The sequence below is a fragment of the Stegostoma tigrinum genome, chromosome 14 (assembly GCF_030684315.1).
Source record: "Stegostoma tigrinum isolate sSteTig4 chromosome 14, sSteTig4.hap1, whole genome shotgun sequence".
Lineage (NCBI taxonomy): Eukaryota > Metazoa > Chordata > Chondrichthyes > Orectolobiformes > Stegostomatidae > Stegostoma > Stegostoma tigrinum.
Window position 1 is genome coordinate 11,721,889 of NC_081367.1, and position 118,551 is coordinate 11,840,439.

At 44.1% G+C, this 118,551-nt stretch overlaps 2 protein-coding genes across 3 annotated transcripts; both read right to left on the minus strand.

Moving 5' to 3' along the window:
- Positions 1-1,391: 1,391 nt before the first annotated feature.
- LOC125457922 (espin-like protein) lies at positions 1,392-65,049 on the minus strand. Its single transcript, XM_048542719.2, has 10 exons — positions 64,448-65,049; positions 58,169-58,359; positions 43,450-43,636; positions 42,320-42,502; positions 40,601-40,732; positions 19,772-19,930; positions 18,364-18,481; positions 17,051-17,169; positions 12,541-12,741; positions 1,392-6,234 (listed from the first exon to the last, which is right to left on the minus strand). Exons 1-10 carry the CDS (start codon positions 64,739-64,741, stop codon positions 4,501-4,503), a joined length of 3,318 nt encoding a protein of 1,105 aa, XP_048398676.1. The 5' UTR covers positions 64,742-65,049; the 3' UTR covers positions 1,392-4,500.
- Positions 65,050-82,212: 17,163 nt separating this feature from the next.
- LOC125457668 (protein mab-21-like 4) lies at positions 82,213-110,269 on the minus strand. 2 transcript variants are annotated; one of them, XM_059650859.1, is made up of 6 exons: positions 110,198-110,269; positions 105,741-106,126; positions 95,919-96,141; positions 91,483-91,636; positions 89,384-89,749; positions 82,213-84,706 (listed from the first exon to the last, which is right to left on the minus strand). In XM_059650859.1, the coding sequence occupies exons 2-6, from the start codon at positions 106,030-106,032 to the stop codon at positions 84,605-84,607; spliced, it is 1,137 nt and encodes a 378-aa protein (XP_059506842.1). In that variant the 5' UTR covers positions 106,033-106,126; positions 110,198-110,269; the 3' UTR covers positions 82,213-84,604. The 2 variants fall into 2 exon arrangements, with proteins under 2 accessions (XP_059506842.1, XP_048398172.1); XM_048542215.1 differs by lacking the exon at positions 110,198-110,269 and having other exon boundaries at positions 105,741-106,394.
- Positions 110,270-118,551: the final 8,282 nt, after the last annotated feature.

The window sequence follows — 118,551 nt, forward strand, 5'->3', positions numbered from 1 at the left end:
GCTGTGAGACAATTGTTGAGATATTAATGTGATAATCCTTTATACTTTTAGAGATACAGAGCATGATGTCCTGTCCAATATATAAAAGCATTCAAAGCAAATTATACTTCACATTCAATTATATCCAACGATTTAACATCTAAATGGAAGTACATTCAACTATAATTAGTATTTAATCATGTCACCATTTCATCTTTGTAACTGCAGTGGCCCCAGTGTATCTGTTTTAACATTGGAATCTCTGGAATGTTAGGCTCCAGGCATTTGTATGGCAGATATGTAAACTTGAGCTCTAAAGTTTTAATAGTCAACATGTAGAATATCCTAATTTAAAGTTGGGGTTGTTTTCCTGAAAATTGTGATTTTCTATGAAAAAACCTTGTGAAGTTGTAGGATTTCCTGTAAGGAATCAATGTTGGGACCAGACTTAGGTTCTTGTAAAACTAAACAAGGGAAGGTTCAGTGAAAAAAACAGGCTTCTTGCTTGCAGAGAAGTCCTTAAAGAAATTTACAGTACATCATGGGTACAGAAAAAGCTCCTCGACTACTGTAGCTGTATTGTTAAAGTGGTGTAGAGTACTGTACAGCACAGTATCTTTTAAAAAACAAAGACCACAGCAGTTCCTTGACTGATATGGATACAGAAGAGAAACGTTGAAAAATGATTTAAGTGAAGTTTATTTCAGTACATCAGGAGAGATCTGTTGAAAAACAAATGACCTTAGACTGCAGGGTACAGTCAAATAAAGGACTTTGCAGATGATGCAGTGATGCATACGACATGATAATAAATGAAGTGCAATTATGTAAGAGGCACAATACTGCAAGATGTGACCAGGAAGTGAGGGTTAAAGGGGCAATGGTATTTTAAATGAGGTGATAGGCCATTAAAACGTTTTCAAAAAACATTAAAAGTGGAGACTTAAAATGAGGACTCATTGTACTTATTATCTTTTAATGTAGACCTTCGAGTTCCCAGAGATTTGGTGGAAATGAACTAAATTTGGAATGATTTATATCTAATCAATCAAACCATTATGACACAACTTAAGATATCAGTCAAAGGAGTAATGACAACAAGGGGGAAAGCTTTGTCCCTCAGCAAGTTGACAGTGTCTAGAATTCTCTGCCTGAGAGTGCGGCGCAGGCAGGTTCAATGAAGTTCAAGGGGCAACAGAATTATTGTCTGATAGTATAGAATATGCAGGATTACTGGGAGAAGTAGCACAAGGTGTATTGCCCCTTCAGAGAGCTAGCACACTCACAAAAGACTGAATGGCCTTCCTCTGTGCTGTAACCATCCTTTTGTTATATTGACAAAGCATTGGCTTCGTCATGTTCCAGTCACTGAAGTACTTTTGCAGCAACTTTAAGCTTGCATTACTGAGAAATTAATATGGGTTTTAAATTAAATTATTGATTCAAGAAGGCAGCTTAAGATTGATCAGGTTGTGTGTGACTTGGATCAATTTCAGAGTAAACTTGCAAGTCCACAGCCAATCATTGGGTAGAAATGGATTTATTGTGTGATAATCTTCAGGGTCAACACAGGATAAAAACAGCACAGGCAAAAACCTGACTTCAGGTCACAGAATTAAAGAGTACAATGACCATCAAGAACATAAAGATGTCATACCAGAACCCAGAAGACAAAGCTGCCCCACAGTAAAACAGAGAGGAAAAGGCAGCCAGGGTCACACTGATTAACCTGCTCCACATCTAAAGTTAACAGTGGAACTAAATCCTGTCACAGCTGGTAAAACGTGCCTGTTTTGCGAAGCTTTATATTTTTATACTGTATTTAATGTTTCTGAAATAATCACAAATTAATCTGACCCTCTGGCCATATTCTTTGACAAATCCAAGAAACCTTGAAGTTAGATCAAATTCTGACAACATGGAAAATTCTTACCATCAACATCTTGGTCATTGGAAGCACGGCAGTCACATTCGATGGGTAAACGGATCGCAAAAATCAAATTGCACTTTTTGTTAATCTTGATTATCTGATATCTGTTGCGGTCAAAGCCGTTGTTTAAGGGTTCCAACCTCGTGCAGAACTCCACACTGGTAGAGTTTCTGTTTGCCTGATACCAAACAAACTCTCCCTTTCCCTCTCCCTCTCCCTCTCTCTCACTCTCTCTCTTTCAACCAGTGAGTGAGTTTGAGCACTTTTTGGAACAGCCATGGCTTGGTGATGCAATGAAAGCATTTAAAGGGCTGCAGATTGCAATATTGCGAGATTTGTTATACATTTTTTGATGGCTACCAAGTAATTGTCCTAACCAAGGGTCAACTGACCCCAACCACAAAGGATGGAAAAGCTGGTTACATGCTGCACCCAGGCTGAATTTCAAACCACTGTCAGGGCTGATAAATTCTATCCACAAGCAACAACTTTCCACTCAAATCATAAGAATCGTTTTAGAATCATTTACTTCTATTTAATTATTCAACAATCAAAAAGTGACACACAATCACAAGAAGATCAGGGGTTTTGTAAGAACTGACACCATTGCCTCAGCAGAACCTTTGCTGGAACCAACTCAACCTCTTCATAAAGACCCTGAAAGACAATAGTATTTAGAATGCTCATGCTGTTGGATTAAATTATTGAATAAAGTGGATAATATTCCTGAAATTTGCTATGAAACAGGGCACATCTACTTTATTTTGAATCAGTAAGTGGCCTGGACCATTAGGAGTGGTCTGCATTAACATTACTATAACAAACATCTGGTCATTTATTTCATTGCTATGTAGGGATTCCTCTCTTAGGAGAGCTGACATATATAACTCTGTTTCCTATATTGCAATAGTGACTATCCTTCAGGAAGTGCTTCATTGGCTGTTATGTTCTTTAGAATGTTTTTGGGTCATGAGAGGTGCTAGATAAATGAAAGTTCTTTCATATCCTTCCTTCTTCATGAATGTGTCTACGCAAGTTCATATATACAAAGATAATGAACCACATAGACAAACAAATCAACAAGTTACTTTTAATTTCAATCCACTTTCTAGTCAAATCAGTTGAAATTTATTTTGGGTTTTTTTCTCAATTGATACTTTTTCTTTTACTCATGAATTGTAGTATTGATAAATATACCAAGTGGAAGTGAATGACTTTTAAAATGTGAAGGGAGTTTTATATGTTCGAAGCACTTTAGGCATGATTATATTTATATTTTCACACAAATTAGTTTCTTCTGGCACAGAGTTAGTTATTCAACTTCTACCAGTAATGACAGATGGACGGAAGCTCATTTTGCTGATGATTTTTAACCTGCCATTGTTTATAGGAAATAGTATTTGCTCTACTTGGGTGCAGTTAGCATCCTCCTCACCCAAGTTGGAAGGTCATGCTTCAAGCCCTGTTATGGTTACAAGTTTCCAACAACACACCAATCAGAGATACCGGCTGCCAATGAAGAATTTTATCTGCTGTCCTAAACAACATTGGTGTCAAATTATTTGAGGAAACCAAATGGATTAACTAGACATTCATTCCATTTATTTTTACAGTATCTTGCTATGTGCAAATCCTCTGCAACGTTTGCCTAAATAACACTTGCTGCTCTGCAAAAAAAAAATTCTTGGTTATAATACACTTTAAAGTATTCTAATTGATGTTGTAAGATATGGTATAGATGCATGCCTCTTTAGTGTGTCACATTAAGAATTCTTTGCACAGCTGGAATCTGAGATACATGTCTGGTGTTGCGCTTAGTCTATAGCAGTATTACTATAGGCCTTGAACAGTATTAACCCAAAGTGATCTATTAACTCGATACACCGAGGGATCAATACATTTATATTGTATTATGTATATATTAAAGAGTGAAGCTATAACTAACTATGTGATTTCTTGATTTGCATGATTGGATAGATTAACACTGCATTGTAGCACCTTACTGTACCCAACTTGCAGTCAAGAGAGGCAGGTTATATTGCTATCTATGAGCTTGATTGATTTGGTAGTGCTGTATGATAAGATCACTTTATTTAGTGCACTGAATCTGTTGGAATTCTAATATTTGTAAAGAAGAATCATTATGGTAATACACGCTATTCTGTTGGTGTTTAGTTTTACTTGGTCTGTTTTTACAAAAATAAACTGCTCCTGTTGGATGTCTATCCCCAGAAATTGCACAATTATTTTATCTATATACATGGACTGAGTGCAAGTAAGGTTTGAGGTTATTGTAATGGTAACATCATTATGGAGAGGGGAGAATTGGCTTCTGTTCATAATGAAATGTGGGTTACAGGGTTCTGCTGGTTAAGTGGTTTGTTAACATTCAACTATAGTTAATCGGGCACTAGTCAGGACTCAACATAATGCAGTCAGTAAAAGACTATACTAGCACCAAAAAAAAAGTGTTCCCTTTATTCTAGGTCACAAAGGCCCAATTTTACGAAACTTAAATCCATTTGGGCCAGAGAACTAACCCAACTATTCCCCCAACAGCTGTAGAAATTCTAACCAGACCATCAGATGGGCTACTTCTCAAAATCAAAAATTTCAGCTTCCTTGTCCTTCCAGAAAGCAAAGCTTCTGTCGATGTACTTGCAAATCTCATCATTGCTGAAATGTCCCAGGTCAGAGGAGTAGCCTTGCCCTATGGGCATTTCATCCTCTTCAGGTGTGGCACTTTGCACGACAACTTTAGGCACTGTTCTCATAGCTGTCTCAGGCTGGGTGGACGAGCTCATGGCAGCCGCCATGTTTTCAGGGTTGCTGAAGAACCTCTGCTTGATGTCGTCAAACCCATCCTTCCATTCCCTTTTGCCAGCGTCAATCTCCTCGATGACGGTCTTATGGAACGCACGGACCAAGTCCCAGCTGAACGTCCCCAAGTGGTCAAACACCTCAAAGCATAGAAGATGTCTCATCTTCCTTTCATCAGGGGGCAAGTCAAGTTCGAGGATGTGAAAGTATCCCAGCATGAAAAGGTCAAGGGTCAGACTATTGTGATCAACGGGAACACCATTGACACGAGGGAGAAATTGCTCAGGGGAGTAGGTGATCCTCTGCCGGTTCAGTCGCCTGATCTGTCTGGATGGAACATGGGAAATGATATTTCTCCAATTACTAATGAGTTTGGTGATAGTCCTTTGCTGTAGGAACAGATGCCTAAATTTCCCATTTTGTGTGGATTGCTTAGATTGAGGTTCCAGCTGCGTTTCCAACTCTGGTGTTTGACTACTCTCCCCCACTTCAGCCATCTCGCCCCCATCGGGCGCCTCACTCCTGTCTTCAACAATGGCAGCTTTACGCAAGTTTCTGGCTTTCATTCCCAAAGACATGGCGTAAGTTGACTTTTTCCAGTGGCCCAGGAATAACACAACTATTCTTTCTTTTCTCAAACTAGTCGATTCTGTCACAAGTGAATGTGCAGCGCCGTCTTCAGCTGTACCAGCCTGTGAAGCAACTCTTGAGTCACTTCTGTCCTCCATCCTGTCTGACTGCTCAGGATCAGGCAACTGTTCTTTACATGATTCACTCTGCTGAGACCTGTTGATAACCTCGTGCAGGGATCCATCTTCATCATGGAGGGTATCATCATGAGTATTCTCTGTACTTTGAGTCACATCTCCACATTCAGAAGACTTTGAGTAAGACGCCCCATTGCTCTCATCCTCCATCGCCATACCTCTCTGATTTTCTTGAGTGTCAGAGTGTGCCAATGCTTTTTCTTTCATCACACACTGCTTTTCAAAGTTTGCTTTGAGTGTGCGTACGGAGACACCGAACTGCTGGATCTCTTTCTCCACTTTGTCTCTTGAAGACATGTGGTCAGGCTTTGGTGAGAAGACAGCTGCTAATTCCACATTTGGCATTCTAGTGATTTGCTTGCTGTCGTGTTGCTCAGCGCAGTCTTTCTCATTCAGATTTGACAGAAGCAGTGACACAGTCCTCACAATGCCAGATATCCTGCTGCACCATACAGGCAAAGGCAAGTGCTTATCCATGCCTGAATCCTGACACAAAGGCTGAATGCTGACTGTTAGATTGACTATGGGAGCAGGGAGAATGGTTCGTAGCTGTACTGCCAACTGATTCAGCTCCCCCTCATACCCCTGACACTTCTGCATGACTTGGACTGTCGCGATCTGCTTCTCCAGGTAGATAAGGTCTTCCTCTGTCAGAAGCTCTCCAAATGGGCCCAGTATGGCTTTGTGTTCCTGGGAGTATCTCCATATCTCCGTCTGTAGATAACCATTTCCCATGTGCTTGATGGAGTAAAGAAGACTTGAATGGAGCCTCAGACAACATCACCAGCCATGATTAAGGATAAGATAATCTTCCAAACCAAATGTGACTGAATACACTTAAATAGGGTGAGAGTTTACAGAAGAAGTCACTTGATATCCCGCATTAAGCTTGGGCATTTCAATTTTAATATGGATTGTTTTTAAACATTTAAAGGTCATGTGTCATATTTCTCAATTTCCAGCTTCAGATTGTGACTTTCCACTGTTTATTCTTATCATACCCAAGAAAATATTTGTTCACTTCGCATTTTTGGTTCGTGTTAATTTTTTCTCCCAAAATTGAAAACTCTCAGAGCCCTCAACCCATTCATCACTCCAACATAAGGGGCAAACTAGCCTATCCCTTCCATGTCACTCTGACCAAAAGGCATTCTCATTGATGATTAATTTTCCGATTCACTCTTGCATCTCCTGAGTCACTAACAGTTTGAGTTACACTACTGTCTCAGAGTCACTCAATTCATCCTCAAGGTTACTCTATAACAGCAAGCTATTCTTAGCCAAGATTTATCCTAACCTAAAAGATACCCCATAGTCTCTGACCCAGTCTAACTGCCAGGTCAACCTAATCTGACAGACCAGGACGCAGTTACTGTAACTTACTTTAACTTTTCTATCTAACCCTCGGGTCAATCTAATTCTGTTATTTTGAGAGGTTACATATAGTAAAATTTTCTCTGCAAAAGGTCAAATGGACAGCACTGAAGTGACCTTTTACTCTGATCTGTGCATGCGTAGCTTGCAAGTTTTTGACACTGGAAGTGAAAGCAGGAGTGGAACTATTCTCCTTGCCAGAACTGACATCTCCCCACCCAATATCATCCCTCGAAAGTGCAATGAATATATATTTTGTTATTGAATCATGTGGAATCCAACGTTTTGTTTTGCAAGATTAGCCTTATCCTTAAAAGTGATGCACAAATACCAAGCATGAGTTAAAAAATGCACCACAAAGCAATCCCAATTCACACTGAAATTCCATGTCAGTAAAACACAGAAACACACTCAAGCTGCAGGTCTGCGTAACGCACAACGTAACTGGATGTATTTTTGTGTGTTTTGTATGCATGCAGAAACTGCATATCTGCATGATAGGCAAATATCCACTGAAACGTCAGGTTGGCAAACCATATAAATGCACAATGTAAAGAAATTCAAGCTGAACAGCTGGTATGCAAAATGCATAGAAACACAATGCAACACACCCCAAGACTGCATGTTTGCAACACACAGGAAGACTGCAATTTTGTAATTACATGGTTATATGAGGTGTGCAGGTAGGTAAATGCATAGCAATTCGTAATATAGGCGTACAAAACACACAGAATTGCATATTGATACACTGAAAGTTTACATTACAGACAGTACTACAACACAAACTGAAACAACAGGTATATAGGACACTTTGCCACACATCCCAATCCTGAACAACCCACAGTGATGGACACTGATACTGCATATCAGTGGAAAAAAGGAGCAGAATCAGGCCATTCTTTACCTTGGTCTTGTTCATCTGTTTAAATTTCATCTGACCCACATTTCAATTGCATTTACTCGCCTTTTGCTTCATGTCTCTTGATAACCATACTTAACAATATAACTACCAGTCTCTCAATTATCACAGTATTCACAGATCTGAACGAAGCAAGTTCCAGTTCATTACTTACCTTTCAGGGAAAAGTGTTCCCAATTTCACTTCTAAACGGCCCAGCTCTAACTTCCAGATTATGCCTGTTTGTTCTTTATTCTCTTGTAGAGGAAATTATTTATATAAATACCCTGCTGAATCATGCTGTCATTTAAGGGCCTTGACAAAATTACTCCCAGCCCTTCAAAAGCAAAAGGGAGTACAAAGTAAGTGCAACCTGTCCTCCTACTTTAAATCTTCAAGCCCTGGAATTGCTACATAAGATACCAAGGGTGTTGTGGCACAGTGATAGTGTCCCTATCTCTGAGCCTGAAGCTTTGGAATGAGACCTGTGCCAGGACTTGTCGGCCATGGAAGATTTGATGATGTGCTGGCCAGATAGGTTGCCTTTGAGCCTGTAAGTCCTTCCGTCCTTTGCCCATCAGTGTGGACCAATTCAAGGGAAGTATATGGCTCAACCCTCAGACATGAGCACAGGAAAAAAGATAGGCAGTGGAACTGTAGGCTGCCCAGAAACAGTCTATTCAGCCCAATAAGTCCTTGTTTGAGTTTGTGCTCCACTCAAGTCTCCTGACATCTTTGGGGCTCATCTAAATCTATCTTTGTCACCCCCTACTCTCTTCCCCCTCAAATGCTTGACTTGCTTCCTTTTAATTGAGTCTACACTATTCACGTCAACCACTCCTTGCGGGAATGAGTTCCACATTCTTCCTGCTCTTTGAGGAAAGGACATTCTTACAAATTCCCTATTGATTCCTTGCTGCCTATCTTACATTAACAATCATGAGTTATGATCTTTCCACGAGAATGCAATAACGAGAAGCAGGAGTAAATCATCTGGCCCCTCAAGCGTGCTGATCCATTTGATAAAATCAAAGCGGATCTGAATGTTCTGTAATCTCCATTCCCACAAGAGGAAACATTCTCTTTTTACTCGCTACATCAAAACGTTTCATAATCTTTGAAGCCTCTATTGGGTTTCTTAATTGAGAAGAAAAGAGACCCAGCCTGTGAATGCTTTCCTGATAATGTATAACTACATATTCCTGTTATCATCCCTGTGAATCATTACCAGATCCTCCTGATCTTTTTTATGACAACCAGAACAGCACATGGTACTGTAAATAAACTCTAAACGAGGTTTGAGACAGGTTTAACATAACTTGCCAAGTAATTTCAACAAGCAGCACTGTGCCAGGATGAATAGTTCATTCCTGCGGTGCAATACACAAAACTAAGCAGACACGTTGTGAATTAAATATTGCAAAACCAAATATTGCTTTCTCATTTTTTTATTGTTATTAGGGTAAAATGTTCACTGCATCTGATCCCCTGGGTTTCTCACCCAGCAGACTGTAGCATCTGCTCGTGTTGTTACACATGGATGTCCTCAGCCAGTAGAAATATAACTGTCCAAATAATGAGCTGATAAATCTATAAGAGATCTATTAATTGATCAATCAAATCTTGCAGGTGATAGCAATGCAATCACTGGTCTAACAATGGGTCAACACCAGTAAGTCACAGACAGCCCACAAAATGCATCCAATTCATTGAGTTCTTCTTCTGTTAATGTGTTAATCAATGGATTCCAGTTTCTGGAATACCAGTAGTTGACCTTCTCTTTACTAGGTATCAATGTATAATTCCAGCTGTGAGTACTGAAGAAAGTTTGAACATTCCATCTAATACCTTTGGAATTTTTTAGCGTTTTGGTTTTTTAGTTTCTGCGTTTTAGGCCCTTTAGAGAGTCACAGAGCCATACAGCATTGAAACAGACCCTTCGGTCCAACCAGTCCATGCTGAACATAATCCCAAACTAAACTAGTCCCACCTGCCTGCTCCTGGCCAATATTCCTTGGAACCTTTCCTATTCATGCACTTAACCAAATGTCTTTTAAACATTGTAATTGTACGCACATCCACCACTTCCTCAGGAAGTTCATTCCACACTTTAACGACTCTGTGTAAAAAAACTTTGCCTCATCTTTTTTTTAAATCTTCTCCTCTCACCTTAAAAATGTGCCCGCTAGTCTTGAAATCCTCCATTCTACAGAAAAGACAATTAGCTTTAACTTTTATTTGTGATTTTTAAGTCTCCATGACCTAAAGTGCTGTCACCATCACTAATGGTCCCTCTAAGCTGTGTGAAGCATGCCAACTTGAAATTCTCATACAGGCCATGCCCATGAAAGCTCCTTGAAGCCAGTATGAGAGCAATATCAAGCCCAAAAGTTTAAAGAAACCATGCATTCTCAAATATTGCCGACACGCTAATAAAAAATTATTAGGCATTCATTGGTCATCACTGGCTCTGAAAATTACATGAGTATGTGCAGGAAAATAATCAGAAAATATACATCAAATCTGAGGTTTTGCTTAATTGACACAAGTTATTACAGGCTGCGACTTTCAAGTGAATTTAGTTATCAGTAGCTGGTAAGTTTGAGAATTTCTGTTTTGACCAGTTTCTGTTGTTTTTATGATAATGATTTTCTCTAATACTTCATTTTTTTGTTGTTTGGTGTCTCTCTTTCTTTCGTCCTCAGCATTTTTATGGTCCTACCCTGTCCTTTACCTTTTCCTCTTTCCTTTCAGTGAGGGGTATTCTGGTTGTCAAAGTACAGAATGGAGCTGCTAGGAAGGCAGATGGTATTTGAATGGTAATACCACAGAGCAAGTTATACTGGGTGGGGGCCCACACAAATATACTGGGAGACAGGATCAAATCCCACCAATTCAATTCGATTGACAGCTAGTCTCTATAACATTGGTCAAGAAATTGCCATTGAAAGTTGTAAAACCCTGATGCTGCTTAGGAACAGAAATCTGCCATCATTATATATCGTCTCTGCCTATGTTTGACTCCAAGATGTGGTTTTATCTCTTGAGCTGCCCTTTGAAGCAGTGTGGTAAGCCTCAGAGTCCAAGAGAAGTTGTGGGCAGCATAATGAATGCTGGCCTTGCCAGTGGTGCCCATATCTCAGGAAAGAATAAATATAAAACGAGAATAACAATTGCAGGTAGTATTTTCCAGGGAAACAGTGGTCTTTAGCAGATTCCATCTCATTGTCAACCATTACTTATGTCACCTCACCCATACTTTCAAGCCTTTGTCTTCTCACTCCCCTGCTATCCTACCAACTCGAGGCCCTTACCGTGCCTCTGTTCACTGCATGACTGCCTCCACAAATACTTTCCACTGGGGCTATTTAGTCAACCATTGTATTTTCCATGCTTCCTCTTTCCATTCCCAATCACCTCATCAGGGACCCACCAACTACTCTCTCCTTAATCCCAATCTACTCTTGATATCAAGTCAGCTGTGCTTTATACAGAACCTCTGCCCTAAGATGGCCATTGATCAATGGCACATTGCTGTTTTAGGGGATCAACTGAAAGTCATGAGGGCAGCATCAATTTTCCAGTGTGCTTGTTCGTAGTAGCAATTCCTCCATTCCTTTGGAATGCAGGTGCCCTCCCTTTGATCTCAGGAAAGAGGAAAAGTAAAGGGCAGGGTAGGACTCATAAAGTGCTGGGGAGAAACAGGAAAAGAAAGAGAGAGACAAAAAGAAGGTGAAATATCAAAGAAAATCATCATCATACCAACAACAGAAACTTGCAGGGTAAATGTGAGTAGGCACCTTATGTAATATAGCTATAGTGTGGCACAAGTACTGGCACAGGCATAATACCCTGAACAACACCCACACTGTGATAACAAAATGTGAGGCTGGATGAACACAGCAGGCCAAGCAGCATCTCAGGAGCACAAAAGCTGACGTTTCGGGCCTAGACCCTTCATCACACCCACACTGTACTTGGTTATTCTGCTCATAAAGGTGAGGGTGCAGTGTCTGAGAACTGACCTTAAGTATGGCAATAAATATAATGTAAAATACAAATAGGACAGCAGATGTTCAATATAAAGAAGTGCCCACCAACAAGCCATAGCCATGTACAAAGACCAACTACTCTGAGCCGCTCTTTCAATTCCCTCACCCTTAATCCATCTAACCATTACTAATGGCTATTTACACTGACTGTTTGTTTTTCCTTCCCTTGTAACTTATTCCACTATTTGATCAGCTTTTAGATGATAGGGTTCCTCAGGGAAAATCTTTGTTCTTGTGGTTTGAGCTGTACACCACAGAAAAACAATTTACTTGGATTAGGTTTGCTAATCCAGAGACCAAGATAATGTTCTGGGCACCCGGGTTCCAATCCCGCCACGGCAGATGGTGGAATTGGAATTCAATAAATATCTGGAATTAAGAATCTAATGATGACCGAGAATCCATTGTCAATTGTTAGAAAGAACCATCTGGTTCACTAATGTCCTTTAGGGAAGGAAATCTGCCACCCTCACCTGGTCTGGCCTACATGTGACTCCAGACCTACAGCAATGTGGTTGACTTTTAACTGGTCTCTGGGCAATTAAAGATGGGCAATAAATGCTGCCTAGCCAGCGACTCCCTCATCCTGTGAATGAATAAAGAAGAACAAATTCACTGAGGTTCAGTCTTTTTCACGGGGTTGTTCATTCAGATTGATATGGCAGTCACACATTCACACACACACCCACAGCATGCTCTTCAGTCAAGCCTTCCCCTTACATTTCTCCGTTGCTCTTCTTCATCCTTCAGTCGTGCCTGTAGTTTTCGTACCATCACTTGCCGTTTCCATTCCGGGATGGGACATCCCTTCTCATCATGAGTGGGCACCAGCAAATCAACATCGGTGCTGGCAACCTCATTCACAGGAAGTGATGCTAATCCATTCTCTTTCGGCTTCTCTTCGGATGTTCGGCTTTGGCTCTGTGCAAGAGGAGATTACAATAAAAACACTTTATGAAATTTAGGATCGGGGTGGGGGGGAGTTGGATTGATTCATCCATTCCCCTCACCCTTAACCCTTGATCCCCCTACTGATCAAAAATTTACCTATCTCATCCTAAATATACATAACGTCTTTCTGCGCAACCTCCTCTGAAGCAAGGAGTTCCAAAGGCCGTCAACACTCTGAAAGAAGAAATTCCTTATCTCGGTCTTATACTATAGACCTGGGAGTTTGGTATCAGTAGTGGGTAATTTGTTAGCGGGGATTCTGAGAGATAGCATTTACGTGAATTTGGAGAGGAAAGGAATGATTAGGGATACACAGTATGGCTCTGTGCTTGGAAAATCATGTCTCACAAACATGATACAGTTTTTGGGGATGTAACCAAAAGGATTGACATAGACAGGGTAGCAGATGTTGTCTACATGGACTTTACTAAAGCCTGTGACAAGGTTCCACATGGAAGGCTAATTAGCAAAGTTAAATCACATGGGATTCAGGGTGAGCTTGCCAACTGAATACAAAAATAGCTTGATAGTAGGAGACAGAGAGCGATGTTGGTGGGTTGCTTTTCAGACTGGAGGCCTTTCACCAGTAGCAGTCCGCAGGGATCAGTGTTGCATCCACTTCTGTTTGTCATTTACGGAAACAGTTTGGATGAGAATTTAGGAGGCCTGGCTAGTAAGTTTGTACTGACACTAAAATTGGTAGAACAGTCAACAGCAAGGAAAGTTATCTAAGATTACAAAGGGAACTTGATCAGGGGCCAATGGGCTGATGAGTAGGCAGATGGAATTTAATTTGAATTAATGTGAGATGCTGCGTTTTGTTAAAACAAACAAGGGCACGCCTTTTACAGTTAACAGTTAGAGTCCTGAGTAGTGTTGTTGAACAGGAAGACCTAGGGGTTCAGGTACATAGTTCTTTGCAAGTTGCATCACAGTGAGAAAGGGTGGTTAAGAAGGTGTTTAGCACACTTGTTTTCATTGCTCAGACAACTGAGTGCAGGAGTTGGGACATCATTATTGAGGTTGTATAGAACATTGGTGAGGCCACTTTTGGAGTAGTGTGAACATTTCTGGTCACCCTGCTATAGAAAGGATATTATTAAATTGGAGATGGTTCGGAAAAAAAAAGTCTTGTTGTTGCTGGGACTGGAGGGTTTGAGTAAAAAGGAGAGGCTGGATAGGCTAGGACTTATTTCACTGAAGCTTGGGAGGTTGAGGAGTGATCTTTGATACAGGTTTATACAATCATGAGGGGCATAGATAAAGTGAACAACAAAGGTTTTTTTCCATAGGATAGGGGAGTTCAAAACTAGGGGGCATATTTTTAAAGTGAGAGGAGAAAGATTTAAAAGGACCTGGGGGCAGCGTTTCACACAGAGGGTGGTTTGTGTGTGGAATACTTCATAGAATCCCTACAGTGTGGAAACATGCCCTTTGGCCCAACAAGTCCACACCGACCCTCAGACATCCCAACAAGACCCATCTCCCTATAATCCACCTAATCTACACATCCCTGAACAGTACAGGCAGTTTAGCATGGCCAATCCACCTAGCCTGAACATCTTTGGACTATGGGGGGAAACTGGAACACCCAGAGGAAGGATGTGCAAACTCCACACAGACAGTTGCCTGGGAGTGCAATTGAACCTGGGTTCCTAGCACTATGAGGCTGCAGTGCTAACCACTGAGCAACTGTGCTGCCTGTGAGTAAAATTGCAAAACCATGAGTCAAATTGCAAGATAACAAGGTGTAGAGCTGGATGAACACAGCAGGCCAAGTAGCATCAGAGGAGCAGGAAAGCTGACATTTCGGGTCTAGGCACTTCTTCAGAAATGGGGGAGGGGAAGGGGATTCTGAAATAAATAGGGAGAGAGGGGGAGACGATAGAAGATGGATAGAGGAGAAAATAGATGGAGAGGAGACAGACAGATCAAAGAGGCGGGGATGGAGCCAGAAAAGGTGAGTGTAGGTGGGGAGTTAGGGAGTGGATAGGGTCAGTCCAGGGAAGACAGGCAGGTCAAGGGGGCGGGATGAGGCTAGTGGGTAGGAGATAGGGATGGGCTTGAGGTGGGAGGAGGGGATAGGTGGGAAGAAGGACTGGTTAGGGAGGCGAGGGCTGACTTTCCTGCTCCTCTGATGCTGCTTGGCCTGCTGTGTTCATCCAGCTCTACACCTTGTTATCTCAGATTCTCCAGCATCTGCAGTTCCTACTATCAGTAAAATTGCAAATGATGTTGTGTTCTTTGTGGTTATATGTGAACTCCAGACCACGCTGCAATTACTTTTTTTTGCTGAACATTTGAATACATTGCACAGAAGGAGATAGGTTTTTATTAAACCTTAGGTCCGAGAGAGAAAAAATCAGTAGAGTACTGAGGTACCATTTCAGACCATCTAAGACGCACTTCGTCATACAGCATGGAACAGACCCTTTGGTCCAACTTGTTGATGTTGACCAGACATCCCAATCTAATCCAAGATAATAAAATGTGAGGCTGGATGAACACAGCAGGCCCAGCAGCATCTCAGGAGCACAAAAGCTGGCGTTTCGGGCCTAGGCCCGAAACGTCAGCTTTTGTGCTCCTGAGATGCTGCTGGGCCTGCTGTGTTCATCCAGCCTCACATTTTATTATCTTGGATTCTCCAGCATCTGCAGTTCCCATTATCACCAATCTAATCCAGACCCATTTCCCAACATTTGGCTCATAACTCTCAACCTTTCCTATTCATGTACCCATCCAGATGCCTTTTAAATGCTGTAATTGTACCTGCCTCCACTTCCTCTGGCAACTTGCTCCATCTCTGCACCACGTTCCACATGTAAAAGTTACCATTCGGGTCCTTTTTAAATCTTTTCCCTCTCATCCTAAACCTATACCCTCCAATTTTGGACTCGTCCACCCTAAGAATAGACCTTGGCTCTTTACCCTATCCCTGTCCCTCATGATTTATAAACCTCAATAAGGTCACCCCTCAGGCTCTGATGCGCCAGGGAAAAAATCCCTGGCTATTCCGCGTAATCCCTATAACACACACCTCCAGTCTCAGCAGTATCCTTGTAAATCTTTTCTGCACCCTTTCAAGTTTCACTGCTTCCTTGCTGTCGGAAGGCAACCAGAATTGTAGGCAGTGTTTTAAAAGTGGCCTCACCAACGTCCTGTACACCTACAACATGGTTTCCCAACTCCTATACTCAATGCACTGACCAGTGAAAGCAAGCGTACCAAGCGTCTTCTTCATCAACCTGTCTACCTATGACTGCAGTCATGAATTGCCAGAGGCAGCCGTAGATGCAGGCACAGGTACAACATTTAAAAGACATTGGGAAAGGCACATGAGTAAGAATTCAAGTTAACAAAGTGTGAAGCTGGATGAACACAGCAGGCCAAGAAGCATGTCAGGAGCACAAAAGCTGACGTTTCGGGCCTCGGCCCATTCAGTGAGGTGTATGGCCAAGTGCAGGCAACTGGCACTCATTTAGTTTGAGAAACTTGGTCAGCATGGATGAGTTGGACCAAAGAGTTTGTTTCTATGAAGTATGACTCTATAAATTGGCACCCCTTTATTAAGAGACGATGCCGCCTAATTCTAGACTCTCCCAAGAGGGAAAATATTTAGTTTGGCAAGCTTTTTTAAGAATCCTGTAGGTTTCAACAAGATCACATCTCATTTTTCTAAATTCCAGTGAAAAGAATCCCAACTTGTTTAACATTTGCTCGTAAGACAATCCCTGCATATCCGGGATCATCAAAGTGAACTTTCTCTGAACGCCTCTAATGAAATCATATCTTTCCTTAGGTAAGGGGACCAAAGCAGCTCACAGTGCCTCAGATGTGCTCTCACCAGCTCCTTGTACAGGTGCAGTAAGACTGTCTTCCACTTACACTCCAACCCCTTGAAATAAGCGTCAACATTCCCTTAGCCATCCTGATTCCCTGCTGCGCTTGTGTTTTAGCTTTCTGTGTGTCATACACAAGTATGCCTAATGCCTTTTCTGTTGCAGATTTCTGCAGTTTTCACCAGTTTAAAAAAGGAATTCTCCCTCCATGCTAGGACAAGTGAGATTACTTTAAGAATTTAGGCATGGCATCCAGGTCAACAACTGTGACACATACATTCACATGTCTGTGTGTGTGTGTGTGTGTGTGTGTGTGTGTGTGTGTGTGTGTGTGTGTCTCCGCGTGTGTGTGTGTGTGTGTGTGTGTGTGTGTGTGTCTCCACATGTGTATTGTAATATATCACAATTTGACAAGATGTTGAATTGTTGAAATGACTTACTGTCTGAGCCACATTCCGACCAAACCCTGTTGGTTTTAATGTCTTTCCTAACTTGAGCTCGTCTACGAGGCTTGCACGGATGTTTTCGATGTGATGTCCTGTGTTGATGGGTTTCCCACCTACAGAGAGAGTAAACAGAAAAAGTCTGGAGCCTAAGTAGGAATACAGTCTCAGTCTGGCTGCATATGTGGTCTCCTGTTAGCCTGGCCACAGGTAGTTGCAGCTTAGGCTGGGTTCAGGAGGCCTCACCTTAGCCTGGCTCTGGGAGAGCTGCCATCAGTCTCGCTGTGGACAGCTTTACATTGGTCTGATCACAGAACACCAAAGGGAATCACAGAAGCCATTGAAAGACAGCGTGGACTACCTGCAGCAAAACAAATAATACTGAGTATTTTTTTAAAATTATGTACCAATGCACCAGAACTCTTCTACTTGTTGTTTACTGTCAGAGCAGTTCGCAAGTGGATTTTGCCACAACATGATCCAATGCACAAAATAAAAACAAAGAACTGTGGATGCTGGTAATCTGAAAAGAAAACAGAAATTGCTGAGAAGCTCAGCAACTCTGGCACCATCTGTGAAATGAAAGCAGAGTTAACGTTTTGAGTCCAGTGACCCTTCAGAACTGACATTAGCTTGGACAAGGTAATCTATACGCTGAAGACAGAGGGAGGTGTTTGGTTGAGTTGGGGAAGGTGGGAGAGAAGTGAGCAGACAGGCAGAGATAGGGCCTGGAGAGACAGAACAGCAGCTAGGCGGATAAAGGGATGGTTGATTATATGTCAGGGAGAAAGAAAAGCCGCGAACAGGGATCATAAGTTGGTGAAATTAGGTTGGCTGTGTTGAAAGCAGCTAGTGACATGTCTGCCAAACTGACAATCTCAGAATTAATCCTCATTTAGGTCATAAGGCAGGACAAGTCAAATCTGTTTTACACCTGTAAGAGTATTCAGGATTGGGTCAGGTATGGAAGCTGCAGGCTACCTGAGATCAACAGTGTATTGCATTGCAGCTTAGTGTCAGCTCAGTTGGCTGCACAGCTGACTGTAATGCAGTGATGCCAATAGCATGGGTTCAATTCCCATATCTGGCTGATGTTACATTGTAAGTCATGGATTTTCAAGCTTATCTCTAACCTGAGGTGTGGTGACCCTCAGGTTAAATCACCACCTGTCTCTCGCCCTAATGAGAGAGCAACCCAGTGGTCCTTTGGGCTATGGGGACATTATCTTTCCCTTTACCTTAGCTGAGCAGTGGAAGAATCTGAGTCAGGCAGACAGAGACAAAAGGAGGTGAGCGCTGATTCTACTCACCACTTGGGTTCGGATGGTTCTGCTTTGGTAACTCAGGGGCTGCTGGTTTCAAGGGGGATGGTGAGGGCAGCTTTGGTGGAGATGTTTGAGCAGATGTGGGTTTCACCAGAACTGTATTCTGAAATGAAATTAGATGCAAAATGAGAGAGTTCACTTGCTATGACAGCACAACACCTCGGAGGACAAGGTCTGTAAGAGACAAAACTCTCTGTAAATCTCAGTGTTAACTACTCATCCATTAAGTTCAATCAATAATGGGCATTGCCACTTCAAACAATTTGAAAACAGTAAATTTGCAATGAATACTGACTATATTCTCTCTCTCTCACACACACGTAGATATAAACATATATGTAGAGACACACCCACACATAAACAGATATAGACACACAAGTACAGATATATACACACATACAGACACATGTGTAATAACACACTAACAGATACAGACACAGGCACATAAATAGACATGTACACAGATATAGACACATATATAATGACTCACATAAGGATACAAACTCAAATACAGACACACATACACATATATACAGACACACATACACATATATACTGACACACATACACATATATACTGACACACATGCACATATATACACACATACACATATATACAGACACACATACACATATATACAGACACACATACACATATTTACAGACACACATGCACATATATACAGACACACATACACATATATACAGACACACATACACATATATACAGACACACATTCACATATGTACAGACACACATACACATATATACAGACACACATACACATATATACTGACACACATTCACATATATACAGACACACATGCACATACATACAGACACACATTCACATATATACAGACACACATACACATATATACAGACACACATACACATATATACAGACACACATGCACATATATACAGACACACATTCACATATATACAGACACACATGCACATATATTCAGACACACATTCACGTATATACAGACACACATACACATATATACAGACACACATACACATATATACAGACACACATTCACATATATACTGACACACATGCACATGCATACTGGTTTGCCTGTCCCCATACCCTTACGGTCTTGACCTTAGACCCTCTTAGTCCAGCCTCAGGGAACACTGTAAACTCAAGACAGCTCCTGATTAGAATAGGGCAGTAAATACAAAAATATGAATAAGAAACAAGAGTAGGCCACTCAGCCCTTCAATTCTGCTCCACCATTCAATAAGGTCATGGTTGCTCTGATTCTCCAATTTTAACATCTCTACTTTCCTGCATAGCCCAAACATCAATCACGATGATGCTGATGATGTTGGGTTACAGAGATGACCTTTGGAAGATCCAGCTGGGAGCCCCCTCCCTACCTTGCCATTCTCCATTCCTTTCTGAAGGTCACGTGACTCCCTGCGACCCTCGTGGATGGATCTGTAGTAGTCACCACCGCTTTGCTGCCTCACAATGTTCTTTGTTTTCCGAAGTGATTCGTGTCTCTGAACAGGAGCCGGAGGGTCACCAGGTGCCGGCTGGAATTGAGGGAGAAATCAGAGCTCAACATTAACCTGCACCCAAACCATCAACTAAAACTGTAACAGTAATTAACAGTAACAGTAATCAGCACAGGAGGGTGGCACACACTCAAAATAAACAACCACAACAGCCATTTATAATGTGCCAACAATATAGAAAAAAGTGCTGCGTGGAAGATAAAGATATTGTTCTCTCCTACCCCCTTTTCCCAGAATATGACTCTACCTTCTGCGCAGTTGGTTTGCACGTAAGATTTATATGTCTTTTTCTCTGGCACCCAAAATATTTCTTTAGTTTTTTTTAATAGAATCCCTACAGTGTGGAAACAGGCCCTTTGGCCCAACAAGTCCACACCAACCCACACAGCTTCCCAACCAGTCCCATCACACTATAACCCACCTAATCTACACATCCCAGAACACTCTGGCCGATCAACCTAGCCTGCACATCTTTGGGCTGTAGGAGGAAACCCATGCAGCCAGGGGGAGAATGTGCAAACTCCACACAGTTGCCAAGGGTGGAATTGAACCCGGCTCCCTGGCGCTGTGAGGCAGCAGTGCCAACCACTGAGCCACCGTGCTGCCCTGTGAAGTGGGTATTTCTGAAAAGGCCCATTGCATTTGCCAATCCCTAATTGAATGGTTATAAGCTGCCTTCAAATTGGAGTTCTTAACAACATGGAAAGAGGCCCTTTGGGCCATCATGTCCTTGCGGTTCATTAAACATCCACCATCCAGGTTTCTATGCTAATGTGTTTCATGTGTTCATCTAGTTTTTAAAATGTTTTGACTTTCCCATTTCTACCATCATTCTAGGCATTGCATTCCCTCTGGAAGAGGCTTGCTAGGTTATATCAGAGGGCAGTCAAGAGTCAGCTATATTGCCGTGAGCTTGGAGACAAGGTAAGTACAACAGATTTCCTTACCCAATGGATATTAGGATACACTTGCTATAGTTTCATGGTCATCATTATCTATACAACTGTTACAGACACAATGTATGTAATCTCCTACACCCTTAATCAATATATTTTGATTAGAAAGAGGTATGTCTCTCCCTATCCATGTATTCCAATTAAGTAATTCAGCAACAAGCTTTTGTGAGGTTAAAAACTAAAGGTTATCTGTGCTCACCCATTTACATCAAATCAAAGTACTGTCACACACTCAGTCTCACACACATACACCTACACCGACTAAGACTGGATACAAAAAATGACAGTGCACTTTCAGTCAATTCAACCTCTGATTTACAACTTCCACTCTCCTACATGGCAGCCCAATGGTTTCTTGAATGGACTGGATGCTTTAAGTTCAAGTAAGGATTTGTGAAGCAAATTGTGAGGCTCCTTGAAGTGGAATACCTAAGAGGTTCCTTTCAAGTAAAATTTGAAATAGGAACGGGTTACATACTCTGGCTGCTTGATGCCTTGCAGCTCATTTCAGGGTCTGGTTCTCAGACTGGGTGACAGCTGATGATTCTGATAGAAGTGTTTGGTGCTGTGGAGATAGGCTGCTGTCCCTAAAACAGTTTCAATCGCATGGCTCCTTGGTTAACATGTTTAAGGCCAACACTATCTGTTTTGGAAGTGAGAGACCTTCAAGATGCAATGGGAAGTTGACAGTTTCGTTACATTTTGATCTTCCCCTTTGGCCGGTGTGAGATATGGAAACATGTAGTTTGGAAGCACTACAGTCTTTAAGTGTTGTTCCAACTTTAAATTATGATATCAGTGATAATGGGAACTGCAGATGCTGTTGAATCCAAGATAACAAAGCGTGGAGCTGGATGAACACAGCAGGCCAAGTAGCATCTCAGGAGCACAAACGCTGACGTTTCGGGCCTAGACCCTTCATCAGAGAGGGGGATGGGGAGACGGAACTGGAATAAATAGGAAGAGAGGGGGAGGCGGACTGAAGATGGAGTGAAAAGAAGATAGGTAGAGAGGAGAGTATAGGTGGCGAGGTAGGGAGGGGATAGGTCAGTCCAGAAAAGATGGACAGGTCAAGGAGGCAGGATGAGGTGGTAGGTAGGAAATGGAGGTGCAGCTTGAGGTGAGAGGAAGGGATGGGTGAGAGAAAAACAGGTTAGGGAAGCAGAGACAGGCTGGGCTGGTTTTGAGATGCAGTGGGGGGAGGGGAAAAACTGGACTAGTTTTGGGATGCAGTGGGGGAAGGGGAGATTTAGAAGCTTGTGAAGTCCACATTGATACCATTGGGCTGCAGGGTTCCCAAGCAGAATATGAGTTGCTGTTCTTGCAACCTTCGGGTGGCATCATTGTGGCACTGCAGGAGGCCCATGATGGACATGTCGTCTGAGGAATGGGAGGGGGAGTTAAAATGGTTCGCAACTGGGAGGTGCAGTTGTTTATTGCGAACCGAGCGGAGGTGTTCTGCAAAGCGGTCACCAAGCCTCCGCTTGGTTTCCCCAATGTAGAGGAAGCCACACCAGGTACAATGGATACAATATACCACATTGGCAGATGTGCAGGTGAACATCTGCTTGATATGGAAAATCATCTTGGGGCCTGGGATAGGGGTGAGGGAGGAGGTGTGGGGGCAAGTGTAGCACTTCCTGCGGTTGCAGGGGAAGGTGCCGGATGTGGTGGGGTTGGAGGGGAGTGTGGAGCAGACAAGGGAGTCGCGGAGAGAGTGGTCTCTCCAGAAGGCAGACAAGGGTGGGGATGGAAAAATGGCTTGGGTGGTGGGGTCGGATTGTAGATGGCGGAAGTGGCGGAGGATGATGCGTTGTATCCGGAGGTTGGTGGGGTGGTATGTGAGAACGAGAGGGATCATCTGGGGGCAGTTGTGGTGGGGGTGTGGTGTGAGGGATGTGTTACGGGAAATGCAGGAGACATGGTCAAGGGCGTTCTCGATCCCAGGCCCCAAGATGATTTTCCATATCAAGCAGATGATCACCTGCACATCTGCCAATGTGGTATATTGTATCCATTGTACCCAGTGTGGCTTCCTCTACACTGGGGAAACCAAGTGGAGGCTTGGTGACCGCTTTGCAGACACCTCCGCTCGGTTCGCAATAAACAACTGCACCTCCCAGCCGCAAACCATTTTAACTCCCCCTCCCATTCCTCAGACGACATGTCCATCATGGGCCTCCTGCAGTGCCACAATGATGCAACCCGAAGGTTGCAAGAACAGCAACTCATATTCCGCTTGGGAACCCTGCAGCCCAATGGTATCAATGTGGACTTCACAAGCTTCAAAATCTCCCCTTCCCCCACTGCATCCCAAAACCAGCCCAGTCTGTCCCCGCTTCCCTAACCTGTTCTTCCTCTCACCCATCCCTTCCTCCCACCTCAAGCCGCACCTCCATTTCCTATCTACCACTTCATCCCGCCTCCTTGACCTGTCCGTCTTCCCTGGACTGACCTATCCCCTCCCTACCTCCCCACCTATACTCTCCTCTCTACCTATCTTCTTTTCACTCCATCTTCGGTCCGCCTCCCCCTCTCTCCCTATTTATTCCAGAACCCTCACCCCATCCCCCTCTCTGATGAAGGGTCTCGGCCCGAAACGTCAGCTTTTGTGCTCCTGAGATGCTACTTGGCCTGCTGTGTTCATCCAGCTCCACACTTTGTTACTTTAAATTATGATATACCCAGATTTCACAGATGGCTGGGAGGTACTCTCATTGATGTCTGTTTTCATTTAGGCATTCACCAGAGTACAGACTGTTGTCAGAAATCACATAATTTGTGGCAGCCATCTGAAAAATCTGCTTGTGTCTAATTTTTACAAGTGTTGAATGCAAGTTCATAATAGGACATGCATGTACTAGATATGACACTAGCTTTTTACTGTAGATTTCAATTAAACTTGGGGTGGCTGAGGGAAGGGGGAATGTTACGCCTGTGGTATTAAGCAGGGTGAGTAGAGTGACTAAATTAAGCATGCTGAGAAATCTCAATTTTCAGACTCTAGGTTGAGATGTGGGGTTGAAGACAGAGGTGTGCTTATGGCATCTCAAGCCTCATGCCAGCATGCTATTAATACTCATAGCATCTAAACCTTTTAAAATTACATCTTATCCTTTGTAAGGTAAAGTCCAAATGTTTGTCCATCTCAAGGTATTAACTGGTAGGCTCCTTACAGGGCTTTGAGTTCACCTACAGTATTTCAATTACACCCACTAAACATAACCTCAGACAATGTCCTTTACCGTGGACAGAAGGGAGGGTAGCTGAAGCTACAAGTTTGGCCATGTCTCACAGAGTGGAGTGTACTACGCTGGACACTAGCATGGACATCCAAGAAAATGTGAACAAGAAGTCCAACATTGTTTCTCCCGCAATTAAGAAAATATGACTAGCTCCCCTAAAATCACCAATGTATGTCAACCACGAGGGGCACCAATAAATTTAGCGCCCTGACTGTCCCAACAAATAATGATGACACACCATGAATAAAATGAAAACAATGCATTGTGAAATAATTTGCAAGTGAAATTTAATTTTGAGTAACGCCACTCTCACCTTTGTGCTTTTAAATCTTATATTAATGGCAGCAGCGTTGGGTAGGAAAATTGTGTCTATGAACAGTGCCTCTCTGATCAGGGGTCTCTTTTACAGTCCACCCATAGCTGCTACGTTATCAACAGTCAAAACACTGAAACACTTTCTCCATGTGATCTGGTCTCCCGCGTGCACTACCAATACTTCAGGTCTTATTGTAATTACATTGGAAAGAGGATAAAGCATTTGAATCTTTGATTGTAAGATGAAGGAGCAGAAATAGTCCATTCAGCCCATCAAGTCTGCTCCACCATGCAATGAGAACATGGCTGACCTGATAATCCTCAATACCACTTTCTTGCCTTTTCTTACCTGTGATTCCTTTTCTGATTAAAGATCAGCTCATCTCAGCCTTAACTTTACGTAATGACCGAGCCTCAACAGCTCTTTGTGTTAAGAATTCCATGAATTCACCACCCTCTGAGAGAAGAAGTTCCTTTGGATTTGTCTCGCTCTGAGGATTGTGGATGTTCCATCATGAAGCATAGCAAGGCTGGGATTGAGACCTTCTTTGATGTCTCAGTGAATCCAGGGAGAGGGGAAAGGGCAGAGAAAGGAAGTTCAAGTAGAAGATCAGCAATTGTTGCACAGGATGGCCAAGTAGTTTTGAGCGGCCTGAAGAGAATGGAACTTAAGGTGAAAATTCTCTGATTTTTGGAATCATAATTAAGACAAAGGAAACTCCAATTCAATTTCATTTTATTGTCCATAAGGAAATCAATTTGAGGTATATTGTCTGTTTGTTTAAAAAAATTATGTATAATTTTCATAGAATCCCCAACAAATCCACACCAACTCTTCAAAGAGCATCCCACCCAGACTCACCTCCCTATCCTATCCCTTGTATTTTCCATGGCTAATCCATCTATGGGCAATTTATCATGGTCAAACCACCTAACTTGCAGATCTTTGGACTGCAGGAGGAAACCCACGCAGACACAGGGAGAACGTGCAAACTCCGCACAGCCAGTCACCCCAGGCTAAAATCAAACCCAGATCCCTGGTACTGTGAGGCCTCACTGCTCACTACTGAGCCAGTGTGCCGGTGGCTATGGCTGGGGTTATTGGAAGTGAACATTTTAGACTCAGCGCATCTCTGCATGAGTTCCTCAGGTTGCTTCATGAATGATGTTCCCTCCATCATAAGGGCACAAGTAGGGATGTTTGCTGTAGACTGTACAAAATTCAGCACAATTCACTCATACTGAAACAGTTCATGTCTAAATGCAACAACAGCTGGACAAATTTAGGCTGACAAGTGGCAAATAACATTTGCACCAGGCAAGTGCAGCAATAGCCATTGCAAACCAAAGACAATCTGGACCTTCCCTTCACATTCAGTACTGTTACCATCACTAAATACCCACAATCAACATCTTGGGGGGCTACCATTGACCCTAGACTAAACTGGACTAGCCATGCAAATACTATGGTTATGAGACAGGTTATAAATGAGGGATCCCGTGATGAATAACTCACCTCCGGACTCCCCAAAACTTGGCCAACATCTACAGGGCAGAGGCCAGGAGTGTAACAGAGCAAAATGTTCAAATTGCATGGAGAACAACTCCAATAACACTGAAGAAGCTTAACACGAGGGCAGAGCAGTGTACTTGACTACTACCTTCCCCCCCACCCTGCCCCCCTCAATCCCTCCACATGGTGGCAACAATGTGTGCTATCAAAAAGATGCATTGCAGGAACTCACCAATTCTACTTCAACAATACCTTCCAAATCCACAAGCTTTGTTGTATCGGGTAAATGCAAATCAGGTTTCCATACATTCCTGTCACATACAGTCTGTGGGTGGAGATAAGAAGACCTGCTCTAGCTTTTGGAGGGAACAGATGCACCTGTACCAGCACCCTTAGGTCTCATAATTAGCCCCAGCCAATTGTCGTTACACGCATTGCTACCATGCAGTGAATCTTGTTTTCTAAGAATAATGGTTCTTTTGAAGATACTCTATAAAGGTCAATCCTCAGCCACCAATCACTAGATTGACCTAAGACAAAGCAAAGACAAAGGGGCATTCGTGTTTGAGATCTACCTCAAACAACCCTTAGATTCACATACCTTGATGTATCTGCCGCCTCTACCTGTATCAGATGTAATCAACTAACAAAATACTCCAACCTCAGGTACCAAGAAGGGCAAAAGGCAGCAGATATATCAGAATACCACCACCTGCAAGTTGAAGTCACTCACCACCATAAGTTGGAACTGTGTCTCTACTTCTTCACTGTCACTGGTTCAGAAGGGTAGAAAGCACTTCCTGGCTGTACCTACCCAATGAACTGCAGCGACTTGAGATGACAGCTCGCGACCATCTTTTCAATGACAATATTAGGGATGGTCAATTAATGCTGGCCTAGCCAATGTTGTGGATTTGCCTGTTCAGGGCATTCATGAACCACACAATACTTGACAGCTGGACAGAGCTCACACCCACTCAGCTCTCGTCTGCTAAGCCGATGAATGGGCATGTGATAGATTGTTTCTTGGAACCAGCCATTCACTTGTGTGAATCTCCCACTATGTACCTGTCTCTGACAGTAATTAGGGGGGAGGCTCCCAGGATTTGTACAGACAGGCTGCCCATATTACCTGAGCTGGTACTGATGTATATCCCTGCCACAGAGCTGCCGACAGTCTAACCCAGTTTCTGTTTCAGTACTCACGTTCTTAGACTGTGCACCATTTCAGGCTCTTGCTTCAACAACTGTTGAATTCTCAGATGAAGTCAGTATCGATCGACTCTCTGATAAGAAGTGTTAAACCGGCTGAATAAAGCCTGAATCTTTTTCAAGTGAACAATCTCAGGGCATATTGCTCCGTACGCTACAGCGACTGTTTGCAATCCCACATCCTGTGTGTTTTGGAGCGATCTAAGTTACAAAGACTGTAATGCCAGTTTATGAAGCTGCAATTAGTAGTCACTCAATTATTTAAGGTAGGTTCAAGTGACAAATTAGATCATCAATTGCAAGCCAGTTAGGAGCAATTTATTAAAGCTATTGTGCTACGTTGCCATCTCCCCGCTCTGCATCACTGGTCTCTTCTTCTCTCATGTCACTCTGAGACAATGCAAGGGATTTTAAATAAACTAGATTGCTTCCCACTTAAGTGATGGCCCCTGTTAACCTGTATAATCAAGCTGGCTAACTCCCATCTATGAGACTAAGCAACCAAAAACAACACAGGGGCTCTCATGGCACAGTGGTAGTGCCCCTCCCCCTGGGCCAGGAGGCCTGGGTTCAAGTCCCATCAGCTCCAGATGTGTGTCATAACAGGTTGATCAGAAATATCCATAAAAGCAACATTCTGCTCTTGTGGTGCAGTGGAAGCATCCTTATCCCTGGACCAGGAATCCCAGGTTCAAATCCTACTAGAGGTGCATAATACCACTTCTGAACAGGTTGTTTAGGGGAAAAATTGGTTAAATTTTTTAAAAAATCAACAACAACACCATCTGACTGCTAACCCAAAATGGTGGCTCCACCTGCCACAGCCTTCTCTAGCAATGGTAGTGACATCAAGGCATGGTCAATCAGATCAGAACTGTTCATGTTGGACTTTAAAACTCTCTCACGTTACAGTATCAACAGTCGTGGCCAAGGCTGCTGAGTTCATGGCAAGTAGAATTTAATCGGTAAAAGCAACAAAATTCAATCCAGAAATCCGAGTTCACCTTCCAATCTCTAATACTTCTGCACGTCTCCAATTCTGGTCTCTTGTGTATCCCCCAAATTTAATGGCCCAAACTTCCACCCAACAATACAGAAGAGCTTCCTCAGCATGGAGAGGCACACAAACAGCAGTGGAGAGAATCAGCACATTCCCTTTATTTCGGCTGTAGCTGCTATTTGTTATGCTTAAATGTCCAACGTGAATGTAGATGAATGGGGAGTGGGTCAAATGGGAAGGGTGGATAAAGCTGGTGAGTTAACTGGACTGGGTGAGTGAGAGTAAGGAGCAAAGGTAGGGAGGATGGTGAGTGGGTGTGGTCGAGCCTGGAATGGGGATATATCAGGGCCCAATAGCCAGGGCCTGGTGCTCTAGGCATCCTGAAGTACCTGGGACATTGTAATCTGGGGGCAGAGCGAAGAAGCAATTCTAGGGCCTGTACCTGGGTGAAGTGGTAAGTGGGTAGGTGGATCACAGATTGAATTGGGAAGGTTTGTCAGGTCAGAGACTGATTTAGGTAGAAGAGGGCATAGTGAGTGGTAATGTTGGGGCCATGGTGGAATTCAGCATGGAATAATTGAAGATCTTTACATAAGGTTCTCGGGAGCAGGGGAATTTCCTTTCAGAAGTTTAAATTCCCAGGGGTCAGTGCATCAGGAATTCTGAGAAGTTCCATAGCGCAGTTTGATCCGGTTTTCCAACAATTTGGACATGGGGAGATCTGGATCTCTACACCAAGAGCAGCCACGTATTCTGTTCCCAGTTGGCTGATTCTTCTGGAATTCAATCCTAAAGCCTCCCAACCTTTCTTGTCTCCTTAAAACTAATCTCTTAAACATACCTCTTTAACTAAGTCTTGGTCACTTGTCAGAATCTCTTCCTTTGTCGCTCAGTGTCAAACTGTGATTAAAGTTCTTGCAAAGATTTGTAGCTAAGGTTGTGGGTGAGGTTTTTGGCTTGCTTGCCGAGCTGGCAGGTTACCGTACAGATGTTTTGTCACCATGCTAGGTAACATCATCACTACGGCCTCTGATGAAGCAATGTTGTTCTACTCCGCTTGGAATTTATATGATCCAGCCTGTTAAGTGGGGTTGAGTCATTTCTGGTTCTGTTCTGCACAGGTTTGTTATATGAGGTCTAATTCCACATGTTTGTTGATTGCATCACGGGTTGAAAACCAGGCCTCTGGGAACTCCCGTGTGTGTCTGGGGTTGGCTCGAGCTGGCATGGTCACCTTGTCCCAGTTAAATTGATGGCATTCATTGTCCAATTGCACTGAGATGAGGGAAGTTTGTTGTGTTGTTTTGCTGCTAGCTGGTGTTCATGTATCCTGATGGCTTGTTTCCTTCTGGTTCAGCCAATGTTCATGTTTGTTGCAGATATTGCAAGACATCTTGTAAACTACGTTGGTCCTGTATGTCATAGGTAAGGGATCTTTGGGCCTGGTTTTCAACCCCTAATGCAATCAACAAACATGTGGAATTCAACCCCATATAACAAACCCACGCAGAACAGAACCGGAAATGACACAACCCAACTTAACAGACTGGATCATATGAACACCAAGCAGAGTAACACTTCATTGGATACTGCACTGATGATGTTACCCAGCAAGGTGATGAAACGACTGTATGGTAACCAGTCAGTGTGGTGAGCAAACCTATAACCTTATAAAATTGAGATTGGTAAAACCCTTGTGTGGCATTTTTTGCACTTTATTACATTCAATGCTATATATAAATGCTTATTGTTGTTGTTCAGTCATTCAGAGATGAGTTCCAGTCCTACTGCAGAACCTTGAATGCATAAACCAGGCAGATAGACATGTACAGCTTTCAGGTGGTGTTGCACTTTTGGGTGCGTTGTTAATTTTAGGACCTACCTTCACTCTCAGATTGACACAAAGGGTTCCATTGCACTGTTAACACACTAACAGGAGCGTTCTCTTGCCTTCATTCATATTTACCCTGGATCCAAAGTATCTCTAAACACTCAATGTGGTGAGAAAACCTTTGTTATATGTAAATTGATTCTCATGTTTTCCACATAGCAACTGTGTTTACAGTATTAAAGTAAGTAATTAGGTCTACACTGATTTGAGATCTCCTGAGTTTGCAAAAGAAGTTACATAAATGCAAGCCTTCTGAAGAACAGTTCCATTCATATCTCATCACTGACCTTACTGAAGTACACTGGCAATGTTTCAATTGTAAAATTTTGATCCTTGCTTTCAGATCCCTCCAAGGTTTCACCCGTCCCTTTGTCTGTAACCTCCTCTCCAGACCAACAATGCTCTGAAGATCTCTGCACTCCCCCAATTCAGATCTCTTGCATCATCTAGATATGAAATTTCTCTATTACTGGAGGTCAAGTCTTCAGCTTCCCTAAAACTCTTTGTCTTGCAAACTCTCAATTCAAGATATTTCATGAAACTTCTCTTTGTCCAAGGTTTTGTTTATATGTCTGAATACCTCCTTACATGATTATGTCACATTTGTTCAGAAATTTTCCCGATGGACCTTGTTGGGATGGTCTACTATAATGATGGCAATATAGAAATATACCTTATTGTTGTACCTAGAGACAAATGGGATTGAGCTTTCTGTGGATTATATGGAGGGGTAAGTATTTTCACTCCTGTATACCCTGGCTGGGGTTTTCCACCTCACCACTCATTGGGCAAGATCTGTGGGGACTGACGAGATGTTTTCATGCCTCATATGTCCTCATATGTACATTATCTACACATTATCGCAAGGACCACAGAATAGAATGAAGTCTAGCTCACTAAACTTCACTCAGGGTTCGAATGGGCATCAAATCCAGAACTTTCCAACAGTAGATGTCTCAGTCATGAATGAAAATTTCTGACGCCTTTAATGTTCTTTCATGTGCGCCACTGCTCAGGATAGCATCAGCCTTGCTCCTAGATTCCAAGCGATTTAAACCTGTCTGCATCAATTACTAATCAAGCTCCATTCATGTTCTTTTAGCTGATTTTTCCAAGTGTCACTTGATCGTGCAGAGTCCCATTCACACTCAGCGGGACCCAGTTCACAAACACACTGAGCAATTCATGAAGTAAGTCAATACAGGATCAGGGAAAGCAGGTCAATGATGCTGCAATCGTTGCACATTTGTTAAGTTTGCTGTTAGTCCAGCCTGTCATTCTCCTGAGTCTCCAGTTCACTCGTTCCAAACTGGCATGATGCAAAACCTGCCGTTTCTCCTCCTTTCGAGCAGAAAATGAAACAATGGCAGACAAATGGAAAATCTGATCTTTAATTCCGGTTATTTACAATGAACTAGTCCCAATGCAATGGTTAGAAGGATTCAATCCAACAACTGACTCTGATTGTTTCTGTGATCACTCTGCCTGAGCACTGTAATCCTATAGGTATTCCATGTTTAATAGGGAATGTGATCTGCTTGTTACATCCTGTCTGCTTGTGTAGTTATTCAGTAAATACAGAACTTAAAGGAGCACTGTAATGATGGATATTTACCACGAAAACTGTGGTAGACTCTGTCATTTCCTTCCATGCAGACTATATCCAAACCCACTCGTTCTCCAACAAGAAACAAATTCAGAAAAGCAAATCACCTCTTCAATTGAGTTGAAACAGCAGCCAACTTTGTGCCAGCAAATTGGTCACAGGCAGCTCACTTGCGCTCTGAGTCAAAAGGCCATAAAGGTCCAGTTCTACTCCAGGACAGTAAACAAGGCTGACATTCCAGCACAGTACTGCACTGTTGGAGCTTCCACCTTGTAGATGAGATGCCAACCTCTCAGTCCTTTCAGATGGTTGCAAAAGAGCCACTGACGCTATTTCAAAGAAATGGTGAGTTTATCCCAAATGCCAACATCTGTTCTACAAATAACATTAAAAACAGATGATCTGGTCATTGCACATTGCCCCCTGTAGGATCTTTCTGCCTGCAATTTAATTCCTGTGGTTCCTATATTACAACAGTGACAACATCAAAAGTACCTCATCTATTTGAGGTTGTGAAAGATGCAATAGAAATGCAAGTTCTTTGGAATACTTTGCCAGCATTCAGACTCCAATATTAACTGTGAGCCAGCGAGGTGTAAGTGAGAAGAAGCACAGAAGAAGGAGGGGGGGTAGAGAGGATGCCTGCAGTTATTGGCCCTGCCTCATTGACACAAAGTAATTGCTGCCTTTAACAATAAAGACATAGTCGAGCTGAGTCCAATCTCCTCTTACTGATGTTGATTGAGCGATAAATATTGGGCAGGTTACTGGAGAGAGCACTCATGCTCTTCTCTGAATTATATCACAGGATCTTTATCATCTGCCTGAGAGGTCAGACACTGGTCTTGGCTCAATATCTCATCCATTGAGTGTGGAGGCAGTACCTGCTTCAGATACTAATTAACATCTAAACGTAAACATGTTGCAGCATATGTTACAGCAACAAAGCTGATCTTCTCTTCCCACCAGCCTGAGAGAACTGAGATCCATTGGTAATGTAAGTGTCTGTGATGTATATTTTCTATGATTCGATAGAGAATTGTCTGCACAACACACTGAAGCATGAGACTGTGCAATCAATAAAAAAAAGCATAGCAACTACAATTTAGCTTTAGCTTTCCTTTCAGCTTAGTGTTGGATCTAATGGGACACACGAAACGGAAGGGGATTCATTCAGTCTCGGGCTATACAGTTTTCTATAGCAGTCATAGCAGGTAAACAAAAGATTCACTCCATTTGTTACTCTACAGTTTCCATCTGTCTCAGTATCTGCCTGCATGCCTGCACCCCCTTCCCATTGTGTGAACTAATATCTTTTCTCATTGTCTATAGTCACTAGGACTGTGAGTAAGTGTGCAGCTAACTCTTTGCGTCATGCGTCATTGATATTGAACCAACTGAGCAATTTCACATCACTGATTGCCTCCCTGACAAGAACAATAAAGCAAAGATATATTGAACAGAACTGCCCTAGAGCATGAAAACTGAAGCCTGGTGATCTTATAGCAATTGAAAACACAGATCATGGAACATAGAATGTGGGAAGAGTAAGTGGATAGCAAGCACAATATAATGTTCCTTGAATCACAATGATCAACATTTGTCAACAAAACTTTCATTCATTGCAGTTTCTTTTCTCTGTATCACTCTGAATTTTAAAAACTGATCTTTGATGCCAGGGATTAACATCCCACCATTCCTGGATTAATACAGCATTGCTTCAAGAGATATTGCAAATATCTGTTATCATTGATATGGGTCTGAGTTTCGGTTGGTAAGAATTAATAGACTAGGCTAGGCTGTCGGCACACCTTGCCTTTCATTAAACATTATCTTCTAGCTTATACAGCACAAGGCTGGACACGCGACTTCACATAGAACAATTGCTCAGTAGACTGTTGTAATTGTATCACTGATGATATAGCTTCTCTGTACATATTTAACATTAATCCTTTCCACCTCATCTCCACCCTGAATTCATCTAATACGTTTTCCTACATAATCCAGGCCATCAAAATACGAAGAACTGCTGTGCTTGAAATCTGAAATAAAAAACCAAAGTTGCTGGAGAAACACAGCGGGTCTGGCAGCATCTGAAGAGAGAAAACAGAGTCAATATTTCGGGTCCAGTGGCCTTTCTTCAGAACTGACTAACCACTGTCTCACAAGCCTTAGGCCTCTCAGCAATGATCACAGAAACTTAGAGATTGCAGAATGTCAGTCAGCTAGTTGTCCATGAGCTAGACCTCCCAGTCGCAAACCATTTCCACTCCCCCTCCCATTCTTTAGATGACATGTCCATCATGGGCCTCCTGCAGTGCCACAATGATGCCACCTGAAGGTTGCAGGAACAGCAACTCATATCCCGCCTGGGAACCCTGCAGCATAATGGCATCAATGTGGACTTCACCAGTTTCAAAATCTCCCCTTCCCCAACTGCATCCCTAAACCAGCCCAGTTCGTCCCCTCCCCCCACTGCACCACACAACCAGCCCAGCTCTTCCCCTCCACCCACTGCATCCCAAAACCAGTCCAACCTGTCTCTGCCTCCCTAACCTGTTCTTCCTCTCACCCATCCCTTCCTCCCACCCCAAGCCGCACCCCCATCTACCTACTAACCTTATCCCACCTCCCTGGACTGACCTATCCCCTCCCTACCTCCCCACCTATACTCTCTCCACCTATCTTCTTCACTCTCCATCTTCGGTCCACCTCCCCCTCTCTCCCTATTTATTCCAGTTCCCTCTCCCCATCCCCCTCTCTGATGAAGGGTCTAGGCCCGAAACGTCAGCTTTTGTGCTCCTGAGATGCTGCTTGGCCTGCTGTGTTCATCCAGCCTCACATTTTGTTGTCCATGAGCTAGTGTTCACTTCACATCAGAGCTGCCTCCTCCAATATCAATCCCTTGCCTGCCCCAATGTTATTTAACATTGTTCAATTTTAACACACCGACTCTCCTTAATGTTAGTGCAAGGGTCAGGTCCCAATTTTTTGGGAAGGGATTGACTACAGAAAATCCACATAGATTGGTAACAGATCTTTCAAATGGCTTCTGGCAATCTTTATGAAATCATTGGGATGTATCTCAAAGTGTTCCAAGAGGACGTTGGGAGGGTAAAAGCCGCCATAGCCAACATTTCTGTTGACCAAGAGGCCCATCACAGAACTCTTGCTCCCTATGTGCCAGAGTAGAGGCCGAGTTGGAATATCAAAGTAAACATGGCATTATATGTCCAGTACAATTTGCTGAATGGGCAGCACCAGTAAGTTTCAGTTGTAATACCTGACAACTCAGTCCATCTCTGCAAGGATTATAAGTTGATGGTCAATAGATCTTAGGCCGATACCCTTACAAGAAGACTAGCATGTAAAGCTGGCTGGGGTGGAATATTTTGTAAATTGAATATCAGCCATGCCTATCTCCAAGTGGAGTTTGACGGGGCATACAGGAAATATATGACTATAAGTACAAAGGAGTGTATGAGTATGCTCACTGACCTTTGGGCTTGCGCCATCTTTCAATGGTAATGGAGAACATTCTCCTTGGGACGCCCAGAGTGGAAGTCTGTCTGGATGACACTTTAATCTCAGGGGTCACTGCAAAGGAGCATGTGGAGAGTACAGAGGAGGTCTTATAGTGTTTTTTTCTGAGGCTGGATCTGGCTAAAACATGTCTATTCCAGGTAAATGAGGTAAAGTACCTCAGGTACAGAGTCAACAAGGGCAGGTTACACCCTGTTGAGCAGGAGATGAAGAGCCATAAAAAGGGGGCTCTAAGTCCAAGGAACACAACAGAGTTGAAGTTTTTTCTCAAAAATCACTGGGGGGCAATACGGTGCACGTATGGATCTTTGGTAATGATTCTCCAGGGTAGTTACCTTTAACAAAAAACAGGCCTTGTATCCGATATGGTCAAAACCAGGGAAGAGATTGCACATCAACCACCTCTGGTGGGAACCCTCCACAGAGGCAATGTTTTCAATGGACACATCACCAAGGACAAGTACTCTGCAGTAACTCTTCAATGGTCTTCACAAAAGACATGATCGCATACTTATAACATGCTCCTCATTCAGAGCTAGAAAGCAACAGGAATGGGGCAATGGGATAAATCTCACAGGAGGTCCCACCATAACAGGAGCGAGGGGCAGATCCTTGGACTGGGAGGTGGAGGGGTGTGATCACTCCTACGAGGTCCACGGGGAGTTCATTGAGTATGGGTTCTCTCGGTAACACACAATGGCCTACCTACTTGGATCGCGTCACCAGAGCCCTTTACAAAATGGACCCAAGGATGGGTCTGCAGAACTGTCTGTTCTGGGCTGGGACTAGCCTGGGTAAGCCCTGAGTAGTGGCTCTGTTTTGATGTTCAACAATAAATGATGTTCCTTTCCAGCTGGGCTTCCTAGCTGACATTGTCAAAACCACAGTATCGTACCTTGCACGTAACATCCCAGGAAATGCCATCACTATCCTGGATATGACCACTCCCACTGGCAGTACTGATCACCAGCAGCACAATTACATTCTAAACTCTACTTCCAAATTGTATATGGTGGCATGAGAGATAATGGGAACTGCAGATGCTGGAGAATCCAAGATAACAAAGTGTGAAGCTGGATGAACACAGCAGGCCAAGCAGCATCAGTACCTTTGCTGAATCCCCCATTATCAACATTCTGGGGACTACCACTAACCAAAAATTGAATTAGACTGCTATTTAAATATTATGGTTATGAGCAATTTAGATGCCTAAAACCTCTTATCTCTTCATAGCCTGTCCACCATCTACAAGGCACAAGTCAGGAGTGTGATGGAATACTCCCCACTTGAATGGCTGAGTGCAGCTTCAACAACACCCAAGAAACTTGACACCGTCCAGGGCAAAGCAGCCGCTTGATCAGCGTTACATCCACAAGTATCCACTCCCTCCACCTCTAATAGTCAGCAGCAGCAGTACCATCTATTAGATGCCAGCACTCACACGAAGGGCCAAATGACCACCACGTCTGCTGTACCATTCAGTTATTCTGTGGGAGCTCCGCTGTTGTTCCTTGAGCAGTACCATGGAACAATTTACATTCACCAATTCACAGCCTAATAGGCCAAGACTGGATGCATCTTCCAGGTGGTGTGCCCCCCTCTGTATAGTAGTGGAATGGCAGACTAGCACACACATTTTACAAACGCACAAGGGTGTGGGTATCCCTTCCATGTACCGTAGGAGTCATGAGCCGAAGTAGGCCATTCAGCCCCTTAGGCCTGCCCCACCATTCAATAAGGTTGTGGCTCATCTGACTGTCATCTCAGATCCAATTTCTGCCTTCCACTGATATCCTTTCACCTCTTTATTTTACAAGAATCTATACTCAGCCTTAAAAATACATTATGCCCTGCCTCTGCCTTTTCAGGAAGAGAATTCCATCTATTCACAACCCTCTGTCAGAAAAGAGATAACAATGTAATCTCCGTTTTAAATAGATGAACCCTTAGTTCTGGATTCTCCCATAAGAGGAACCATATTCTCCATATCTACCCCGTTAGGACCCCTCAGGATCTTAAGAGTTTCAACTGAGCCACTTCTTAAATTTCTAAACTCCAATGGATACAAGCTTACCTCAATCACTCTTTCCAAGTTGGCCAACTCACCCTTTCCTGATATTAACCCAGAAAGCCTTCTCTCAAACATTTACATTCCCTCTTAAGTGTGGTACCAATGCTGTGACTGTGTGCCAGATGAGGACTCTCTAATGTCCTGCATAACTGAAGCATAACCTCCTACCTTTGTATTCAGTACTATAGCAGCACTGTACAACAAGAATATAGAGTAACGCAGCAGGCCAGGCTGCATCAGAGGAGCAGGAAAGTTGATATTTCAGGTCAGGACCCTTCTTCAGAAACTGGCAGGGGGAAGGGAGCTCAGAAATAAATAGAGAGAGAAAGAGTGGCACTGGGGAAGGTAGGTGGGATGGTGATAGGTGAGTGCAGGTAGGCAGTAGTGGATATTGGTCAGTGAAGTAGGAGGGATGGATAGGTGGGAGAGAAGATGGACAGGTTTTGTCAGGTCAAGGAGGCGGGGATGAGGGGGAGGGTTGGTCATGGGATGAGGCTGGGGGTGGGAGATTTTAAAACTGGTAAAATCCATGTTTAGGCCATTGGGCTGCAAGCTGCCAAAGTGGAATATGCCATTGTGACACTGGAGGAGGCCCAAGATGGACATGTCACCCAGGGAGTGGGAGGGGTAGTTGAAATGGTTCGCAACTGGAAGGTGCTGTCGTTTGTCATGAACAGGGGAGAGGAGCTCGACAAAGCCGTCTCCGAGCCTCTGCTTGGTCTCACCGACGTAGAAGAGGCCACATCGGGAGCAGCGGATACAGTAGACCAAGTTGATGGATGTGCAGGTGAACCCCTGTCTGAGTGGAAGGTTTGTTTTGTGCCTTGAATGGAGGTGAGGGGGGAGATGTAGGGGCAGATGTAGCACCTCCTGCAGTTGCAAGGAAAGGTGCCAGGGGTGGTAGGGTTATTGGGGAGTGTGCAGCGAACAAGCACATCGTGGACAGAGTGGTCCCTACGAAAGGCAGATGTGGGGGAGGGTGGAGGAAATATCTCTATGGTCATGAGGTCAGATTGTAGGTTCTGGAAGTGGCGGAGAATGATACATTGGATGCGGAGGTTGGTGGGGTGATATAAGAGGACCAGGGGAATTCTGTCTTTGTTTTTGTTGGGATGAGGGAATGTGAGAGCAGGGGGAAATGTAAGAGATGCAGGTGCGAGCATTTTCAACCACCACAGGGGGGACGTTGTGGTCAAGATAAGAAAAGACAAGAAACTTTGTAGGTGACAAATTCTAATCATTACTCCTCGGCTTCTGGTTTTGAACTGGTTGAATTACTGGATCAATACTTTACAGTCTTGGACTAACTAGGCAAAAGAAGCAAATTCAGTCTCCATGAATGAATTTTAAAGGTATTAATAATTTATCAGCTGCAGACTAGGTTGGTATACTTTGCATTAAAGAAGGGTAAGGGGGACCCGAACTGAACTGTTTGCAATTATTCAAGAATTTAATAAAGTAGATGAATAAACTATTTGTTTTGGGAGAAGAGTTCAGGAGTATGGTTTTACTAAGAGGGTATCAGGAAGTTCAACTTTATGCAAAATTAAGCCGAAATTTATAATTCTCTTTTCTAAAAAGCTGTTGATGCTGAAAACCAATCAACAGTGTGTAAAGTCCTCGCTTTTTATTGGGTAAAGATATTGGGGAAGATGGGTCTCCAGGTCAGTAGGTGGAGTTAAGCTATATGATCGAACTCAATGGCAAAACAAGGATCGATGGATTGAATGGCCTCCTCTTCCTAAGCACTCTATAATCATCCGTTGTAAGCCACATCTAATTAGCACACAGTGTAAATTATAACAGAAAATCCTGGAAATGGAGGGCAGGGGTCCGGGAGCCAGTGGAATGGGTTCCCACCTGATGTATTTTCCCATCCCACTGCAGTTAGGAAAGAAACCCCAGAGTAGCATAACCCCAGAGGAAGCCTAGACCTTTTCTTCCTGACTTCAGCAGTGACTATGCAATCCAGCCAACAAATGAAATGGAAGACGATGACAATCTTCCTACTCAACAAATCAACAGGGAACATTTTTACCAAAGATGATACCGATCAAATAACGATGTATATTCAAGACCCTGAACAATGCTGGTTGACCACGACGTTCTTCTGAGCTGTGAATATCATATTATGAACATGAAATGTAGTTGTTCTTCCATGGTTCATCACAGTTAAAATCTCATCCACTTCCTTCCATGATTAATTCATTGGAGAGTGTTTATTACATACTGGTCAACATGCAACAGCACCCCTGTCAGCCTGGGCCAAACTGGACTTCTGCCATGCAAATTTATTCAAAATCAAGTACCCTGGACTGGCCATTCTTGTTTCCAGCCATAAAATACTAACGTAAAATGCTAATTTGTGAAGTGGTAGCCCATCCTCTCATCTAACTTACCAGTAGTGTTTTATTTCAACTTTTTCCTGTCATTTTCGGAAGGTCTTTGACCATCCAAGAACTCTGTGGTCCTCTAATCTTGCTGTCTAGTGCATCTCCCTCTCCTTTTGTCTCATCACTAGTGGCCAGCTTTCAGCTGATTAGATCTGAAGGTTGAGTGTTTCCTGTGTAATCCTAACCATTTCTCCAACTTTTAGGCTTTATGGAGGGACATAACATAAGACAATGTTTTTGACCAATCTCTTGGTCACTCTGTTGTTGTCAGGTGGTACCTTAGTGGACATTTGTGGTGCACCAGTCTATGAAAGAGACATGGAGAAGGTCTGATGACTTTGCAATGGAACTATTTACCTGCTTTATGCTAACCATATGCATTCTAAATGCACATTGTCCACTTTTAGAATCCTGTGTTTGTGTAGCTTATTGTCAAGGTTTTTCTGTTACTGGTCTGGCCCCATGGCTTGTGATGTTGTAAAGGTGCTATATAAATGCACCTTGTGGTTGTAATGCATATGCGACACTTCTCGTGGGTTTTTCAACAAAAATAAGTGTCAGCAGTGCCAGGCACCGCACATGCTCCACCCATACAACTGTGGTACCACGTATCGGCCACAATGTTGACTTTAGATCATCCCATCCTTTCTCAATGATCACCAACTGTATCCTTACAGCACCCTGCAATTCCCTCAAACCCAACAGAGTCACTGGACAGTGATCAGCGACAGAAACCTGGTGGTTTTCTTTCGAGTCCAGCCCTCGGCAGTTTCTGAGCCCTCACCCCAGAAAGTTAAAGTTGTGCCCTTCTGACCTGTGTCATTAGGGTAGGAATTAGCTCCAATAGTTTCAACCCAGAATGGACAGACATAGGCCCTTCAATGTTGAAGGTGACTTTAAATACACAAAATGCAGTTCGGTCAGACATGCCAAGGTTACTTACTGGTTTCTCAACTTGCTTCAAGTAGTCGGCACATTCCACATTCCCATTGTAATCGGCCAGCTCTGCTGCAGTATAGCCGTCATCATCTCGAATCGTGGGATCCACTTGATTCATGATGAGGATCTGGCAACACTGCAATTCAAAAAGAGTGATGCGTGGACAGAGGTAAAGGAGGTAAATAGTGGTAAATGACTCCACCTTATTCTCAGGTTTCTCTTCTGGACTTGGCTGAATAGCTGGTTTGTGATGCAGACTGATGCCAACTGCATGGGTTCAATTCTCACACTGGCTACCACGAAGGTCCCACATTCTCAACCTCACCCCTCACCTGAGGCATAGTGGCTCTCAGGTTAAGCTAGTACCAGTTGTCTCTCACTAATAAGAGAACAAGTCCTACGGCCCTCTGTGTGGCAACTTTACATTTACCTTTGTCTTTTGTTCTTATGACTGAGGAAAGGGCCTCACCGCTTCACTCTCACACCTGTCTCACTGTCTACATTTCCATATGTCCTTCCGTTCCCAACAAAACTGTCTCCCTCCACTGATAAATGAAAGAGAGAAACCTCTTGAAGGTGGCAAGAGCAGTTGCCAACTGAATCTGTTTGGCAAGCCAGCTCCAAGCCTTTAAGGGACATTGTGTGGCGGTCAGTGCAGTTGTAAAACTTGCCTTGACCCTCCTAGCTCTCCCACCATCTGTCAACATTAAGTTATTGTTAAGGTCGCATTGAGGTTCTGTCACTTTACGAATGGGACATCATTGACATCAGTCTAAAGCTGGGAACCACACAACTCTGTTCTGTTTTATCCTGTTCACCATATAAGCTTATGGGAATAGTCAAAAACCTCTGTACTAAAAAATACCCTGAAAGAAACATATCACATTTTCCACAGCTGGCAATGTTTGAATAACAGATCCTGATGCACTCAGAAATTCCTACCAGGGATGGAGTCAGTGACCTTCCCTTTTAGATGTAAAAGTAGATTGCCTAAAATAAAAAGTTATCGGGAACCACAGGATAAAAATTCAGCATTTCAAATCCAAATACTGGGCAAACGACCAACTACTTAGGGTAGAGTTTATACTTTCCTTATCTAAAGAATTAAATATATTGAATCTAATGTCAACAGACAAATGAAAAAAAGGAATTTAAGTAAGATGTGACTCTGAACTATCATTGCTTTTTGTCAACACAGTGTGGAGCTGGAGGAATACAGGCAGCATCAGAGGAGCTGGAAAGTTGACGTTTTGGGTCAGGACCCTTTATCATCCATCCATACACACACACACACACACACACACACACACACAATCTCATCCTGATGAAGGGTTCCAATCCAAAATGTCAACTCTCCTGCTCCTCTGATGCTGCCTGACCTGCTGTACTCCTCCAGCTTCACACTGTATCGACTCTGACTCCAGCTTCTGCAGTCCTTACTATCTCCTATCATTGTTTTCTGATTTTCATCCTATACTTTTGTCAGTATAGTATCTGGATAAAAAATTTTAACTTAAGATGTGTCATATTGAGACTATTTCTCCATGTTAAAGCTTCCTCTAGCTCATTGAGAATAGCTTATGTTCTCAGCTTTTCCAGGAACAATAAAAGCTGCAACTCTGAAAGCATGTTTCACACCAAAGGCATTGCTTCTCACTACTGAGGAGTTTTGCAACCGAGCACTTGATAGTTCTGATTAAAATAACTGTGAATTATTACCCACCTCCAGTTGTCCATTCTCAGCAGCATCATGTAGGGGTGTCCCACCCCAGTGGTCCTTTCGGATCCTTGCCCCCATCCTTATTATTTGGTCCAAGGTCCCAACATGCCCTCCACTGGCAGCAAAGTGCATTGCAGTTGCTCCCTCATTGTCCTGTGCGGACAGGTCAATATCTGTGAAGGATTTCTGCATCAGACGGACAACAAAACAAGGACAGGTCACGCTGGAGAAAGGTGAATTACAATAGAACTCTGAAATTTTTAAAAAATTTCTGCTTTTAAGTAGAACATACCAAAATATCAAAAGCAGCATGACAAGATGACATTTTCCCTGAGCCACCCAAAGTGGTATCCAAAAGGAGATGACATTTTACTAGAGGGAATTGTAGGGACTTTCAGGAAGTTGAGAATGTATGGTGACCTGATTGTTCATTTGGTGTCATTTATTACTCTCATATACTGACCTGATTGTGAGAGGGTGCTGGGTTAATGTCTGTATTTGTACAGTCAATAACAGAGTGGACTGAGGGGTAGGGAAAGCAACACACACACACACACACACACACACACACACACACACACACACACACACACACACACGTGCACACACACACGTGCACACACACACACACACATGCACACACCGCATAAATACACATGCACACGCGCACACACACGTGCATTCACACGCACACGCATACACACACACATACATACACACATGCACACACATGTTTACATACGTGCACACACGCATTCATACACACATGCATACACTTACATGTACATGCATACATACACACACGCAAACATACACACATGTGCACACATACATGCACACATCCACACATATTCTTCCACACATCCATACACACACATATATACACACACACACATATTCACACAAACACACACACATACACATTCTGTCACATATACATGCACACATATACACACATTCTCTCTCACACACACATACATACATGCACACACATTAAAACATCACCCTAGTCCCAGCGAGAGATTTCCCCAGCCTCAGGCAGACGTATCCCTCAGTCCCTGGGAGGGATGCTGTCACAGGGAGCAGTGACAATGAAGTACAAGAATAGACTCATGGGGATGGCATTAACTTACCAACCACACCACCAGGGCACAGTGCCCCATCTGGGCAGCTGCATGGAGAGCTGTCATGCCATCATGAGCTCGTAGATCCAAGTTGGCTTTGCACTCTTTCACCAGGTACTCAGCAATGTGAAGGTGGCCTGCTTGACAGGCCAGGTAGAGAGGGGTGGCACCATTCTGAGTCTGTTTATTCACAGCCCTATGGAGAAACAGCAAAGAAAGACCTCAGTAGAAATCTTACAGCAATCTTTAAGTTACAACCTGGAACTGTGGTAAACTGCTATAATTTGGGCAGTACAGGATAGTTCTCAGGACTGTCAGTGGAATCAAATGCAGAGAGGATGTTTTATAAGCTAACATAGAACAGGGAACTTATTTAAAATTAAAGATTGGAGGAATTTCTACTGGAGGATAACCAGTGTTTGGAATTCTCTAGCTCACACAGCATTGGGGATGGGGACATTGAATATATTCAAGGTAAACTGGACAGATTTCTGATATGCTGAGTGCAGTGTAAACTGTTGTGAGATTGCAGAGGAATTACAGAATTGTGATAGTGCAGATTGAGGCTTTTCAGCCCATCATGTCTGCATAGAGAGGCTAGTCTGTGCTCATAATGACGAATAGGAACCTTTACTCACTATTTATACCATAGATATGAGTAGGTGGGAGAGAGCTTTCCTAGATCATTGTAACTCAATCCTATGTCTCATACAAGCATACATCAGTAATGCCATATCCCAACTTTCCAACGGCAGTTCTGCATCTTCTTCAGGAGGTGTCCCAATGGTTCCATAATGGCTACCAAATGAAGCGGATGTTTCTCTGACTGAATTATCATCCCTAGAGTGTTCTGTAAGTTATTAACTAATTTGGGCTCAGCAGTTATCACTGCTGCCTCAAAGCGCCAGGGACCTGGGTTCAATTCTGCCCTCAAGCAACTGTCTGTGTGGAGTTTGTACATTCTCCACGTGTTTGTGTGGGTTTCCTCCCACAGTCCGAAGATGTGCAGGCCAGGTGGATCGGCCATGCCAAATTGCCCATAGTGTTCGGGGATGGTTTTGACTGGGATGCTCTGAGGGTCAGTGTGAACTTGTTGGATCAAAGGGTCTGTCCCCACACTGTAGGGATTCTATGATTAACAGCCTTTGTTTTCTGTGGGTCTATCATTATTCTATCACCGTCACCATTGTGACCCACAAAGCAAATCAATTCCTCATAGAATTCTCACTGGCTGTGAAGGGTGAGTCCTTAAGCCTATAACCATTTTAAAACTGCACGCAGTCTCCAGTCCTGCTCCTCCATGCCTCACTGTGTGCCAACTTGTCATCCATATGGTATATGGCACCTTGTAGATTCAACAGAATATTGGATACAGACTCCTGGAAATCTCCAGGGCTGAAGTGATTCCATTAGGTGAAGCAAAACCTCTTAAATGTGGTTCAAGATGTGCTGCAGTCTTGATCATTCATCTAATGGCCTCTGCTGGAACCCAGAGTGTGCGTCAGGTTTCCTGAAAGCTCTACTCAGAAGTAATTTGGCTGGTCCTCATCAACAGTAAGCATGTGGTGAATCTCTCACTCCACTGTCTTGTTGAGTTTTTGGGGGATCATTACATTCAGTTGGACCCATTAGGTTTGGGGGCAATATTCAGGTCCAAGCACAATGCAGTTGATTTTATTACCGGGTGGAAATGATGCTTATTCATCAAGCTGTTTCTTAACTTCTTCCGTTCAAGAATCCTGGGTGGATAGAGACATAATGGTTTAGCATCTGTCTTTAGTCTCTGCTGTATTCAGCATTAGCTTCCCTAACCCATGTCTCATCTCTTTGCTCTAGTGAAGATTGTTGAGGGCATATGTTCCTTCAGTAGAGTTAGCAGCTGCTCTCAGACTTTGCTTTACTCAGAATCAGAATGGCTTTCCCTTCTTTAGGCAATAATGAATCTGACAAAGATTCATGAGCAATTCCAACAAACTTCTTTCTGTAATAAATTCTGCTGTTAAATCCCTATGGTTACATATTTCCATTAACCTGCAAATTAAATAATCAAAAGATTGAACTGGATGCTGAAATCTTCTTAAAAATGTTGTTGTTTTAATAATTGTACGTAAAGCAATACCAAAGGCTTTCAGAACATGGGGGATGGGTTTCAGAACATGGGGAGTTGTGATAGTGAGGTCTGTGTTTAGCAAGTCTGTGTTTGTGGGGGCATGATGGTCAGGTCTGCATGTGGGGGTAGGATATGATAGACAAGTCTGTATTTGGGGGGTGGATGTGATAGCCAGGTCTGAGTTTGGAGGTGTGTGTAATAGACAAATCTGTGTTTTGGTGCAGGGGGTGTGATAGCCAGGTCTGCGTTTCAGAGCAGGGGGTGTGATAGCCGGGTCTGTGTTTCAGTGTGAGGGGTGTGATAGCCAGGTCTGTGTTTCAGAGCAGGGGGTGTGATAGCCAGGTCTGTGTTTCGGTGTGAGGGGTGTGATGGCCAGGTCTGCGTTTCAGAGCAGGGGGTGTGATAGCCAGGTCTGTGTTTCAATGTGAGGGGTGTGATAGCCAGGTCTGTGTTTCAGTGTAGGGGGTGTGATAGCCAGGTCTGTGTTTCAGTGTGAGGGGTGTGATAGCCAGGTCTGTGTTTCAGGGCAGGGAGTGTGATGGCCAGGTCTGTGTTTCGGTGTGAGGGGTGTGATGGCCAGGTCTGTGTTTCAGTGTGAGGGGTGTGATGGCCAGGTCTGTGTTTCAGTGTAGAGGGTGTGATGGCCAGGTCTGTGTTTCAGTGTGAGGGGTGTGATGGCCAGGTCTGTGTTTCAGTGTAGGGGGTGTGATGGCCAGGTCTGTGTTTCAGTGTAGGAGGTGTGATGGCCAGGTCTGTGTTTCAGTGTAGGGGGTGTGATAGCCAGGTCTGTGTTTCGGTGTAGGGGGTGTGATGGCCAGGTCTGTGTTTCAGTGTGAGGGGTGTGATAGCCAGGTCTGTGTTTCAGTGTGAGGGGGTGTGATGGCCAGGTCTGTGTTTCAGTGTGAGGGGTGTGATGGCCAGGTCTGTGTTTCAGTGTAGGGGGTGTGATGGCCAGGTCTGTGTTTCAGTGTGAGGGGTGTGATGGCCAGGTCTGTGTTTCAGTGTGAGGGGTGTGATGGCCAGGTCTGTGTTTCAGTGTGAGGGGTGTGATGGCCAGGTCTGTGTTTCAGTGTAGGGGGTGTGATGGCCAGGTCTGTGTTTCAGTGTGAGGGGTGTGATGGCCAGGTCTGTGTTTCAGTGTAGGGGGTGTGATGGCCAGGTCTGTGTTTCAGTGTGAGGGGTGTGATGGCCAGGTCTGTGTTTCAGTGTGAGGGGTGTGATGGCCAGGTCTGTGTTTCAGTGTGAGGGGTGTGATGGCCAGGTCTGTGTTTCAGTGTAGGGGGTGTGATGGCCAGGTCTGTGTTTCAGTGTAGGGGGTGTGATGGCCAGGTCTGTGTTTCAGTGTGAGGGGTGTGATGGCCAGGTCTGTGTTTCAGTGTGAGGGGTGTGATGGCCAGGTCTGTGTTTCAGTGTAGGGGGTGTGATGGCCAGGTCTGTGTTTCGGTGTGAGGGGTGTGATGGCCAGGTCTGTGTTTCGGTGTGAGGGGTGTGATGGCCAGGTCTGTGTTTCAGTGTGAGGGGTGTGATAGCCAGGTCTGTGTTTCGGTGTGAGGGGTGTGATGGCCAGGTCTGTGTTTCAGTGCAAGGGGGTGTGATAGCCAGGTCTGTGTTTCAGTGTGAGGGGTGTGATAGCCAGGTCTGTGTTTCGGTGTGAGGGGTGTGATGGCCAGGTCTGTGTTTCGGTGTGAGGGGTGTGATGGCCAGGTCTGTGTTTCAGTGTGGGGGGTGTGATAGCCAGGTCTGTGTTTCGGTGTGAGGGGTGTGATGGCCAGGTCTGTGTTTCAGTGCAAGGGGGTGTGATAGCCAGGTCTGTGTTTCAGTGTGAGGGGTGTGATGGCCAGGTCTGTGTTTCAGTGTGAGGGGTGTGATAGCCAGGTCTGTGTTTCAGTGTGAGGGGTGTGATAGCCAGGTCTGTGTTTCGGTGTGAGGGGTGTGATGGCCAGGTCTGTGTTTCGGTGTGAGGGGTGTGATGGCCAGGTCTGTGTTTCAGTGTGGGGGGTGTGATAGCCAGGTCTGTGTTTCGGTGTGAGGGGTGTGATGGCCAGGTCTGTGTTTCAGTGCAAGGGGGTGTGATAGCCAGGTCTGTGTTTCAGTGCAAGGGGGTGTGATAGCCAGGTCTGTGTTTCGGTGTGAGGGGTGTGATGGCCAGGTCTGTGTTTCAGTGTGAGGGGTGTGATGGCCAGGTCTGTGTTTCAGTGTGAGGGGTGTGATGGCCAGGTCTGTGTTTCGGTGTGAGGGGTGTGATAGCCAGGTCTGTGTTTGGGAGGGGATGTGTGATAGCCAGGTCTGTGTTTTGGGGGTGGGACATGACAGTCATTGAAGGGGGTGTGACAGTCAGGTCTCTGCTTGGTGGGGCGGCATGACAGTCAGGTCCGTGTTTGGGGATGGAACATGATAGTCAAGTCTGTGTTTGGCAGGGGTGTGTGATAGACAAATCTGTGCTTCAGGGCAGGGGGGTGTGATAGCCAGGTCTGTATTTGGCAGGAGTGTCTGATAGTCAGGTCTATGATAGGAGGGTGTGTGATAGTCAGGTCTGTGTTTTGGGGGTGGGACATGACAGTCAGTGGAGGGGGTGTGACAGTCAGGTCTGTGTTTAGGGATGGAATCTGATAGTCAAGTCTGTGTTTGGGGGGGATGTGTGATAGTCAGGTCTGTGTCTGGGGGGCATGTGATAGCCAGGTCTGTGCTTTGGGGTGTATTATAGTCAGGTCTGTGTTTGCGGGGGATGTGATAGTCAACTCTGTGTTTGGGGCGGGGTGTGATAGTCAGGTCTGTGTTTGGGGATGGTGTGTGATGGTCAGGTCTGTGTTTGGGGATGGGGCGTGATAGTCAGGTCTGTGTTTGAAGAGATTTGTGAAAGTCAGGTCTGGGTTTTGGGGGAGGTGTGATAGTCTAATCTGTGTTGGGGGGAGGTGTGATAGTCAGGTCTGTGTTGGGGATGGTGGTGGCAGTGTGATAGTCAGATCTGTATTTAGGGGATGATAATTGAGAGGGTAATTGAATGGGTTAGGTCCTGGGGGTCAGTTAAGTGAGCTGGCTATCAGTTCAGGCAGTAAACTGTGCAGCATTTGAGATGGGAGTATCCGAATATGTCCTGTTTGTCTATCCCCCGGGTCTCCACTCCAGGCTAACTGTTGTCGTCCTTTGTGGAGGATCCCAGACAGCGGAGAGTCAGCTCACGAAATGCTTAAACTCTAAAGGAAACTTCCAAATGTATTTTGTGTCAGGATTTCCACAAGGTCCAGGCGCTAATTTCCCAATGTATGCCACATTGCTAACAATCCAGGGACAGAAGATTTGAGCCAGTAGATAGCCATATGTAAGGAAATCTTAAACAAGATACAGCTCCGGGAAATGGGAGTGATTGCAAACATGGTTACTGACACTAGGTGGCAGTAACCACCGTGGGCAGTATGTCCGGTGGCAACCAGCAGAAGCGTGACCTAGACTTTGACAGAAAATGCAGAGTGCAAATAAGTACAATCTCTGCAGATGTAGTTTCTGTAGAAGGGTCTAGGCCCGAAACGTCAGTCAGCTTTCCTGCTCCTCTGATGCTGCTTGGCCGGCTGTGTTCTTCCAGCCTTACACCTTGTTATCTCTCATCTCTGCAGATGTTCATGCTCCGAGTCCACCTCCTCCCATTAGTATAATTTGTATTTCTTTACCTTCATGTGTTTCTCTAGTTTCCCCTTAGATACATTTGTTTGTTTGTTCGTTTGTGGGATGTGTGTGTTGCTGGCTGTGTCAGCCCTGTCTCCTAACAGCCCTTGAGAAATGTCAGTGAGCCACTTTCCTCAAACTCTGCAGTCCATATTGTGTAGGGACACCCAACATACTGTTAGAGACAGAGATGCAGGCTTTTTGAACCAACAGCAGTGAAGGAACGGTGATATATTTCCAAGTCAGGATGGTGAGGAACCTGGTGGGAATTTGCAGCTGGGGCTGGCGTTCCCTTGTATCTGCTGCCTTTGTCCTTCTGTTCGGAAGAGTTTATTCACCTCTTGTTATGGTTCTTCAGGAGTCTAGTCCCAGCGTAGATCACTGTCCCAACAATGTAGCCCCTTTTCTCCCCAGTTCCCCATGAATCAAGACCCACTTCTCCGACACACCATGCGTTCAACTCTCTGATTGTAGTCACCCAAAAATAATTACCTCTGGTTTGGCTTTCTAATTTAGTTTCTACATGTTCATACTCACTCACCAAAACCTTTCTGTTATCCTTATCAATGCCATTGGTACTTTAAAAACAGGATGCTTCCCTTCTCTCTTCAAGGTCCTCTCCAGCTCTGAGGAGACGTCTTTCACCCTAGACCCACAACAGGCAACACAGCCCTCAGGACTCACCCTCCCATTTGCAGTTTCTGTCCCCCTCACCATACAGTCCCTGCTACAACAATGTTCCTATTCTCACCCCTCACCACCGCAGACTGAATGGTCCCAAGTACCACAAAGCTGTGGTCAGTTTGTTCATCCTCCATGCAGCTCCTGATTTCATCCATTCAAGCTGCACAAACTTCAGACCTGTTGGACAGCTGAAGGAGCTGAGCGTGCACCCCGTTTTACCTTCTGTATTCCCTCTGTCACACCCTCCTGTCCCTGAACACGGACCAGGATGTGATCATCACGTTCCCCTCCCTGGTGTACCCATGGTGTCCAAATCTCGGCTAGGAAAATGTTGGTTTTTATGCATAAGGTAGAGTGGATGAAGTGGGTAAGGAGTAAACGATAGGTGAGAAAAGAGCCCAAAAATAGAGGAAGAAGTGGACAGATAAAGCAGTGGATAATGATCAGGCTTGGGGATTGGCTGTTAAAGGGATCTACAAGTGCCTGACAATGGGTTGTATGTAATAGCAGACCATGTGATAACAAGGCTTGGTGTGTGGGGGTTGGGTTAAGGACATAGGAGAAGGTGCCTCAAGCCCCAGAATTGTTGAACTCAATATTGAGTCCAGAGAGCTGCAGCGTACCCAAATGGAAAATGAGATACTGTTCTTCCAGCCTGCACTGAGCTTCGCTGGAACACTGCAGCAAGCCAGAGACAGAGATGGTGGCCAGGGAACAGGGTGATATGTTGAAGTGGCAGGCAACTGGAAGCTCAGGGTCATTTTTTTGTGGCAGAACGTAGATATTCTATGAAGCAGTCCCCCAGTCTACGCTTCATTTCCCAAATGTGGAGAAGACCTTCATCATTCACCTTGACTCTGTCAATGGAGGAGGGTCATGGGTTCACATTCAGTGTTGGATATAGTTTCCACAGTCTGAGTGTAACACCTACTCTTTTAGCATAAGATGTTAAGTGTTCCCTCTCTCTCTGACACTGCTGAAGATGGAACATTGTGTATACTGGGTACAAGATGCATCTCCCAAACCTCCAGTCATTATCTCTTCAGAAGGATGAGGGCAGCAGATGCAAGGAAGGCCTGCGATCTCTGAGCCATAAACCATCCAGACTTGGAGATATATTGCCTGCCTTTCACCAGGTTAGAGCCCTGGAGCTCTCTCCCTAACAGTACTGTGGGTGTAAGTACACCACATTGATCCAAAGTGGTTGAAGAAGGTGGCTCACCATCAGCTTGTTGAGGGACATTAGGAGCAGTTAGTGACACCCACACCCATAAACAAATAAAAACACTGCCAAATATACAACAGAGACTGCTGCATGCAATGCAACTGCCCTATTAAACTCTGATGGTTGCATGCAACTCAAGTTACAGTGTGTGGCTCCTGAAAGCACATATAGGTTTACATGAAGAATAGTGTGATCTACAGAGGGCCCCGGGAAGATTGACAACTGACTGGGTGCCAGCACACACAGACCTACCACAGCTGGTTGGAGCTGAGCACTGCTCTTGCGATTTTGTCACAGCATTCAGACCGGAATATCTTGAGTTGCAGAATGGGGTTGGGGAGATTGAGAAGCCTGTTGATGATGATGTACAACTGCAAACAATGTGCCAGATTCAAAACTAAATTGTTTAAGATCACACTGGAAAGAGGAAGGAGTAAAGCTTGAATTCCTGGACCTATTCATTCCCTGAGAAGTTGGAGTGTGGCAGCTAATTAAGAGTTAACTGACTTGATAGTGGTGTCTCATATTCCCTGAGAGCCTTGTTGTACCAGGCCACATGCTGCGCTCCTTAAGTTACTGCAAATGCACTGGGAACTCAACCCGGCAGCGAGTGCGTTGTATCATATTAACTGGGTAGAGAAAGGGCCTGTGTGACCCTGGATTGGGTTTTGCCTGCCCCACCTGTTTAAACTTCACAGCCCGCCTCCCGAAAACCAAGTATTTGCCCAATGTTCCTGATATTGCCCCCTTTGTCCCAGCGTCAGTTTCTGTCTGATCTTGCTTCAACAAAAGTGCATCTGATATTTTACATGAATGGGAACTTTAGCTTCAAACTTTGTGACGGATAGCAGTCCACGGGCGTGCTAGGAATAGCAAGATGTTAATTTTTTTTAAAATCTGGCCTAAAATTGAAACTTATTGCTAAATAGGGAATTGCTACAGATTCCCTGTGTGGGAATCCTGTGCATCATGAGATGCAAACAATCCTCTGGACTGATTCTGTGTAACTCTGGGGAGCAAGGGTGGGGTGTGGGGGTTGGAGAGGAATTTGCCAGAGTATTTTTTTTTCCTCTTATTACCCCCTCGTGATCTCTCTTTTATCACCTCTCTCAAAGAGTTACCAGGCAGTGGAGCAGGTCTGATGGACCATCTGGCCTATGCCTGCCAGTCATTTTCATTTGTTAAAGGTGATATACAAATGTAATGTGCCCTTTAAGTGAATGCAGTCCTCACTATCTTGTCATCCTACAACCCAGTGGCAATTGTCTGCATTTGAAGCTAAGACCCTTATTGTCAGTATGTTTAGAGACGATCAAAAGACTTTCTTAATATAACCAAGAGTTGCACTTCTGGCTAAAGCATTGTTTCGACAATGCCTTAGTGAATTCCTTGCAAGTTTGAAGGTGCTTCTCCTTCTCTCACATCCATATTAGAAGGAGGCCAGTGCCTTCTGGAGACCTTGCTCCATGGTGAGCTGGCTGGTCTGTTGAGTCAGGAAAGACACTGAGAATATGGCATCAACCTCAGGATCCTGGGTCCCAATGACTTTCCAGGGACTCTTGCTGGGAATTTTTTTTCCCCCTGTGGGTATCAGGTGAGGAGGGTTGGAAACAAACTGTGAGACACCTCACAGTCAAACAGTCAGATCATCAAGGTAGAAATAGAGGGAGGATGCAGGAAGCTGACTGTGCTGAGACACAGAAGATGATGGGTCAGTGGAAATCTTCGGAGTCTTAAAGGACCACAGTTGCTCTCTCGTTAGACAGAATCACAACTTTGTGGCTAGTTTAAACCAAGGGTCACCACATCTCAAGTGAGGGGTGATGTTGAGAAAACAGGACCTTTATGGTGATCTCAGTTAGCACAGGAATTGAACTCATGCCATTGGCATCATACTGCCTTGCAAACGAGCCATCCAACCAACTAAGCTAACTGGCCATGAAGGCAGAGTGGTTGGCGAGGAGATCTACTTCCTTCGCTGATATATTACAGTGAGATGATGACTCTATTTGGCGTTTGGAAATTGTCTCATCACAAAACATGCTGCCAATGTGGCTAATTGCTCACATGGGCAACAGTGAACCTCAGCAAGGAGTTGTGTAGCTGTTTGATCAATAGCACGAGGATAAGGCTAACTAGACCAAGATTCTGTTGATTTATGGGGAAGACATGAAGATGGATTTTCTGATTTGTCACCTAGATTCTCAGAAGTACATATGGAAAATGCAAATGACACAGTCTGCCTACACACACACACACACACACACACACACACACACACACACACACACACACACACACACACACACACACACACACACACACACACACTCACACACACACATACACAGTCTGCGTATACACACAGAGTCTGCCCTTGGCTTTTCCTTCCATTCCACAGAGGTCTCTGGGTCTGCAGGCTTAATTTTGCTAACCATTCACCATCATCTCTCTTACATGGCCCTCTTTACACACAGTGTCATTGCCGCTATTCACAGGGCACCCCCACTCCATCATATGGCTTCCTCTAAGTACCTATGGTCTCAGCAGAGTGGCTCCTGATAGTGCTGGGAACAGGGAGGGCACCCCAATATCCAAGAGGGGACTGTGGTTTCAGTGTGTGCCAAACTGACCTCAATGTTTCTATCTACACTGGCCACAGCTATGGGCAAAACATCAAAGAAATCAACCCTTGCAATTATATACACAAGTGTTAAATGTTCAGGATGAAGGACACAGACTGAACACCTGTCGACAATAGGCAGAGTGTTTACAGTTTAGTACAGCTCCCTGTGTTGCGACAGTGACTACATTTCAAAAGAACCTCACTGGCTGTAAAGCATTTTAAGATGTCCTGAAGTCAAGAGAAGCAATGTATAAATGCAGTGATAATGGGAACTGCAGATGCTGAAGAATCCAAGATAACAAAGTGTGAGGCTGGATGGACACAGCAGGCCAAGCAGCATCTCAGGAGCACAAAAGCTGACGTTTTGGGCCTAGACCCTTCATCAGAGAGCAGGATTTGTTTCAAGCAGAGGTCTACCTGTTTCCACGTGTCTTAGGAATGTTGCAGAGAGGTTCTCCTGGAATTATTCCTGAAATGAGGAATTTCAGTGAGCTGGAGACAAGCTGTGACAGTTTTCCTTGAAGCAGAGGGGGCTCAGGATGACTTAGTAGAAGTGTTTGAACAATGTAGGCTTCTCCGAGAAAATAGGGAGGAACTGTTCCAAGTAGCAGGAGAATACACAGGTTTAGGATAATTGGCAGAAGAACCGGCCAGAAGTTGCGATATTGTTTTGCATGGAAAGTCATTGTGATCTGGTACGCAAAGCCTGAAAAGATGGTAGTAATTTCAAAAGGGAATTAAACACGTTCTTGTAAAGGGAACATTTACAGGGATATGGAGAAGGAACAGAGGAGAGGAAATGATTGAAGGCTTAATTCAAATAGCTGGCAGGGCCGTGTTGGCCTTTTGGGCTGTACCATTCTGTGATTCATTCTCATAGATTTATTGCAGAACTTAAGTGAGTAAACCAGTGTTAAAGTCAAAAAGATACCGGAGAAGACCATATGTTGAGAGGCAGTGTGGAAATTGCCACAGTGTTACTTAAAGTCCATGTGAAGCCTGAGCCAGTTGAAGTGGAGCTAGTCTCAAAGTGGACACCATTAAACCAGAAAATCCTTGGACCTACCTCAGGTCAGCACCTTGAGAAGTTTCATCTCATCTAGGTCTGTTGAGGGAACCTCACCTCGGTCCCCACTCGCAATCCATGTAGATGTTTAAATGTCCCAAGTAAGAGGATGGGCACAGAGTTTAACTTTTGGTGTGTGGAAAGAAATACAAAACAAGTGACTGCTTCTTCATGAACAATACACAAGGACCAGGTGAATTTCAGCTACAATACTCCCCCATTACTCATTAGTTTATCTGTATTCCCTGAAGTAGAATTTGGGGTACCTTTCAAATCTGACACACTGGTGGTGGGCTAACCCTGTGCACAATTCACAGGCATGTTCTGACAATTGTGAAATTCATCAGGCACAACATTTTGGCCAACAGAGGCATTTGCACAAACCAGGCATGGGGCTGCAAACTTCTGTTCATTAGTTACATCATTTCTTGGTTAATTAGGGACATAAAGGCGGATGAAGCCTCCACCAACACTACACTGTAGTTAAAACGAGGGCAGAAAGAGCACGTCCTGGGTCTGGCACAATTGGGGCTCACTGGAGAGAAACAAAAAGGCTCAGAAAAGTTAGTGAGAGCCTCAGAGAAACTGTGAGTATCCTCTCAGGCCCACTAAAGCACTCTGTTTAACACCAGAGTGTTTGGACATAGTTCAAAGACAAGCCGTGAAGCATTGGTGGCAGAATAGCAATGTTTCCATGTCTTTGAGTTGAGCTGCTCTGTGTTCTAAAGCAGAAGGAGCTGATGAAATGGATCAGCAAGTGGCTGAAAGGGAAAGGTCTGCATTAGATATGAAGCATTGATTGATCCCTGAACAGGCAGCACCCAAGACTGGGGCATAGAATTTACGAGAGACCACAGCTGTCCCATGCATCACTAGTCAGCTACACAGCTGATGAGTAGCATGTTACAATGACAGGACAAAGACCCGCAGGCACAGGAGTCACTTAGTAGATGTCCTACAGTTATCAGAGATCAGTCTGTCAAACAGAAAGCGCTTCGTATTTCCTTATCAAAGTTCACAAATGGTTCACATTTTCTTCACAGTAACCAACTGAACTGAATTTAACATATAGTAGGAACTGCAGATGCTGGAGGATCTGAGGCAACAAGGTGTAGAGCTGGATGAACACAGCAGGCCGAGCAGCATCAGAGGAGCAGGAGACTAAATTTAAGCCATTTTTACATGCGCTTTTTTCACCCTCCTTACAGTGACAGAATCACAGAGATATACAGCATGGAAGCAGACCCTTCAGTCCAACTTGTCCATGCCAATCAGATATCCTAAACTGATCAAGCCCCTTTTGCCAGCATTTGGCTCATATCCCTTTAAACCCTTTCTATTCATGTACCTATCCAGGTGCCTGTTAAATGCTGTCATTGTACCAGCCTCCAGCACTTCCTCTGGCTGCTCATTCTGTACACGCACCACTCTCTGTATGAAAACGTTGCCCCTCGGGTCCATTTTAAATCTTTCCCCTCTCACCTTAAACTTATGCCCTCTAGCTTTAGACTCCACTACCTTGGGAAAAATACCTTGGCTATTCACTCTATGTTTCTGGAATAATAGGGATTTCTTTGGAACGGATGGGGAAAGGAAAACGTAAGGAGGTGCTAGAAGGATTAGCACACTGCTTACCAGCCTCACAGTGAAACATGTTTATGAGCACTTCTATAATCACCATGTCCTAAAGTAGGACTTGAACACAGAGCTGCTGGCTCAGAAGCAGAGCTGCTACCTTCTGCAGCATGAGCCTTACACTGAGACAGGCTGCAGGGAGGGTGGATTAATCCCACCGTGCTACATTGATGAAGAACAGTGACAGTTCAGAACTTGCAGGTCCCTCCCTGTTCAACACCAAGTGCCTCTTTCTCCCTGCCTGGTGAGCAAGCACCACAAAAAGATCACCACTGACACCCTTGTACTCCCTAAGCCCATGAGTACCCACACAGAGTTACTTTTGAGATCAATATTTTCCAGAGGACAGTGCTGCGGAAGGATCCTGCTGAGCCAGTTACTACCATTCAACCACCCGCTACAGGAAGATCCCGAATACCATTGGTCCCTCACTGCTGGGCGGTTTGGGGTGTCAGGGTATGGGGAGAGAAGATAAACATGGGACACCAGTTGCGATCCACGATGTAGTAGAAAAAAAGTATAATACCTCAACATTCCCAACCCTCTCATCCCCCACACACATCTTAAATGAAGAACTAGCTTGCATTAATGTTGAGCCTACTGTAATATACACACAGTGGCTTCTAGGGCTGAATATTTTGTTCTGGAACTTCAGAGGACGAGCTCTGTCCTCCATTTTTCTTAAATTTCCCATCCTCTGCCGGCTGCATCTTGTTTGTTTCTTGTTGGCTTTGTTGATCCATTTTCTCTTTTTTTTATAGCTAATATTTACACCTAGTTTACATCTCCATCATTCGTTTAGCATCATTATTGTCTTTTGTTCTGGGCATGCTCTATTTGCTTCTCCTTCCCCTCTGTCACTAAATTTTTTTTTAAAAATCCAACTGCTTTCAGCTCAAAAGAAGAGTCATATTAGATTCGAAATATTAACTCTTTCTTTCTTCACAAATATTGCCAAACACGCTGAGTTTCTCTTGCGCTCTCTGCATTTCAGATTACTAACATTCGCATTATTTTGTTTTGATTTGCATATACACACGCCACATCTAGTTCAACTTGCCAAAATATGCAGCAACCATTCTCAGATTAATTTATTAGGACAATGTTTTGACCAATCAGAGTCAACTTGTCTGTTTATACTGTAAACCAAACTCAGTAGTTAACTGTCACTCATCATTAGCTGGTGTAATTTCAATGGCAATAGTTTTTCTAATCAGAATCCAGTTGCCAACCAACACTTGTCTCATGCAGTATCGATATTGCTTTCCTTTTACATTGTTATTTCTTGTGACTTGTCCTGACAAGTGTAATTCGAACATCGTCCACAAAATGTGTCTTTCCTCAGACAAATTTAACTTCATTTCAAGCATAGTTATAGTAACTTAGGAAACACGATAGCTTATCATTATTATGACAATGACCATATAATTTGCAGTTGGCCTGTTTTCTGATTGATTTAATGATTAACTATATTGCCTGGATACCAAATAGAATGTTCCCCTTCTTCTTTGGAACAGTGCCATGAAATGTTCATCTTTTTCACCCTGAGAGGATAAACGGTGCCTCAGGTTAAAAGACAGTTGGCCGACATCAGGAGCAGGAGTCCTGGCACGTGCCACTTCTAAAGGAGGGGTGTAGAATCAACCTGCACTCATTCAACTTTAAACACTGCCAGATGCAAAACCTGAACAAATTAATTTTTGCTTCAGATGCCTCTCTTACCTTGGGGCGTGGGCGATGAGGAGTTTCAAACAAGACAAATCTCCTTTTGCTGCTGCATAGTGTGCTGGCACTGCGCCGGTATCCGTCTCCATCATGGCTTCGCAGCCCTCCTGCAGCAACCACTGGACCGTATCCAATTGGCCAAACCGAGCTGCCAGGTGGAGGGCAGATGCGCCGTAGTCATCACAGGCCTATAGGGGAAATGCTTTGATCAGCATGTTTCACAAAACAGAAAAAAACAAAGCCCACGAGAGTGGCCTGTGTGGACTAATATACTACATCTGCTGATTCTCAAGAGAAATATGTTTGGTTTGAATCCAGCCCTGGGTACACGTTGAACTGCAGCTCAATGTTGCTTCTGAGTCAGCATTAGTTAATTACCATTTTAATAATTTCTCTTAATCTGAACCCTAACATAATCTCAGGATCTTTAGATCAGGCTAATTTTCTGCAATCTCCAATACAAAAGCCATTTATGTGAAGAAACTGAGGAACCAGAACAGAATCAGCACCATTCATGGTTCAAGAGCCACTTGGCAAAGCATTTCAGAGTTGTCCATCTGTTAATGTGCCTAAGGACCCTTGTCTATTTACCAGTTTTCTCTGTTTTCTGTCATAAGTGATAATGTCTACTGCCCCAGTATCTAACCTTCTTTCATTATACATGTTTTTTCCATCAGACAACAGTGATTTCTGTGATAGTAGGAACTGCCGATGCTGAAAAATCCGAGACAACAAGGTATAGAGCTGAGATAATGGGAACTGCAGATGCTGGAGATTCCAAGATAATAAAATGTGAGGCTGGATGAACACAGCAGGCCAAGCAGCATCTCAGGAGCACAAAAGCTGACGTTTCGGGCCTAGACCCTTCATCAGAGAGGGGGATGGGGGGAGGGAACTGGAATAAATAGGGAGAGAGGGGGAGGCGGACCGAAGATGGAGAGTAAAGAAGATAGGTGGAGAGGGTGTAGGTGGGGAGGTAGGGAGGGGATAGGTCAGTCCGGGGAAGACGGACAGGTCAAGGAGGTGGGATGAGGTTAGTAGGTAGCTGGGGGTGCGGCTTGGGGTGGGAGGAAGGGATGGGTGAGAGGAAGAACCGGTTAGGGAGGCAGAGACAGGTTGGACTGGTTTTGGGATGCAGTGGGTGGGGGGGAAGAGCTGGGCTGGTTTAGGGATGCAGTGGGGGAAGGGGAGATTTTGAAACTGGTGAAGTCCACATTGATACCATATGGCTGCAGGGTTCCCAGGCGGAATATGAGTTGCTGTTCCTGCAACCTTCGGGTGGCATCATTGTGGCAGTGCAGGAGGCCCATGATGGACATGTCATCAAGAGAATGGGAGGGGGAGTGGAAATGGTTTGCGACTGGGAGGTGCAGTTGTTTGTTGCGAACTGAGCGGAGGTGTTCTGCAAAGCGGTCCCCAAGCCTCCGCTTGGTTTCCCCAATGTAGAGAAAGCCGCACCGGGTACAGTGGATGCAGTATACCACATTGGCAGATGTGCAGGTGAACCTCTGCTTAATGTGGAATGTCATCTTGGGGCCTGGGATGGGGGTGAGGGAGGAGGTGTGGGGACAAGTGTAGCATTTCCTGCGGTTGCAGGGGAAGGTGCCGGGTGTGGTGGGGTTGGAGGGCAGTGTGGAACGAACAAGGGAGTCACGGAGAGAGTGGTCTCTCCGGAAAGCAGACAGGGGTGGGGATGGAAAAATGTCTTGGGTGGTGGGGTCGGATTGTAAATGGCGGAAGTGTCGGAGGATAATGCGTTGTATCCGGAGGTTGGTAGGGTGGTGTGTGAGAACGAGGGGGATCCTCTTGGGGCGGTTGTGGCGGGGGCGGGGTGTGAGGGATGTGTCGCGGGAAATGCGGGAGACGCGGTCAAGGGCGTTCTCAATCACCGTGGGGGGGAAGTTGCGGTCCTTAAAGAACTTGGACATCTGGGATGTGCGGGAGTGGAATGTCTTATCGTGGGAGCAGATGCGGCGGAGGCGGAGGAATTGGGAATAGGGGATGGAAAAATTCGTTCGTTCCACACTGCCCTCCAACCCCACCACACCCGGCACCTTCCCCTGCAACCGCAGGAAATGCTACACTTGTCCCCACACCTCCTCCCTCACCCCCATCCCAGGCCCCAAGATGACATTCCACATTAAGCAGAGGTTCACCTGCACATCTGCCAATGTGGTATACTGCATCCACTGTACCCGGTGCGGCTTTCTCTACATTGGGGAAACCAAGCGGAGGCTTGGGGACCGCTTTGCAGAACACCTCCGCTCAGTTCGCAACAAACAACTGCACCTCCCAGTCGCAAACCATTTCCACTCCCCCTCCCATTCTCTTGATGACATGTCCATCATGGGCCTCCTGCACTGCCGCAATGATGCCACCCGAAGGTTGCAGGAACAGCAACTCATATTCCGCCTGGGAACCCTGCAGCCATATGGTATCAATGTGGACTTCACCAGTTTCAAAATCTCCCCTTCCCCCACTGCATCCCTAAACCAGCCCAGTTCATCCCCTCCCCCCACTGCACCACACAACCAGCCCAGCTCTTCCCCCCCACCCACTGCATCCCAAAACCAGTCCAACCTGTCTCTGCCTCCCTAACCGGTTCTTCCTCTCACCCATCCCTTCCTCCCACCCCAAGCCGCACCCCCAGCTACCTACTAACCTCATCCCACCTCCTTGACCTGTCCGTCTTCCCCGGACTGACCTATCCCCTCCCTACCTCCCCACCTACACCCTCTCCACCTATCTTCTTTACTCTCCATCTTCGGTCCGCCTCCCCCTCTCTCCCTATTTATTCCAGTTCCCTCCCCCCATCCCCCTCTCTGATGAAGGGTCTAGGCCCGAAACGTCAGCTTTTGTGCTCCTGAGATGCTGCTTGGCCTGCTGTGTTCATCCAGCCTCACATTTTATTATCAAGGTATAGAGCTGGATGTACACAGCAGGCCAACCAGCATCAGAGGAGCAGGAAAGCTGACATTTCGGGTCTAGATGAAGTGTCTAGACCCAAAATGTCAGCTTTCCTGTTTCTCTGGTGCTGCTTGGCCTGCCTGTGTTCAGCCAGCTCTACACCTTGTTGTGTCAGTGATTTCTGTGGGCTAGTTTCTACCTCTGTGTGAAACTGTTTTAATCAAAAAAAATTGAAGTTTCTCAGAATCTACTGCCTTCACCTTCATGACAATTCTGTTCCCTGAACCTTATGCCCAAATAAACTCATTTATCACATATTTAACTAAATTTAAGACTGTGCCCATTTGCTGATTTTGGTTATTTAAATAAAAAAAACACTCTCAGGATGCGGGTGTCACTGGCAAAAGTAGATCAGCATATGAACATTAGAAATAGGAGCAGAAGTACATAATTCAGCCCCTGAACTCTGCCCTACCATTCTATGTGATCATGGCTGATCTGCCTGAGGCCTCATGGCTCTTCCATGCTAGCTCCCCACAGCCCTCAATTCCGCAGTATTCCAAAAATCTGGCTACTGCCTCCATAAATACTTCAGTGATCTAGCCTCCACAACTCTCTGGGGTAGGGAATTTCATTCACTACCCTCTGAGAGAAGAAATTATCTTGTATCTTACTTTTAAATGATTGTCCCCTTTTTTCGTAACTGCATTCCCTAGCTCAAGCATCCCTGACTAGTTATCTTCTTTATTTCTATCCTGTGAAGTCCCCTTGCACATTTCAACCTGGTCACCCCTCATCCTTCTAAACTGTCAAGAAAATAGGCCTAAACTGTTTAACCATTCTTGTAAAGTCAAACCATTCATCCCAGAAATCAACCAAATGATTCTCTTTTGTACAGTGTCCAATGCCAGCATGTCCTTTCTTAAATACTAGGACCAAAACTGTACACACGTGACCTTAACAATAGTTGAACACTCGTAACAAGACAGCCTCATTATTTTTAAACTCCAACCCTCTCGCAATAAAGGTTAAATTTTCACTTGCTTTCTTAATTGCCTGTTGCACCTGCATGCTGACTTTTTGTGTTTAAGGGCTGTCCTCTCATCTGAGTTAAACCACCACCAGTTGTCTCTCGCTCTCTCTCGAATGAAATGGCAGCCCTGTAGCAGCCCTATGGAAAGGCTACAGCGACCATACCCTTTATCCTTACCTATATTCTATGATTCTATGATGTGATATGTCCACTCAGTCTGTAGATTGAAATTACCAATGACTATTCCACTGCTCTTCTTACATGCCTCCACTATTTCCTGATTTATGTTTCTGTCCTGCTTTGAGGCAACACTTCAGAAGCCTATAAACAAACCCACACTGTAACTTCTTTCCCTTGCTATTTCTTATGGGAATTCCAAGACTAGGGGGCATATTTTAAGGTGATAGGAGAAAGATTTTAAAAAGACATGGGGGCAACTTTTTCACACTGACAGCAGTTCGTAAGTTGAATGAATTTCCAGAAGAAGAGGTGGATGAGAGTACAGTTACAACGTTTAAAAGGACATTTGCATTACATGAATAAGAAATGTTTGGAGGGATATGGGCCAAGCACAGGCAGGTGGGACTGGTCTAGTTTGGGATTATGGTTGGCATGGATAGGTTGAACTAAAGGGTCTGTTTCAATGCTGTATGACTCCATGACTCTATAACTGATTCCACACCACAACCTATCGCACCTGTATCCCTTACTGTCCTTTATGAACAAAGCTGCCCCACTGCCTTTTGGCTTATTTTTGTGCCTTTATACCCTAAGTACCCTTTAATATTGCTCAGTTCTGGTCATCCTGCAACCACATCCCTGTACCAGCTACCAATGGTATATATTTTCCATTTGTAGTTGGCAGTGAGCTGCTGTGGTGTAGGGTCACCCATACTGCCATTATGGCCATGGGGAATTTCTGCAAGTCTTTGGGCTGTTGAGTACTTCAGTCGGCACTGAGCGTTTCAGTGTTGTTATTTTCTAATCCAGCTCTTCAGGGATGTTATGATACATGGCTGGAACAGGTGGGATTTGAACTCATTCCTCCTAGCTCAGAGGTAGGGACACAAGCACTGCAGCACAACGGCCACTGAATGAATGTAAAACATTCCCAGCTTCTGCTCCCTTTCTTAAAGATCAGTGCTTAATCCAGGGCTATCCCTTCAGTGGACCCTCTTTCATTACACCAGGAACAGAACTGTACCCAGTCCTCATTCTGAGGCTGAACCACTTATGATTATTTATTTTGGCCTAATCTTGCAGTTGTAGGGATTAATAACCAATGTCTCCAAATTCTTTCCTGTGACCTCTGGAGAGGTCAGTTTACACTAGCTTGATCTTCATGGAAAACAGAACAATTTACGATCGTTCAGCTGAGCTCTCCGAAACCTTTTTATGTTCCTGGTCCATTCCAGGCCCCTCTCAGTTTGATCAAGTGTCTGTAGACTAGTCATTTCTCTGTCTTGAATTTGAGGGTCTTAGGAAGCAGTGGCAGGACCAGTCCTGACTCCTGATGGCCCTATAGATCTACTAATGGTTGTGTAAGGCTAGTTAAACCTCCATCAAGAGCTGCAGAGCATGTTCCCTGCTGTGAAGCCAGGCTTGGCTCTGTCTCTCAGACCCAAATCCTGTCTCTTCACCCAGCCCTTCCGAACACCAGCCAATCTGGCTCGATCATTCACAAGGTCTTTCCTTTGATTTCTGTCACATCATTTTGTGTAAAATCCACAGACCCCGGCCCCTGTTTCTGAACATGTCCTTCCTTGAATGAACTTTTTTTGTTCGTCATTGCTTGAGCATACCTCAATAACATATTAATTTCCCAAGACTGGGAACTTAACATGGTTTTCATCTCCACAAATGTTTTCAGACCTGCTGAGTTTCTCCAACATTCCTGGGTTTATATCCCATTAAAACTTATGTGCAATGCCTGACCCATATCAAATCCCTAAATAGCTGCCTCAGCAGTACTCTACAGTTCCCTTACATAGGGAGCAGCTCCAGTAAATCTAATATCTAAATAAAATTAATAATTCCTATATATCTCCTATACCAGTGATAAACGTTCCCTTATTATAAGATACAGATCCTGAGGGTGTAGTTCCTATATATAACTTACAATTACCGTATATCGCCTATACCAGTGATAAACGATGCCTTATATCGGGTACAGTTCCGGTAGGTCTTGGTCCTGCACAGAGTCCTACAACAAGGTGGTCCATCCCCAGTTTCATGTCTCTGAGCCTCTCTGCCTGTTACCTCCTGACTGTAATTGGTTGGGAGAAGTGAGTAACTAACTGTTGCAGTGTTTACTCGCGGTGCCCGGAGTCACGTACATGGATGTCACAGCCAGCCACCCGGGTCAGCCACTGCAGCGTCTCGATGTTCCCAGTGGCAGCGGCATCGTGGCAGGGAGTCGCTCCGTTTCTCGCTCGCTTGTTCGCCGGCAGCTTCGCCTGGGTGACGAGGAATTTCAGACAGTCCAACCTGCCCGCCCTGGCGGCGTGGTGGACCGGGCTGGCTCCCAGCTGATCCTCGATGCTCTCGTTCAGCTTCCCGCTGGCCTCCAGGCTGCTTAGTGCCTCCAGGTCGCCATCCCTAGCAGCGAGCAGGCAGCGCTGAGAAACCATGGCTGGGGGACAGCGGGAAACTCCTGGCCCCGCTGAGTCAGGGGAGGCTTCTGTCAGGGCACGGGACACTGGCTCTTCCGTGACTGGATCGGGTGCAGTCGAGTTCTCAGGTTAAAGTGCAATGTTCATTCAGCTGGCTGTAAAACTGATGACACGAATATGAGACTAACCCCCGCCCTGTGTGCATAGGCGTCGGAAAGCGTCATGCTCAATTTCTCTATGGGATCCATTTTCTGGGATGCACGCAATGGTCTTCCCTCTGTAATATCACCTTGATGTTCCCTCCTCCCTCTGCTGGCTCCTCTAACAGGCTGCTGACCTGTCACTCTGAGAGCAAAGACGGCAGGTGGAACAAGCTGGAGGATGCTCCAGGCCAGAGCGACCGCGGAGCGTAATACCGAAACTCGGCGACTGTGGTAGAATCTGTGGAGAGAGACAGAAGCCGAGTTAACGCTTCCAGTCTGGGATAGTTTGCTAAGTTTCTTTTATGTTTCAAATGTGCAGCATCCGCAATATTTTGCGCAAGGGGTACCAGACTTTTCTTAAACTGCATCTTTCAAATAAAAATCATTGTAGCTGACAGCCATCTCTGACTGGGCTCGTATTTCTCAGTCACTGTTAATTGCCCTGAAAAGTGTGGTGAACTGCCTTCTTGAACTCTTGCAATCTTGGTGTGGGTACATTTTCACTTCAGGGGAGAAGAGTTCCAGCATATTGACCCAAGTTGTGCTGAACAAACGGCGATACGGGTGTGGGTGCTGAGTGGCTTGGAGAGGGACTTGCAAAAGGTAGTGTTACTGTGTAGCTGCCACTCTTGTACATGGAGTTGGCAGAGATTGTGGGTTTAGAAGGTGCTGCCTCAGGAGCCTTGGTGAGTTGCTGCGGTGCATCTTGTAGATGGTAAGCACTGTCCATTGGTGATGGAGGGAGTCAATGTTCATGGAAGTGGGGAAATCAAACAAGCTACGTTGTCCTGGATGGTTTCAAGCTTCCTGAACATTGTTGCAAATGGACAGTATTCTATTATGCTCCTAATCTGTGCCTTCTGGAGGGTTGCCAAGTTGAAAGGAGCCATGAGGTGAGTTACACACTGTAGAATTCCTAGACGCTGACCTGTCATTGTAGCCACAGCATTTATATGGTTCAGTTTCCAATCAATGGTAACCACCAGGATGTTGATAGTAGGGCATACAATAACGGTAATGTAATTGAATGTCAAAGGCAAATGTTCAGATTGTCTCTTGTTGAACATGGTCACTGTCTGGCATTTGTGTGACATGAATATTACTTACCGGCTATCAGCACCATTCTGAATGTTTTCTGCATCTTTGCTACGTATAGGCACGATCTGAGAAATCACAAGTCTTTTTTTAATTCATGTGTAACATCAAATCCAAGACGATGCTTCCCAATTTGTTATGGTTTGAGAGAGGAAACCCCAGGTGTGGAGGGATGAAATTCTCCCTGTCCATATTCACCCATCTTCTCAGTTTACAAGGCGAATTTAAAAACAGATCCCTTTCCTGTAGATAACTTTCTCTTAAACCCAAATACATACGTGTTTTAAAGGACCCCATTTAACCAGGCTTTCTTGAGCGAACAAAGATTGAGCTTATTAAATACTAAGCCCAAAGTCATGCCACCCATAATCCCAAACTAAACTAATGCTACCTTCCTGCACTTGGACCATTTCCCTCCAAACATTTCATAGTCACCTACTTAGCTAAATATTTTTTAAATACTGTAACTGTACCCACATCCACCACTTCCTCTGGATGTTCATTCCACATGTGAACCGTGCTCTGTGTCTTCTTAAAATCTTTTTCCTCTCACCTTAAAAATATGTTCCCTCGTCTTGAAATCCCCCACCCTAGAGAAAAGACACCAGCCATTCACCTTATCTATACCCCTCATGATTTTATAAATCTCTATAAGGTAGCCCCTTAACCCCATACACTTCAGGGAAAAAAAGCCCCAGCCTATCCAGTCTCTCATCATAACTCAGACCCTCCATTCCCAGCAACATCCTGGTAAATCTCTTTTGAACCCTTTCCAGCGAAATAATATCCTTTCTATCACAGGGAGACTAGAACAGAACACAACTCCAAAGGATAAAAGTTTGAAAAAATACAGATTAGTCTTTGAATCCTTTGCAAAGTATGGATAGTTAAATGGTGCCACTGTTGCAGCGGATATTATAAGTAGCATTGAGATTGGAAGTTGAAGAGTCAGTTTTGTAATCCTTAGTTTTGCAGATTGGTTAAGATTCTGTCATTCTGATTCCTTTGAAACATGATTGAATTCCAACATCCAGGGTAAGAGAGTGTCCTTTATTGTCATGTTTCCTTTTGTTGGTTTTCAGCACCCAGAGTCAGAGAGCGTTTTCTTTTACCTGCAACACAGGGGTGACTAGGGGATGATTCTTTCACTGTGATCTTCACAGCATCCCAGTTCTTGAACCCAGACTGGTATGTACAAGAGTGAGAAAAAGATAATTCTCTGGAGGTTGCATGCTATTGAGCAGGCTTCATCAACCCTTCATTATCTTAATGACATTGGCTGCAACTGGGGAAAACTGTGCATGCAGTTCCAGACCTAGTGTGTTATCAAGCAAAATGCCAGTGACAATGTACACAAAGCAGAAGTTTACCCTCCCATATCAGCCTCCCCTTCCTTCTCCTTCCTGCTGCATCTGGCTTTCCCATGCCTCACCTCACTGAACCTGTTTAAATACACTTGCACAGATGTAAGCAGGACACAGCATCCATGTGCTGGTGTCAGCAAATGCAGCCCTTAAGAGATTATGGTCCAGTCTGTGTTTACTTGCTTCTTTCCCCCTTTTAAGGTTCTATTGTTTAAATTTCTCATCTCATCCATAGGCGTGGCAATGTGTGCATCTGTTTCTCCAGACAGTCACTTATCATACAACTGGAGCTGTATCAGCCCTCACAAGGCCAATTCCCTTGAAAAGATGATGCTGAATTACTACCTTGAACTGCTGCAGTCCAAGTGGTGAAGGCACACACAATCTGTAGTGACCATCCCCACTTCAAATCTTAAGATAGAGGGAAGGGTGTAGATGAAGTAACTGAACTTGGTCAGGTCTCAGATACTACTCCGAGGAACTCCATCAGAGATTTCCTAGGGCTGATGACAGACCACCTTCCCTTGAGCTTGGCATGATTCCAACCAATAGAATTATCCCCATGATTCATGCTGATTTCAAGTTTCTGAGAGCTCCTTGTTGCCTTTCTCACAGTCCAATGGTGCAATGTTGTTGAATGCAGTCACTCTTACTATGTTGAATACCTTCAGGGTAGCACAGTGGCTCAGTGGTTAGTACTGCAGCCTCACAGCACCAGGGACCCAGGCTCAATTTCATCTTTGGGTGACTGTGTGGAGTTTGCACATTCTCCCTGTGTCTGTGTGGGCTTCCTGTGGGTGCTCTGGTTTCCTTCCACAGTCCAAAGATGGACAGGTTTGGTGGATTGGCCATGCTAAGTTGCCTGCAGTGTTCAGGGGTGTGTAAGTTTGGTGGGTTAGACATGGAAAATGATGGGTTTACAGAACAGGGTAGAATAATGGATCTAGGTTGGATGGTCCCTGGAGGGGCAGAGTGGGCTTGTTGGGCTGAATGGCCTGTTTTCACACTGTAGGGAGGGTACACATGTCCACTGATATGGGAGGGTAAACTTCTGCTTTGTGTACATTGTCACTGGCATTTTGCTTGATAACACACTAGGTCTGGAACTGCATGCACAGTTTTTTGTGATTATGCTCTTTTGTCAATATTTCAACCAAGGCTGTTAGATGGTCAGCAGCTTAGTATTCCAGGCAAAACCCAGGCTAAGCATCATTGAGGAACATTGAGGTCTGAATACTACTCTGTAGCACTGTCAGCAACACCTTTCATCACTTTGCAATTCAGAGTAATTGGCTGAAGTGGATTTGTCATCCTTTTCATGCATAGGAATTACCTGGGCAATTTTCCACATTGTCAGGTAGATGCCAGTGTTGTAACTGTGTCAGAAGTTCTTGGCTAGGTGAGTGCAGCTCGTTTTGGAGCACACAGTTTTAGTACTACAGCAAAGATTTATCCAGTCCCATAGCTTTTACTATGTTGAATACCTTCAGGCATTTTTTGATATCACAGGGAGTGAACCGTAATGGCTGAAAGCTGACATCTGTGATGTTAGAGTTCACAGGAGGAGGCTGAGATGGGTTAACTGATGTCGTTGCAATTTCCTCAGTTTTGTCTTTACGCTGATGTTCTAGGCTCATGGATCACTCAGGAGGGAGATGTTTGTGGAGCCGAGGATTTGGTATTATGAAGAAAAACAATGGGCTGTAATTTTCATGTCTGTTCTCATTTTTATGTCATACTTGCAGAAGCAATGTGATGACTGGAGATAGCTAGGAACCCACTGATCTTGGTGAAAGTTTCCATGTAGGACATACGAAAAATATTAACATTTGGTACCAGAGTCCTGGACAAATTCCATCAGCTAACTCCCAGGCCAGGTACAACACTGGCTAGATACAGAGTAATGATCCTCTAAACTGTTTGTTTCACAACTCCATGGTACATCAACATGAGATATTTCCATTTTCCAGATAATTATGTTTGAAATTATTGATGCTGGTTGAGAGACAATTTTTTTTTAATGTCGACTCATGTCCACCAGAAGTCAAACTGACTGCTTGAAGAACTGATTGTCATCCATCAATTTAAACAGGATGTGAATGCTAGTCTGAACATCTGCAAAGAGAGTGTCTGACCCACTGTCCCAGCCAGTCCCAGAGTGTGAAAGGACAGTGTCTGACCCACTGTCCCAGCCAGTCCCAGAGTGCGAAAGGACAGCGTCTGACCCACTGTCCCAGCCAGTCCCAGAGTGTGAAAGGACAGCGTCCGACCCACTGTCCCAGCCAGCCCCAGAGTGTGAAAGGACAGTGTCCGACCCACTGTCCCAGCCAGTCCCAGAGTGTGAAAGGACAGTGTCCGACCCACTGTCCCAGCCAGCCCCAGAGTGTGAAAGGACAGTGTCCGACCCACTGTCCCAGCCAGTCCCAGAGTGTGAAAGGACAGTGTCCGACCCACTGTCCCAGCCAGCCCCAGGGGGTGAAAGGACAGTGTCCGACCCACTGTCCCAGCCAGCCCCAGAGTGTGAAAGGACAGCATCCGACCCACTGTCCCAGCCAGTCCGAGAGTGCGAAAGGACAGTGTCCGACCCACTGTCCCAGCCAGTCCCAGAGTGCGAAAGGACAGTGTCTGACCCACTGTCCCAGCCAGTCCCAGAGTGTGAAAGGACAGTGTCCAACCCACTGTCCCAGCCAGCCCCATAGTGTGAAAGGGCAGTGTCCAACCCACTGTCCCAGCCAGTCCCAGAGTGCGAAAGGACAGTGTCTGACCCACTGTCCCAGCCAGTCCGAGAGTGCGAAAGGACAGTGTCCGACCCACTGTCCCAGCCAGTCCCAGAGTGTGAAAGGATAGCGTCTGACCCACTGTCCCAGTCTGTCCCAGAGTGTGAAAGGACAGTGTCTGACCCACTGTCCCAGCCAGCCCCAGAGTGTGAAAGGACAGTGTCTGACCCATTGATATGGAGCCACTTTGCCTTGTTCAGTTTTTGTCGTGATCAACAAGTAGCTACAGAGAAAGTCAGCAGTGAAATGATTTTTTAATGTATACCAATCAGTTCCTCCGTCACAATAGCATAGAGTGAATGTTTCAGCTGTTCATTGCAGAAAGCAAGAATGATCACATTCCACACGTTAATGATTAAGAGAACATTCCCACATATTTAATCAACTTTTTATTGTTTAATTTCTGCCTATTAACCAACGATAAAGATAAGATTAAATTATGTATATCCACAGCCTGGTCAGAGGTCAAAGTCTGCCAACGAAATTTGCAGCCTCACGATCTCATTTCCCTATCTGCTAACTATGGTGTTTAAGTAATTTGAAATGTTTGTACCGAACAAAACCTGAAAGACTGACATTGTTTTCACATGGACTGCAAATGAAAATGTGAATCCAAAATACAGGGCAATAACACTCCCCGTGTGTTTTCACAAAAATCCAACATGGATGCAACAAACAGTGAAGGATTTAACACAATGAAAGACTTCGGACCATTGCTTCATCCTGCCTATTGGTGCCTGCTGAGTTTTTCCAACAACTTCTGTTTCCGATTTAGGCATTGTCTTGTACATATATCTTTCTCACTTCAGGACACCATCATTCACCTCTGTAGTGACATACAGCTGGTTTTTTTTGGTACAGACATTCCTCCCAGCGACACTTTTCACCTCATTGGTTAATAGGCAGCAATTAAACAATAAAAAGTTGATTAAGCATGTGGGAATGTTCTCTTAACCATTAACGTGGAATGTGATCATTCTTGCTTTCTGCAATGAACAGCTGAAACATTCACTCTATGATATTGTGACGGAGGAACTGGTTGGGATACATTAAAAAATCATTTCACTGCTGACTTTCTCTGTAGTTACTTGATGATCACTACAAAAACTGAACAAGGCAAAGTGGCTCCATGTCAATGGGTCAGACACTGTCCTTTCACACTCTGGGACTGGCTGGGACAGTGGGTCAGACACTGTCCTTTCACACTCTGGGACTGGCTGGGACAGTGGGTTGGACACTGTCCTTTCACACTCTGGGACTGACTGGGACAGTGGGTTGGACACTGTCCTTTCACACTCTGGGACTGGCTGGGACAGTGGGTCAGACACTGTCCTTTCACACTCTGGGACTGGCTGGGACAGTGGGTTGGACACTGTCCTTTCACAGACTGGGGCTGGCTGGGACAGTGGGTTGGACACTGTCCTTTCATACTCTGGGACTGGCTGGAACAGTGGGTCAGACACTGTCCTTTCACACTCTGGGACTGACTGGGACAGTGGGTCGGACGCTGTCCTTTCACACTCTGGGACTGGCTGGGACAGTGGGTCAGACACTGTCCTTTCACACTCTGGGACAGTGGCTTGGACACACTGTCCTTTCACATTCTTGGAGTGGCTGGGACAGTGGGTCAGACACTGTCCTTTCACACTCTGGGGCTGGCTGGGACAGTGGGTCGGACACTGTCCTCTCACACTGTACGTTACATGTGGAGGATAGTAGACAAGGACCTTGACTTAAAAAAAGATATTCATGAAACAGACACAATTGTAAAAGGTGATACCCTGGCATTCTGAGTTGTTAGACACCATCATTCATTAATATTAACATTAGAATGCTACTATCAGGTTGGTGATAAGTTTTATTTTGATTCCAACTTATTTTTACTTGGAATGTGGGTGTCAATGGCAAGACTGACATTTGTTGCACACTGAAACTGACTTTAAACGTAAACCTTGCTCGGCCATTTTTGAGGTCAGTTAAGAGTCAAATTACTGTGCAATTAGAGCCCCATGACAGCCAGGCAAGCTAAAGATGGAAGATTTCCTTTGCTCGAGGACATTAGTAGATTTCGCAGTAAATCATAATCCAGATTTCTTGGTTGATGGCATTTAACTTCCTCCATCTGGAATGGGGTCATTTGAATACACTGTCCCTCGACCATTTGCCTTGGGCGCTGAAACACTGGTCGAGTAACATGCGTGTTCTACTGCCATCTTTCCACTTATAGCTAAGATATTTTAAGCTAAGTGTTAGGTTCACAGTTTGGGAAAACTGAGGGAGCCAACAATGTTTGGGCTCTTTCGTGTCAAGAACACTAACAAAGATTTCACATGTCCCAGGGTGATATCTCCCAGTTTATCCAGATGGGTATCCAGATGGATACCCAAGTTGTCAAGCTTATAAGTGAGAAAGGATAAAAGGAGGCAAAAAATAGGCAATTATGGGCCAGTTAGCTTAACATTTGTCATTGGAAATTGATGCAGTCTGTTATAAAGGATGCAATAGTAAAGCATTTGGGAATATAAGATATTTGATATTAAGCAGAGCCAATATGGTTTCCTGAAAGGGAAATCATGTCTGACACATTCACCAAAAGCCCTTAAATATAGTTTAAAGTGGATGTAATATATTTGGATTTTTAGAAGGTGTTTGATAAAGATGCCATGTATTATGCAACTTAATAAGAGTCCACAGTTTGGAGATAGTATATTAGTGTGAATACAGAATTAGTTAACTAATATATGATAGAGAGTTAGGGTAAGGGAGGCATTTCTACAGTGGCAATCTATTACTGGTGAAGTGCCATAGGGATCAATACTGGTGCCACAATTATTTGCAAAATGCAATAATGACTTAGTTGAGAAAAGTGGATGTATTGTAGAAATGTTTGCAGATGTCACAAAAGTAGATAGGAAAGCAAGTGGTGAGGATGACATGAAGAGTGTGCAAAGGGATATAGACAGGTTAAGCAAATGTGTAAAAACTTGACAGATGGAATACAATGTGGGAAAAGATAAGGTTACACATTTTGGCAGGAAGAATAGAGGAGCTGACTATGTTTTAAATGGAGAAACAGAATAGAGGAATTTGGAAGTCTTTGTGCATAAATTGCAAAAAGCTAGCATTCATGTTCAGTGGATAATAGGGAAGTCAAATGGATTGGTGCCCATTAATTCCAAGGCAATATAGTGTAAAAGTAAGGAGGATTTGCTGAAAATATACAGGACCACAGCTGGAATCTTGTGAAGTATTTCATGCCCTTTATCTAAAGGAAGATAAATTAACATTGGAGGCAGTCCACAGAAGGCTCACAAGGCAGATAGTGGTTATAGAACAACTGTTTTATGTGGAGATGTTGAGTAGATTGGGTATGTACTCATTAGAATTTGGAAGAATGAGAAGTGACCTTAATAGAACATAGAACATAGAACAGTACAGCACAGAACAGGCCCTTCAGCCCACAATGTTGTGCCGACCATTGATCCTCATGTATGCACCCCCAAATTTCTGTGACCATATACATGTCCAGCAGTCTCTTAAATGACCCCAATGACCTTGCTTCCACAACTGCTGCGGGCAACGCATTCCATGCTCTCACAACTCTCTGCGTAAAGAACCTGCCTCTGACATCCCCTCTATACTTTCCACCAACCAGCTTAAAACTATGACCCCTCATGCTAGCCATTTCTGCCCTGGGAAATAGTCTCTGGCTATCAACTCTATCTATGCCTCTCATTATCTTGTATACCTCAATTAGGTCCCCTCTCCTCCTCCTTTTCTCCAATGAAAAGAGACCGAGCTCAGTCAACCTCTCTTCATAAGATAAGCCCTCCAGTCCAGGCAGCATCCTGGTAAACCTCCTCTGAACCCTCTCCAAAGCATCCACATCTTTCCTATAATAGGGCGCCCAGAACTGGACGCAGTATTCCAAGTGCAGTCTAACCAAAGTTTTATAGAGCTGCAACAAGATCTCACGACTCTTAAACTCAATCCCCCTGTTAATGAAAGCCAAAACACCATATGCTTTCTTAACAACCCTGTCCACTTGGGTGGCCATTTTAAGGGATCTATGTATCTGCACACCAAGATCCCTCTGTTCCTCCACGCCGCCAAGAATCCTATCCTTAATCCTGTACTCAGCTTTCAAATTCGACCTTCCAAAATGCATCACCTCGCATTTATCCAGGTTGAACTCCATCTGCCACCTCTCAGCCCATCTCTGCATCCTGTCAATGTCCCGCTGCAGCCTACAACATCCCTCTACACTGTCAACGACACCTCCGACCTTTGTGTCGTCTGCAAACTTGCTGACCCATCCTTCAATCCCCTCATCCAAGTCATTAATAAAAATTACAAACAGTAGAGGCCCAAGGACAGAGCCCTGTGGAACCCCACTCACCACTGACTTCCAGGCAGAATATTTTCCTTCTACTACCACTCGCTGTCTTCTGTTGGCCAGCCAATTCTGTATCCAAGCAGCTAAGTTCCCCTGTATCCCATTCCTCCTGACCTTCTGAATGAGCCTACCATGGGGAACCTTATCAAATGCCTTACTGAAGTCCATATACACCACATCCACAGCTCGACCCTCATCAACTTTTCTAGTCATATCCTCAAAAAACTCGATAAGGTTTGTAAGGCATGACTTACCCCTCACAAAGCCGTGTTGACTGTATTTGATCAAGCCATGCTCTTCCAGATGGTCATAAATCTTATCCCTCAGAATCCTTTCTAACACCTTGCAGACGACAGACGTGAGACTTACTGGTCTATAATTGCCGGGGATTTCCCTATTTCCTTTCTTGAAGAGAGGAATTACATTTGCCTCTCTCCAGTCCTCAGGTACGACTCCAGTGGAGAGCGAGGATGCAAAGATCTTCGCAAGTGGCGAAGCAATTGCATTTCTCGCTTCCCAAAGCAGCCGAGGACAAATCTGGCCCAGGCCTGGCGACTTGTCAATCTTAATGTTTGACAAAATTTTCAGCACATCAGCTTCCTCTATCTCTATCCATTCCAGCATGCACACCTGCTCTTCAAAGGTTTCATTCACTACAAAGTTCGTTTCTTTCGTAAAGACAGAAGCAAAAAACTCATTTAGGGCTTCCCCTACCTCCTCAGACTCCACACACAAGTTCCCTATGCTATCCCTGATTGGCCCTACTCTTTCTTTGACCATGCTCTTATTCCTCACATAAGTGTAAAATGCCTTTGTGTTCTCCCTAATCCGTTCTGCCAAGGCTTTCCCGTGCCCCCTCCTGGCTCTCCTCAGACCATTTTTGAGCTCCTTTCTCGCCTGCATGTAATCCTCTTTTTCTTAGTCAAAGAGCTGGAGAATTGCAAATTGTACATCTGGTCCAAAAAGGATGTAAAGGTAAATCCAGAAAGTATAGGAACAAGGGGTGACAGTGCCAGGATATGGGCTAGGCCATTTTAGACTGAAATGGGAGAAATCCCTTTATTCGGAGGGTGGTGAACCTGTGGAATTCACTCCCACTGAAGGTTATGGAGGAAAATTCACTGAAAGTGTTTAATGAGATACATATAGATACCTAGTAACTAGAAGTGACAATGGTGACAAGAAATCAAACAAACCATTTCATACAGAGAGTGGAAAAGGTTTGGAATGTTCTGCCCAAGTGTGTGTTGGAGGCATTTTCAATTAAGGCATCCAATAGGGAATCCGATAGGAAATCCATTTCTGATGAAGGGTCCAGACCCGAAACGTCAGCCTTCCTGCTCCACACTTGAAAAGATAAATGCAGAAAAGTTGTTTATCCTTGTGGGAGAGTCTAGGACCAGAGTGCATAATCTCAGAATAGGGGCTCAGGCCTTTAAGAAAGAGATGAGGAGGAATTTATTTCCTCGAGTGTAAGGAAGTTGTGGGATTCTATATCGCAGAGAGCTGTTGAGGCTGGATCATTAAATATATTCAAGAGTGAGATATCCAGATTTTTAACAAGTAAGGCAACCATAGGTTGTAGGGAAAAGGCAGGAAATTGGAGTCAATCATGATCTTCTTCAATAGTGAAGCTGACTCAGTGGGCTGAATGGCCTATATCTGCTTCTGTGTTTTATGGCCTTAATCGGTTCTCCTTCTTTATTCAGCTGCCTCCGACGTGGGCCACAAAAAGTTTGATTAAAAAGGATCTCTTCCCTTATGATTACATTTCTCCAAGACAAATGAATTTATGTTTCCAATAAGTGCCAATTTAAAAAAGGCTTTCTTGAATTAACAGAAGAAAGATAATAGTTACTAAATATGAAGAGAAATAATTGTGCAACACACAAACACTGAAATTCGAAATGAGAAGAGAATCCGAAAAGGGATAAAAGCTAAAAAGTGCCCGGATCAGTCTCTGGATTGTTTGTGTAAAGTAGATAGTGGAAATGAAATGTCAGTGGAACAACAATGAACCAGCTCAGCAAACCAACCAACCACAACATCCACAACCCAAACAACAAATCTACTCCAAAACCTCATAGATAGTGGAACATTTCCATCATCAATTTAGGTGGTACTGACAGTATTGATGTTGATAGTTGCGCAGATGATTTTGCAATTCTTCATTCTGCAGGTTAACTGGGATTCCTTTGCGCTATTTCCTTCTGACTGGCTTGTTGATTTGCAATGCAGGGGTGACTAGTAGATGGTTCTTCAACTGTTGATTGATCGTTCTTTTGCCGCAGACTAGTACTCAAACCCAGTGAGTACATCATCCGTCAGCACATAAAGAGCACCTTAGCCCACTGAAACATCTGAGCACCTCAGTCCACTGGCTCACATAGATTAAATCAAAACTGTTTTTAACCCTGATAAGTGTGTGACCCTGAAATAGGAACACACAAGCATTGTCTCTTTGTCTAATCTATTGTCTTTTCTCTCGTAATGTGCATGGTCTAAGATACTGGCAATTGCTATACAGCATGTAGCACATGTCTCATTAGAAGGTTCCTCAACACCTTCAGGGATACCCTCCAAACAAAAGTTACTGATTGAATTTCCACCCACACTCATCTTAATGTTGTGCTTCCTTTTTTCAATTAACGCATATTGTAATTAAATGCTTGATACGTTCATAGGTGATCCAGAGTTCTGATCTGTGGTCATGACAGAAATTGTTATTTTAGATGAACACACTGTTTGCACCAGTTTACCTTAAGTCACAGTTTTAGGTTAGGGCTGGTATTTGGGTTAATCTTACATCTCGGATTGCATTTAAGCCTTAAAATCATAGTGTTAGTACTTATGTTAAGGCTAGGACATTATTGGTGATGTATTAGGGTTAAGATTAGAAAATCATCTTGAGGTAAGTGCTTAAAACAATAAACATATTAGGGTTAGAACTGGAGATTATAGGTATAGTAAAGATTATAGATATAATAAATAATTAAAGATGTAAAAAAGTATACATATTATAAACTGATATAGGATCATTAGAGTTAGGATTAATGTTAGCAAATGTCTTTGAGGAAGAATGGTGACATAGATCTGCTAGAGTAGACCGAGAATTAATGTTTACAACACTATGTTAGGTGTGGGATTAGAATAAGTTCCTATTTTAGATGCACTGTAATTACACTTAGCACTATATGATCATTGCACCAGAGTGAAAGTTGTTTTAGGATTTAAACTCGTTCAAGGAGTCCAGTTTGGTTTAGGATTCTGTTATTAAAGTGTATGATTCACTCCTTTCTACTTATATGGTACTTTTAGCAACATCAAATACAAATTAAAATTCAACATAAATTTCAATTTTGTCACTAGGGCTTGGAAACAGCTGAAGATGAATGTGAGTACTGAAAATACTATAGATATTTTCAAGGAGTCCTGTGGGCATGATCACTAATATTAATTGTGGGTAATTTCCATGGGGATACTCCTGATACCGAAATAACTGCCATAGGAGAATTGCAAAAATCCTAAAGAAGTGCATGAGCACCATTTGTATTTTATTTCTGAGGTTTCTTTGTTCTTGCAATGAAGTAAGGTGGATGAGCAGAAACAGGCCTCTTCTGCCTCTCCCAAAGAACTGCACTCTCTTTATTGTTGGTATTCTGGGCAACATTTAGGAGATATTCAAATATGGAGTTTTGTTTCAAAGGTTCCAAATACTCTTATACGAGCATTGACGCAATTATAAGGACTGTAGTAAATTTTAAGAATCTTGTTTCTTCTTTTGGTAATCAGACACTATTCATAAAATAGCATGATATATTGTTATCTTAATTGGTGAAGCAAAGCATTTTCAAAAGTATGCAGCTACATTAATCTCAACTTAGACATGAACCAGACAGAATTGCCTCCAGCTACAATGTTTCATGAGGCAGAGGAAGTTTTGCCAGAACTGAAGTTAGGTTTTTTGGCTATTTTAAACAGTAGATTTTTCTCTTAAAGTCGGTGAGATTAATACCATTGCAACAAAACTGCAGAATGGAGTTTGCTCCACGTCACACTCAGCTTGATAATTCCTTTCAGCCCTGCTGTACATTATAAATATTTCCTAGTTTTGAAGCTGAAACTGCAGAAACCTAGAAATGACAGTAGGACATAATAGCAGACTCACTGTGTGACATTCTTGTACCTGTTACTTCCATTCACGTCAGCCCATTTAGAATAAATAACTCCTCAAATTGATTCTGGTCTGACAGTCTCAAACCTTAACCAATTGGATGACATCTTCCAAACGAGATAAAAGTAAAAGCTGGTTTTATTTTTGAACAAGTTCACCTCTGGGTTGAAATACTTGAACAAGGGTTAGAGAGAAAATGCCAAGAATTAATGTGACATTGAAAATACAAACCAGCCAGACTGAGACTAAGAAAGAAGAGAACAAATAGATTTCAATGTGATGTGTGACAAACTAAGAATCATTACTGAAAGATATTTCGCTGGAGGAATGTTGAAAGTATTAAGCTACACCATTGAAGATACAAAATTAGACAATCATCTGGAGTTCCTTTCCAAATATTCTCCCATCTAATGCTTTGGGCAGTTAGAACTTCTTTACCTTCAGTCCCTCCAAGTCCTTTTTACACAAACAGTTCTCTGTTCACAATTTCACAAATTTCTATCCTTTGGAAGGGATGTCTGTACTGGGAATAGCCTTACTCAGTGCCAGCTTAGAATCTTATAGGTTCAAATTCCACAGTAAACAAAGGATTATCATAAGGACTGACACTGCAGCATTCATTTGTGGGTGGTACATAAACTGAAGAAGATGATGGGAATTAAACCAAAACTGCAGCTCCCTCCAATGATGTTATTAAATCAAGATTGCAGCTACCATCAGTGTTGAATATTAGCCCAAAGTTGCAAGTTCCTCACTGGTCAATCTTAACCTATTAAATTGGCGGACTGTGACCCTTGTCTTAATCAGCCTGTTGGTACCAGATCTGCCTGTGCTCGTCAGTGCTAACTGCAGCTATGCGGGGTAAGTATAACCCAATGTCAGATGTGGATAATGTTATCTCTCAGCTTAATTCTTCTCAGATAGCACCTTGTTCTAAACCCAGCTCAAAATCAACAATTATAACCCACTTTGTCACTCAGCATGAATAAGGACGTGTTTTACAGAACTACAGTAATTACAACATTGGGAGGACATTCCACTGATGATATCTGGTAAGGGCAAATTGCATTTATATCGCACCTTTAATGCTGTAAAATATTCCAAGATACCTCACAGGAATGTTATCGAAAGAAAATTTGACACCAAGCCACACAAAGAATGTTTATGTCTGTTCACAAGATGTGAACACCACTGGCAAAGTCAGCTGTTGTTGCCCATTTCTAAATGCTGTGCAGGAGGTGGTGGTGCCATCATGAACTGCTGCCATCCTTGGGACATTGGTATGCCCACAGCGCTGTTAGGAAGGTAGGCCCAGCAATTTGACCCAGCAACAGTGAAGGAACACTAATGATTTCCAAGTCAGGATGGTGAGTGGCTTGGTGGGCAAATTGCAGGTGGTGGTGTTTCCATAGTAGCCTTATGAGGTGTTGTGATTGGAACCAGGTGGACTTCATTGACTACAAAGTTCTTAATTGGCATTGTTAACTCATGGGCCTATATTGACGAATATAACCAGGATATTAGAATCTCCTCGGTTGAGGATGATTCCGAGCAGGCTGGCCACAGCCAGTGTGCTGAGCTCTAGTGAATAAAGGGTGACCTGGTGATGGGACGCCAGCCTCTGTGCAGTAAATTCATGAGGGAAAGTCATTGATGAAACAGCTAAAACTAGTTGGGCTGAGATGATTGCCCCTGAAGAACTCTTGCAACAATGCTCCTTGCCTGAGATGATTAGCCTCCAATAACCACAGCCATCTTGTTTTGTGCCAGGTACCTAGTGCATAGAATTCCCCTTAATTCCCATTAACCTTCCTTTTGCTGTGACTTACATGATCAACTGTTGCCTTAATATCAAGGTAGCCACTCTTCCCCTCATGATAGTAGTTTCAACTATTTTGTGCACATTTGGGCTAAGAGTGCAATGAAATCTGGAGCTGAATGGCAGAATCCAAACTGAGGACTGGTGCTTAAGTATCAAAGAGTTGAGAACAAAATCTTTGTCAAAATGATACATTAAAGGAGGGTCTTAAAGGAGGGAAAAGAGGAAGAGATTCAGCAAGATTTAGGGAGTGAATTCCAGAGTTGAAGGCCTAAGAAGCAGAGTGCACAGCTAATGTTGATGTATTGGTTACCATGGGCACAAAGACCCCCAGTGGCTGGACCTGGAGGAGGTTATCATGGATTGAAGGTATGGAATGAACTGAATATGTTGATTAGAATTTTAAAATTGAATAATAAAGGCCAGCGCATGTGGAGTGCTGTGTGTATGAGAAGAAATACAAGGTGGATGTGGGCAACTGAGTTTTAGATAAGCTCAGGATTATGAAGCATTGAAGCTAAGGTGCCAACCTAAAGATAACAAAGGTGAAGGATCCCTGCATGGATGATCATTTCAGCAGCAGGTACACCAAGGTCAGAGCGGGATGCAGTAATGTAGTGGATGTGGAAGTGGGCCTTCTTAATGATGGTTACACTGTTATGCAATTAAGCATGTCTTGATGCCAAATATGACACCATCCAAAACCCATTCTTCATGCTAGCAAATGGACGCTGAATCAGCTCATGGGCAATTTCCATGTTCCTGAGGTTTAGCTGGAGGGAATTCCTGCTGATCCAGTAATAGATAGTGGACAAGCAGTCGGACTAAAGTTAGTGGACAATGGAGAGAATGATGAGACGTAGGTGTGGAGGCACACCTCAGTGTCAAGTGTTTATGTGAAAGTTGTGTTTTCGGCTGAGGGGTGGTACATAAGTGAGAAATAGGTATGTGAGTGAACACGAGGATGGCTCCTGAGGGTCTCCAAAGATAAAACTGAGAGAGGGCAAAGGGAAGGCCATTGCAGCTGCTTCTCCAGCTAAGACTGAATAAATTAGAGTGGAACTAGGTGAGTATGGTCCCATCCAGCTGCACAATGGAACTGAGATGTTGGAGGATAATAGTGAACCATGTCAAGCACTTTAGACATCTGGGACAGAAGAGGAATAGTTTTCCATGGCAACATTCCTGCAGGGTATCATTTATGATGTCAGTAAGAGCTATTTCAGCACTGTGACAGTATTAGCAATTTGATTTGGAGGATTCAGCAATTTAGTTGTGGGAAAAATGGAAAGGAATTTGAAAAGTGACAACATGTTCAAAGACTTTTGAGAGGGAAGGGAACTTGGAGCTTGGACCAGATCTGTGAGATCCTTTTAGACTCCTCCTTTTCAAATGCTTATGCATTTTCCATTTCAAATCCACAGATGACTAATAGTCCCATTTTCAAGAAACATGCTTCTTTGATTTTCTCAATGGAAATGCTTTGTTTCTATTCTCTAGTACTCCACTCACGTGGAGTATGGGTGTGCACTGCCAACCACTAACCTGCATGTATTGGGTAGATTGATGCTACCACCCTCATTTTCTAAGGGATGTACAGGACTTAGTCTAAAGTGGTAGGGGAAAAACCACTAGGCACTTGACAAGAAAAGGGTCTTAGCTTAAACATGATGCAGTTTATTGCACAATAACAATCAGACACAAGTTACACCAGTGAGATAAATAGTGTTCCTAAGACAATGAAGAGACCTACAATAACAGGTTTGTCCTTTTCAAGATCTTGAGATGTCCTGCCTTTCCCCACCTGAGACCTTTGTCATCAACAGATTGGGTGGAGCTTATTGAAGCTTTCACCATGAACCCTTTCAGTACCGTTACTTAATACAGCATCACCCAATGGCAGATATAATTCTTCACTCTTTCCCATCAGTAAACTCTTCATATTTCATTGAATCCTTTAACTGGTTGGTCAATGCCACTCACCATCTTGCAGATGTAACTTGTGAAGCAGAAAATCCCATGCCCACTCCCGCCCCCAACCATTCTCTGCTCCCCTCTGCAGCCTCCATCGCCAAAATTATGGTCCATAATAGGAATCTGCTGGGATATTTGACCAATGCAGCCAACCCCCCACCCACTGATACTTCACTTCGCCCAATTGTGCAGTGAAACGTCATTTGAGGAGGACAATTTCCCTTGTCTGCCATCAGACTCTCTCTGACGGTTCTTAGCCCACCACCCACTCATACCCTTCTGTGGGTGGTCATGCGATACCACTATGCCAGCTGCTTCCTAGAGGACTAAGGGCCTGTTGATACTAGTACCACTTTGAGACAATGGGCTTACTGAGATAATTACTTGCCAAGACAACAGACTTGCTGAAATGGGAAATAATCAAAGGTAGTGGGCCTTCTGCACTGGGAATTACTCGGAAGCCATCAGCCTGCTGAGATGCTCACAAATCAAAGGCCAGAAACCAGTTGTTGCATTGAATTTTAAATCTGTGACACTGAATGATGGGATAGCCCCTTGGATGGGTTTCTTCATATAACCTTCATGGACATCACAGTAATTGGGGAATATGGAGTCTTGCGTAGGGAAGTGAGCCCAGGTTTGATCTTACAGAGAGTGATTGTGATGCTTGTGAGGGAAATGCTTCACAGTTTCAGCCAAAAGATTCTGAATCAGAACAGCTCTCCTCATCCAAATATCCTGTACATGGCTCTGAGGCGATAGCAAAATGGATTCAATCGTGATTTAGAAATCGAAATTAGATCATGGCAAAATGAAATAGAATGATCCACTCCCTCCAGGTGGTATATGTCACACTGACAACTGTACACGGGCATTTCATACCAGCTAAAGGAAACATTCATTACATTCTCCTGTTGAACAGCTATGTGTGTCTTGATGACAATTTTTATACAAATGCAACACGTAAGATGTAAACTGAACAATTCTTTTCTATCTGAAACCACATGGCTTGTATTTCTCAGTGACAGCAACTGTACATGTACAAGAACTGATCCACACCTGCCTCATACTATGTTTTTGATCTTTATTTATTTATTGGATACGGGTGTCTCTGACAAGGCCAGCATTGGTTGCTCATCCCTAATTGCCTTTGAATTTAGTGGCTTGTCATCCATTTCAAAGGGCAGTTAAGAGTCAACCATATTACTGTAGATCTGGAGTCACTGGTCAGTATGGGACATATCCTTCCATAAAGGGACATTAGTTTTTACAACACTCAAAAATAGTTTCATGGTCACCATTATCAAGATTAGCTTTATACTCCAATTTTATCCACTGAAATCAAATTCTGTCAACTGGTGCATTGGGACTTCAGTCAGTATTTCCAGGACATCAGATTACTTATCTAGTCATGGTATTGTGTCAGTTCCTCCAAATTGCTGATGTCTGTCTGTGAAGTTCAATATATGTTCTAATTTGAGCAGGTTTAAAATATAATTAGCTCCTAGGTTTTGCAAGCCATGGATGTGCATAAGGAAAGCTTTGTGTTGAGTGAGTACATGGAAATGTTGTATGAAATTAGCTGGAGGTCAAGTCACAGGTTGTTGCTAGAAATCTTTCACGATTACAAAACCTCTGAATGAAGTAATAGAGAACAATTCTCACCAACAGGAAATTAGTCTGGAATTATCTGGTTAACTTGTGCTGTCCTGTTGGATATCCTGTCTCTTTACTCTTCTTCTCAGGCTTGAAAGACTGTTGTTTAGCGATCGAACCTACAGGTGATGTGGACATGAGGTTGTGATCCAATCTGGACTTGATGTAGACACAGGATTGTGAAGCTGTCTACAATTGATGAGTTTTTGATCCGGTCTACATTGATGTGGATATAGGGTTGTCATCCAGTCTGCAGTTGATGTTCACATGACATTGTGATCCAGTCTGTAATTGGTCTGAACACAAGGTGGTGATCCAGTTCACAGCTGGCATTAAATTGATATTGTGATCAAATCTACAGTTGATGTGGATGTTTGGTCTATTCTGCAGACGATGTAGAGATGTTTTCCTTTTCATTATGGTTTATGATGAGCATCCTTCATCGGTCACTAGTTTGGTAGTCTTGGCCCACATAAGTTGCATGGCCCCAATTCTATCAGCATCCAGGACATGATAAACCTGAAACTAGACACAGTGCAAGAAAATGAATATATATGAATGCATAGTTACAGGGATATGGCAGGAAGCTGAGTCTGGATGGGATACTCTTTGGAGGGTCAGTGTGGACTCGAAGGGCTGAATGGCTGCTTTCCTATTGTAAGAATTCTACTACTCTAAGTGGAGTAAAGACATGGTGTTAAACTTGAAGTCAATACAAAGATGGATAGGAATACATGTTGTAAAGAAAACTGAAAGAGTTTGCTGAAATATGTAGACAGGTTTAATGAGTTGCAATAAAATCTGACAGATGGAATGCCTTCATTAAATGTGGTCTGAAAGAATGTCTGACGCTTCAAAGAATGAGTGACTAGGCGATGCATGTATTAATTAGGAGGTAGAGGAACATATCAATTCAGGCAGAATTAGATGAGTAGGAAAGTTGACGTTTCAGGTCGGGACCCTCCTCCTACTCCTCTGATGCTACCTGCTGTGTTCCTCCAGCTCCACCCTGTGTTGTCTCTGACTGCAGCATCTGCAGTTCTTGCTATCTCCTTAATTAAGAATAATTTTTCTTTAAATTGGTTGTGTACATATGGGATTTAGCAATTGGTTGATTATAAGTTTGACTAAGTCTAGATAACTGAAATAAAGTTTTCACACAAAATGGCAGACTTGAATTCTGACTAAGTACAGTTATCTTTTGGAGGGTAACATTGGTAACAGAGGGCAGTTGAGTCAACATTTAAAGTCCTCAGGGTATGATTTCCCAGCTCTGTTTCCAAGAAGTGAGCCTTATGACTAGCGGAAGAATGAAGTTACAATGTGGACCTGATTAATTCTTTCCCAAAGAAGCAAGACATCACCTTAGGTCCTCTGTTTCTAAACAAAAGCAGGGCAGGAGGAACAAATTTTCAGGATTGGAGCCTAATGTTTTTAACATGAATAAAGGTTTGGACAGATTGATAAATGTTATCCATGAAAGTTAGCAAAACAGGACATCAATTGACTGCTTATGAGGCATATTAGGTTGGTCAAAGCCAAAATTAATGTCATGATGTCGAGGTGCCAGTGTTAGACTGGGGCGGACACAGTCAGAAGTTACACAACACCAGGTTATAGTCCCGACAGGTTTATTTGAAATCAGAAGATTTTGGAGCATAGAACATAGACCAGTACAGCACAGTACAGGCCCTTCGGCCCACAATGTGGAGCCGAACTTTTACCCTAATCCTGAGGTCTATCTAACCTTCACCCCTGCCTTATTCTATCATCCATACGTCTATCTAACAGACGCTTAAATGCCCCCGAGGCCGACTCCACTACCCTTTCCGGCAATGCATTCCACACCCCTATCACTCTCTGAGTAAAGAACCTACCTCTGACGTCTCCCTTACATCTACCTCGACTCACTTTAAAACTATGTACTCTCGTAATAGCTACCTCCACCCTAGGAAAACGTCTCTGGCTATCTACTCTATCTATACCTCTGATTATTTTGGACACCTCTATCGTATCACCTCTCATCCTTTGTCGTTCTAAGGAGAAAAGCCCCAGCTCTCTCAACCTTTCCTCGTAAGACTTTCCCTCCATTCCAGGCAACATCCTGGTAAATCTCCTCTGCACCCTTTCCAATGTTTCGACATCTTTCCTGTAATGAGGCGACCAGAACTGGACACAATACTCCAGAAGTGGCCGAACCAGGCTTTTGTATAGCTGGAGCATAGCTTCACGGCTCTTGAACTCTATTCCTCTATTAATACAAGTTAACACACCATACACCTTCTTAATAACTCTATCCACCTGCGTGGCAGCTTTCAGGGAACTGTGGACATGAACCCCAAGATCCCTCTGCTCCTCCACACTGCCAGGAATCTTTCTGTTAACCCTGTATTCTGCTTTCAAGTTTGTCCTTCCAAAATGAATCACCTCATATTTTTCAAGGTTGAACTCTATCTGCCACTTCTCAGCCCAGCTCTGCATCCTATCAATCAGGTGAAGTCATCATTCATGTCACCATAGAAAAAGAAGGATAAGAATTGGCCAATAGATTTCGAGGGTAAAGGTTTCATGCAAATGGATATTTTGAGTGAAGTGGTGATGGTTGTTTCCACAGTCTCTGGGGAATTGGATGCACTCAATGCTAGTTAAAATCAGAGCTCGAAGTTGGGCTTTCAGCAGGTTAATGAGATTGTGCTTGAAGAAAACACAAAATGGGTTTCATGAGCGAGATGAATAGAGAAACTAGAGAAGTACAAGAATTTAAGGGTGTGAGAGTGTACCTTCACTCTGTCTGTCCATCTTGGCTCTATGTTCTTTGTTCTCTATGTTCTTTTATACTTATGTCTGTCAAAAATCTATCAATCTCAGACTTAAAATTATGATTGGAGCTAGTATCCACTGCCTTTTATGTGAATGAGTTCTACACATCTACCAAAGAAATGTCTTCTAATTTCTCTACAAAATGGCCTGGCTTTAATTTTAAGGTTTTTTCTTGTCACATACCACCATCACATAGAAAAAGATTCCTCTCTATCTACCCTAATATTTCATTAAAATCCTTAAGATTGAAATGGAATCAACCTTAACCTTCAATATTCTTGAGAATACAAGCTTAGTTTTTTAAATCTGTCTCATAATCTAAATCTTGGAAATATAAATTTATGTGGTCTTCCTTCCAAGCCCAGGACCGTACCCAGGAGTTTATCTATGGCTTTATCTGGTAGTAGATCCTCCCCTTGTATCCCAGGCTTCTAAAGCTAACAGATTTAGTCAGATTTAGTCATTTTGATCCAAAAAGGGTGATTGCACATTTGCCTGTTGAAATCTGTTTGCCACAGCTACGTCCACTCTCCTACAGTTTCACAAGATACTGATAGATTATGGTTCCATTTATATGACTTACTCGTTCACCAACTACTGCATCATTGACAAGCTTAGATATATGATTCTACTTTGTGGTAACTAACATTTTAATCAATATTGTGAAAAGCTGAAGCCCTACATTTGTTGCACAATACTAGTCACTTCTTTCCAATTTGTACAGATACACACAAGTAATTTCTACAGGCTGACTAGGCCAATACTTTACCTGGAGTTCCATAAGGTTTAATTTTAGGAGGCAATCTTCCAGATTAAAGGAAGTCCAAATGTCCATGTGATACCCACAGATGTTTCTCTGCCTATTTTCAACAATTCCTCAAAAATTCAGGTCAATTTGTTCAACATGACCTGCCTCTCTTTAGTCAGCTTGCATTTTTCAAAGTGGGAGAGGATTAATAGGCTGGGGCTTTTTTCCCTGGAGTGTCGGAGGCAATGCTATATAAATAATGTTGTTTATCTTGAAAGGGTGCAGAAGAGATTTATAAGGATGTTGCCAGGTTGGCTTGAGACATAGGGAAAAGCTGAATAAGATGGGGCTATTTTCCCTGGAGTATCAGAGGCTGAGGATGACCGTATGGAGGCTTATAAAATCGTGAAGGCCATGGATAGGGTGAATAGACAAGATTTTTTTGCCCAGGATAGGCAAGTGCAGAATTAGAAGGCATAGGTTGAAAGTCAGAGGGGAAAGATTTAAAAGAGATCTAAAAGGCAACATTTTTACACAGAGTGTCGTGTTTGCATGGAATGAGCTGCTACAGAAAGTGATGGAGGCTGGTACAATTACAACATTTAAAAAGCATCTGGATAGGTACATGAATAGGAAGGGGTAAGAGGGATATGGACCAAATACTGAAAAATGGGACTAGATTAATTTAGGAAATCTGGTCAGCATGGATGAGTTGGACCAAAGGGTCTTCTTCTGTGCAGTACATCTCTATGATTCTATGACTCTATGCTCTATCGCTCTCTCTTGAATATTGATTCCCATAACCTCCCCACAACAGATCTTAAACCAACAGACCTATAAATTATACGCTTCATTTGTGCTTTCCATAAATAATGATGTTATTTTTCAACTTTTCCAAACTACAAAAATTATTCTTGACTGAACAGAGCTTTGGAAGATTATGGCTAAAACATTTGCAATTTTCTCTCTTACTTCTTACAAAATAAGGAGCAGAAACCATCAAACCCTGGGGATTCAAACCTGATGCGCAAGATAAAGGCACAAAAGCAAGGTCTTATTGTCTACACACCCATCAGACGATGCAGTCAACAAGCGTGCAGTGCTCATTGTAAGATTCAGCTATTTATTTGTTGTCCATTTATTGTTGTTAATTGGGAGCAACGTAACCGTGTTGCAAAAGCAGCTAGTAGTTATGAGGCTGCTATCAGTTTAAGAAAGAAAGAGGTATTCCACAAACCGCCAACAAGTTCTGACCATAACTGACACATTGATTACACAACCCTGAGGGTTCAGCATGACTTCCGTGCAATCCTGAGAAATGTCTATATTGATAGTAAGGTGTCAAATAGAACTGCCACAATGAGCGCAGCATTTCCTGTCTTTGGGAAAAAACCACAGAAGAAATTAGGTATCAGACTGGTGACAAAGCCTGTGTTTGATTTAGTGTTGGGAGAGCTTTGATGTGTTCCTAACAGTGTTGTCTCTCCCGTGGTGCAAGTGATGAGAGCTGTTCTCTGCTGAAGACCCATGATATCTCTGACTTGGAATTTTTGATTAAACAGACGTGTTGGTTTGTTCATCAGTCTCCCCTACGCACTGCGCAATCCCCTCTACAACAAGACCCAGGGATTTACCTTGTTTAGGATGATATCAAAATAGGCCGTGTTCCAGTAAAGGCCCTCATTGTCCTGGATTTGCAGAAGCATCTTCAGGTAACTGTCAATGTGCTGGCGTGGGACAGGCAGGAGGTGGGTCAGATGTATTTGCAGGAATTTCTCAGGGGTGTCAGCAAATCCTTGCACCTTCTTGTAAATGGTTTGGAAGTCGAACTGAGCCTGAAAATTTTCCTGGAACAGGTTGATCTCATGCATGAAGTAGTTGGGCAGGTTCTGGAGGGCGAGACACCGGAGCAGCACCACTACCATCCGATAAACCGATGATTCCAGGTCGATCCAGTCTTCTGGAGCTGGGAAAAACTTCATGGCCCACAGTAATACCATCTGATAAAAATTTTAAAAAGGCTATGAACTGTAACGCATTACAATTGGAATCATTCAGTAAGTCTAATGTTGAGACAATGCCAAACCTGGTATTTAGTCAGATTTTACAAAAATTATACAAGCTCAGCTATTATAATTTTCTCCTCTTTACTCATTCGTGGCAGTAAGGGTGGTCTAATCTTTACCTGCCCTTGAGAAGGTGGTGGTGAGCTGTTGTCTTGAATCACAGCAAACCACATGGTGTAGGTGCTTTCATGGAATAGGATCCAGTTTTTTGACCCAGGGACAATGAAAGGTATATTTCCAAGTCAAGATGATGGGCAGTGTAGAAAGGATTTTGGAGATAAAATCGGCCCAGGTGCTCACTATCTTCCCCTCACAAAAGCTTTGACATGCTGCTGCAGTATCGATCTATCCAGGCCTGCCTATCTGTCTGTCTGTCTATCTCTGTCTCTATCTCCATTGATGAGGCCTATGCATCAATTCTGTTACACTTCCATCCTTGTTAGTGAGCTGTCCCGGTGCCTCCATTGTATTGTTCAGATGGTTTGATCTAACATACGGAAATTTAGCTCAGCAGCTCCTCTCATTGATAGTCCTGATGTTTATCTGGTGGATTTTGAGTTTGTAATTCATCTCACTGGACTTTTCCTACAATGCAGATGTGCTTATCCTGTGAGCCTAACATTTGTGATGCATGACCACCATTAGGACCAATGGGCAGATCAGATGCCCCAGCCCCCTCCCCACGATGCAGTAGTAAGGGTATTCATTGCCTTCACTTGGCAGCCTCACCCTGTGAACATTTCTAATCATCAAGCCTTGATATGGCTTAAGGTGAGACTCCCACTTCCATTGGAGAGGAATTCCTGCTTCCATCATCTGCAGGTCAATCAAATGGCAGCAGCTGTGTTGTCTCAGCAGTACCACCAGAAGTGGTGGCCCCTCTCCTGGTACTACATGCTATCCCTAAGACCAGGGGACTGGGAACTGCCACACAGGAGGCAGGGACATGGGTACTCGGAGACACAGGATAAGAGGAAACATGGGGAGGGGGACATACCTTGTGTGAGGAGAAAGGTGGACCCTTCAGTGGGAATTTTACACCACCACACATCTCACAACCTGTCTGCAAGGAAGTGTAAAACTCTGTTCATTATGTCCTGGCCCATTTCGCACTGTGGGTCAGTCTTTCTGTGAACACTGAATAACTTCTGTACTGCTCAATTATGAACCTGAAACGAGGCCTATGCATCAATTCTGTTACACTTCTGTCCTTGTTAGTTAGCTGTCCCGGTGCCTCCACTGTATTAGCAGACTGTGCATTCAGTGTCTATATAGTAATTCAGGTGGCCAGAACACTGGAGAACACATTGGGATATCATTCTGAGACAATGTGGTAACATTTTGTTCCAGCTATTGGGACTGTGTGTAGAGTGTCCAGCAGCCATCCAAATCAAGATTCATTTAAACCCATCAACCAGCTCACCCATCTGAGGAAAACAATGAGTTGGTTTGAAATCGTTTTGCCTAGTGTCACTGTTATAATGAAGTGACTAATGGACACATAAAACTCACTGATCAGGTGTTTAGAAAAGAGGAAGGGAGAATTAAAAATCCAAATGACTTCTCATTGGGCTAAGAATTCTTCATGTCTCCCCATTAGGATCCAAAGGTGAAGAACAGCCTTTACGGACACCTGTGCAGTGTTTATAGAAAATCAGCTCACTCACTTTAAGCATGTTAAATGTGAGTCCTCGCTTGTGTTCCCCCGGCAGCCAGTGGTCAGTTTTAATTCTGTCCAGGAGGCACAGGCTGTCCATGCGATGACCCCCATCAGCATCTGCTTTCTCCAGTAACTTCCACATCGGTCGTTCAAAACAATATCTGTTTGGAGTATACAACATGGATCACCCTTAGTTAAAGCTGCTTAGTTCTTCCTTAGCAATGGTGAGACAATGGCTTAGTTATATTATTGCTCATCTATTCATCGGAGACTCGGGTTATATTCCAGGTACCTGGGTTCAAGTCTTACCACAACTGAGGTTGGAATTTGAATTCAATAAATATCCTGAAATAAGGTTCTAACGATGATCATGGAACCATTGCCAACTGTCAAGATTCACTAGTGCCCTTTTGGGAAAATTGAATGAGTGGTTGATAGTGAAGAGAATCTAAGTGGACTTATCAGATGGCTAGATCTGTAGTAGATGGAATTTAAACCCGATAAATGAGAAGTGATGTGGAAGAAGTAACAAGACAATGGAGCACTTAATGAATGGGAGGAGACTGGGAAACTCAGAGGAACAGAAGAATCTTGGGATGCTTGTCCACATATCCCTGAAGATGGCAGCACAGGGTAATAGACAACGAAATGTGAGGCTGGATGAACACAGCAGGCCAAGCAGCATCTCAGGAGCACAAAAGCTGACGTTTCGGGCCTAGACCCTTCATCAGAGAGGGGGGTGGGGTGAGGGTTCTGGAATAAATAGGGAGGGAGGGGGAGGCGGACCGAAGATGGAGAGAAAAGAAGATAGGTGGAGAGAGTGTAGGTGGGGAGGTAGGGAGGGGATAGGTCAGTCCAGGGAAGACGGACAGGTCAAGGAGGTGGGATGAGGTTAGTAGGTAGATGGGGGTGCGGCTTGGGGTGGGAGGAAGGGATGGGTGAGAGGAAGAACAGATTAGGGAGGCAGAGACAGGTTGGACTGGTTTTGGGATGCAGTGGGTGGAGGGGAAGAGCTGGGCTGGTTGTGTGGTGCAGTGGGGGGAGGGGACGAACTGGGCTGGTTTAGGGATGCAGTTGGGGAAGGGGAGATTTTGAAACTGGTGAAGTTCACATTGATACCATTAGGCTGCAGGGTTCCCAGGCGGAATATGAGTTGCTGTTCCTGCAACCTTCGGGTGGCATCATTGTGGCAGTGCAGGAGGCCCATGATGGACATGTCATCTAAAGAATGGGAGGGGGAGTGGAAATGGTTAGTGACTGGGAGGTGCAGTAGTTTGTTGTGAACTGAGCGGAGGTGTTCTGCAAAGCGGTCTCCAAGCCTCCGCTTGCAACAATGATGCCACCCGAAGGTTGCAGGAACAGCAACTCATATTCCGCCTGGGAGCCCTGCAGCCTAATGGCATCAATGTGGACTTCACCAGTTTCAAAATCTCCCCTTCCCCAACTGCATCCCTAAACCAGCCCAGCTCGTCCCCTCCCCCCACTGCACCACACAACCAGCCCAGCTCTTCCCCTCCACCCACTGCATCCCAAAACCAGTCCAACCTGTCTCTGCCTCCCTAACCTGTTCTTCCTCTCACCCATCCCTCCCTCCCACCCCAAGCCGCACCTCCATCTACCTACTAACCTCATCCCACGTCCTTGACCTGTCCGTCTTCCCTGGACTGACCTATCCCCTCCCTACCTCCCCACCTATACTCTCTCCACCTATCTTCTTTTCTCTCCATCTTCGGTCCGCCTCCCCCTCTCTCCCTATTTATTCCAGAACCCTCACCCCACCCCCCTCTCTGATGAAGGGTCTAGGCCCGAAACGTCAGCTTTTGTGCTCCTGAGATGCTGCTTGGCCTGCTGTGTTCATCCAGCCTCACATTTTGTTGTCTTGGATTCTCCAGCATCTGCAAGTTCCCATTATCTCTGAGCACAGGTTAATAGACTAGTTAAAAATGCATACATGCCACTTGCCTTTAATCTGCCATGTCATTGATTATAAAACCAGGGAGGTTATGTTAGAGCAGTACAGAACTTTGAATGGGCCACTGCTGAAGACTGTCCTTGCACCATAGGAAAGATGTGATTGCACTGGGGTGAGTCGTAGAGGAGATTCACCAGGATGTTGCCTGGGATGGAGCAGTTTAGCTATGAAAAGAGGCCGGACAAGTTTTCTCCGTTCTCTTTGGAGCAGAGAATTTTAAGAGGGTAACTGAAAGAGGTTTATAAGAGTGTGAGGGACATGGACACGGTGAATAGAATGCAACAATTCCCCTTAATTGAAGGGTCAATAACAAGGAGGCAAAACTTTACAGTGAAAGGCAAGAGGTTCAGAGGAGATTTGAGGAGAAAGCATGTTCACCCAGGCGGTGGCGGCAGTCTGGGATGCACTGCCTTGGGGGGTAGTTGGGATGGGTGACCTCACAATCCCTAAAAATTACTGCACTTGATATGAATTAACATTCCAAGGACCAAGGGTGGAAAAGCAGGACCAGTGTAGGTAGTAATGTATTTTTTGGCAGTACAGACACGACAGGCTGAAGGGCGTATTTTGTTCTGTATGATTCTATGATATGAAGCTTCTGGCCTTACCCGGTCTGGCCTACATGGGATTCCAGGCTCTCAGAAATGTAACTGATGTTTTAACTGCCCTCTGGGCAATTAGGAATGCACAATAAATGTGCAATGCCCATATTCCGTGAATAGCATTTTAAAAAACAGACATGACATAGCAGGAACTGGAGAATCTGAGACAACAAGGTGTAGAGCTGGATGAACACAGCAAGCCCAGCAGCATTAGAGGAGCAGGAAGGCTGACGTTTCCGGCCTAGACCCCTCTTCAGAAAAAATTTTTTCTGAATAAGGGTCTCGGCCCGAAACGTCAGCCTTCCTCCTCCTCTAATGCTGCTTGTCCTGCTGTGTCCATCCAGCTCTATACCTTGTTACATGAGCTAGGAGGTGTCTTTGGTAGCAGTGTCCAGATAGTATACCTAATGGTAGTATGTTATTGTTATGGATATGCTGGTGGGAAATTTTATTTTCAGTGTAGCATTCATATACTAAAATTCAACAAGGCTCCTTGGATAGCACTTTCCAAAGCCACAACCATCTCAAAGGACAATGGTTGCAGACATGGAACGCAACCCAATTGCAAGTTCCCCTCCAAGCAACACATCATCCTGAATTGGAAATATATCATGACTACAATTGGATCAAATTCTCAAACTCTCTTGCGTTTAAGAGTTGTGGAACTCAAGTCTCACATGGGACGGTCCAAGTAAAGAAAGCAGTTGTAGGTGTAACTACAGCACAAGGATTGTAATTGTTCAAGCGGGGAGCTCATTGTCACCTTCTCAGTAACAATTAGGGATGGGCAACAAGAGCAAAGCCCACATCCCATGAGCACATAAAACAAATATGGCTGTGGAAGCAGTTCTAGTTCAATGGCAAGGTCAACAATCCATTCAGTGGCTTCAACTGACCTATTAAGAAGGATTGTGATGGTGCCAGGAATGGGACCCTCACAATAGAAATTTACTCCATGGGTGATAGTCTGAGTTGGCTGGCTACAATCACAGTTTGAGCTGTTCCTCATTTGTGGAGCAGCAGGCCTCCCTTCCCTGGGCCCATCCTCAAGCAGGTGAGAGTCAACCAGTTTTCCCTGGAAGGTAGAAACAGGGGATTTCAGCACTTAAATCAGTTACCACACTGGAGTTGATAATATTTAGTTAACCATTGAAAGGTGGGACTGTCATTGGGTTATAGGCTGTGAATTGCATTTTCAGTGGGGACTTTGGGAGCTTTGACAGGTGAGTGTGTTTTCATTTGATCCTCATTAGTGACAATGATTTGTTAGCTGTGAATTAATGGTGGTCTTGAAAGGGGATGATTTTCCTGTGGACATGAAGAGATTCAATGTGTGCTGGCACAGGAAGCCACTCAAGCTGTATTGGCCTCAACATCCCAGAAACAATCCCCATCATTTCCCAGAGGTGGATACGTGCCAAATTGGACAACCCACAATTTGTCAAACGATACAGTTAATAAATATCTTAAATAGTGTGTTCCTTATATTGATATATTAACTAACCAAGAAGTACAAATTGTTCAAAACTGAGCTTCCTGTCAGTGAAGGCAAACACAAGGTCAAAGGCCAAACTTGACAATGGCACAGGGTAAGATACCCTTTAAAGGTAAATTGTTGTCATTGATTGATGTTATTTCATTTCTAGTGCATTATTTCAAATCCAAACTATGTTGAGTTGATGGAATAGAACTATAATTGTCAATTTGTTTTCAGAGTTTTATCTGCATTATAAATGGCTAAGAAAAATATTGTACTTTCAGGGGAACATGGAAAGAATGGCAGAATTTAATGCCCCCGGCAAAAAATGTGAAAGTCTTAAAGTATACAATTCAACTTGCAGTATCATTCATTCGAGTCCAATACAATACCTCCAACGGTAGTAAGTTCCATTGCTGATGTCAAGGTTCTCGGGTGTTGCTTGGCTCGTTGTCTCTAGAAAGCTTTTCTCATTCCGAAATCCACTTTCAAGCAACTTTTCTGTGGCTTTCCGTAGTACTGGAATGATGTTAACTCGTAAGGGCTTTGTCAGATTTCTGAGAACCAGTGTTAACCGGGGGCCATCGAAATTTAGCAAGGAAGCATTCACTTCTCCTGTGGAGAACAAAAAAACGTATTGCAGTGAGAGACTGTACAAACCAAGCGAGATATAGGGCAAAACGTATATTGAAGTAGAGTTATTATAAGACTCTTGACATTAAGTTACATGATCACTAGGAGTTTCTCTCATCTGGACATGAACAAACATCATAGAAACACCTCACATCACAACCTGCGTCAGGAATGTCATCAAACAAAATTTGACACAAGGAGAAAGGAGGTATTGGGAAAGATGATCAAAACTTGGTCTGAGTTTGATTCTTTCTGGAGGAGGGAGTGGTAGCGAGGTGGAGAAGCATTGAATCTTGAGTAGGAGCTGAGCGAAGACCCTTTCACACTCTTCCTTACTTAACCCTTGAGATGGAGTTGATCAGTAACACTTTCCTATGTGTATTACCAGAGAGCAGCATTAACCCAGCATTCTAAAAGACCCTTTGTCCCCTCATGGAAGTTGCATCAACAAGCTGTTGAATTGACTGTCGCAACTTGCCTATAACTTTGCCTGCCCTACATTTTTACTGCCTTCCTTCGGATGCAATGTTAAGTCTTCGAATAAGCATAAAAGATAGTCACCGCTGGCCACAAACTGCCCATTATGGCTGCAAAATTATGGACTTCTTCACCCTTTTAAGCACTATAGAAAACAGCATTGCTCTGTTACACTATTAAAAGCCTTTAAGACAAGGAAAATGAAACATAATTGTTGTGCAGGAGATTTGAAACCTTTTGGATAAAGAGAATAAAGCAGTATTCATTTCCTGAAGAATGAAAATCCTTGGAAGCAATGAGAGTGAAGCAGCATTGGAACACTGCAGAACTGAAAAGCTTCAAAGTAAGCACAGTAGACCACATCAGTATGCAATAGTAGCAGAAATAATACTGCTGTGAGGATTTATTTTCAGGCATGGGTCAAATAGAACACAGAACTGGAGAAAACAGATACTGACATATAGAATTGCTTTGAAATTAGAAACTAAATTAAAAGATGAACAGCTAAATAGACATTTTTATCAAATTGAGATGAGCAATGCCATTGCAGCTTGACAGGACATAAGAGAATGCATGGATACATTTGATTAAGTTTTACAAGCATTTGATAATTACCTTATTCTTAGAAACTTTACTCTTGTAAGAATTTTATTACAATTGTTTGGCATACAGGGGAATCAATAAATAATTTAATTACTGATCTCTACAGATGAGTGGAAAAATGTGACTGCGAAACTTTAAGAGATAGAATTGTTGAAAATATGCACGAGTCTTTGTTAGATTTATTACATTCCAAAGAAGATTAGCTTTGGAGAAAGCCATTCAGTTGGCCAGTGAAGCAAAAGTCTGGAAGCAGCACAGATCAATCCCAAGCAGAGAAGGACAAACTTATCACAGGAGAGCAACAGAATCCATTCAGTTCTTGAGGTGTGAAAGCCTGAAAGATGCACATGATAAAGCAATACAGAGAGTACCTGCACATCTGGCTGACAAAGAGTCAGTCTTGATGTCTTAGTGGAAGGAACCATGCCAGCTATTAAATTTTAAAAATGCAGTATTTCGATTCCAGTATGATTCCTCTTCAGTGATTCTGACCTGAAACAGTTTGGACTTGAAGCATTAACTCCATTTCTCTCCCTTTGGAGGCTGCCATACCTGTTGAATTTTTCCAGCATTTTTTTCCTCTGTAACAGACTAAATATCTGTGTAGTGATTGGAACCAGGTTGACCTTCTTGACTATGAGATCCCTGATTGGGGATGTTAACCTAGGCCAATCAGGATGCACTGGTTGATCAATACTAACTGACTCCAAGATGGCTGGTCACAGCCAGTGTACTGTGCACATGTAAATAGAGAGTGACTAGGTGCTGGGTTATTGGCTTCAGTGAAGTTATTTCAGTCTGATTCAGCAGGAATGACATTTTCCACAACGAACATCCAAGGGATAAAAGATCTTCCAGTGGAGAATGGTTTTACAGACCATGTTGGATCCAGAACAGAATCAAGGTCAACAATCCTCAGGCTAAATACCTACTGATCTTCCAAGTCGGAAAATAATGCCTTCTGAAAGAACTGTGAAATCAACAATCTGTTTGAGTTTGTGAATTCAAAGACTTCTGGGTATCTTTTGATGGTATAGTGAATAAATGTACTTACATACTTGGAATGTTAATTATGGTAAAAAGAATGCTTTGTGGGAGATATTGTAAAAGGTACTGGTTCTAAACAGGTTAATACTGAAGACTGCATTAAACTCCACCAAACTTGATAAGGACATGATCGAAGAAAGGCAGAACAATTTAAGATCTCAAAAGGGATAGATCTATTACCCTAGGTTTTAGTAACTTACTAATGTAATTTGTACCTGATTGCTGTCATGCAATGAAGTGCACTTTGCTTATGACAAGAGCCTGTTCTCATTAGACTACCTAATAGTTTTCCCCTAACTGCGTGAAACCAAATAAGCTGACAGACAGATCCAGTCAGAAAAGGAGGATAACAGTATGTATCTAGCCAGCCGATAATGGGAACTGCAGATGCTGGAGATTCCAAGATAATAAAATGTGAGGCTGGATGAACACAGCAGGCCAAGCAGCATCTCAGGAGCACAAAAGCTGACGTTTCGGGCCTAGACCCTTCATCAGAGAGGGGGATGGGGGGAGGGAACTGGAATAAATAGGGAGAGAGGGGGAGGCGGACCGAAGATGGAGAGTAAAGAAGATAGGTGGAGAGGGTGTAGGTGGAGAGGTAGGGAGGGGATAGGTCAGTCCAGGGAAGACGGACAGGTCAAGGAGGTGGGATGAGGTTAGTAGGTAGCTGGGGGTGCGGCTTGGGGTGGGAGGAAGGGATGGGTGAGAGGAAGAACCGGTTAGGGAGGCAGAGACAGGTTGGACTGGTTTTGGGATGCAGTGGGTGGGGGGGAAGAGCTGGGCTGGTTGTGTGGTGCAGTGGGGGGAGGGGATGAACTGGGCTGGTTTAGGGATGCAGTAGGGGAAGGGGAGATTTTGAAACTGGTGAAGTCCACATTGATGCCATATGGCTGCAGGGTTCCCAGGCGGAATATGAGTTGCTGTTCCTGCAACCTTCGGGTGGCATCATTGTGGCAGTGCAGGAGGCCCATGATGGACATGTCATCAAGAGAATGGGAGGGGGAGTGGAAATGGTTTGCGACTGGGAGGTGCAGTTGTTTGTTGCGAACTGAGCGGAGGTGTTCTGCAAAGCGGTCCCCAAGCCTCCGCTTGGTTTCCCCAATGTAGAGGAAGCCGCACCGGGTACAGTGGATGCAGTATACCACATTGGCAGATGTGCAGGTGAACCTCTACTTAATGTGGAATGTCATCTTGGGGCCTGGGATGGGGGTGAGGGAGGAGGTGTGGGGACAAGTGTAGCATTTCCTGCGGTTGCAGGGGAAGGTGCCGGGTGTGGTGGGGTTGGAGGGTAGTGTGGAGCGAACAAGGGAGTCACGGAGAGAGTGGTCTCTCCGGAAAGCAGACAGGGGAGGGGATGGAAAAATGTCTTGGGTGGTGGGGTCGGATTGTAAATGGCGGAAGTGTCGGAGGATAATGCGTTGTATCCGGAGGTTGGTAGGGTGGTGTGTGAGAACGAGGGGGATCCTCTTGGGGCGGTTGTGGCGGGGGCGGGGTGTGAGGGATGTGTCGCGGGAAATGCGGGAGACGCGGTCAAGGGCGTTCTCGATCACCGTGGGGGGAAAGTTGCGGTCCTTAAAGAACTTGGACATCTGGGATGTGCGGGAGTGGAATGTCTTATCGTGGGAGCAGATGCGGCGGAGGCGGAGGAATTGGGAATAGGGGATGGAATTTTTGCAGGAGGGTGGGTGGGAGGAGGTGTATTCTAGGTAGCTGTGGGAGTCGGTGGGCTTGAAATGGACATCAGTTACAAGCTGGTTGCCTGAGATGGAGACTGAGAGGTCCAGGAAGGTGAGGGATGTGCTGGAGATGGCCCAGGTGAACTGAAGGTTGGGGTGGAAAGTGTTGGTGAAGTGGATGAACTGTTCGAGCTCCTCTGGGGAGCAAGAGGCGGTGACCGGCACCTTCCCCTGCAACCGCAGGAAATGCTACACTTGTCCCCACACCTCCTCCCTCACCCCCATCCCAGGCCCCAAGATGACATTCCACATTAAGCAGAGGTTCACCTGCACATCTGCCAATGTGGTATACTGCATCCACTGTACCCGGTGCGGCTTCCTCTACATTGGGGAAACCAAGCGGAGGCTTGGGGACCGCTTTGCAGAACACCTCCGCTCAGTTCGCAACAAACAACTGCACCTCCCAGTCGCAAACCATTTCCACTCCCCCTCCCATTCTCTTGATGACATGTCCATCATGGGCCTCCTGCACTGCCACAATGATGCCACCCGAAGGTTGCAGGAACAGCAACTCATATTCCGCCTGGGAACCCTGCAGCCATATGGCATCAATGTGGACTTCACCAGTTTCAAAATCTCCCCTTCCCCTACTGCATCCCTAAACCAGCCCAGTTCATCCCCTCCCCCCACTGCACCACACAACCAGCCCAGCTCTTCCCCCCCACCCACTGCATCCCAAAACCAGTCCAACCTGTCTCTGCCTCCCTAACCGGTTCTTCCTCTCACCCATCCCTTCCTCCCACCCCAAGCCGCACCCCCAGCTACCTACTAACCTCATCCCACCTCCTTGACCTGTCCGTCTTCCCTGGACTGACCTATCCCCTCCCTACCTCTCCACCTACACCCTCTCCACCTATCTTCTTTACTCTCCATCTTCGGTCCGCCTCCCCCTCTCTCCCTATTTATTCCAGTTCCCTCCCCCCATCCCCCTCTCTGATGAAGGGTCTAGGCCCGAAACGTCAGCTTTTGTGCTCCTGAGATGCTGCTTGGCCTGCTGTGTTCATCCAGCCTCACATTTTATTATCTTGTATCTAGCCAGCCACCTGCTGGCTGTAGCTATCATCGCATGCTCATACATCAGAGATCCAACAGCAGATGAGCTGTGGGAGAGGTGAAGTCAGGCAAAGTAACAGAGATAGATGCAAATAAATGTAAGGGCAGATACTTATTGCAGGGTCAAATTCAAGGCAAGCAATAATCTGTTTTAAACTTAGACAGCAACTGGGGAATGACATTTCATAGAACCTCTACAGTGTGGAAGCAGACCATTCCATCCATCAAGTCTATGCCGACTCTCCAAAGAGCAGCCACCATATCCCTAGATTCAATGGGAAATTTAGCATGGCCAATCCACCAAACCTATACACCTTTTGACTGTGAGAGAAAACCCACACAGACACAGGGAGAACATGCAAACTCCACAGTTGCCTGAGGGTGGAATTAAACCAAGGACCTTGGCGCTATGAGGCAGCAGTACTAACCACTGAGCCACCTGCTGTACCCAATGCAGAATTTGGGGAAGGTACACCTACAAAATTCCCAAACCTCCACTTCCATATTGCTGTGAGGAACATTTGCAGAACGAGCTTTCTCATACAAGGTAAGATTATTTCAATTCGGTTTGGGCTGGGAAGAGAGGATAGGTTGAATTATTGGCATTTATCAATGAATTGCGACCACACCGAAACACTCCCAAGTCAACACCTGAAGCAATGCGTAATCCCAGTGCTTCACCCATTTTGAACTCTCATTGTCCGTACTGCAAGTGGGAGACATTCATCCTCCTGTTTCATCAGAATGATAATTGGGCAGAGCACTGTGTAATGAAAGCAAAGTTCAGATTCTCATCCTTCATAGCCTTTAGTCACATGCCCGAAACTGGGACGGTTGTCAGCAGCTCAATTAGTCACTGGCTGAATTAGTAAATCTCAACTTGAATGATGAAATAAAAACAGAAAATTCTGGAAACACGCAACAGGTCAGGCAGCAATAGGGAGAAAGAGAGACAAATTACGAACACAGTAGTGATACTTTTTTTTGTAACAAACACGTAAGCAATGTCAATAAATAAATTATATGGAAAGTGATGAAAGAAACATCTGTGAGAGAGAGGAAAAAAATTAAACCATGGTGGCGTACAAAGCAAAGGTAGATGGACGAACAAATATGGAATTAAAGTAAGGTATGAGGGGTTGTAAATGGTTACAGAACATCAACAGGTATACGAGGGATGGTTAAAGTCTGAAGCTGCTATTTTCGGAAGCACAAAAATGAGGTGATGTTTTTCAAGCTAAATAAGCTTCATTATTCAAATTGAATTATTCAACACTGAGAGGTCATTGAAAGACAGATCCAAATGAGCTGTTCTCAAATTAGTTGAAAGCAATTCAATTTTTGAACTTTTTACGCGTGATGTACCCCATGATCGGTTAAGTGCTCAGGTAGCATAATTCCGAAATGAGATAAAACTCCCACTCCCTGTGCTGAGAGGTCTGCTCTCAGCAGATAAACCAGTTTAACAAAGTTTCTCTGCTAATTGTCTGGCCCAACCAGTTTCTGGAATCCATGAAAAGGAAGCTAAACATTAACTTCGGAGACAGGGAAAGGAATACTCATGCAGCAGCTATGAATGCTGAGAGTTTTCCTTCATTCCAATTTATTTTTCAAATCAATCCAAAACTATCTAACCAAATTGAAACAGATCAACGCATTAACAGAAAATGGTTCAGAAATCACAATGTTTGTGAATATAGCATTGTGAAAAGCAGTCATAAAGTCTCTCATACCTATTGATGCTTTTATCTATTGCAGCTATCTACCAGAATCCTATTTCTCCAACCTGTTCACACATACGTTCTTCTTTTTCAAATACTGACCCAATTCACCTTTCAGTTAGGTTGTAACCTCTCCCTTAGATGGCCATATGTGATTAAACATTCTGCATTGCAAAACACCACAGTGAAAAAAAAATCCCCTCTTCAACCTGCTTTTATCACTTGTTAATGAATGGAAAAACTCCATTTACCTGTCATAACATTTGTCATTTCAGAAACTTTATTTGATAAGTTTAATTTTCTCCACTCTGTTGAAAAGAGCCATTTTTAAATTATTTCACTTGATAGCCATAATTTCTCATTTCTATGTAGATATAATCCAATTGTGCAGAAATTGCATTCCAAAGGCAATGAATGTATGCTGCTTTTATATATAAGCATCATTTGAAATGTTAACTATCTTGAAGCTTGACGTTCCTTGGCATTGATCTCCAGTTATCAATGTTTTAACTTTAAAATTCTCATACTTGTTGAATAAACCCTCCATCGGCTCATCTTTCTATATCTTTAGAATCTTTGCATTCTACCATTCTCCAATATCTGTGAGATCCTCCAATTCTGGTCTCTTGGAGACCCTTGTTTTAAATAACTCTAACAGTGGTGGCTGCAGTTGCCTGTGTTCTAAGTTCTATAATTCTTTCCCCTCACCTTTCCAGCTCTCTGTGTCTCCTCCTTCAAAGATGCTCTTTAAAACTTACTTCACTGCATAAATTATTGTACAATGCGTTGTCTCATGGTTTGGAGTTGAATGTTATTAGATAGCTTGCTGGGATGTTTGGTTGTGTTAAGTATAAGTTGATGTTACCAAGAATTCTATTGTAATAGCATAAGATGAAAGGAAGAATGAATGTTTAATTGATTGTTGGGCAGGGAATGACATGGGTGGTGTTCCAATTAGAGAGGCATTGAAAATTGTGTAAACTAGAGATTAATGCTCGGTCAAAAAAGAAAACATGCACAACCACACAGATATATTTCAACATGGGCAAAGACATTTTCCAAAACGTGACAGCACAAAAGTCGGATGATCAATAGACAATGGAAAAGATTGAAAAGGGATTTTCAGATGAGGTAGACAGGTTAGAATGTGTATTTTCTGTGGAATAGTAATTTTGAAAGTAAACAACTAAGCAATATATAAATTCAAATATTTAACATTCAAAGTGTGAGTGCAGATTAATTAAGCTTTAAAGGCATCTGAGCTTTCAAAAACAGGTGTTTAGGCCACATGAGGAAAGAGATTTAAAAATGTCATAGAAGGCAATTATTCAATCATAATTAGAAGACTGATTATTTCAGTATAATAAATGAATTAATACCAGAGAGAATATTAGATTAGATTAGATTCCCTACAGTGTGGAAACATGCGCTTCAGCCCAACAAGTCCACACCGCCCCTTGAAGCATCCCACCCAGACCCATTCCCCTATAACCCACACATCCCTGAACACTACGGGCAATTTAGCATGGCCGATCCACCTAACCTGCACATCTTTGGACTGTGGGAAGAATCCGGAGTACACCCACGCAGACACAGGGAGAATGTGCAAACTCCACACAGACAGTCACCCGAGGCTGGCATCGAATATACAATGTAGATTCACCAGAATGGCAAAAGAGATTAAATTATAGCTACAATGATTGACTTTAAATTCAGACATTAGAGTGCAGATGGCTAATAGGACATTTGGCAGATGATATTTCAGTTCTAAACATTTTTGATTGTGTGAATCCGGAGTTGATACATGTAGTTGCCAAATATAAAATCGTCACTGAAGAGAAACTTGTTTTCTGATCAGGCTGTTCAAGCATGGGATGGTCTACTTCATTGGTTTTTCAAGCAAATACCAGACCAACTTTTAAAAGAATTTTGGAGTAGAGGACAATAGGATGAGTTCTGCATTGTTGTAGCAAAGAGAGAGCACTGAGAAATGAGTCTAATGGTTCTCAATGTGGCCTGGATCCAATTAGATGGTAAATATTTTCTCTTACTAAGTCTGACACAGAGAGGCAAAAGTATTTGTCAATGGATTGTGGGTGTTATTTGCAAGGTCAGCATCAATTACCCAACCCTAGATGCCCTTGTGACTGTGGCAGTAAGTCATCTTATACTATTGCAGTCCATTGGCGTAGGCACACCCATTGTGCCAAGAGGGAGGGAGTTCCAGAGTTAAGGATTATTGTTTAAACTGTTGGCATTAGCTGATCACTGAAAGAGAGGGCTAACTGCATGAGGCATTCCTAAAGTAGTTTGATACACTATGAGCTCACAAGCAGCACCTGCCCAGCCTTGTAACTGGCATCAATGTGTTGTGGATTGGCTGATAGCAAAAAAATAAAAATAAGGGGCTAGTCTGACAGCCCACTTTTAAGTAGATTTATTTTAAGTGATGTAACAGACTGTTACACTACAGTTATGTAGATTAGTTGTATCAGAGGCGTTGTAGTTCTTCTGTATGAACAATGACTAACAAAAGATGAAGGAAACACCTACAGTATTGCAGTTCAATCAACTCTCAATGTACCTGTAATCGAGTGATGGCGAAGGACAATGTAAATAAAATAAATGATAGACAGTCTATATATGGTGCTCTGTTACACAGGATATCTACATAACTTAGATACTCGATAGTATAGTGGCCGTATTCATTAGTCTCCATATACACTATGTAGGTCCCAGATCATTCACTGCACTACATAACATTACTGGCAGTTATTGCCTCATTATATAGACTTTCTGGCCTCTGAGTGGAGCAATAGTTTGTACTTCCTGACCCATGGGCCTCGAACTTTACACTGTTCCAGGCCATGTGTTCACCATAGAGTTGGTAATTTTATGCCAGCTATTTATTTAAAGAGGCTGAGCTCTCACACCTGCTTCTTACCTGGGTTAATAAGAAAGTTCTGTTGACAGTAAACAATGGCTCCTTTAAGAAGCTCCTTCAGAACGTTTATGACCCTGCCGGGGACGAGGTGCCCACTGCACTGGGATGACTCTGGAAGTGGGTGGAAAATGTCACTCCCGGTCCATCTGCTTTCACTCTCCTTAGGGACAGTCAGGTAAGCCAACCCTTTCTTCGAGGCGGTTTGATGGCTGATTCCATCCACGACATAGTGGGTGTCGCAGCTCTCTTCAACCCGCAAGGTCGGATCGTTGAACCAGAGAGACACCTCCATATCCAACTCATCAAGCTGTGTTCTGATGGTGTAATCAAAGCAAGCATGCTCCCTCGAGTAGTCCACCTGGAACCTGTAGTCCTGCTGCTGGACCCTGTCGAGAATCGTAAAGAGTGTGTCTTCACATTTCTGTATATCAGTGGCCTTCATATCATGGTGGGCTTTTATCCCTGATAAGTATCTTTGGTACCAGCTCAGCCTGTCGCTATTTGAAGACCACATGCTGGCAATTCTGAAGAACGCGTGCAAACCTGTGGCCCTTTCTCAACGTCTCTCGTCTCCCTACGTATAGCCTAGGTGTGTCAAAGTGTAAAGTTAAAATAAACTTGAGGGCTTTTTGGTAGCTATGGGCAGGATTTGGGAGTGCCACAGCGCAGCTAGAACACCGTAATACCTGTAAGTGAGGGCCAGTCAATTTTTCTGGGAAGAAAAGGGGCTGCAACAAGAAACAAGGAGGAGAGACAGCTGGGGAAAGGCTTTAAATTAGTGAAGGGAAGGAGAGCCCAGATCTTTTACCTTGGAAAATTAACCTATTTCCCACCCAGACTGATGAGCTTATGTCACTTTTATGCATCTGATGACAAGGGTAAAGGAATTGAAGGTTAAGCATCTGGAGTGAGACAGTATGGAAACAGACCCTTGGGTCCAACCAGTCCATGCTGACCATAATCCTAAACTGAACTAGTCCCATCTGCCTGAGCTCAGCCCATATCCCACCAAACATTTCTTATTCACGTACTTATCCAAATGTCTTTTAATAACAGTCGGAAATCTAAAAGTAAGTTTGGAAATAAGCCCGAATCTCAGGAGCAGCGCAAGACCCACACAGTGGTCGATTCACAGTTCACCATTTTAAAATTTAGAATTTCTAAATGTGAACAGCTTTAAGACTTTTCTCAGTGGTTTAATGATTGCAACCGTACAAACGATACTGTCTTAATTGGTGTTGAAAGCAGATTTGGTTCAAGTCAAGTCAAAAGGGAATTGGATACATAGTTAGAAAGGAAAACAACGTAGGCTTATAGAGAAACAACTGGACAGTGGGATACTCAGACAGCTTTTTCAAAGACTTGGGCATGATGGGCTAAATGGCCTCTGTGCTGCAGTGTATGACTGTCTCATAGAGATAGGAAGAAAATTATAAATATTTTTATAGTAAGGTACCTTTCTGAATTTCAAGTTAGGGAATATAGAAGAAGAATAGAGGGAAATATCACAGGATGGAGTCCTGATAGCTCTCATACTTGTATGACTCAGTAAATAGATTCAAGGTGTGCATGGGTATGGAATGAATCTGGTTTGTGCAATGCAGTACAGGCTGGTAAACCTGATATCTCATGGAAAGAAGCCAACATCAACAACCGACAAATGAAACAATTTTCTCTTGATATGTAAAGAATGGCAACTTTGTGTGCAGGAAATTCCAGCAGGTTGCAGTGACATGATTGCTTTACACAATCTTACGATAACTTGGTATGGCAACAATGTGAACTGTTGATGAACTGGTCTTGTGAAAACACAGTCCTGTAAAAGTCTGCTCCTTGAAAATGGATGGCAAGAACTCAAAAAGAGGCACCACCACAGCTGCAGTGGCATGGAACTGCAACTGCGTCAGCACCGCTGCAGCCACACTGACTAACAACTGGCTTAACCCACTGCAGCTGGTAGAATTGTGTTAGTGAAGCACTGTGCTCGAACCTAGGGGCTCTTTTATGGTGCAGCGATAGTGTCCCTGCCTTAGAAGGGAGGCTTGGGTTCAAGATCCACCTGCTCCAGCTGTGTGTGATGACATCTCTAAATAGTGTGATTTTTTTTAATGTTCCTGTGCCTTAATTCTACAAACTCATCCCAGCATCAGGAATTTGAAAAACGTCATTGAATAAATGAACTGAATTCAGGTGCAGGCAGGAGGGGCCAGGTGTGGCTCTGAGTTTTATGACCAGCAAAACATTATCGACAACAGATCCCTGAATCTCATCTACTGATTCTTTCACCGTATCCCTCCCGTTTACATTTCATCTGTGGAATTGTGATTCCAACATTGGCTTTAACACTAGATCAAGATCCCAGAAGTGTCAGCAGCAGCCGATTTAATAGGAAGGTCCACAATGAATTCAGACTCTCAGCCCCCTGGCAAACACAGGCAGTGCTAAGTACAGAACATTCCTCCTTGTGTTTAATTGTTAATGTCTGTATACTCAAATTATTACATTTGTTAATGCCTTCATTTAAGATTAGGAAGAAAGAGGCAGCAGCTATCAATTGTCTGAGATATAGAGAGCACATGTCTGTCTTGAGAGTGCAAGGAGCTATACAAGTAATAGTTAATAAACTCTATCCATGAAGAAAAGTATCCTGGTTTTCTGTCATGTCAACTAGTTTGGATGCAGATTGACATCAACTTTGATTACTTTGAATTTGAATCTCATTTACAATTTCCTGTGAATTGTCTTTGAGGTTTTCACATTCATGAGTAGGCTGGATTGAATAGATCGGAGAAGCTGATCCCACTCATAAAAGGAGAAAAGATGAGAGGGCATAGATTAAAAGAGTTGGGCAAATGAAGCAAGTGTGGTGTAAGAGATAACTTTCTCACACAGTGAATATTTAGAAACGCATGATCTGGAGATGTAGTGGAGGCAGATTCAATTGAAGCATTCAACAGGGTGCCGGATGATTGTTTGGATAGAAATGGTGTGCAAGGAAATGGGGTAAAGGCAGGAGATTGGCACTAGGTTGTAGAATGGATGGAGGCACAATGGGCCGAATGGCCTCTGATTCTGTGTCCGTCTTTAAATCCAAACTAATCTAATGGGATGAAAGCCCCTCTTGGCAGCGAGGGTCTAATCTACAATGAGTTTAGAGAAGTTGGATAATGTATGAAATGCCCCCCAAACTGACAGCAAACTGTGAAATAGTGAGAACTGCAGATGCTGGAGCCTGAGATAACAAGGTGTGGAACTGGAGGACACAGCAGGCCAGGCAGCATCAGAGGAGCAGGAAAGCTGACGTTTCAGGTTGGGGCTGAAGAAGGGTCAGAGGACAAAGGACATCCGCATTGGTACCATCTCAGGGCGTGATCCATGCCACAGCAGCAATGACCAACCCTTGCCCACAGACACTGGCATCTGAGTTGTGCTCACAGCATCAACTCCCTGCCCCATACGTCACTGACAACCTCATTCACACCAACAATTTTGCACGCTTACAGCAGGGATGTTTGACCATGAAGGGTAATGGAGCAACAGAATAAAATGGTGGTAAGGAGAATAGGTGGCAGCAGTGTGACACAATGACAAGCTGCCCGCTGTTTGTAGATCAGAGCTCAATATGACAGATTCAAGGAGTAGGGAAATGGAAAATCGCTGACAAGTTCCTCATGACTCACTCCATCTGTTGCATAGCTTTGAACTGAAATTTGAATTACCATGGTGAGAATGATTCTTGCTCAGCAGGGTGGTAACAGGCTAGGACCATCTATGTAGCTAACCTCCATTGTAAAGACCTCAAAACAAACCCTTTCTGTGCTCATGGAGAGATACAGTCAAGCTGCACTTTACTGTGGAGTTTTCCCTCCACTGACCAAGTGACAGACCAGTCGCCTGAAACTCAGAAAATAAGGAGATGATCGCGAGGCCTTGTGAATTTATATTCACAATGTAATAATGACCTAGTGACAAGGAGGTAAACTTCACTAGCCACATCATTCCAAATTGTACACCTTCAGATCAAGTGAATTGCCAAGGTCTTTTGCCTGAATGGGGGAGTCCAATATAGCATTTAAAAAACATTTAGACAGGCACATGAATAGGAATGGTTTAGAGGAATATGGGGAAAACGCAGGCAAATGAGATTAGTTCAGTTTGGGAAACCTGGCCAGCATGAATGAGATGGGCCAAACGGCCTGTTTCTATGCTGTATGACTCTATGACACCATAACACAATAAAAACCCATTGCTCTGTATACAGTGATAGTGGGAACTGCAGATGCTGGAGAATCCAAGATAATAAAATGTGAGACTGGATGAACACAGCAGGCCCAGCAGCATCTCAGGAGCACAAAAGCTGATCTAGGCCCGAAACGTCAGCTTTTGTGCTCCTGAGATGCTGCTGGGCCTGCTGTGTTCATCCAGCCTCACATTTTATTATCTTGCTCTGTATACACCTTGTTTCTCTTGTCTCTACATGCTGTAGCAGACTCTCAGCACGGGCGCTGGTCCATACTACATCCGTGGTTCACCCTGTACGGACATGAAGTTAGAAATCAGTTACAATCAGGGCTATGCAAAGTCTCACACACATGTAGTGCAAATCCAATCAAATTTATGCAAACATGACAGTTTTTATCCAGTGTTATGTCACCCGCGTCAACAAAATGCTCTCAAAAGGTATATTTCTTCTTTTCTCTCCCAAAACTGCCTAAGTACTATATAGAGGGAACACAGTAGGCCAGGCAGCATCAGAGGAGCATGAAAACTGATGTTTTGAGGCGGAAATATTCTGAAGAAGGGTCCTGACCCAAAACGTCAGCTTTCCTGCTCCTCTGATGCCACCTGGCCAGCTGTGTTCCTCCAGCTCCACACTGTGTTGTCTCAGACTCCAACATCTGCAGTTCTTACTATCTCTACCTGAGTGTAATCTCTGGTTCTGCAGCTGGGCTGGACAGTGTTCATTGGAGCCTTAAGGCCTTTGAGGTTTAGTTGAGCAACCTTGGCGGCCTTTGTGTCCGGATGACCCAGACCTGCTGAGGGGTTTTTTTTTGGCCTGGACCAGTGGACCCTCCTCAACTTGAACTTCAAAGAGTCAGAGGAGAGCAGGCAGGCTGGAGTTGGAGGGCCTGGCTTGCTGTGCAATGCCCTCAGAAGAAAGAACTCATAGACATATGTGTGGATCTTCCTCCAGCTGAGTACCTGCTAGCTGTGCCCTGTCTCCTTGTAGGAAGGGGCACCTGGAGCATGCATTGGCATCCCCATGCCCCTGTCACCTTCAGTCCTGAGGGCCACTGGCTAGGCCTCTGAGCTGTTTCTCTTGAGGGGTTGAGGAGCTGGCTTCCTGATGAGCCAGCAGTTTCTCTACAGGAGCAATAGGTATCCGAACTAGTATCTGCAAGACCAAGGAGAGAGAAGGTATCACAGCCGAAGGTTAGAAGTGGTGTGCACTGCATGAGGCTGACAGCAAGGTGACTGTGAGATGTGCAGTGAAAGGAAGAATGGTACTATCTTGGTCAGCAGGTTATGGATGGTTTGGCATCCCTGCAGGAACGTTCCCAGTCTTCTTCTGTGAGGGACAGGATGAGGGGCCAACTGATCTGAGCTCTGTTGTTGTGAGACTGTCTTCTCCTGGAATGGGAGAAAGGGAGAGGTTGAGTGAGATGAGAGTGGGTGGCATGGCTTTAAGGGCTGGTGTTCGAGTGGGGGTGGTGAGAGGGTGAGGGGTCCTAGCTGAAGGCAGAGGTCACACAGTGTTATCAGTTTAGGAGGTTCAGGCAGGGCTGGCGGCAGACTGAAGTGAGAGTGAATGAGAAAAGGTGTTCCATGCAGCAGTGAGGGCAGAAGCCTTGTTGAGAGATGGGTCCCATAGCAGAGATAGAGTGAATGTGAGGTAGCAGAACAACAAGTATGGCCACTTACCCTGGTATTGCGGAGAGGTCATTGATCCTCTTGCATTACTGCTGGCCATTCCTGCAGAATGTGAAGTTTTCATTGCCCTGGGTGACGACCTCAGGCCAGGCTGCCATGTTGGGACCCAGTCTGGGCACCATATTACTAACAAGGTATAGAAACAATCGAGAAAATTATTTTCAAGAATGATATCAGAACTGAGAAGAGATGATGCCTGAATGGACTGGATCTCTTCTCAGGAAAAATGATAACTAAAGGGTGACTTGACCAAGATCTTTAAAATTATGAAGGGGACTGATACAGTAGATATACAGAAGCTGTTTCTAGTTTCAGGAAAGACCAAAATTAAGTGCCATAAATCAGAGATATTCATTAAAAATCCAGTTTAAAAAATGAGTGGTTGGAATATGCAGCTTGCTATGACATGGAGTGGTTGAGGTGAATAGCACCGTTGTCTTTCAAATCAAACTAGGTAACTATGGGGGAGAGGAAGAGAATATTCTGTTAATGGAATTAAACAAATACATTAGAAGAAATGTCCTGTCAAGCATAAACAGTGGCATGGGTCATTTAACCCGTAGAACCTGTTTCTGTGATGTAAATTCTGTCTATGTGGATGTAATTGTATTTCATATTGCAATATGTATAGTTTGGAGTCTAACCAACCACTGTTCAAAAGTTTACCAATTATCTGAAAATCTTTACTTCCAAACTATATCTACCTTTTCATTGCGTGGAAACACCCGAAAGTCCTGTGTCCTTAAGATACAGGTGCATTTCAATTTGTAATTCTGATCATAAGCCCACAGCTCCAGTAGGAAACTGTGAGTGTGTGTGTGTGAGCAACATTTGAGGACAGAATCTGGTTTGCTGTGAGGACACCCTTGATTGAATATGCTCTCAACATGAAATGACCCCTGCAGCACTGAGACCTCTGAATCTACCGCTTCTTTTTGTTCACCTTCGTCAGCAACACCGCAGCGTTACTCTTTGGAACTTGCTCCTATCCCTGTAGTGACCACTCCTCTCTCCATCTTTGAAGACTTCTTGAAAAACCTACCTGTCTGACATTTGTTTTCCATTCTTAACTCACCCAGCTTCCCTGGTCCCTATGTCTGTTTGTTTCGTTACTATTCCCTCTTGGGAGACCAGTGATGCTGAAATGCCTTGAGAAAGGGTCACCGGACCAGAAACGTTAACTCTGTATTTTTCCTTCACAGATGCTGCCAGACCTGCTACTCCCTTGTTCGGTCCACACTGCCCTCCAACCCCACCACACCCGGCACCTTCCCCTGCAACCGCAGGAAATGCTACACTTGCCCCCACACCACCTCCCTCACCCCTATCCCAGGCCCCAAGATGACATTCCACATTAAGCAGAGGTTCACCTGCACATCTGCCAATGTGGTATACTGCATCCACTGTACCCGGTGTGGCTTCCTCTACATTGGGGAAACCAAGCGGAGGCTTGGAGACCACTTTGCAGAACACCTCCGCTCAGTTCGCAACAAACAACTGCACCTCCCAGTCGCAAACCATTTCCACTCCCCCTCCCATTCTCTTGATGACATGTCCATCATGGGCCTCCTGCACTGCCACAATGATGCCACCCGAAGGTTGCAGGAACAGCAACTCATATTCCGCCTGGGAACCCTGCAGCCTAATGGTATCAATGTGGACTTCACCAGTTTCAAAATCTCCCCTTCCCCAACTGCATCCCTAAACCAGCCCAGCTCGTCCCCTCCCCCCACTGCACCACACAACCAGCCCAGCTCTTCCCCTCCACCCACTGCATCCCAAAACCAGTCCAACCTGTCTCTGCCTCCCTAACCTGTTCTTCCTCTCACCCATCCCTTCCTCCCACCCCAAGCCACACCCCCATCTACCTACTAACCTCATCCCACCTCCTTGACCTGTCCGTCTTCCCTGGACTGACCTATCCCCTCCCTACCTCCCCACCTATACTCTCCTCTCCACCTATCTTCTTTTCTCTCCATCTTCGGTCCGCATCCCCCTCTCTCCCTATTTATTCCAGAACCCTCACCCCATCCCCCTCTCTGATGAAGGGTCTAGGCCCGAAACGTCAGCTTTTGTGCTCCTGAGATGCTGCTTGGCCTGCTGTGTTCATCCAGCCTCACATTTTATCTTGAGCTTATCCAGTAACTTTGTTTTTGTTCCTGAAAGAATCAGGGTCTGAAGAAGGGTCAGTGGACTAGAAACATTAGCTCTGCTTTCTCTCCACAGACGCGGCGAGACATGATGAGTTTCTCCAGCAATTTCTGTTTTCGTTGCATATTGCTCTGAGGCAGCAGTGGTGGGCTTTAAACTTGAACCAGTGAAGTCTCTGTAGAGACACAGCTCCCTCCACAGCAGGGAGTCTGAGAATTTTTTACTTAATAATGAAGAACGACGGATGATATATTTCCACTTTTAAAAAAGGAGAGGGTGTATGGCTGGCAGAAAATTAGGAAATAAAGAAATTTAGACATTAGGAGCTTTCAAATGGTAGTTTTCATTGAATTGCTAAAATGTAGCTCTCAGTCTTGTTCATGAGCTCAGTGCCTCTTGGACAAAGCCTATGTGTAAGCCTGTTAGCTGGTTGCATTAGGATCATACAGTTTTTCAGCAGGCCATTCGGCCCATCATGTTCACAGCACCCCTCCAAAGAGCATCGCACCCATACCTGCAGACGTCAGATTGGTCTTCCTGGGAGACAACCAAAGGAAAGTGATGGGCCCAGAGGAGTACCCAGTCATGCACTTAGATCTTGCGCAGACCAACTGGCGGAGATAGTCACTGACATCTTCAGCCTCTCCCTCCTACAATCTGAAGGCCCCACCTGCTTTGAGAAGACCACCACCATCCCATTACCCACAAAAGCACATGCAACGTGTCTTAATGACTACCGCCCAGTGACTTTCATCTCTGTAATCATGAAGTGCTTCAAGAAGCTCATCATGGCCCACATCAACTCGAGTCTCCCAACCTGCCTTTATGCCCTGCAATTTGTCTATTGACATTACAGGTCCACAATGGATGCCATTTCCCTAGCTCTGTACTCATCCTTGCTACATCTGGACAACAAGGACAGCTACATCATACTTCTGCTCATCCTGCAGCTCTACCTTCAACAGAATTATCCCCTACAGACCAATCTCAAAACTCCAAGACCTAGGTCTCAGCTCTGCCCTCTGCAACTGGATCCTCAGCTTCCTGACCCATAGACCGCAATCAGTGAAGATAGACAACTGCACCTGCTCCACAATAACACTCAGCAATGGAGACTCCTAAGGATGCGTTTTCAGATTCCTGCCGTACATCCATGACTGTGTTGACAAATTCTGAATGAATGCCAATTACAAATTTGCTGGCGACACCACTATCGTAGGATGGATATTGAGCAACGAAGAGTCAGAGTGTAGAAAGGAGGTAGAGGGCTTGGTAACTTGGTAACTTGGTGCAATGATAACAACCTTTCTCTCAATGTCAGCAACAGGTTTAAGGATAGGATTCTTGGCAGCGTGGAGGAACAGAGGGATCTTGGTGTGCAGATACATAGATCCCTTAAAATGGCCACCCAAGTGGACAGGGTTGTTAAGAAAGCATCTGGTGTTTTGGCTTTCATTAACAGGGGGATTGAGTTTAAGAGTCGTGAGATCTTGTTGCAGCTCTATAAAACTTTGGTTAGACCGCACTTGGAATACTGCGTCCAGTTCTGGGCGCCCTATTATAGGAAAGATGTGGATGCTTTGGAGAGGGTTCAGAGGAGGTTTACCAGGATGCTGCCTGGACTGGAGGGCTCATCTTATGAAGAGAGGTTGACTGAGCTCGGTCTCTTTTCATTGGAGAAAAGGAGGAGGAGAGGGGACCTAATTGAGGTATACAAGATAATGAGAGGCATAGATAGAGTTGATAGCCAGAGACTATTTCCCAGGGCAGAAATGGCTAGCACGAGGGGTCATAGTTTTAAGCTGGTTGGTGGAAAGTATAGAGGGGATGTCAGAGGCAGGTTCTTTACGCAGAGAGTTGTGAGAGCATGGAATGCGTTGCCAGCAGCAGTTGTGGAAGCAAGGTCATTGGGGTCATTTAAGAGACTGCTGGACATGCATATGGTCACAGAAATTTGAGGGTGTATACATGAGGATCAATGGTCGGCACAACATTGTGGGCTGAAGGGCCTGTTCTGTGCTGTACTGTTCTATGTTCTATGTTCTAAACTAAAGAACGGATCATTGACTTCAGAAAGAAAGGAGGAGAACATGTCATTCCACATCAACAGAGCAGAGGTTGAGAGAGCTGAGACTGTCAAGTTCTTACGTGTGTTGATAACCGACAATCTGTCCTGAACTTTCCACGTAGATGCGACAGTCAAGAAGGCACAACAACACTTCTCCTTGCTCAAAAAGCTTAGGAAATTTAGCATCTCAGTAAGGACTCTCACCGGCTTTTACAGATGCAGCATAGAAAGCACAACAGGACCAGTTGCATATGGCAACTGCTCTGCCCAGGACTGTAAGAAACCACAAAAGGTTGTGTGTATAGCCCATATCTTAACAGAAGCCTACCTCTCATCTATGGACCCCATTTACACTTCTCATGGCCATGGAAAGGCTGCAAACATCATCAAAGACCCCCCTCACCTTGATAATGCTCTCCTAAACCCACTCCCATCAGGCAGAAGATACAAAAGCTGAACACACACACACCAACAGGTTCAAGAACAGCTTCATCCTGGCCATAATCAGACTGATGAATGGACTCTCTAAGTTCAAAAAATGACCTTGTTAATGTTGATCTTGCTTCTCTCTGTCCAAGCACCCTATGATCTGCCTGTACAGCTGGCAAACAAAGTTTTTTTTAACTGTACTTAGGTACATGTGACAATAAATCAAATCAATCAATCAATCAACCCCATCCTATAAACCTGCATTTTACATGGTGAATCCACCTAGCCTCCACATCCCTGGACACTATGAGCAGTTTAGTGTGGCTGATCCACCTACCTTGCACATCTTTGGATTGTGGAAGGAAACCAGAGCACCCAGGGGAAATCTATGCTGACATGGAGAAAATGTGCAAACTCCGCACAGATAGTCATTCAAGGGTGGAATCAAACCCGGGTCCCTGGCGCTGTGAAGCACTGAGCCACAATGCTGCCCAATGGCGTTAGTCATCATTGTCCATTCACAGGTGAAGCAATGGGAAACAGAAGAGCTGAATGCTACTGCCTCTTTGATTAGATTAGATTCCCTACAGTGTGGAAACTGGCCCTTCAGCCCAACAAGTCCACACCGCCCCTTGAAACATCCCACCCAGGCCCATTCCCCTATCACCCACACACCCCTGAACACTACGGGCAATTTAGCATGGCCAATCCACCTAGCCTGCGCATCTTTGGGTTGTGGGAGGAAACCGGAGCACCTGGAGGAAACCCACGCAGATACGGGGAGAATGTGCAAACTCCACACAGACAGTCGCCTGAGGCTGGAATCGAACCCAAGTTCCTGGTGCTGGGAGGCTGCAGTGCTAACCACTGAGCCACCGTGCCACCCTTTGTAACTGTACAAATCAGTGTTGAGTTTTAAATTTAGCTATTCTGCTCCTGTTTTAGATAGGGATCAGGAATTTGCAAGGCTATTGGGTGTAAATGTCTGACGACGGTCCACATATTGATTTTACCACACACATGGGTAATGAGGCTACTGTGCCTCTTCGGCGCTGTTAGCACACCTCCTGCACATTCGATTGTGATAGAGGGGTGGCTGTTTTTCTGGTGCAACAGAGGTCAGGTGCAAGCCGGATTAAAAAGGAATTCTTCTGCCCGAAAGTGATCGTCAGCAACAGGCATTGTTCAAAGCTCAGAGTCACAACAGCAAAAGATTTTATCTGTGAAATGCCAGCCCGCTGGTTGAGAAACTCTCCCAGGCTGTTCTGGTTTTGCTGTTACCATCAAAACTGGAGAGAAAGGACAGGCAGTTGGCTGTAGTCTTGAGTCTCCAGGCCTTCCGCTATTAACTTCATCACTCTCCAATGCCCAAGGCTGAATCAGACTGCTCATAACGTTGATGTTATGATTGGCGTGGAGATACGTTTTTAGACACATTTCTGTGCCATCACTAAAACCTCTTAATTCTGGCCCCAAAGCATCATCCTACCCCAACTGTGCCTCAGCTCATCTGTTGCTGAAAACCTGCTTCTTTCTCCAACTTTAAAATATTCAAAACTACTTATATTTCTCCGGCTCAATGACAAATTCTGCTTTTCTTTCAATTTACTGATGAGACGCCGGCATCGCTGGCTCAGCCAACATTTATTGTCCATCCTAGTTGCTCCTGGAAAAGTGGTGAAACGCTGCCTTCATGAACTGCTGTAGTCTACATTCTGTGGGTCGACCCACAATGCCGTTCGGGAGAGAATTCCAGGATTTTGACCCAGCGACAATGAAGGAACAGCGATATATTTCCAAGTAAGTATGGTGAGTAGCTTGGAAGAGGACTTCCAGGTGGCAGTGTTCCCAGATATCTGTTGCCCTTCTCCTTCTGAATGGAAGGAGTCGTGCATTCGGAAGATACTGCCCAAGGATATTCGGTGAATTTCCACTGTGCTTCTTGTAGATGGTATACCCTGCTGCTATTGAGTGATGGTGGTGGAGGAATTGTATGTTTTTGTTTCTTCTGACACTCCCACAGCCACTTTCTTCTCTTTTTGCTGCTTTGCTTCCCACTCATCCTCAACCTTGAGAAGATTTAGGGGAATCTGGAACTCCCCCTGTAATGTCATTGTGGCTCTACCTACATCAAATGGAGTGAAGAAAGCAGCTCACCATCACTTTCTCAAGGACAACCAGAGAAGGGTGATAAATGCCTACGTGAGTGAATAAAACATGGCTCTGTCAGAA

What these genes read in the sequence shown, in the direction of transcription:
- LOC125457922 (XM_048542719.2), bottom strand. Translation starts at nt 64,741, where the DNA reads ATGGTTTCTCAGCGCTGCCTGCTCGCTGCTAGGGATGGCGACCTGGAG. An exon ending in CTGAGAATGGACAACTGGAG is followed by an intron (nt 40,733 to 42,319) that starts GTGGGTAATAAT and finishes TTTGAATTGCAG; the next exon opens with TGTTGCCAGATCCTCATCAT. An exon ending in AAGAAGAGCAACGGAGAAAT is followed by an intron (nt 6,235 to 12,540) that starts GTAAGGGGAAGG and finishes TACTCCATCAAG; the next exon opens with CACATGGGAAATGGTTATCT.
- LOC125457668 (XM_048542215.1), bottom strand. Translation starts at nt 106,254, where the DNA reads ATGTGGTCTTCAAATAGCGACAGGCTGAGCTGGTACCAAAGATACTTA. An exon ending in TCACATTTAACATGCTTAAA is followed by an intron (nt 89,750 to 91,482) that starts GTGAGTGAGCTG and finishes AATTTTTATCAG; the next exon opens with ATGGTATTACTGTGGGCCAT. An exon ending in TTGATATCATCCTAAACAAG is followed by an intron (nt 84,707 to 89,383) that starts GTAAATCCCTGG and finishes CACTGTGTCTAG; the next exon opens with TTTCAGGTTTATCATGTCCT.